At 36.3% G+C, this 113,793-nt stretch overlaps 5 protein-coding genes across 13 annotated transcripts in view; 2 read left to right on the forward strand and 3 right to left on the reverse strand.

Moving 5' to 3' along the window:
* The window catches only part of LOC139973585 (ectonucleotide pyrophosphatase/phosphodiesterase family member 7-like), a 44,448-nt gene extending 42,057 nt beyond the window's left edge, over positions 1-2,391 (forward strand). For all 7 annotated transcript variants that reach the window (XM_071980382.1, XM_071980375.1, XM_071980377.1 and 4 more), the window contains one exon: positions 1-2,391. This exon is cut by the window's left edge and continues 912 nt beyond it. The gene's annotated coding sequence lies outside the window, so the exon portion shown is untranslated.
* A 6,729-nt stretch (positions 2,392-9,120) lies between these two features.
* Positions 9,121-19,424, reverse strand: LOC139973985 (uncharacterized). Its single transcript, XM_071980894.1, has 4 exons — positions 18,740-19,424; positions 11,933-11,980; positions 10,882-11,046; positions 9,121-10,586 (listed from the first exon to the last, which is right to left on the reverse strand). The coding sequence occupies exons 1-4, from the start codon at positions 18,921-18,923 to the stop codon at positions 9,283-9,285; spliced, it is 1,701 nt and encodes a 566-aa protein (XP_071836995.1). The 5' UTR covers positions 18,924-19,424; the 3' UTR covers positions 9,121-9,282.
* Positions 19,425-22,255: 2,831 nt separating this feature from the next.
* LOC139974513 (transcription initiation factor TFIID subunit 2-like) lies at positions 22,256-70,960 on the reverse strand. Of its 2 annotated transcripts, XM_071981710.1 has the most exons (28): positions 70,800-70,960; positions 69,206-69,260; positions 68,932-69,004; positions 68,153-68,243; positions 66,331-66,449; positions 65,351-65,448; positions 63,951-64,189; positions 61,995-62,097; positions 60,456-60,574; positions 58,788-59,001; positions 58,197-58,427; positions 57,177-57,269; positions 56,413-56,589; positions 55,400-55,509; positions 53,936-54,001; positions 45,797-45,929; positions 44,303-44,422; positions 42,820-42,960; positions 42,463-42,573; positions 41,424-41,534; positions 40,841-41,057; positions 31,326-31,395; positions 30,476-30,583; positions 29,310-29,409; positions 28,139-28,234; positions 27,092-27,211; positions 24,611-24,755; positions 22,256-23,849 (listed from the first exon to the last, which is right to left on the reverse strand). In XM_071981710.1, exons 1-28 carry the CDS (start codon positions 70,856-70,858, stop codon positions 23,644-23,646), a joined length of 3,525 nt encoding a protein of 1,174 aa, XP_071837811.1. In that variant the 5' UTR covers positions 70,859-70,960; the 3' UTR covers positions 22,256-23,643. The 2 variants fall into 2 exon arrangements, with proteins under 2 accessions (XP_071837811.1, XP_071837812.1); XM_071981711.1 differs by lacking the exons at positions 63,951-64,189; positions 65,351-65,448; positions 66,331-66,449; ... (2 more) ...; positions 69,206-69,260; positions 70,800-70,960 and adding an exon at positions 62,676-62,696.
* On the forward strand, positions 65,567-78,221 carry LOC139974514 (small ribosomal subunit protein eS21-like). Of its 2 annotated transcripts, none has more exons than XM_071981713.1 (6): positions 65,567-65,579; positions 71,353-71,406; positions 72,189-72,252; positions 75,611-75,682; positions 77,016-77,077; positions 78,039-78,221. In XM_071981713.1, exons 2-6 carry the CDS (start codon positions 71,357-71,359, stop codon positions 78,058-78,060), a joined length of 270 nt encoding a protein of 89 aa, XP_071837814.1. In that variant the 5' UTR covers positions 65,567-65,579; positions 71,353-71,356; the 3' UTR covers positions 78,061-78,221. The 2 variants fall into 2 exon arrangements, with proteins under 2 accessions (XP_071837814.1, XP_071837813.1); XM_071981712.1 differs by lacking the exon at positions 65,567-65,579 and adding an exon at positions 71,152-71,238 and having other exon boundaries at positions 71,345-71,406.
* A 1,461-nt stretch (positions 78,222-79,682) lies between these two features.
* LOC139974511 (uncharacterized) lies at positions 79,683-111,484 on the reverse strand. Its single transcript, XM_071981709.1, has 3 exons — positions 111,225-111,484; positions 87,453-92,226; positions 79,683-85,840 (listed from the first exon to the last, which is right to left on the reverse strand). Exon 2 carries the CDS (start codon positions 91,241-91,243, stop codon positions 87,470-87,472), a length of 3,774 nt encoding a protein of 1,257 aa, XP_071837810.1. The 5' UTR covers positions 91,244-92,226; positions 111,225-111,484; the 3' UTR covers positions 79,683-85,840; positions 87,453-87,469.
* Positions 111,485-113,793: the final 2,309 nt, after the last annotated feature.

A 113,793-nucleotide genomic window follows, 5' to 3' on the forward strand; every position in this document is an offset into this window, starting at 1 on the left:
CAATCTGTCTTCTAATCCAGTGTTTTGTATTCATTTCAAACTTTATTTCGAGCATAATTTTCAAGCTATAAAAATATTCGAAAATCGAAGATATCTATCCAAAAGATTATCCAACTTATTACTGAAATATAGGCTACTCTTATAGGAAACACTTAGCTTAATATGAAGTACCCGAAAAATTATTCTACTTTGTTTTAAGAATTATCAAACATCTTAACCTATTTCTTTTGTTTTTGAAATGAAATAATTATATTTCATCAAAATAGAATTTTGATCACAAATTATAATTATTATAATGATGTTGGATGGCACCATCTTTGGCACCAATGTTGCACCATTTTAATCCAGATTGAAATCGGATACTTAAAAGTTTGGAAGAGATCTAGAAAAAGTATAAGAGTTTCGAATTGAAAGATATTCTGCATACACTTATCCGAGGGTTCTTCAAAATGGCTACAAACAAGAATTTACTTATTCATATTTTAATTTTCATTCATGTTTTCAAAATTGTAAATATTTGTAATATTTTTGAAATAGCGTAACTATTAAAAAAATTATTTTTTCATTCCATTTTTTCCCTGTCTTTATGCCGGCAGAGATTTCGTTATGTGAAATGTTCGTAACTTAGTTGCTACCTCTCCAAGATAACGAACTTATAAATATGCATAAGTAAATCCAAACTCGTCTTCCTGCGTTTCCTTAAAACAGCCGCTGGACGGCTCCATAGAAGGTGGAAGCAATTTCCACTTCTTCGTCTTCTTTCCACCATTAGTTGAAATATATCCAAATTAGATTGAACCCTTTGAGCTAATTTCAGTCAAATTGGTCAGGGTGGGTCTTCCCCTTCTAGCTGTAACATCAATCTTTTTTTCGATTGAAAGTGTGTTCTTTATTTCTGCGTGTACCATATTTCATTATACTTACATATTTTCAAGTGGCATGTCATATTCTCTAGTGATATATACAAAGGAGTTTGAGACGATACTGCATAAAACACGAACAATTCATGGCTGCAGGTGTCTTGACACCGATGAATGGTGGTGTTGATGGGAAGAGACATATTGTGTCTTTTGTGTTCCCTTATAGATTTAAATTCACCGCCATCGACTGAAATTCCTTAAATAATAATGAAATAATAAGAGATTGCTTAATGTGTTTTTACAAACTGAAATGAGGTTCGTGCGTTACATATAATTACATATAAAAGCATAAATGGATGCGCTTATCCGTGTATTATGATTTATTAGGGGAAGGGGTCATTGAATGGGTGGTTACACAATGGCTACACGTTACGTAGGTTTTTATCAAGGACGCATCCAAACCTATCACTGAGTTTATACAATACTTTATAATTTCTTGTGTATATTGTAATTAATACGAAACCAAAGTGAGAAGAATGTACTAAAAGATTAATATATGTATATAATGAAGAATGAATGTGTTCAATGGGTTTCCCTTTACTATGAAACGAAGAAGCCACCATGCATATGGCTTAGGTTTCATGTGGTAACGTGCATGCGGGAGTTACGAACGGTGGCAGCAGGTAAAAATACTTTTGTTCGATAAATACGTTACACCTGTTATTCAAGTTCTTTTCAATTTCTTAAAAAAAAAACATAGGATTGCATGGTTCCTCGCGGATCACATCTATAATGTAGCACAACTTGGTGAAGGAAATATGGTTCTTGATTTTATCCTTGGTTGTTCTACTGTGTATTTTTAAAGTTAAACTATAGCACTCTCTCTGTAGGTAATAGTATGTTTTAATAATTCGGAAAAGTAAAGTTACTTGGGGTGTTAGCTCAGTGGTTAACGCCGGTGCCTTCCAATCAAAAGCCCCCGGTTCGAGTCACTCCAAGATTAATGTATGTCGTCCAGTTACAGAGTTGTTGATAATTGACAGTTCATAATCATGGACGTTAAATATGAATCTACGAGATAAGCCAATGAGGCTTCTACGCGAGTTCCTGCTTGCAGGAGGATCTAAAATACATACATACATAATTGGATTCAAATCGCATTTGTTGAGCTTTGATATAATAATACTAAATTGTTCTGGCACAGGTGATATTAGCACACATGTATGGATACCATATAAAGTTTGTCTTGTTTTATTTATTGGCATATGTTATTCATATGATATATTGAAGTATTACTTTATATTATGAAACGAATTTTCCTCTCAAGTTTTTCACTTTCTTGCTGCATTGTTTTTCTTTGTAACTTTGAGGTATTTTTTCTTTTTATTTCGTTAGATGTCATTATTAATATAGAGTTTACCTATGCAAAACTTTAAGAGAAATGAACTTGTTTTTGCTTAGCAGCAAAGTAATGCGGCCGCATATTTACGGTGAGAAATATATCATTGTCCGTTAAAACAAAAGTACTGAATTTTATACCGTTACCTTATTTTTCGAAATAAAATGATCTTGGTCAAGGCGCTAATTAATACACTGAGAATAAAAATAGGTATCATCAAATCATTGCTGTTAAAAGGAAGGTCTCATCCCGCCTTCCTATCTTGGAAAGTCCCGTTGTAGACCAGTTAGGTTTTCAATGCTGTTTCCAGTTTCAATGTTTCATATATATATATATATATATATATATATATATATATATATATATATATATATATATATATATATATATATATATATATATGGGCAGCAGAACGAGCCATTCATTCTCAGTGTTCATCTCTAAGAAAAGTCGAAACAAACAACTATCACCCTACCGAACTTTAGTAATTTTGAGAAAATTGCGTTTAATATACTGGAGTATATTTCAAAAGATTTTACATAATTTGGAAGATTAAATTACTGCATCATGTATGAGAGTGTAATAAATACGTCTTGACATATATTGGAATCATGATTTCGTACGTAAATTCATCATTCGAAAGCTCCAATAAAAACATTCATTCTGGCATTAGTGTATCAGTAAAGCCCTGCTCGGTCCTCTCCGCCCTTCCCTGCCGTGGCGGGCCTCCCCCCCCCCCACACACACACCCCATCTAGATATGGACTGAGTTGTGAGACGCACAAGAAAACGGAATTAACCTGAAACTCGACACGGCAGGATGTACGTTAACTATATATGTAGCAGCAAGCCTTCTTTCTCGATTGTTCACCAATATTTGAGCTCAGAGTTAGACGGAAATGTATGCAATTAATAGTCCATTAAGGATAACAGAATGTCGGCGTGAGTATTTCCTGATATCAGGGAGCTTCGATTTACCTGCTCCATGCTGATACTGTTTATAGTGTAATGTTAATGAACTCCATCGCTAACATCCAGTGTCTTTTGTACAATAGCTTACACTACCGGACAATAGCAATACGAGAGATATGGACACTTTGTGGCATATCATTTACACATGTCTTCAAGTAAATTTATTCTCTATTTATTGAAGTGGCGTTCTCACTTAATGGGTTGGACTGATGCACCCGTCTTTTCTAATCAACCCGAAACAAAGAGGATTTTCTTAGATACACAACGTTGGGGGGAAAAATTTGATTTACTATTCGTTTCACTCTTTTACGATTTCCTCCCAGATTCCTAAATATTACATGCTACATCGGTTTCAAAGGTTGATTATGTTGTATATAATATTTGGAAATACTGAAAGTAACTGAAGCAAGTTGACAATTAGAATTTTCATATATGCGCTATGTAAATATTACTATCTATCTATATAGAGACAAAACAGTGACGTACAGTAACAAAGGAATACCTTCACCCCTAGCGGACCAGTCTGGAGATATAACATGCTCTATTCACGCCCGCTCCACACCCTCCCTCCCCCACTCACTTAATCACCGTTACCTTGGAAATGGTTAGTTTAAGCTCACAGTTCTAAAATGTTCCCTCCCCCCTCCCCCTGCCCCCTGCCTCCTGCCTCCTACCAATCTACTTCCCACAAACACCTCTGTTTTAATCCAATACGAATATTACTATAAAATGTTAAAATATGACGTCACCAGTGTATTGGCGTAGAAATAATCCCTGCGTTACAAAACGAATACCTTCTCTCACTATACAAACTTAGTTTCATCTTTGCATTAATAAACGTATATGTCGCCCTCTTTCTTCACAACCAACTCTTTTTGCCAATGCGATTAGCGTGTTGATAAGACAGAACGGATGTTTTTGAGCAGCATGGATATGACTTCAAATGAATAGTTTCCTTTTACTTATTTATGGGTCTGATAATTAGTTTTTCTTGCTTTGTTTCTCAGAGTGGCACTATATCAAGAGACACGTCCAAGTTTAGGTCATTTAGTATATTCCCTGTTAACACATTTTGGGGCTTTTGCAGGACTGTTTTTTAGGAAAATTTGAATTAGTTTTCATTTGTTTGTACAAGTTTGTTGCAATCTTTGTATCGTTGTGCGTTTGCAGAATAGAATAACGTCGCATACTCTGTGGATTAAGAGGACCGAGGTAATCCAGACATGACCATCAATTAATTGGGTAAGTTAAACACTGGATAGGCTCGTAGGCCTATATGGATACATATTAGTTAGGTTTCATACTGTATGTACAGATATAGGTGGCGCCACGTATACCGGAGTATGGGTGTACACATAAGAAAGCCCCCATGTATATAGTAGTATATCAATGTAAAAATAAGTGGGGGCTCATATCTTACGTACGGTATTTTACACATATAATGGGGGATTGCGAAGTACAATGTGTACACATACGTGGGAGCTCGCATATAAAGTGTATGGATGTTTACGTAATTCGGGGTACGTATGGATTTACAGGTAAGTGTGGGTGGATTTACAGGTAAGTGGGGGCCCGTATAATAAGTGCATGGAAAGGTAAGTGGGAGCACTTTTATAAAGTGTATGGATGCACACGTAATTGGAGGGTACGTATATTAAGTGCATCGTCTTACAAGTAAGTGGGGTACGTTAATAACGTGTATGGACTTACAAGTAAGTGGGGTACGTTAATAACGTATATGGACTTACAAGTAAGTGGGGTACGTTAATAACGTGTATGGATGTACAGGTAAGTGGGAGCACGTTCATAAATTGCATGGATGTTCACGTAATTAGGGGTCACGTATATAAAGTGTACGGATGTACACGTAAGTTGAGGCACAAAGAATAAGGATCAACACGTAGATGGGGGCACGTAAATAAAGTGTATTGATGGTCACGTAAATGGGTGGGGGGGGGGCACGTAACGTGTATGGATGTACAGGTAAGTGGGTCACATAAATGAACTGCATGGATGTACACGTAGGTTGGGGCACGTATTTACGAAACCATTAACGGAACGTTATTACAGGCGATCAACAGAAAAAACGACTGAAGGCAAAAAATTAAAAAAATGAATACATAAATTAAACGATTCTAGGGAATGTAGGTAAGGTTAATATTGAAGTTGAACGCTTTGGGGCTGCAGGATATCCGATATGTAAGGAATTGATGAATGAATGACATGATTAACATAGACGCTTAATAGGGTGCTGATTCATCATTGGTTAGCAATGACGTCACTGTAGTTAAATATAAAAATGAATTCTAAATATAACTGCAGGTTAAACCGGTTCTTCTGAAGGCTTAATGTCGTATTGCAAAATCGTCAAAGTACACATACACGCACACATATACACGCACAAAGGCGTAAAAATATAACATGGACGCCATTATCAAGATGACTACCATCACGAACAAACATCATATGTACCTTACTGGTAATGTCGTGCATGAACATGTCCGAATTGAAATAGTATAGATGTTTATAGTCTAATAAAAGTAACACAATAAGTGTATCAGAATTCTGTCAACTAACAGGAATTGTTGACGTAATGTATTAGGCCTACTTAAGAGGCATGTTCACTTGCGCTACTCACCCTTCTCCCTCCCTCACCCTTCACACGACCCCATTGAACCGTCCATTATATTGTTTCCAATCTGTACATCACTGCGATATTACTTCTTGCTTTGATGTTGTCTGCTATATGTTGCATCCCTTTGACCAGGTTCTACGACAACGGAAAACAAGTACAGAGCAGAGACCAAAATAGTCTGCACAGGTAGGCCCCGAGACCTCAACTCACCCGGTGCAGACAACCCCTTGGGAATGGGATAAAGACTAACTATGCAGTCTTCAGATGGACAGGTTATGACAAATATGATAGGAAGGGGGATATCAAATAAAATGAAACGGTGAATTAGGCAAACTTTACGCTAAAAATAAAGGACAATGAACCCGCAGGATTGTATTCGAGAACTTTCTTCTTCCTTGAAAATATTTTAAACGCTGAAGTCTGAACAGCTGCGGTATTTTTAAGTATTTTTTGAGCTAGAAATATCAAAAGATTGACAGAAAGATGGCGTGAATGTTTATGTTTATGTTTCCTTGTGGTTGGAACTAAGAAATGGATATTCTGTGAAAGAGACTACATCAAGATTACGAGGCTTTCTTTATTCAATTTATGGATAATCTGACGGACAACATGTTCACCTTGTCTGATATATCTTGGTACTGGTTCGTGCCGCTCTTTGCCATGGCAACAATGCTGCTAGTCGTTACCGTCGTGATATTTCTTTGTTGTAGGACGCCATCACCTAGGCGACGCATTCCGAAATATTCCGATCCGCAGGTTATCTTACGTGATGTAAATTCAGTGCAAGTGATAACAAATCCTAGCGCCGCGAATGGAGATAAAACCTCGCAAGAAATACACATTTATGATGACAAAGCTGAAAGTATTTACCAGGAAATCCCGAAAATCGAGAAAGAAAACAAGATGGCGACAGAAACAGAGATATCTAAAGAAGGACGCGAGTTAAAGCGGTCGAGGTTCACAACAGTGAAAAACAAATCTAAACGAAAACAGGAGGTACCACGTGGCTCGAAGAATAGTCGAGTAAAATGTCTGGCCTTGCCAAAAGCAAGATCTATGAAGGATACCAAAAATGTGGAATTTAACGAAATTCGCCCGACATGGACATGATCACGTGGTCTTCCCCTTAAGGATGATAGCCCGATGTTAGTTTAGCAAGAAATATTTACGTGGGGAGAAATAGAACCATTTTTGGTTTTTTCGCAGACTGATTATGTGAATTCAGGAGATAACAGAAGAGGTATTGAAGGAAAGAACTGCATTGTAATGGTGGTTCATGCAGTTTGTCAAAACATAATAAATTTTCTTTGAATATGTCGTAGACTAATTGCACTACTGACTGAAAGAAAGTTGAAGCGTAGTTTGTGAATGTATATAAACTTTTGAGATTTCAAAGTTTTCGCCTTTAAAGGAGCATGTTACCAAACTTAACAAGCATACTCAAAGTGAAATCGTTGCAATTGAGCAACTGACAAAGACACTCTCTTCTAACTTTCTTCTTCCAAAAAGAGTTATTTGATGATTACATTCGGTCCTCAAGATTTCGTCCCCCAGACACATTCTTAAAGAATGACATTTAGAACGAAACCTTTAGAAATAAACCAGAAAACGAAAATATCTTTTGGTTACGATGCCTAAACATATTCATAGTGTGGTAAGCTATAAATGTTAATATACATGAACTTGTGTACACCAAAATGAAGAGGATTATCTATTGACTAATGCGGCAACATATAAAGAAAGGTAATCTATCAGGAATCAGTTGCAATGTTAACAAAGCGTCAACCATTTAATTCCCTGGTAAGGATTTTACAGCATAGAATTGTTATTCCAATTCCTAATGGAAGTCCCTTTAAGATGTGTTACAGACAGAGCGCGGTACCTGAGATTGTTTAAATGAGATTGAGAAATATTTTGACAAGCTTCTAGTCATCTGGGATAAATCACAAAACAAATTGCCAATCTGAGAGCAATTGAAATAACCTTTTGACCCTGTTAACCAAATTTTCCACCACATATAACCTGTTGACCCCTTGAAGCTCTGAATGTGAAACTGTATAAGGGCCGCTTGAGTGTGCTTACAGCAATACTTTAACTTTCCTTGAACTTTCCTGGATGACTGTTAGTTTTGTTAAACATTTATAGAACCCCTTCACAAAAGTTAACTGACCTGAATTTGACCAAACTATGTTCACAAAAAGAAAACTTATATAATAGGAGAATTGACAGATTTATTGTAGCTTTAATTTAAGAGTTATCATGTTTAATAGGTTGCCAGCCTTCGACACCTGTCGACCTCATGTGACCTTTAACCTCTACAAATTTCAAAAGGGTTCTTGCATTCACCAAAATGGATCTACCTACCAAGTATGATATTGATTCAACCTGTGTTTGTTGAAATATCGTGTCTTCAAACTGTTTTTTCTTACTATTTCCCATTAAGGAACACCAACTCATGAATATTAATGAGGTCAATGTTGATGTTGCACAGAGCACATGGTAACATCACCTTACCAAGTATGAACTAAATCGGACATACAGTTGAAGATATATTGACATTTTAAGAATTTTATGTTAAGCTCGGCCCATGTGATTAATATTCATGAGGTGGGAACCACAAACAATAGGGAATATATACACATCATGGGTATCTACCAAGTATGACATTGATTTCAACTTTTTGGTCTTGAGATATCGTGTTTACAAGCTTTTCACTGTGATAAGACATATATTTCTGAATCAGAGTCCATCAGTGCTATGCATAGTTGCATTACTGAAATGGTTAGGAGTAAACTAAGATAAATGACTCAAAGACTGGGCTGTTAGTAATTGGATCTAAGAGAATGCTCTCCAGGATTTGCATTGATTCTATTGTAGTTGGTGATGCTTCTATTGAGCAGTCACAAGTTCACAATCTTGGAGTATAGTTTGACAAAAATTGGCAATTAGAGTTTAACATCAGTAAAATATGCAGTAAGTCTTTGGTCTCTTTAAAATTAACTCCTATAACATTTGAAGCAAGCAATTGATGTATTATCTGTTCTGCTTTCTTTTTGTATCATTTTTATCATTTTATTCACTTTGCTTCCCTTTATCCTTCTTTTATTGTACAGCGCAAAAGAATAATTTTTATAGTTATATGGCGCTTTATAAATTTTATTATTATTATTTAAATATAAAGAAAATATGCTTTACGTTAAATAATAACAACAGCAAGCACGACAAACGTCAGATAGTTCCTAGCATGCAGACTCGGTTTGGTCCCGCACTGATTCTCTCTAACGGTATTTCTTTATTGATGCATATCTTTATCTATTCGCATATGAATTGTAATTGACACTGATTACATAGTGAATGTGATAACTTGAAAATGAGAATTAGTGTAGACATGACTATTCATTAGCAAGATACTGACGTCACAATATGACTTCCAGGTCTTCAATGATGATTGGGTTAATAAGATTGAGAGGATGAACTACTACATAAAAGAGTGGTTGTTGATATCGAATTTGCAAATGTAACATGACGTTCTCATACGTCACAGTTGCTTCGTCCTCTTCGCATTTTACGACGGTGACTTCACAAAGTATCGGTGTATTTTCACCATGGTCTACTATGTTAAACTTATAACAGTCGTTTACAGGAAGCCGCGCCGTTGTCTTCATTTCAAAACCATGAATCCTTTTAAAATTTCTCTCAGAGAAAGTTATAACCCCATCCCTACCGATGAAAAGAACGACACCCCTAACTTTATCCGGGCTGGGAGGACTGACACCCGTGCTCCGAATGAATATCTCTACCCCGGTTTCTGACGTCAAATCATGATCAGGGCTGTCATCTAAAAATTGCACTTTCCCGGCGATATTAACACTACGAGAACTCTGTAGTTCTGATTGAAAGGGTATTTTAGAGACCAGCCAACTACCATGGCCTTCGAGAGCCGCCTGATCTTGTCCAAGGAACACCAATGACGAATCGTCCAGAATAACTGGAGACCAAACGTTACGGTTCCATTTTTGCATTTCCGAGCCCGCCGAAAGTTTCTCAGGTGGAACACGTTTAATTGCTTTCAGGAAATCGGACGGTAGGTTGTAAAAGACTCTCTTATGATCCATTGTTTGTCTAAATTTGACTAATTCTGTGGTCTGCATTATATCATACTTGGATATCCATACATAAAGGGAGAAACGGTTTGTTAGACTAAGTAAAAATTTCAGTTGTCGAATAGAATTGAAAGCAAAGACAGCACGAATTGCAAAAGACGTTGGTTGTTTTGTGGAAGCGGCTTGCTTCGCCATGTTGATCACGTGCTGCCATTTGTATCTCTGAAAAACATCTTCTGGGTCCCAATCGGAAGCCCATCCCAAACAGAGGGTGACGTCAGGGTAACGATCATTAACATAATTAAAGAGTCTCCTCCCATCCAAGGGGGTAGAATCATCATTTGGTCCGGGTAGAATATTTGCCTGAAGCCAAACGGGCGCGTGAACTATCGCTGCCAATCCATTCAATGTATTCAAAACGACTCGAGCTGAGTCTAAGTCTGGAAGGTTTAGTTTGATTCCCTTGTTTGAGAAGCCTGCTAGTTTGGTAAGATACTCAAGCAACGTCACTTCCGGGACAAGTGGCGTCCCTACTCGAACGATAGCGGTGCCGTCTGATTTCTTCGCATCTTCCCATCGTACTTGGACGTCTGCTTCTAACATCATTAGCATATAATCTATAAAGGTCAAATCAAATGCGTTCATTTAGCTAGGTTTACTCTCTTTCTTTGAGTTAAAGGGTATAAATGGCTCAAACCCCCGATTATCGGTAACATTCACGATAAAAAATATATGTATATTTAATTTCATCGACTCGGTATGAAACAAGCTCGTTGGGTTACGATGCTGTCGTTTTGATATCAACACGAAAGACGGCAGTTTTCAAATATGGCTTTTGTAAGAAGATAATTGATTTAGAGACTATAAATATACGTCACTAAAGTTAAAATGAAAATATGTAAATAATGATACCTTTGCATGCCTCCAGGAGATTTTCCATACTCGTGACATCTGATAACCACGTGATTTCGAGACCATCCGAGTACATGGTCAGGAAATATTGCAAAGGTGAGTCGACGGTATGACTGTGTTTTACTTCCTCCATGTTTTCAATTGAGGGCGGCATACGATCCTTCCCTGTTTTTGAAGAGAAAGGATTTACCTTCTTAATGTATACTTAATCTTCATCAGTTTAGAGTACAATAAAGATCTTGTCAAGAAGTATACAGAGATTAAAAACGAAAACATGAATCAGTGACGAGCACGGGCAAGTAGTCATATTATTTGATTGGTGCATCTACATTACCATGTTACATACAGAGTGTCATATTATAACATAAATGAACATTATTAAGTAATATTTCATTCATTAGAGTATCCGAGTACGTGTCAAGGCACCCGGACTAGAGGACGAGTAAAATATCCTATTTTTAACTAATTAAGTCTGACAATGTTCATGATTAAAATAATACCCATTCGTCATTAGTTATAACACAATCATCGTTGCTGAGCTACAAACGTTTGAAAATTTGTTGACTTTACTTGACATTTGGCTATTTCAATAACACCTCATCCGGAATTACAAATATGCAATTATGCCTTTCCTAAGCAATTCGGAATTACAAATGTGCAGTTCTGCCTTTCCTAAGCCATTAGGAATTACAATCTTGCAATTCTGCCTTTCCTAAGCCATTAGGAATTACAATCTTGCAATTCTGCCTTTCCAAGCCATTCGGAATTACAAATGTGCAGTTCTGCCTTCCTAAGCCATTAGGAATTACAATCTTGCGGTTATGCCTTTCCTAAGCCATTCGGAATTACAAATGCGGAGTTCTGCCTTTCCTAAGCAATCAGATATCTTTCAACATCTTAATTTTGTACAAGGGAACAAAAATATGAAGCTGCATAATTCTACCAGAACATAGACTAGTGTGTTTCTGCAAACGTTCGTTATTATATATACTTGTTGATACTTTGGTATATATTTAAGAAACTTTATAACAATTACCCATGAATATCTTACCTTTAAATTCCTTTTCAAAGACATCAACACTTTGCTTATCAGATTGATCTGAAATGAGAAGAAGTACAATTGTTATCACATAATCAGAGAATTAGGAAGTTGGAGAATCCATGTCGTTTCAAGAAACTAACCTAACTGTGTTATCTTCCCCCTATTTCATGGCGACAAACCCGATATTAGAAACTATGATCTTTTCTCCTCTCCGCTGCAGTTCCAATTTCTGTCTGATTCTGAAATAGTCTTGCCAATTGCACATGTAACCATGGGTGTAAAAAGCTTTGCAAAGAGGAGGTAGGGGTAGGGGCTGTTGTACCGTCCCTGGTTTCTCTTATTTCACTTAATCATAAGCTGGGCAAAATGCACGACCTAAAACAAGAAACAAGAATTTGAGGAAAGAAATACTTGCAGTCTATTGATGATATACCTGCAAACATTTGTAAACAAAAGCTTCACTGCAATAAATATATTCTGCGCTAAGGTTCGAAGACATGTTCTTTCTTTAACTCGATTCAAAACTGTACTTTTTCTACAATAATATGAAGAAAAAATATAACCTGATCATATATAAGTGTATAGAGCTGCCTCGGGTTATTTTTTTATAAGAATATAAAATATCTCAACAGCTGGTTTACGATTGTATACTCGGTTTTGTATTGAAATTTTCAACTGAGTGCTCAGTAAAGACCCTACGGTGTTCGTTTAGAACTTTTGTCTCTTTAAGAAAATATTATTTGTCTGTCTACTTGGTACTGGATTCTTTCAATTCTTGTAACTTACATGGCAGAATGGTCCATCAATTATTGTGATCGTGAAGTTTAAAGTTTTGTTCAAACTTGTCAAAGCGTTCGTATCAGATTATCGTTGGTATAATGATACAATAGAGATTGGGTGTGAATGAACTAATCAATAAGGATATTTAAAACCTTTTTTTTGGGGGGGGGGGGGTGGGAGGCATTTTGAAGGTCGTTGAGGTCATCAGAGGGCGTTCCTAAGTTCAATAAAAGATTTGTCGTCTCTCAATTGTGGTCATACTATCACCAATATACGGTAGTGGATACTGTTAAACGGAAGATTTTACTTATCCATGCGAGAGTTACGGGCAATGCGGACGGTTTTATCTGGTCCCATTTTGAAGTCTTCACTTCTGTTTGGTATAACATAAACATTTCCCCTCATATGACAGCATACCCCTCCCTCCCTCCCCAACCCCTTCTTCCCCTCTTGTGAGGCCTAGGAACCATCAAACGGCTGTAAACGTATATATCCATATTAATTGAGTGAGTTTAATCCAATCGTGAGTGGCGTTGAGGATGGACCCGGGGAGGTTAATTTATGTCACCATGCCTCTTTTTGCATTGATCATATATCCCATATTTTCCTTTTCCCAGACCCAAATTGATCCCATGCCCTGGGGCTATATAATTCACTGACACCTCTTCCCCATTCTCAGGCCTGGTTTGAATATTGCATGGTTTGGTCTGCATATAATTTTACAAGCAAACAGAAACTGCAACTTGTAAGGTAATCAGTCTTTAGTCCACACTATATAACCGTTCTCCGACTGTCTCTTGCATGCAACATGTAACGCATACTGTAGGCCCTGTGGGACGAATATATCAAATAATATACGTGTATTATTTCGAATATATTCGAGTATTAAATCAAATATACACATGTATATATTATTAGCCAATCAGAAGGCATATTTTGGCTACATGGTTGTATTAATTCGAATATACACAATGTCATTTACTATTTCGAATATGTGCACGTCTTAATTCGAATATATACACGTATACATTTTAATACTTAAGAGTATTAATTCAAATATCTACACCTATAAGCCTAATTCGAATATATTTGCGTATTTATACAAATATGAACGGGTATTAATTCGTATATATCCACGTATTATATCAAATGTATACGCGTATTAAATCGCATATATACGCGTATTAAATCAGCTAATCACAGCAGGAAATCGAATGTACTAAATCAATTAAATTACAGTTTACATACAACAACCCCAATAAGCTAAAGTAAACTTACCCATGTCATTTTGAAAAAAAAAAGTGGGAACTACACTATTTGGTCGGTTGAGTCTACATGTGATATTGTACTGCCGTTTGATGAAGGGTTTATTCGTTATTTTCAAGTCATGATTTCTCTGTAAGCATAATACAATTTACTATTGTAATTAAAACACTATATTCTATTTTTCTTGTGTTCAAAATCTGTGTTTTTTGTATATCTCAGTTACATTACAACTCCAAGTTAAGTTTCTCCTTCTCAAAGAGGTGCACCGTATGGAATGTTTTTTTTATAAATGATTTTTTCTTAGAAAAAGCACATTTTAATCAGCTCCGAAGGCAATATGAAAATTTTGGCTATTTTTTTTTTTTTTTTGCAGTTAGAATCTTAATTTGAGATCATGCTCCAATCAGTGGCTTGATATGAGTTTTCATTGTTTTATATTTCAGTCATTAGAATGCTATGTATTAATGGTACTAAAGTTAAACTTTAGACTAACAAGATCAGACAACAGCTAAAACGTCTTATATATTTGTCACCTTGTAGTTTCGTAGTTTTAACTTTAGAGTATTTTTACAGAGTAATTTTAAAAGAGTCATAAGCCATAGGAATAAACTAAGAACCACTTCTAGGAATTATGTAACCAATGATACCCCTCGGTGCAAAGAAATGCCTTATGTTATACTAATAAGCTAATCTTCTTTCTTAAACTGTATCAAACGAAATAAATATTTAAAAGATCAAACATTATTCTCAGTCTGAACTGTTCGATGCTGCAACGATTCGATTGTGGTTAACAAGGACGGTCGTTGAGGTATTATGTTACTTGAGACATCAAACAAGAGCACCATTACTGGTACAGAAGCTCGTACCAGAAGGTGAAAGACAACTGACCAAGTTTCATCCATTTGCATTCGTGGGACCATGAAATTACTTCCGTGCTGGGACAACCATTTGGCATAAATAATGGACTCATATTCTGACCTCTAAATGACTATAGACCAGGTCAATGAGAAGGTATTTATTCTCTTCTATATAGCAGCCATGCATGGGGCTCCATCTGCCAAATTAAGGCATAGTTCCTAACAGCTTTTCACACGTATCTTGGAGCGACTAGTATGGTAGGATGCTATGCCTATACTTACATGACGCTATACTTATTTAAAGGGTATTAGCATGCAGTCACCTCAACCTCATTTTGAAACATCAGCTTAATCTTTCAAATCTCTCTTTAGTTTCCTTACAAGTATATCATTCATAATATTTCGAAACATAAACAGGCATCTTGCAAGAATATTTTCTTGCATGTCACGTGACTAGAAGTAAGTCCTGAATATATGAATTATCATAGGGAGCAAGTGTAGTCCAATTGGGGTGACTGCATGAGCCCTTTAAAGTTCACACATCCAGTGATAAAGTAATTTGTCTCTCTTCTGTCAGAAGTTTGCCACCAGGAACCGCAGAATACACAGAAACCAGTAAGAGCAGGGAGTTGCTATAGTAAGATGAATTGTGAATAACAATTCTAGCATGCCAATGAATTTGAAACCAGAACTGTGACTTGTCAGCTGTCAGCCACAACGCTGTATGATTTACAAAATGGTTTACTTTAATCATGTACAGGTATGCCCAACATGAACATTTCAGATCACAGTATCTGGGCTACACCTTAACAATTATATATAATAACCAAGTTTTAAGAAGATACCTTGCTTGTTGTGAGAGAAGAAAAAAGGACGCTAAATGACCCCTAAATGACATTTTAACCTTTGATCAAACCAAACACAGCATAAGAGCCACTACCGGTACTTAACGATTACTGTGACCAAGACTAGTGTAAATAAGATCTATTGATATTTGTGGGAGATGATGCATTTATTAACCCCCACCCCGACCCCTAAATGACCTTTGATCATAAACATATATTTCGTATATATTAGAATTAACACGTGTATGCATTCCTGATAACGTAATTGGCGATTTAATACGCGTATATATTCGAAGTAATACGCATATATATTCGAATTAATATGTATATATATTCCTGATATGTAATTGGCTGATTTAATACGCGTTTATATTCGAATTACTACGCGTATATATTCGATTTAATGCAACCTCATAATTTAGCCGTCTGATTGGCTAACAATATATACGTGTATGGCAAGCCATGTGGCACAAACACCGCATAATATATCCACGTATTAATTCGAATATATACGCGTATTAATTCGAATATACATGTGTTGTACATGTGTAAAGTTTCGCTTTTTGAAGCGATCTCGCGAGCCCGCCAAAACATTTATCGTTGGTATATGTACACAGCAAGAGCGGAAATGTTTTTTCGTGTATATTCTAATTAATCCGTGCATACATTGGATTTAATCTTCATATGTATATTATTTAATACGTGTATATATTCGAATTAATACGTGTATATATTCGAATTAATACGTGGATATATTCGAATTAATACGCGGATATATTTAAGCCATATGATTGGCTCATAATATATACGCGTATATATTCCAATTAATACGCGTATAAATTCCAATTAATACGCGGATATATTATGCAGTGTTTGTCCCAAATGGCTTGCCATATACGTGTGCATGTTCCATTTAATACGCGTATATATTTGAAATAATACGCGTCTATAATATGGTATATTTGTCCCACAAAGTTTACCATAAATGTCGAGCTTGGTCCCCGACACTTGTTTATCATAACATGCATGAAAACTGAGGGAATCCGCAAAACGGTTTTCTCAAAGTTGAAACCATCAAATCAGACCGCGGCTGACTTGGAATGTTTTTCTTTGGAAAAAAACACATCAAGGTCACGGGTCATATCTCCTGAGGGTTGTCATTAACCTAGCCTAACAAACCGTATTATCCTCGCAAAGGTCACTGTTATAGCCTACAGTCAAACTTCGAAAATAAACTGTTTATTACGGTAGGTGAGTTTCAATAATACGGATACAGAGGATATTATGTGACATTTATCATACATAACTGAAATTAGTTTAGGCCAAGCACACTCCTTTACCTCAGAATGGGTTCGTTAGCCTACCAATATTCTAGTTTGAAAGGTGATTTGCTCATGCGTTTCTAGTGGTTTCATACAGTGAGCTGAAACAGTTGGTTGCTGTAGGCACAGACCTATCTGCGCAGATACGGGGACATGTGAGAGGGAAGGGATATAAAGGGCACACACATATAGAGTGGCAAGTAATATTTCAGAAATGAATGCTCAAATTAAATTCCATTACAGGTTACTCATCATGGACAATCCCCTGTTTCTGTGAGGACGACATGGTTAGGGAAGGGGTGGGTTGGAACTCATAGGCCTACGCCTTCCAATGCTCGTTAACTGCAGAACACTCTTAGAGTGGGATAATATTACGGAGCTCGTAGTTTAAAGGAAACGAGAATTATTTAATTAAATGACCAATCAAAATCATGCATTTGAAACGGAAACTGCCTAGGACGACAAAACCTTACAAAATCCCAATTATGGCGCTTAATTAAATGCTTTGCTAATAGGCATATTACTGCCAGTGTAACTGACATGCATATGTCATACACAAAATCAAATAAAGGAACCCGAGGGGAAGACAGAAGCTGGGTAATGAACAATATAGATCAAATAGATCAAGATAGATCAAATAGATCAAACAGATACATAGCATATATGCAGTTGATGTGGCCATGTAAACAAGGAGGAACTTCCCCAACCACCCAGAGACCCATCATGCTCTCAAATAAACCCGACAGATGATCATCACTGTACGACCACGTGGTATAGGTTCGTTCTACCATGTTTCTACACAACAGATGGGTAGGTAAGAAACACATACACCCCACCCACCCCCCAATTCCCCCCCCCCTACACCCTCCTTCATACATTATGCCATTTGTGACCCGAGTGTAATGACATGGATTATAGCTAGACCTAACACTCCCACGATAAGACTTCCAACACTCGAACCTCGTCAGTACCAAATGTATTAACGAAACACAGCATCAGTAATGCGTATAGGTCTATATCACAATTTACATGGGTCAAACTTACCTCATTAATTAATTTTTATTGAATTATTGTTCATTAATAAGATTTCCTCTCATTTCCTCACCACTCGCCTAACTGTCTCCAATACCGTATTAATATTCGGGGGTTCTTTGTATAAGATCGAGAAACATCTTTCACATTTGTTACCAACATGTACAAAAAGTATAGTAGCGGCCTATAAGCCCTATTTTCAATTCCATCCTAAAACAGTAAAATCTACACACACAAAAAGTTAATAATAGTACTATAATAAAATAACTATTATGAGTTGCTCCAGGAAATATTAACCACATTCTTCTCCTATCTCTGCGTCTGTTTGATATTTGCCTCACATCATTTCCGGCCTTACGTTAAAACTTTCCATATATAAACTTAGCATTACATTTGAATATTACAGCTATTAAAAAAAGTCACATCTTGTTATCTGTCTCCTTCTCTTTATACTAAATTAACTTTTCACTTTAATATATTTCTATAGCCTTGGTTATTACAGTACACATCAACACCGTACAATACCATGTACCTAATCCACAACGTTGGTCCTACCATGGGAGCTGAAAATCTTCACAACAGCTCCCTTATCCTTCAAAGTATTCGTAAACGGCGAACAATCAATATCATTCGAAGTTACTAAATGTATTGCCTGCTGTAAATGTCAGATCCTAGTGAAAGTGTCCACAGAAATTAAAATAAGAAAGATTTTACCTTGCAGCTTGAAGAAACCGCCACTAATCGAAATCACTCGATTATGTATGAAAAATGCCGCTGCAATAGTACCAAGGACACAAATTGTTATAAATTCGAGCTTTTTCGGCATTCTTCTTCCAAGTCTTCTGGAAATACGAAAAGTCATCCTTTCGAAGTGACGTCTAATAATGCCCTTGTGCATTGTGTCGATATATATATATATAGAGAGCGACCGGACTATACTATAGGACAGTACAACAGTCAGGTTAAACCGCCTCTTTCTCCTTAAAACGTATTCTAGCAGTTAATCCTATACAGCCTATAAGACTTTCTCAATATAACGTGTGTCTCCATCGATTTAAGTATATTGATTTAACATGGTAGGTCACGTATTGACATAAATCAAACCTTTAGATGCGGTTATTTTTTAGACTTACTTAAAGTCGCTCGATGTCTGACATTTTCACGACGTATCACAGTAGCAAACTTTACTGCCTGTTTGCTTTCTTTTGTCTTTTTGTTTCCAGCACATGTGTACTTGACAATTATTTATCCTTGGCTATGTTATTTATAGATGACGAAAAGCATGTGACCGTTATTTCTTTTAGAATCACAATATTGTCCTTGTGAACCACGGATGAATTCACGTCAACTTTTTCCTCGTGAAATCGGTGAAGTTTTAGTCCATTGTGTACCAGAAAGTCAACTTCGATTTCAATATATCAAAATCTGGATACCATATCATTTCATATCGGAAGTGAAAGTTTCAGGGTAGAGAATTTCCGTTGCAAGAGGATGCGTCAGAGACGTAGTAAGGTCATAGGTTCCTTGCAGCAATGTAAACAAGTTACGAATAGCGTAGAACCTGCCATGCTACCAGAATTTCGTACAAATAAAAATGATCGTACTACTACGACATTAATACCATTGTATGACCGTTAAAACTTCTACCCGTGTGGTTATACCGCGCGATCTATAACAAGGCTTTAAAGTAGACACTTAGAATATACCGATGTTCGTCCCGAAGGGTGTATGCAAATTGTCCTAAGACTGTATATATGTGGTGAACGGTATTGTGAGCCTATATAGGATAAAAATTAACAATATTGTGCGATAAGTATAATGTTCGTCTCTCCTCTAATTGTATCTTCCGAGTGGTATAGCCTATCCATTACTTGTTGATGTATTACCGAATGGTGGCGGAGGGGGGGGGGGGGGGTTGAAACGATATATACAAACAATGTTACGAATGGATAGAGAATATTCCAAGCGGGCAGAAACTATCCGAAGCAGAACAGAAGCTGATTATCCCTCTAACCAGCTGGTTAAGACCTTTCTGTGTTGAAGAACTAAGGCATGGACTTGTATGGCAGGTCAATGTGTAACATCTTTTCAATGTGTGTAGTGCGTATTGAATGTAACATAACGAGGCACAGTATTCATAATAAATAATATAGAGGTTACTCCCTCGAGCTTAAAGCGGCCCTCCGATCATTTTTTTGTTAAATTGAAATGAGTGAATATTTGTTTCATGTTTCACAATTAGATTTTGATGATGTGATGAGAAACTGATATAAAAAACAACCTTGGCGGCGAAATTTGAAAATTGAATTAAACTCATGAATATTCTGTATTTCCTCGTTCATCTCCACTCAGTTAACAGTTCCAAGATTGTGAGTGACATCGAGTTTGACCAATACGCGAAAGGCTGCTTTAACTTCATCTTCCTAAATTAACGTTAGGGGGATTTCTTTCCTCTAGAGGGGTTCTAATGACATGCTGGCTTGTTAAAGAGTGTTGACGTTTTGTTTCTAGAATGCTATAGACAGGTGTATATGTCGATGGGTGACTCAGTTGAGTATTGATAGCAGAGTTATCGGCTATTTCGCCCAACTCACGAAAATTTGACAGCGGAAGTTTGTTGCTCTTGGCCGCCATATTAAATTTGGTCGATTTTTGCTACAATTCGGCCTTATATTTAATGAATTCCTGGCGTATGTAGGCCCAATTAAACACGAAAGGCAAAACCTATTTTATCTTATTGATATAAGATAAGGCGTTTCTGAAATGTAAAAACCTCTACTGAACCTCAAAACGGTGTTTACAAAACTTTACAAAACACTGTAACACATTTTAGTCTACACTGTAACACGTGACATCTTTACTAATCACAATGTGAACATTTTAGCATTGTTAACATATTTACATACTTTTATTAATCGGCGGTGAAAACCATAATTTTGGCTTGTATGGAAAGCCTGGCCTTGCGAGTTGTTTCAAGTTCCAACACGGCAGCCCTGCTTTTTATGCTTACTCCAAGAAAATAGAACACGGCCGGATGTCAACATTTCTTAGAGGATCACATAAATTTAAATTGATTTTGGGCCTATAAGCGTTTACTTCCTATTAACACAGTTTGAAATCACATTGTTCTATTTCTTTATACTTCTGTGACCTTCCGTTGTGAGAGAACAATCGGAAATCAACCTAGTTTTATCATTTTAATAGCCCTACAAAAATAATATGGTAATATAACTGTGCGTCTGTCTGAAGAAAAAAAAACATTCTAAAACATTTCAGTTTGTCAAACCCTATAGTTAGCCGATGAAAAATGCAGGATGTACTTGACACATTTATTGTGCAGCATGCTTCTACACAATACTTTCGATCTTGTAAGATTTCCGGGTTCTGGTTATTTACTCACACTCTTCGGTGATATGAGTAATTCGTTGCCTTCCTTACTTTCTTAAAGTCTTCTCTAACGTTAAGCGGATTTTGGTAAATCTGCGACACAGGTCGATGCTAAAAGCCCGAGTTGGGCAGTAACTAGGATAGTTTCTTTAAGTTGGGTGTCATTAAATTGGGTAACATATAGAATGGTTTCTTTAAGTTGGACAGTATAAAGGACAATATTCTTAAATTGGCATATATATTAAATGGTGTTTTCAACTTGGGTAATAAAAAGAATGGTGTCTTTAAGTTGGACAGTTTATAGGAAGCTGTCTTTAAGTTGGACAATATAAAGAACAATGTCTTTCAATTGGGATAAATATAAAATGTCTGAACTTGGGTAATAAATAGGACAGTGCCTTTAAGTTGGACAATTTATAGGAAGGTGTCTTTAAATTGGGATATATATGTAGGGTGGTGTATTTAAAGTTGGATCAATAGCAGATCTTTTTGAATAATGGTTGTTAGGTTTGTTGAGATCTCGATAACTAGAAAATACTACCAAACTCAAAAGCAATTTACTACCATATGAGGGGAAAGGGGGAGGGTCAAAGTGGGACACTCGTAATTTATGAAAAGTGACACTCCATATTATTTGCATATCACATCAACAACATATGGCCTCTTTTCCTCGCAATTCTTCTACAACTTCTTCCAAGCAAGTTTGATATAAAATATGTTTCACAGAGAGTAAGGAAGAATGTAAATTCAAAGGAGGTAGAATGATAACCTGTTTGATCTTACAATGCGAAAGTTATTTAAGTCAGAGACAACAACTAAAAACAACACATAAACACTATAGAATCCTCTTAGTTTTTTTTTCTTGTTTTCAAGTATATAATTACATTTTTGTACAAATGGATTTTTACCATATTTTACATACCAAATATCTGTATTCCTTACTTTTAATTAAGTGCAATGTGTATGATGGACATCTTCTAGTCATGGTCAGGCACAGATCGGGGGGGGGGGGGAGGGGGGACACATCAAACCCTTTTTCAACAACACAAAAGAAACAGAAGCAATTAATAGGAAAACCTTACGCATAGATCTAACTATCAGCCTAACCTGTAGCCTATGTATGGCTCAGAGTGCATCAATTCCTGTTACAATCTCAATTTATTTTCTGGGGGTGGACCTGAGGTCCTTCTCCAATGGGAGTCGTCTTCAATGACCCCAAGGTCACCTAAAATCCTGGATCTGCTCCTGATGGTTGTTGATTAACAGTGGAATGGTGTGGAGAACTTTTAGAAAATTCAAAACAATTTTTCAGTGCAATTGAGAGGTAAAGCAATGAATCACTTAATAATCTTGTCTTTTTATGTCAACAGACAGAGATTACAACCTTTGCAGCAATGGATGCACAACCATTCAACAATGTGGGATTCTTTACTTCAGCTACAATGTAACTTCCTACAGCCATTCATTTTTTAATCGGCAGATGAACTCCTTCTCAATTCTCTCTACATCACCAGTCCGCAACCCACAGGTCACGACACAGTGTCTGGGTCGTAAAGGATTTCGATGGGTTGGTGGCCGGGTGTGCTAACCTAAGGATTGCATTATAACCTCTTCAAGCCGAAATTGACAAACTTGCAGGGGTGCAACCACATTTTTTGAACTGCGGAAAGGGAGGCTATGATGCTTAGTCCTCCAGGGAAACGGTTTTCCCCTTCCCCTATGAGAAATTTGGTAAAATGGATGGTGCTTTTCAAACAATGTTGGAGAATGGCCAACTGTTTTGGTTGTACAGCACATACATGTTAAATATTGGTGTACTGTTCAATAAGAAATGTTTGTAATATGTATAAGGGGAGAAGGGGGAGGGGGTGAGCCTCCTAGTTTTTTGTTGGTGGATAAAGCCCCCCAGAATTATGCGTAGTTGCACCCCCGCAAACTTTTGGCAAGGAAGCCGAACCAACCATCACATTAGCTACCATATTCCAGTGTCATTGCAATGATAAATACGGGGGCTAGGGGGGGGGAGGGTTGAGGAGGGGGATGATCAATGGATTGCAGCGAAATGCCAGAAATGATGACTTGGTCCTGACCTCGGACCTACTGAGGACTGCTGCTCTATATCGACACGCATCCACCAACGTCACCGCAGGAATACCATCATGGGTACCACAATTAAGTTCTGGTCTCTCAAAACTTCACCAGGTTACAATTCTTTCGCCCTCAGATTATTTTCAGGGAACATCTACAGGCTCTCTCTTCACTTTGTGTTTGTGCTTCTTGTTCTTCTTTTTCTTCTTATGGACGTCTGGGTCGGAGACTGAGGTCCGAGACTCTGAGAATTGAGGTTCTGACGGACCTCCCAGTCCCGACGCAGAACCAGCCGTGGATGACAGACTGGGGAAGCTATCCCTTGAGCTGTCCATGTCTTCTAATAAACCTGTCAAAATAAATGAGATTTCAACATCAGCACAATTAAAAACAAAAATAAATATGCTATGAAATTCTGTCTTGCCAATTATGTTTTATTTTGTACATTTATTTATTCAATGGAAAAGAACAAAGAAATTTATGGCTTGAATATGAGTCATACCAGTAACCAGTTAGTTAGTAACCAGCAACCAGAAACAAGCCCAATTCTCTAGCACCTGAGCTATACAGTCCTTAGTTGGTCGCAATCCCTACATAGACATTTCTTGTATCCCAGAGGTTACTGGTTCCAATCTCATTCTAGCCATAAATTTCTTTGGTCTTTGTTTATAATTTTGTAGTCAGTTTTCTGTTGTTCATTTACTCGTATTTTAATTGATAAGGGTTGAATATGGTGAAAAGGAAACTAAATTTGATGCACAGTATTATTCAGGGGCAGGAATATCTTCTTATACACCTTAAGACTGAGACCATACAACAGTTTTCATGTTGGAGTTACATTGCTGAACCAACAATAACATATTAGTTTAAATGTTAGCATTTCTAATGAATTCAGCATAGCAAATTTCTTCTTTCCCCAACTGGCCACCAACAAAATTTAAAATCTTATGAATGAGGTTTCATGAACACCTTTATGAAAATAAAAAAATCAGGAAATATTATTCTGTGAGTAAAATTCCTAATTTTGAAGCAACTTTCAGTTTTGACTCAAATAAAAGACAAAAAACAACTTTGGGCTATAAAATATGACTTATTTGGTGCAAATCTCACCCATGACTGGTGACGACGAGATGGATTCTTCCTTGACGCTGTCACCACCAGGGGTGGGGGGCGCTCCGTAATCGGACAAATTCTCCCCAGGGGTAGGAGGTCTTTCGTCCTCGCTCTTGACCATTACATCGACAAAGGTCTCCTCCTGAAAACAAGGAAGAAATTAAGAGGAATCTGAAGCAAATTGTAAGACCAATGAGAGATTTTAAAAAAACATTAAAAAGACGAACAAACTTTATATATGCATTAGGAAGAGACCTCACAAAAGACTACTATACATTACAAGCCAGTATTAAAGGGATATTTACAGTGGCTGTAGTTGATTGAGCTGAAATAATGGAAATTTCTACATGTTTAGGTCAGACCCCTCTCTCATCCTCATAGCATTTTTGTACGGGCAGGGATATGAATATTTGCAAATATAGTGGTATTTTGTGGATTATGCATCTGGCAATACAGAGTGAATAATGTCAGCATGGCAATTCAGCTGAAAATGTGCTCTTTATTTTTCTTTATAATATTTAACTCATTTATCACACATGAAAATTATTTTGCTGCAAAAATGTTACATTTTGATGAAATTCCATAATACAGAGAACATTGACATCTCAGCAATATTCCCAAATATTACTTGTGTCACGGCTCAATCAAAGTGAGGATTTTAAAAGAAAATTAAAGCTTTAGAAGACCGTTTATCGCTCTGACATCACAGACTACCTACTTTGATCAATTCCAGGGAAGAAATGAGGGTTCAATCCATCCAAAATACGATGCAATCATTCAGCCATATCTTGAGATGGGTTTTTAAAGTAAAGATGTCAAATATTTTTCTCTTACATATGAGTGTCACATTGACTGCCACAAAGATATCCCTTTACAAAGATGTCCCTTTACAAAGATGTCCCTTTACAAAGATGTCCCTTTACAAAGATGTCCCTTTACAAAGATGTCCCTTTACAAAGATGTCCCTTTACAAAGATGTCCCTTTACAAAGATGTCCCTTTACAAAGATGTCCCTTTACAAAGATGTCCCTTTACAAAGATGTCCCTTTACAAAGATGTCCCTTTACAAAGATGTCCCTTTACAAAGATGTCCCTTTACAAAGATGTCCCTTTACAAAGATGTCCCTTTACAAAGATGTCCCTTTACAGGAATTTATGTATATATATATATATATATAAGTGCAATTCAGAGAATAAACTGATGTAAAGCATTAATACAGAGAATAAAATACTACTGAGATAAAACAAAATACTACTGAATCGTACATGTAGTCATATCCAACTCTGGTCTGAGTTGATATTGTTTCTAACTGCTCCACTACAAAATATGAATACTAACACACCATTCAACAGAGTGATAGTTCAGACCTATTGAGTACCACTCAATCAAATTAAGCCAGCAAACACCAGGCAAAATATTACTAAATCTAACTATATTTGTTAAAAATAAGCAGAGTTAGTAGCAAACAACAACTGTGACTGCTCAAGGACAATCTCAACAAAAAATACTGTCAACAACTTTTGTTTGGAAGAGAAATTACTTTCAAAATGAATACTTTAACTCCTCCCACCCCCCCCCCCCTCCCTCCTGCACACTCAAAAACCTGTCTCACAAAATAAAAATAAAATCATTTTTGTTTGAGTACCTCATTGAACCATTCTATGGCCCACCCCCTCCCCAGCACCCCCCCCCCCACCCCCTCCAAACCCTCAACAGGTCCTCGTTGTGTGTAATGAGTTGTGATATTATATCAAACTGTTATCAATCACTTTATTATCTGTGTAGTCCAAGTCAGTTTAAATAATGCATTATAAACTTGCTTTGTGGAAGGGAGCCCTCACTTTCATAAAGTAAAGTGTACTTTACATATGTATGTATATATATGTTACACAGTGAACCATGCATTTCTGTACAGGCAAAGACTGACATATCATGTCTCTTCAAGATTTATGACAGATTTTATACTTTTTGTTCTCAAGCTAAGCTATTACTCACACTGATTGAGCAAAGTTTAAAGTCTACTTTCAACCTGTAAATAACACTCTGATTTAGGTCATCTCCAGTTTGGTTCTAATAAAAGACACCATTTTTATTTAACTATTTATAAAAGTGACAAAGTTGCCCACATAACACCTAGATCTCCAGTTCTTTTGTTTTCATTAAAATGGGTGCGGTGATAGTTAACTGTATCACTGGGAACTCATTTTCAAAAAAGGCCCAAAACCCACCTACTTCCAATTCTTACAAACTACTAGGCCAAGTTTAGAACATACCAAACCTAACATTAATCAGCAAACTATGTATGATTCTAAGTGAACAATTTGCAGTTTCACACAAAAAAAGGAGACATCAATTCCCATGAAATGTGGAACTTTTGCAGTTAGCATTGGGGGCCCTATCCAGATATGATTATTGATGTCTTAGCTGCATATAAGCAATGGGATCATCATCCCACTGTGCAGTAGTTTATTACAAACCTGATCGCTCATTCTGGCCATCTTTGCCTCTACCGGTGATACGAGAGGCGAGGAGGCCTTCCTCTTACGATCTTCATGAGAAGTTTCGGACACTGCATCGTCCTCTAAAGGCAGAGGTTCCTGAAGGAAGTAATTGAAACAGAGATTGATGACAAAGGAAACAGCCAGAGATGGAGGCAAGTCCCTCCTCCATGAACAAGAGGTTAATGGTGAACCACTTTGTATATGGAAAAGTTTACAAGACTATGAGTGATGAATATTGAATATTCAGTAGTACAAAGCATGCATATGCATTACCTATTACTAACAATAAGTGAAATGGAGATTGATTACAAGGGAAACAGCCAGAGATGAAGGCAAGTCCCTCCTCCAAGAAGAAAAGGTTAATGGTGAACCACTTTGTATATGGGAAAGTTTACAAGACTATGAGGGATGAATATTAAATATGCAGTATAATGCATGTATATGCATGACCTATACAAACAAGTAGCATTACATAATTTGCACGACAGATCTCACTGATATAAAGTGTAAAAAGGAACCAAAACTATGACATATTTGACACTAAATATATGAAAGGTGTAAAGTAGTTATTAACCAGGATTTATTCATACTTCATACGGCTATGAGAATTCAGAGTATTTGTTGGACACAATATGAAGGTTAAAGAGCAGGTAGCTATGATCATCAATGCTAGAAATCAACAGGATTATTTAACTTTCTTTTTAATGAAAAAGTCCTCTCTCTAGAGAATTTTGTCATTTTTTTGGTTGCTTTCTTTATAAGCGCCTTGGTTCTCCTGTCTGCAATGTAGTAACAATTAGGGACATGTAGAACGGTAAGGATCGAAGACAGAAACATTTTTACGAAAGGCGAAAATTAACAAATTTAAATTAGGGCGTATGCTGATCAACTGCAGGAATATTGGTGAAATATTCAGTTTTTTCTATGTTTTGACACAAACATTTAACTTTCGGTAGATAATTGTTTAGGGATCTTGCAAAACTGTTTTACTTTTGTTCAGGCTGTGATTTATTTGTACTGTACCTCTGGAATTGGTTCTACTTCAACAGGTTCGTCTGGAGGATCCTGTACTGTATTGAGAAGAGCCTTCTTCTGTTTTAGATTTACAACCATTCCAAGCTATTACAAAAGAGAAAATATGTCAGTAAACAATGGAAACTGAATTGGAATTCAAAGCACTAAACTTTTCAAGAGAAACAAAACACATTCTTTGATCTATCCTGTTTTGCATTGGTTCCAGACTACCAGATATATGTTCAGACAAACACACATGGTCTTTGAAGTTGACAAAAGAGATACACCTTCATCTTACCCAAAGGTATCATTCAAGAACATTACTATTACCATAGAAATAACTTTATAATTTGGATGATCCAGGGAAGAGAATCCATATTTCCTATATGGTATGTGATGCATTGTGGGCTTTGCATGGCTAGTCTTGTTCAGCTCCCCAGTTTAACATGTGATCCATGGCACGTCAATATTAACAGCCACATTGTATTGCCCATGGAGAGTTTACATTTTAACACCCATGTTGTGTTATCCATGGATAGTTTACATTTTAATATCCAGATTGTGTTATCCATGGATAGTTCCATTTTAACACCCATGTTGTGTTATCCATGGATAGTTTACATTTTAACACCCATGTTGTGTTATCCATTGACAGTTACACTTTAACACCCACGTTGTGTTATCCATTGAAAGTTTACATTTATAACACCCATGTTGTACTAGTTATCCATGGAAAGTTTACATTTTCACATCCATGTTGTGTCATCCTTGGAAAGTCTATTTTAACACTCAATTTGTGTTATCCATGGATAGTTTACATTTATAACACCCATGTTGTACGTGTTTTCCATTGGTAGTTAACATTTTAGCACCCACGTTGTGTTATCCATTGTCACTTACATTTATAACACCCATATTGTATGTGTTATCCATTGGTAGTTAACATTTTAACACCCATGTTGTGTTATTCATGAACTGTTTACATTTTCACATCCACAAGGAGAGTCTATACTAACATCTGTGTTGTATTAAACATGGCAAGTATTCATTAACATCCATGTCGTGTTATCCATGGAGACTCCTTCCCTCTCCCCCCCCCTTCCCCCCCCCCTGTCTCTTCACTCTTCTTCCTTCCAACCATCCATCCTTTGACAATATGAGTTAAAAGTGTTTTACTCACCTCAGGTTTAGGGAGGCAGGACGGACGGCTCATACCATAAAGCTTGAATAAGAGATCTACAACATCACAGCGCAGTCTGCAGTCGTGCGAGCTTCCAGAACTGAATCAAAATAAACACAAGGTGAAGTCATAAAAGTTAAACCTACCAACTAGATTACTACTGAAAAATCAATGCATGAATATCGTATAGGATAAAGCCAGTGAAAACTTCAGCAATGACAATTCCAGATAGAATCTCGGTTATCTATCTATTAACTCTTTGATGAGTGAACAATATAGCAATAAATATTGCAATTATATCGTTAACGACTGAAGAATATTTCTGCACCAGTTAGATATCATACACTAACAGGCATTCTTCACTGAAAGCAAATAACAATTATATACAGCAAATTTATATACAGCAATAAATATACAGCAATAATATACAGCAAAAATATACAGCAAAAAATATATACAGCAATATACAGTTATATACAGCAAATTTACAAAATTATGCAGGAAATGCATAAATAAGAAACAGTCCTTATGCACTCTTAATGTTTATCATCAATAATATTTGCCCATGTTTTGCATAAATTATTATTATTATTACTTATTATTATAGAGGTGATGCCTGGATATTCTGTTAACCAATGCTGACAGAGCAACAGTGTCAAACAAAGTTGTTACCAAAATATCACCAGAATTACATCACACAAGCAGCCAGTCAACTTTAAACTTTATTCAACTTTAATGGGTGTGAAGACTCGCGCAAAAAGAAACATCTAATGCCGGTCATCTGACCTAGTTTCGAATGAGGTGTAACAGAAGTGTTAGACACCACCATTGATCCCAGAAAATACACACACAGCTTGCTATCGTCTGTAATTAGTCACTAGTGTACAGTCAGTACATACAGCTGCGGTCAATACCCACAGCACAGTGTACAAACGATACAGCAATCATCTCGGGTCCAGCTAAAGATAACAAGGTATCACGTTTCATTACTGTCTGCATTTTGTAGCGACAAGAGAAAAATTTCACTTGCAAGTAACTGAAAGTTAACTTTTTAAAGATGGCAGCATGCTTTTTGGGGAGAGTCTTCAATGCCTTAAAAAAGGTTGGTCGGAATCTATGTAAACCACCCATGCATGACACAATCTCTTGTCTACTGTAATTCTTACTTCATGTACAACCACAGCCTCTCTACCAGAGTCTCGGTACTGAGGGGTGAGGAGGCTTCTCGTTGGCTAAATGGTGGATTCTCAATCAGGAGTGATAGGATCTTGTGTCTAAAGGGAACAAAGAAGGTGAATAATGTAAGGCACCTCAAATGGAAGTAAGCGATACAAATATGATAACGGCTGATTGTTATTAATACTACTACTACAGATTCGGTTATCTTTGAGTTTTCATATCTTTGATATTTTCGCAACTTAGCTCGGATTTTCTGGACACTCTCTTTAAATTCTTCGAGTTCTGTTAGATTCTATGTTCAGAAGAGACTATTTATGACATTTCGTGGACTATCCCCTGACTCTAGAACAAATATCCAATGACATTGGAGCACTATCCGTTAACTCATGCCACACACCCTCCATACCTGGTCTGCTATCCAATAAATCTGTCAGGTTTACACATGTATGCTGGGTTAAATAGGGAAAGCATCGTTTATGTAGAGCTGTGAACATATTAGCTTTCATTGTGCATGACAAAGTAGCTTACAATAATGAACATCTAAATTACATCTAAATTACACAGGAGCATCAAGTGGTTTTAACTAGTACACAACGTCAAATGAAAACAAATTAACAAAAGATATCCTAAAACATGCATTTAAAGTTCATAAAAAACCTTGAAATCTCTATGAAATACACCCAATTCCCCTAGTGCTACCATCCATAACAGCCACTTCAGACACCCCTGGTCACCTGCAGCCCCCAGCCTGCTCCTCCCCCCCCCCAACCGACCCCTTTCTCTATCCTTGCTTTCCAAGGTTTGGTCTAATTTCTGTTTTTTATCTCTGATACTTACTTCATGTAAGGCACAGGATCTTGTTCTGCTAGGTCCAGAAGCCAACTAAGAATATCTCCATTGTTTTCAACTGTTGCAAACAAAAGTAAACACATAATAAGAAGAATTAAATGAATGAATACAAAATAACGTGAAAAAAAATATAATCAGAGAAAAGAAAGTGACAGCAGAGACTTTAAGCTCTGTGAATAAATAGAAAATAAAAAATAAATTAATTGAGAGGGTTAGTACCAAAATACAAGATATCATCACAGTAAATTGATTATATAAAGAAAGATAGCATTTATGCTAATTCTGAAGTTCTGAAGTCAGGGTAAGGTTGAAAGAAACAGAAGATTATTTGTAAGGTTTTTATCCTTCACTTCACAAATTAAATGCCACTTTCTTGGTTACAAAGGGACCAGACCAGAAAAGTATCCACTTATTTCTGGTTCCTCTCCTTCCATCTCACATATATATTATTTCAATACTCTATATTTACTGTTTACTGTATTTGATACCATCTATATTTATCCTATACTGTTCAAAATGTAAAATAATGGAATGTAGCAAATAAGTTCAATTTCAATTCAATTCACATGCACAAAAAAAGGTCAATTTTCTTCATTTGAATAGATCATGAATATTTAAGAAATAGATGTGGTATCAAAGAACTCTCAGCTCTCTGAGACATTTTAATCAACTACAAAATTTATTGTAAAACTTGTGTTATCCACAGTTACAATATGCCACCATCCCACCCCCATCCCATCTGTTATAGATTTAAAGTATTTGAAATTTGTTGATCGATTCTGGTGATTCATGATTCATAAATGAAGGTAGGAACATTGTTGTTGGGTTTTTTTTGGGTGTTTGTTTTCTGGTGACAGACCACTACTAGAAAGCCACTATAAAGATTTCTGATTGAAGAACAAGTGGAAAGATTAAAACATTAGGGACTTCAAGTTTTTCTTCAATATAATTTTGCTTCAAAACTTGATGGTTTTACAGGGATTTCTGGCATGACAATTTCTGGAATGCATTGTTTGTTGGAAATAATCTTCCTTTGTTTTGTTCGATGACCCTTGACCTCCTGAAGGGAATTTGACAGAACTTCATTGTTTTATGATATTAGCATCACAACCATTTTCATGGAATCCAGCCAGATCGCAATCTACGTGGAGGCTATGTCAAAGTTCAATAGAAATATATCTACACGCATCTATAAAACGATCTTGGCAACAAGCCGTCCCGTCCAAAACAATGCTAAAAGGTTACATAAAATAAAATGAATAAATACAGTATATAAATGCTCTTAAATCTTCTGAAAATGTGACAAACTTCCATAAACTTTTGTATTAAAGAAATAAAATAGTAAATTAAAAAACTTCATCTGCTTGGAAAGTAATAACCTCTCAAGGAATTCATGGAGCTTTTTCTATCAACAATTACTGCATTTTAAATAGCCGCTTCACATCTTTAACAAATATCAAACTTGGAGACACATATAACACCCCTCTATACAAATGAAAAAATCCATTTCCTTTCTTGCAAACAACTTTTCAACTCCCTGTCTGCAAATGAATCAAGCCAATTCTGACGTTTAACAAAGCAGATTAACAGGATTTCCTTATTCAAACAGAGAAATAAAATTCTGTTCTTTTTTTTTCTTTAAATTTATACTGACAATTTTTTCAGGATAAAAGTTGGATGTTTCAGGAAAACCTTTCATTCTGATGAATGAACAATTTCAACACACACACATACAAATAAAGTAACAAATATATTCAAGAAGAGATAACAAAAATATCCAACAAGTTAACCAACAAAATAGTTTAAACAAAGGTTTTTTAAAAGAAATTTTTCACAAAATGATATGAAGAAATTTTGAAGAATGAGTTGGGGGAGGGGAGGGGTAGGTAAAGGAAGGAGAGGGGGAGGGGGAGGGGGGAAGGGGATGAAGGATAGAGGGTTTGGAAGGAAAAGGAAAGTAAATTATGGGGGGACGAACAGCATAAAGGGGATACAAGTTCAGCATAATAATTGGGACCATTTTCAGATAAATATGAACTTGCAGGAATAAGAAAGCTCTGCAGAAATTAAAAAGAATTGTATTTATTAGTTTACACAAGCTTGCTATCACAAGATGAATCAAAATAGATTTGCAACATAAAAATGATTAATCAGCATTTCTTCTTTTCAATGATAAACAAATAACAGCATGAAATAATTGATTGACGTTTTCATACAGTGTGGCATAAACACACTGAAATATGTCTTTTGGCTGCAATCCAAATTTGGATATTGTCATTTGATAACAGCGTGTTCAAGATTCTGTGCAGGAATCAAATCTATGTTACTTCCTTGTCTTGCTCTATTAGTTGCAAATATCTCAGATCAAAACTGAATAATTAATTGATTTCATAAAACATGTCTGGCTTATTGTTCATAAACTAGATTCTTCCATGAGTTTGTTTGTGTAATGAAAGTATTTATTAAAAATATCCTAAATAACAAACAAAACAACATATCAACGCCAGGTTCTCCTATGAAAAATCCTGCCTTTTTTTTTGAGGCAAGGGGGGGGGGGGAGGGGGAGGAATAATCAAATCTCTTTTAAACTTTATCACCACTCTAAAGTACTTAAAAATGTATCATCTGTTCTGTTTCTTTTCTCCATCTTTCAATAGCTTCACTACTAAAGTTGTAAATTAAAGGCAACTGTCAGAACCTAATTCATCTGACATTTCTAGTTCAGATCCTACAGGTCTAAGATCCCCTTGAGCATCTGAACATTGCAATAAAAAAAATGTGTGTCTTTCTGCCCAAGTTTGTCTTAGATATACATGTACAGTACTGTAGCAAAAACTCTATTGTCTAATTTGTCTTATAATATGTAAGACAATTTGGACAATAAAATAATTTTTGTATATTCACTCATGTCTCCAGGAAGATAGATCCTATCAAAGCTGTACCATCTTTAGAAGTATTCCTGGTACTGGTGGGCTTTTTCTTTCGGTTTTTTTGCACACTTTTCTAGTCTACAAAGTACTTGTACTTATTATTCACAAATAGTAAGTTCTCTATTTTGTTAGTACTCTATACAGGATTGGTTACTTTTGAAATACTTCTAAAAAAAATATATACACCTGGCACAGGATAATGAAAGCATAATGTGCATAATGACAACACCGGTCACATTAGAACTATAACAGATTTGATGGCTCTAATGCAGGGAACAATTTATTCGGTATCCCATCGCAAAACTATTATGCAAATTGGTCAAATTGCTTTGCAAATTATATACATATAGCAAGTTTCTTTACATAGAAATCATAATCTTTCATTAAGTCTGGCTAATACTCCAATAAATATGACAGACAATAGATGTCAACAAACCATATATGGTAAAAATCATCTTCATTGTATGCTATCTTATACATGGTTTGTTAACATCTATCAACTGTGATATATATATTGGAGTATGAACAGGCCTTTTAGAGACAAAAATCTAGACTATTTGGACACTAACTTATTTCCTGTTGTTTTCTTCACTTATTATTGTATACATTGATATATATATATATATATATATATATATATATATATATATATATATATATATATACTCTCTAGGAATAGATGTGTAAATGTAAAACAATAACCTTCACTGAAGAATGAAAAGGACAAATTTGTGGCAAAGTAACTTTTGACATGTAACAGAGGAATATCTAATCTATGTATCTACGTGAAGTTTTCTTTCGATTCCTACATTTTGTTTTCAAAGTTATGTTCATTTTTGGATTATACATTTGGTACGATAAGTTAATTTGAAGTAAACAAGTGTGATATCATAGATGTAAAAATGTAAAAGAAACTTAAACAGATATTCAAAATGTAGACTTAATTTTTTTATTTAGAAATGAATGATTGTCACAGTAGGAAAGGACTGGCTATCATTCAGGGCCAATTTTAATGGTTGTCCGGTCTTCCAAGATGACCATATTTCTGTTCAGACAACCAACATCAGCTTTGGAGGTCATCAGACACATGACTAATTGTTTCAATACTAAACTAATTACCTCCAAATGGGTAAAATGATTAATTTGTATCATCTCTAACATTGGTTCTATTCACAAAGCATACACATCTCTCCCACAGTGTATATTGGTCTTTGCTAGTTTTCTACATTTTTATGAAAGACCTGGTTGTCCTAGGGACATCCAGAGAAAATCCTTAAAAATGTTGCCCTGATTCATTGTAATTCTCAAACCTTCATGATCATCCAACTGAAAGTGGAAACTATACCTGAGACAATGTTAGAAGAGTGAAAAATATAGAGATAGAAATAACTTTCTTGTCATTGTGCTTCAAGTTGACTAAATGCCACAATTTCGACAAGCAATATTTGTTAAATAGTTCATGTGGGAATTGTTTGCAAGTTTTACCAAGCTACTTAAACTACTAAGTGCCTTTTATACAGGCCAAAAATAAATTAACCGTTGCATTTTTCTTTTCCAAAAGGGTACCTCTGTCTTTGGACAGATGTTGTCTAGCTGGTCATAGCAAGTATGTCATTTATAAAACAATAAAAACATGTTTCCCTACAGACACAAGCTAACAGATGCATGATCTGTATAAACATTGAGATGTGCCTTTTTATCACAAATCTGCAAAAGGTTCACATATTCTACACAAATTAAATACATTGTTTTTTAGAAGTTTAGTTGTACATAGAGCTGAGTATTTTCACAAAGAATAGTAAAATGGAATCTCTTCTGCAGATTTCCATTGTTTTAACCATTTCTTAATCAGTATTAATCGTTCACACTTCATAAGTATATTCTTTTGTGTTCATTTAATTTGTGTGTTATTTCCACTTAAACTCTAGTCATTTGTTGAAGAATTTTAAAAATCAGTAATCTTGTTTTGTCAACTTTGAGTCCTGTCTCACTTTTATTTTTCATATTTTTAATCGGAATACACACAGATCTTTTTTCATTATATAAAAATTCCAATGTATTTTCTAAAACAGTGCTCGTTTTTTGTCAATTAAGAGTCGTTTCTCTAATCTTTCTCTACGTTTGGAGTACATGTGTATTTTTTTATAATATATGTACACATATATAAATATATATATCAATATTTATGTATGATGATTTCACTTCTTCTGTTTTATCCTCTTCTATTTTACACTGGATTTTATAAAATAAGTGAATAATATAACATGTTTTCCCTTTATTTCATATTGCAGTTCAGATATTTAGATAAAATCGCATTCAAATTTAGTTGATATGATAGAACTTTATCAAACGTATCAAGAAAATCTGCCAAAAATTGATTAGATTACAACATATCTAACAGGGATTGCATCATGCCGAAAACGTGTCATGAGTTGGCACAATGCCATCTGCAGAAGTGACGCTTTCGTAATACGCATAACAAGGTTCAACATCCTGGTATGAAGGGAGGTTTGTTTACTGTCATAATAAGTAAAGATTACAATTTCAGGATGAATTTCTCTTGGTTTATTATTTCAACCTGGCTGACATAGCAAGATCGATTTATTCAAGGGAGGAAGTTTCAAAGTATTAAATATGGAAGTGTACGTGATACACAGAAAGATGTATTCTTTTCAGCAGGGGAAAGGGGAGCGGGGCAGGGAGGGGGGAAGGTAATTAAAAAGAAGATATGGCAGGTTCAAAGATTGGAAAATAAGAAGGAAAAATGAGACGCTGATACTATCTACTTTGTTGCAATGAAGGGGATTGGAAGAGACCATGAAAATGTTACATTTGGTTTGGTTTGCAAGCATTGAAGCGATTTCTAATAATGATCAGGTTTACGTCCAAGCTCATAAACACAAGCCAGAGAGAATAATCTGATTCATGAAAGTGTTAATAGGTATTGTTATCGAACTGGAAATATTTAACCTATTCAAAGTTTGAAAGAAAACTTTTCCTTCCATATTTAAGTTTGTATAAATGCAGATCAACTTCCACTTGGGAAAGCTAATAACACATTCATACAAATATAGACACAGAATGTATTTCATAAGCAAAACACATATAAACCTATCACTTACAGTATCCTTTAGAAAATATCCAAACCTATGTTCTCCCCAAGTCAGAAAGCAAGGTATTTTTAAGTAAAATCACCCAAGAAAGAACCTGGGCACGCAAAAACCCAACAACCGAACCACAGATCTGTTCTCAACCCCAGTTCCCTTGCATGAAGACTGTTTGATCATTGTCTGGTGTGTATCATGGTTCCCCTAGAAGGGGAACATAATGCTTAAAATGATCTTAGCCAAACTGAAGCGAAGCAAGGTAATGGAAGCCTGCAAAACCTTGTCAATATTGGATTAAAATCAACCAATTTAATAGATTTATTTAGCTTGCAGCGATAAACTTAGTAAACATCTTTTCTTTCTTCATCTTTTGGTTATGCAAAGAAACGTAGAGACTAGCTTCTTTATAAGGAGGTTAAAAATATTAAAATATTGATATTTATGTCATAATAATCTTCAAAGATATTGGACTTTTACTTTCACAATGTCACTATATTAAACAGATATGAGGAGTACTTTATGCATATTCAGTGACTGATATATTATGAATATCCAGTGACTTTTAGCATTAATTTTATAAAATATGAACATGTCAATAGGTACTATGATAGAATTAGTTATATTTAAAATATTCATCAAAAACAATTTATATCTCTTCATTCGCTGAAGATGAGAAAAAGGGAAACGTTTTACCGATATCTACAAATATCAACTAAGAATTCTACTTTTGGAAGTGGTACTGTTCTTCATCGATATCATCACCTCACTGTTACTTTCACTAAAGCCCTATTTATTATTCATTATGAGGGTTACTTAGTTTGAATAAGAAAATTAATGTTAAGCTTTAATCTAAGAATACTACTTCTAAGCCCAAACTCAAAGTTTTATTGTTATTTAAATTGGTTTTTGCATATTCATCAAGATAGAAAGTACCCAGGCACTGTACACTCTCCAATGTTTGTTCTCACTAGTGGAGGCTCACAATGATTTGAATAACTGAGGCTATGGGAAACGCAACTCCTTTATTCCCTTTCCAAAGGACTTGTGACATCTCCCTTTACATAACATCCACATGATCTTATTCTTATTCTTATTCTGTTTTATCGCTTTTCGCTGCACCAGTACTTTTATTAGTTTTTCGATCTCATAGTCCTGTATATTTCTGTAGTTGGTATTTTGTATTTACTGTTTTTCTTGTTACTGTTTTATGGCATTGTATTTTCTAGTTTGTTTGTAAAGCGCACAGATGCATCGCGCGTAGTGCGCTATATAAGATTTTATTTACATTACATTACATGATCACACCATTACAGTCTCGATGAGAGGATACTGGGGTTGAGAGTGGATAAAGTTGTCTGCTTTTTCTGCTCAGGCTCTATCTTGTGCAATTTTTTTTTAATGTTTTTTTAATTTTTAATGTATACATGTGTCACATTGATTCCTTTTTGAAAAGGACTTGTGTCATCATGATCATATACAATGACAGCCTCGATGTAAGGGGACTGCGGTTCAGAATGGATCACGTTGTTTGCTTTTCATGCCCAGATTCCATCTTGGATGACTTTTCATAAAAAGGAGACTAATGTCCATACATTGAATGCATTATAAAGATTTCATATGATTTCGTCAGTGAGTCCCTTCAGCTAACTGCATTTTTTTGTATAAACGTGTAATATTGATCCTTTTTGAAAAGGACTTGTGACACTTCACTTGACGTAATGTCATCATGATCATATAAAAAGTAGACCGATTTCATCTGATTTCGTCAGTGAGTCCCTTCAATGTTGACATTCGTTAATTATAATACAGCTAAACTGCATTTAATTTATAGTATTTCCCGTTGGGAGGTAGTTGATGAGTAGTTTAACCATTCTTATAAGCAACGATAAACTACCGCTTTTTCAGGGGAATTTCAAGATTTACAATTCAACATTACGACAATAGGAAGCAGTTTTTATGTTTGTCGCTGAACTCATTCGTGTTTGTAACACAACACTTAACACTGACTTTGACAGTCTCGTCTCAACAGCAAAAGTAACGTTTATCACACGGCTGACAATGAGAGATATGTGTCTTGTGTGTGAACTTAGTTCATGCTATGTTGAAATGTGCTATCTATGAGATTTGCATTATTTGAAAATTTGAGAATGTGAGATAACAATAATTTTCAAACAACTATTTTTGCTTTTTATTCCCAACTTTCACTATGTTACGATTGATCGAAACCAGTCGTCTTGATATTTATGCGGATAAAATTGTTGATTAAAGAGTATATTTATATAAGATATTTTATCATGTTTGACTTGAGAGGGAGGCAGGGGGTGGGGGGGGAGGGGATATCATAGCAAGCTATGGCATTGAGACAATTGTTCCAAACAATTGACTCTCTCCATATGAAACCAGGATGTAAGAGAAAAGGTCAAGTCTTGCGTACAAGATGTATGAGTCATCAATCTAGTATCGATTAGCTGTCTGACAGATTCTGATTGGCTGGAATTTTTGATTGGCAACAAATTCTACGGAGTATTGTTGCGACCATAACAACATGGATCACGGATGTACAGAATCACAATAGTATAATTGCTTTCAAAAATATATTAAGGAAGGCCAAACAGGAAGTTTGATTCTACGTCATTCTAAATTTTATCCTAGCATTGGATTTCAGGTTGACAAATTTGAACATTTAAACAGATGGATTTAGTCCATTTTGTAGATTCCCCAGATTTTCAGTTTTTTTTTTTTAATATTAACAATTCACAAATGTGATGAAAAATGTTTTAGGTAACTTTTTGAGTCAAAATTTTAATTCTTAACTAAAATACATTTTGTAGACACTCAAAAAAAAAAAATTCCCCTGGCTGTTTCATGCTTGCATATGTGTTTGAAGAAGAAGCCTGTTAATTAAATTTCTGTCTTGCTGCTTCCAGCTTCTTTCAACTTAAATTCGGTTGCACCCATGTCAGATTAACACTCTCTGAGTCCCTAAGGCACCTTATACTTGACCCCCCTGCCTTCCTCTAACCCCACCCTTAAGGTACAGACACTTGGTGTTATCTAGGATGTTTTCATAGAGGTTCCTTGACCATGGAGACCCCTAGGTAGTTGTCAGCTCTGGAAATCTTCACCTGCGATCACAATGTAAGATTATGTTGGGTTTGTATCTCTAGCAAAGAGAGTGTGTCCATAGAGGCATCTGCCTGAGTAGCCATAAGGACATCAAACTCAGGTTGTAGATCAGAAGACAAGATTTCCTCAGCTAATACTGGTTCCAAGTCCACAAGTGTCACTCATTTTCTTTCAAATGAATACAATTTTCACGCCATCTGCTGCTTAAACCTCTACTTACAAAACTGTGAATTGTATTTGTTTCAAATCTGGTCTTGTCTCTGTCTGTGTGATGTTTGAGGACTTACAAGAGAAAAGAAAAAAACATCAGACATTTAGAATTCAGGGGTAAATACTTCACCTTTGACGATGTCGACCAGGGATTCCATGGCGACTTCTCTGACGGTGATGAAATGGCCATATTGGGCGTAGCTTTGGAAGAGCGTTGAGTCGCTAGGCAGATGGCCGTTCTTCTGCAGAGTACGTATTGCTTTCAGACAACTGACCGTTACTGTGTATTGATAGGTTGGTAGGATCTTCTCCAGGTTTAGACAGCGAACAACTTCTTCCAAGATTAGCTGATAATAAAAGCCACAAAGGTTTTATCGCTGAGAGGGATGTCATGATTGGATATCATAAAAGGGTTGCCACGACAAATTAAACAAACAAAACAAGGGTAAAAATGGGTAATATTTAAAAGATAAGTTAGCAAATACTTGACAGAAGTTAAAAGCATCGATCCAATTGAAGGCTGACTTGTGCTGAAAAGCCAAAAACATATTAGTAAAGGACAACTCCATTTAAAGAAATCCCAAAGTGAATCCTGAAATGAGTTTTGAAGTTGAGTCCCAGAATGAATCTTGAAGTGAGTAGTGGAATGATGATTCTGAGTCCCAGAATGAGGCTGAGAGTAAGTCTTAGAGTTTTAGTACAACAGTGGTTACCTTTGTCTCTGGGATGAGATTATCCACGCTGGTATTCACCGTTGAGACTGCTGGTGTCACCGTATTAGTTAAAGCATCTAACAGTGATGCTCTGTAGTAGTTATCAGAATACTGAAAGAAGTAAAAAAAAATGAACTATATCAATAACTACATGGGGTTCAATCCTCATGTTATAGCGTCTATGCTCTGTAGTAGTTATCAGAATACTAAAAGAAGAGAAGAAGTTAAAACATGAACTATATCAATAACTACATGGGATTCATTCTTCATGTTAAAGATTCCATCAGCGCTGCTCTGTAGTAGTTATCAGAATACTGAAAGAAGTGAAGAAGTTAAAACATAAACAATGTCAATAACTACATAGGGTTCATTCTTCACATTAAAGATTCTATCAGCGATGCTCTGTAGTAGTTATCAGAATACTGGAAGAAGTGAAGAAATGAACGATATCAATAACTGCATGGGATTCATTCTTCACATAGCCCGCAATACGGAATCATTCTATTTCTTCACATCTTCATATCAAACAGGACACTTACAGGTGACATTTGAAGAAGAGAAGTCACCAATAAACACCTACATTGTGCATCGATTTCTAACTTTGTGTCATTCCGGCAATGTCTTTCTCCCACATAATTGGGAGAACCTTTCAATCTAGCCAACAGCTCTATTTGGCTGTACCTTGTTAGCGGGTTACAAACAATTTATCACACTGTAGAACATTCTGTGTCCCACAGAACTTACTGTATGTCCGTAATGTTTCATTTTAGTTTGGCACACCTTTGTAATTTTTGCCTAATTTTCATTCTCATTGCTGTCATCCTTGTGCAAATTCCAGTTGGGCTAAATGTAATACCTTAGCTTTCCTTTAAAGATCGAAAACATTACCATCATATTGTAGCAAACTCAATGCATAGTCCAGCATACTGTGCAGTAGGGGAGTATAGTGTTGGGAAATTTACTGTTCCACACACACACACTATCTCCCACTGGGGCAATCGACAAAGCAACAATATTTTCTTCAGTAAGATGCACTCACATGATTTTTCTTGTTATCGCAATACTTGATCAAGTCCAGGAGAAAGTTCAGACACTCCCTGGGGCAGATGGAATGAGCGTTACGAATCTTGCCGAGAGCTTTGGGGATTTCCTACAAAAAAAAAAAAATGAAGCAAAAAAGGTCAAAGGAATTCACTTGAAATGCAAAATAAGCATATTAAATGGGAATACATCTTTAAATGAAGTTGAATTCATACAGTTTGATTTTTCCCTTTGTGCTATAACTTATTAACAATTAAAATAATATCTCTTCAAACACTAGAGAAAGCTGCATTTACATAAGAAGCTACAAACGAAGGAAACCAAGTCATTCCAAACAATGCAGAACACTACTCACCTTAAGTAAGAAGTACGAAGGAAAGTTGCTAAAGTTATTCCTCTTTACAATATCAGGAGAGGAGTGGGAACCATACATCTTCTTGAAGATAGCAATCAGAGCTGAGTGACCACTGAAAGAAGTCATCAATTTGTTGGCGACCTGCGAGTAAACAGAAACCGGAAAACCTATTGATGCGCTAGATCCATCATCTCAACCACCACCCTCCTCTATCCACCCCATCCTCTCTCCCTACTTGTTAATATTCCTCAAATTTCATTTCATTTTCTCATTTCACATCACATTAATCCTTCCCTTTCTCCATTTTGCTTCCTTAAGAAGTCAGATTCAACTCTGTGAGAAGTTGATCTCCCATCCCTGCTTTGTTCCTAGTCCTAACAAATCTTTTTCCACCAATTGAGGTTACAGGATATTTTCTTATGCTCGACTATCGCTTGAAATCCTCTCCTAGGATCAAAGAAAACAGGACCCAACATAGCCATCTTTAATTTCTACGATGGGCATCTTCTAGAGAATTTGTGATGTCCCAATGCCACTAGCAGGTAAACCCTGTTACCTTTTTTCTTTGATTTTGTTGCTTTTTGAGGTGAATGTAATGAGTGTTGAAACCAATGCTATCATTAGGTCATGCTAAGAACATCGACATTATACATCCATTCTCTGTAACAGAAAACGTTCTAATAAATAAGGAAAAACCAATTGATTACCAATGGATTGCCAACGGATTACCAATGGATTACCACTGGAGTACTAATGGATTACCAATGGATTAACAATAGATTACCAATGGACTACCAATGGATTAACAATAGATTACCAATGGATTACCAACGGATTACCAACGGATTACCAATGGATTACCAATGGATTATCAATGGATTATCAATGGATTACTACTAGTACTCAGATGTTGTACTTCCCTCACTTCCTTCAAAAAACTTCTGAAAACTCATCTTATTCATTAAGCATTCATTAATGTTAACCAATATTTCCTTTGTACATTCATTTTTTTGCTTTCTTTTCTCTCTTCCTCTCCCGTGCCTTGAGCACCCTTCCGGGTGGATATTCACACGTTATAAATCACCATTATTATAAGCTGAAGCATATCTGGCTTGGTACCGGCCTTTACACACTAGCACAAGTCTTCATCATGTGTGAAGGAACATCATATCTATGACATCTCCCAAATGGAGTTACATTTTTCTTAGCTGTTTAGTGAAGCTGTTTCATCTTTGATATTTCATATTGACTAATGATTGAGATTTGGGTTTGCTTTTTCTTCTCTCACTCTCTTCATGATGTCACTACTTTTAACAGTCATATCTATTTATTTACCAGCTTATATAACAATTTCAAATTTGTACCCTTGTAACCCAGGTAACCCTTATACAATATTGACAGAAGAACTGTTACCATTACAAATTACTCACAATTATCAACATTTCTGATTACTTTCAATGCAAGCTTTATCATTTAACTGTACCTTGGCAAAGCAATTGACAGCTCTGGTTCGGACTCTGTAAAAGGTCTTTGAGTCCGAGATTATGTCAGAGATTGCTGATATCGTACCCATAGTTGGAAACTCTTCTAGAGCATCAATTGCCTGCAAAAATAGAATATTAACGACAACTGGAGTATGAAAGACCATCTATTCAATCTTTGCTTCCATGTAATAAGCGTTGATGTCAAAATAGAATATTATCGACATCTGGAGTATAAAAGACGATCTTTTCAATCTTTGCTTCCAAGTAGTAAGCATTGATGTTAAAATAGAATATTAACAACAACTGAAGTATGAAAGACAATCAATCTTTGTTTTCACATAGTACCTTTTGATGTCAAAACACATGAACGATGACTGCCTAGTAAGAAATTCATGTGTAACTTTAATGTCAATAGCTTTAAAATACTACGGACACCTAGCCAATTTGCCCAATATTCAGTACATTTGTTGTGTGTGACAATCTGATTCAAAATCTGTTGGAATTTTGCAAAGAATTCTCTTCGCTTTCCAATATGTACACATTTGAAGTTTTGATAAATCTGGGAAACTCATTATATATGTGTAAACTATGACATGGAGTGTTGGGCCCATCAAAATTTCTTATTTTAGGCCTTCGTAAGTTAACCCTTAATTACAAGCCACATACACCATTTGAATAAATTGAATTGTTCCTGTCTTCAAAGAAGACAATAAGATGTTTCCAAAAACTGCCTTAGCTACAAACCTGTGTTTAGTGTCCTTGAAACGAAGGTTGTAAAAACAAAGGGATAACATAACAGTAAATTAGGCAGTCACTCCCTTTACATTATCAATGTGCATAATTAGCTAATTGTTTATTCATAAATAAAACTAGAATCAAGAAAAGACTTGTGAAATGGTCAATCTATGATGGAGTTTGATGGGTTTTGCAGCTATTTTCTTCATTTCTATTGCCTATTAGTATGAATTGGACAATGTTGTTAATAGGAGTCCATAGAGCTTTAAGATTGAACTTGGAGGATATCGGTTAGAGGGCTTGACATTGCTATCCTAGTAGAATACTCTTCAAAGTCAGAAATAAAGAGGACTTTGTCGGTTCAGAAGACCATTCTAAGATCAAACGCCCAGGCCCTGTAACTTTTATAACCTTGATACATTTATCTACACAGGGTTTTGGCAGTGGATATGAAATTTGTGAAAAGTTTCACCAGAACATCGATGCTACCAAAGCTGATAAGACTCAGAAAAGTTTTGTGGATAAAAACTTTGAGAAATAAAGATACACTTTCCTTAGAGTAAGAAAAGTGTATTGTTTCTGTCGCTTTCTTTCTGTTCTGAATTATGAGTTATATATAGACAGACAGACAGACAGACAGACAGACAGACAGACAGACAGAAAGTGCTATCATATCTACTTATATATGAGTTACAGTCCACAGAATCCTACAGATACCTACCAACTATTATCTTATACCACAAAGCTAGATTGCTTACCTCAATTTGTGCGACGATATCTCTCTCGTATCTGAGCTGGTACTGCCACTGGAAGTCAGGTTGCTCAAAAAAGACCTGCCTAACCAGCGTCATAGCTGTATCAACCCTTATCCACAGGACAGGAGAGTCAGCACTAAACAAAGATAAAGAAAATAGCAAATAGAAGACTGTATTCAGAAGACAAAAACTCTCTTAGAATCATGTTAAAGAAAGTTAATGAAAATCATCGCAAAAAGAAGAGAAGATGCTCTAACTGATAATGAATGTGGAACAATAAAGTAATGTTAATAAATGAAATGACAATTCAAGATTAAAATATTTAACAAAGGCTCATTTCAAACCAGTTTCTGTTCCAGTGGATCCACACTAACAACAAAAACTCTCTTAGAATCATGTTAAAGAAAGTTTATGAAAACCATCGCAAAAAGAAGAGAAGATGTTCTAACTGATAATGAATGTGGAAGAAAAAAGTATTAAATATAAATAAATTATATGACAATTCAAGATTAAAATATTTAACAAAGGCCCATTTAAAACCAGTTTTTGTTATAGTGGATCCACACAATCAACAGATTAATGAGAGTATACATGAAGTGTGACATCACATGAGACATACAAGAATGAGAGTATACATGAAGTGTGACATCACATGAGACATACAAGAATGAGAGTATACATGAAGTGTGACATCACATGAGACATACAAGAATGAGAGTATACATGATATGTGACATCACATGAGACATACAAGAATGAGAGTATACATGAAGTGTAACATCACATGAGACATACAAGAATGAGAGTATACATGATATGTGACATCACATGAGACATACAAGAATGAGAGTATACATGAAGTGTGACATCACATGAGACATACAAGAATGAGAGTATACATGAAGTGTGACATCACATGAGACATACAAGAATGAGAGTATACATGAAGTGTGACATCACATGAGACATACAAGAATGAGAGTATACATGAAGTGTGACATCACATGAGACATACAAGAATGAGAGTATACATGAAGTGTGACATCACATGAGACATACAAGAATGAGAGTATACATGAAGTGTAACATCACATGAGACATACAAGAATGAGAGTATACATGAAGTGTAACATCACATGAGACATACAAGAATGAGAGTATACATGAAGTGTGACATCACATGAGACATACAAGAATGAGAGTATACATGAAGTGTGACATCACATGAGACATACAAGAATGAGAGTATACATGAAATGTGACATCACATGAGACATACAAGAATGAGAGTATACATGAAGTGTGACATCACATGAGACATACAAGAATGAGAGTATACATGAAATGTGACATCACATGAGACATACAAGAATGAGAGTATACATGAAGTGTGACATCACATGAGACATACAAGAATGAGAGTATACATGAAATGTGACATCACATGAGACATACAAGAATGAGAGTATACATGAAGTGTGACATCACATGAGACATACAAGAATGAGAGTATACATGAAGTGTGACATCACATGAGACATACAAGAATGAGAGTATACATGAAGTGTGACATCACATGAGACATACAAGAATGAGAGTATGCATGAAATGTGACATCACATGAGACATACAAGAATGAGAGTATACATAAAATGTGACATCACATGAGACATACAAGAATGAGAGTATACATGAAGTGTGACATCACATGAGACATACAAGAATGAGAGTATACATGAAATGTGACATCACATGAGACATACAAGAATGAGAGTATGCATGAAGTGTGACATCACATGAGACATACAAGAATGAGAGTATGCATGAAGTGTGACATCACATGAGACATACAAGAATGAGAGTATACATGAAATGTGACATCACATGAGACATACAAGAATGAGAGTATACATGAAATGTGACATCACATGAGACATACAAGAATGAGAGTATACATGAAATGTGACATCACATGAGACATACAAGAATGGGAGTATACATGAAATGTGACATCACATGAGACACACAAGAATGAGAGTATACATGAAATGTGACATCACATGAGACATACAAGAATGAGAGTATACATGAAGTGTGACATCACATGAGACATACAAGAATGAGAGTATACATGAAGTGTGACATCACATGAGACACACAAGAATGAGAGTATACATGAAGTGTGACATCACATCAGACACACAAGAATGAGAGTATACATGAAGTGTGACATCACATCAGACACACAAGATTGAGAGTATACATGAAGTGTGACATCACATGAGACATACAAGAATGAGAGTATACATGAAGTGTGACATCACATGAGACACACAAGAATGAGAGTATACATGAAGTGTGACATCACATGAGACACACAAGATTGAGAGTATACATGAAGTGTGACATCACATGAGACACACAAGATTGAGAGTATACATGAAGTGTGACATCACATGAGACATACAAGAATGAGAGTATACATGAAATATGACATCACATGAGACATACAAGAATGAGAGTATACATGAAATATGACATCACATGAGACATACAAGAATGAGAGTATACATGAAGTGTGCCATCACATGAGACATACAAGAATGAGAGTATACATGAAATATGACATCACATGAGACATACAAGAATGAGAGTATACATGAAGTGTGCCATCACATGAGACATACAAGAATGAGAGTATACATGAAATGTGCCATCACATGAGACATACAAGAATGAGAGTATACATGAAGTGTGCCATCACATGAGACATACAAGAATGAGAGTATACATGAAGTGTGCCATCACATGAGACATACAAGAATGAGAGTATACATGAAGTGTGACATCACATGAGACATACAAGAATGAGAGTATACATGAAATGTGACATCACATGAGACATACAAGAATGAGAGTATACATGAAGTGTGACATCACATGAGACATACAAGAATGAGAGTATACATGAAATGTGACATCACATGAGACATACAAGAATGAGAGTATACATGAAATGTGACATCACATGAGACATACAAGAATGAGAGTATACATGAAGTGTGACATCACATGAGACATACAAGAATGAGAGTATACATGAAGTGTGACATCACATGAGACATACAAGAATGAGAGTATACATGAAGTGTGACATCACATGAGACATACAAGAATGAGAGTAAACATGAAGTGTGACATCACATGAGATATACAAGAATGAGAGTATACATGAAGTGTGACATCACATGAGACGTACAAGAATGAGAGTAAACATGAGTGTGAAATCACATGAGACGTACAAGAATGAGAGTATACATGAAGAGTGACAACACATGATATATACAAGAATGAGAGTATACATGAAGTGTGAAATCACATGGGACGTACAAGAATGAGAGTATACATGAAGAGTGACAACACATGATATATACAAGAATGAGAGTATACATGAAGTGTGAAATCACATGGGACGTACAAGAATGAGAGTATACATGAAGTGTGACATCACATGAGACATACAAGAATGAGAGTATACATGAAGTGTGACATCACATGAGACATACAAGAATGAGAGTATACATGAAGTGTGACATCACATGAGACATACAAGAATGAGAGTATACATGAAGTGTGACAACACATGAGACATACAAGAATGAGAGTATACATGAAGTGTGACAACACATGATACATACAAGAATGAGAGTATACATGAAGTGTAACATCACATGAGACACACAAGAATGAGAGTATACATGAAATGTGACATCACATGCGACATACAAGAATGAGAGTATACATGAAGTGTAACATCACATGAGACATACAAGAATGAGAGTATACATGAAGTGTGACATCACATGAGACATACAAGAATGAGAGTATACATGAAGAGTGACAACACATGATATATACAAGAATGAGAGTATACATGAAATGTGACAACACATGAGACATACAAGAATGAGAGTATACATGAAGTGTGACATCACATGAGACATACAAGAATGAGAGTATACATGAAGTGTGACATCACATGAGATATACAAGAATGAGAGTATACATGAAGTGTGTCATCACATGAGACGTACAAGAATGAGAGTATACATGAGTGTGAAATCACATGAGTCATACAAGAATGAGAGTATACATGAAGAGTGACAACACATGATATATACAAGAATGAGAGTATACATGAAGTGTGAAATCACATGGGACATACAAGAATGAGAGTATACATGAAGTGTGACATCACATGAGACATACAAGAATGAGAGTATACATGAAGTGTGACATCACATGAGACATACAAGAATGAGAGTATACATGAAGAGTGACAACACATGAGACATACAAGAATGAGAGTATACATGAAGAGTGACAACACATGATATACACAAGAATGAGAGTATACATGAAGTGTGACATCACATGAGACATACAAGAATGAGAGTATACATGAAGTGTGACATCACATGAGACATACAAGAATGAGAGTATACATGAAGAGTGACAACACATGATATATACAAGAATGAGAGTATACATGAAATGTGACAACACATGAGACATACAAGAATGAGAGTATATATGAAGTGTGACATCACATGAGACATACAAGAATGAGAGTATACATGAAGTGTGACATCACATGAGATATACAAGAATGAGAGTATACATGAAGAGTGACAACACATGATATATACAAGAATGAGAGTATACATGAAGTGTGACATCACATGAGACATACAAGAATGAGAGTATACATGAAGTGTGACATCACATGAGATATACAAGAATGAGAGTATACATGAAGAGTGACAACACATGATATATACAAGAATGAGAGTATACATGAAGTGTGACATCACATGAGACATACAAGAATGAGAGTATACATGAAGTGTGACATCACATGAGACATACAAGAATGAGAGTATACATGAAGAGTGACAACACATGATATATACAAGAATGAGAGTATACATGAAGAGTGACAACACATGATATATACAAGAATGAGAGTATACATGAAGTGTGACATCACATGAGACATACAAGAATGAGAGTATACATGAAGAGTGAAATCACATGAGACATACAAGAATGAGAGTATACATGAAGTGTGACATCACATGAGACATACAAGAATGAGAGTATACATGAAGAGTGACAACACATGATATATACAAGAATGAGAGTATACATGAAGTGTGAAATCACATGAGACATACAAGAATGAGAGTATACATGAAGTGTGACATCACATGAGACATACAAGAATGAGAGTATACATGAAGTGTGACATCACATGAGATATACAAGAATGAGAGTATACATGAAGAGTGACAACACATGATATATACAAGAATGAGAGTATACATGAAGTGTGAAATCACATGATATATACAAGAATGAGAGTATACATGAAGTGTGACATCACATGAGACATACAAGAATGAGAGTATACATGAAGTGTGACATCACATGAGATATACAAGAATGAGAGTATACATGAAGTGTAACATCACATGAGACATACAAGAATGAGAGTATACATGAAGTGTGACATCACATGAGATACACAAGATTGAGAGTATACATAAAGTGTGACATTACATGAGACATACAAGAATGAGAGTATACATGAAGTGTGACATCACATGAAATACACAAGATTGAGAGTATACATAAAGTGTGACATTATATGAGACATACAAGAATGAGAGTATACATGAAGTGTAACATCACATGAGACATACAAGAATGAGAGTATACATGAAGTGTGACATCACATGAGACATACAAGAATGAGAGTATACATGAAATGTGACATCACATGAGACATACAAGAATGAGAGTATACATGAAATGTGACATCACATGAGACTTACAAGAATGAGACATACAAGAATGAGAGTATACATGAAGTGTAACATCACATGAGACATACAAGAATGAGAGTATACATGAAGTGTGACATCACATGAGACATACAAGAATGAGAGTATACATGAAGTGTGACATCACATGAGATACACAAGATTGAGAGTATACATAAAGTGTGACATCACATGAGACATACAGGTACAAGAATGAGAGTATACATGAAGTGTGACATCACATGAGATACACAAGATTGAGAGTATACATAAAGTGTGACATTACATGAGACATACAAGAATGACAGTATACATGAAATGTGACATCACATGAGACATACAAGAATGAGAGTATACATGAAGTGTGACATCACATGAGACATACAAGAATGAGAGTATACATGAAATATGACATCACATGAGACATACAAGAATGAGAGTATACATGAAATGTGACATCACATGAGACATACAAGAATGAGAGTATACATGAAATGTGACATCACATGAGACATACAAGTATGAGAGTATACATGAAGTGTAACATCACATGAGGCATACAAGAATGAGAGTATACATGAAGTGTGCCATCACATGAGACATACAAGAATGAGAGTATACATGAAGTGTGACATCACATGAGACATACAAGAATGAGAGTATACATGAAATGTGACATCACATGAGACATACAAGAATGAGAGTATACATGAAGTGTAACATCACATGAGACATACAAGAATGAGAGTATACATGAAGTGTGACATCACATGAGACATACAAGAATGAGAGTATACATGAAATGTGACATCACATGAGACATACAAGAATGAGAGTATACATGAAGTGTGACTCACATGATATATACAAGAATGAGAGTATACATGAAGTGTGACATCACATGAGATATACAAGAATGAGAGTATACATGAAGTGTGACATCACATGAGATGTACAAGAATGAGAGTATACATGAAGTGTGACATCACATGAGACATACAAGAATGAGAGTATACATGAAGAGTGACAACACATGATATATACAAGAATGAGAGTATACATGAAGTGTGAAATCACATGGGACATACAAGAATGAGAGTATACATGAAGTGTGACATCACATGAGACATACAAGAATGAGAGTATACATGAAGTGTGACATCACATGAGACATACAAGAATGAGAGTATACATGAAGAGTGACAACACATGAGACATACAAGAATGAGAGTATACATGAAGAGTGACAACACATGATATATACAAGAATGAGAGTATACATGAAGTGTGACATCACATGAGACATACAAGAATGAGAGTATACATGAAGTGTGACATCACATGAGATATACAAGAATGAGAGTATACATGAAATGTGACATCACATGAGATATACAAGAATGAGAGTATACATGAAGAGTGACAACACATGATATATACAAGATGTTAAATTAGGATGCAAAGTTATCTCAAAGGAATAAATTGCGAGAATGACATGATCTTACTCAATCACATACAAATCTACAGCTACATGCAACATGTGACATCACATATGGAAACTATAATAGTCATGATGCTGTCACATCTGTGACTGTTGTGACAAGAAATAATCTGCAAGCAAGGCATTAAACTTTCTCCTGTGTGTCACTGCAATGTGGATAGATAAATGTGTGACATCACATGTGACACTGAAATGTACTGTCTATTATGTGACGGATGCTACACTTGTGATAAGGATTAATTTACCAGGATGGCATAGGCTTACTCCATAGCATTCAAGTCCATGTGTATACATAATGTGTGACATCACATGTGACACTGAAATGTGTCGTGATGATATTGCAAATTCAATGGTCTAAATTACCAGGATGGTATCAACATACTCCATAGCATTCATCATGTGTATACATGATGTGCGACATCACATGTGACACTGAAATATGTATGTATGTATGTATGTATATGTATGTATATAAGATCCTCCTGCAAGCAGGAACTCGCGAAGAAGCCTCATTGGCTTACCAAAGCCGCAAGCTGACCGAAGTCAGTCTCTCACATTCATATTTAATGTCCATGATTATGAATTGTTAATTGTCAACAACTCTGTAACTGGACGACATACATTAATCTGGGAGTGACTCGAACCAGGGACCATATGATTGAAAGGCATGGGCGTTAACCACTGAGCTAACACAAATATGTCATGATGATTTTTGCAAATTCAATGGTCTAAATTACCAGGATGGTAACAACTTACTCCATAGCATTCAGGTCCATATCTACCTCTTCCCCATTCATCAATGGAATCTTTTTTTTCTTGTGCCTGGATTAAATATAAAACATATTCAAATCAGATAAGAGCAATTAAATGAGATGTTCTGGTCACATGTCACTCTAACGCAACTATTGTCATACAAATTAATACTGGAACTGACTCATCAATACCTCCCACATGTGACATATCAAGAGATTTAATAGATGTTACAGATCCATTACGGTGAGGAACACAACTGCTTAGATTTATAGGACAAATGCTTCCTTCACAGTCTACAGCCTTGTAATTCCCTAATTTTTTAAATTTAAAAAAAAAAAAAAAAAATTATACAAATTCACAAAGTGGCAGGAGCATCCAATTAATAATTATCACAGTACTTTATTTTCAACCTTCTTTTCAGACGTATTTCATTCCAGAGATGTTCACATCCAAAATTAATAAATTTGAAACAAATCAGATCCTCTTCCTTTCCATTACCTTGCAATACAAATGTTACATCCTCATTTAAATGGTAACCATAGCCTAACCTCTACCTTCACTTTACCTTACATGGTAACCATAGCCTAACCTCTACCTTTAATTTACCTTACATGGTAACCATAGCCTAACCTCTACCTTCACTTTACCTTACATGGTAACCATAGCATAACCTCTACCTTCACTTTACCTTACATGGTAACCATAGCATAACCTCTACCTTCACTTTACCTTACATGGTAACCATAGCATAACCTCTACCTTCACTTTACCTTACATGGTAACCATAGCATAACCTCTACCTTCACTTTACCTTACATGGTAACCATAGCATAACCTCTACCTTCACTTTACCTTACATGGTAACCATAGCATAACCTCTACCTTCACTTTACCAGTTCTATATCTGCTATGACACATACTATGAGAGTGGAAGTTTTGCCTACTGGTTATACTCCACATTACTTTTCAACATACTGTCAGGAAAATCCTGTGACTGACCAAAAGTATGGAATGACTACCACCTTCCCTCCCAGCATTCTTGAGGTTATCGGTCTGAGCCCAGGCCAACCAACAATAGCTATTAAGCTGAATTCCTCCCAGCATCTGGCAGGCAATAGGGCCATGCGCAGACTTGACAAAGTAACGATAGCTCAAATCATCCTAGCATCTGGGAGGCTGTAGGTTGGAACCCAAGTCAGCCAAAGTAAGGTACATTATAAACATTTCTCTCACCTTAGGGCATTTTTTTTTTCATCTAGGCCAACAGGTCAATTTGCTATTTGCAATGATCTCTCCATTTTTTTCACAGAGAAATACAGCTCAAATTATTTCTATCATCCTAAATGCAAATATAAGCTGCAAGTGTTGTATCTTTTCATACACATCATTTAACGTCCCAATCTGCCTACCAAGGTGATCATTATTGTACTATTTGAGATAAATATGATCTGCCCGTGAATGAATTACCTCCTGCTCTTAGAATGACAGGTGATTTCTCCTTTTGTGACATTCTCTTCCACCTGTAGGGTATGCTCAAAGGATCCATCTAATTCTTGTATGGTCACCTTCAACGGACCCTGGGGAGGAGAACGAATGCTGATTAGACGATAAAAACCTTATCATTGCAATCATTCAAGATAATATGTTAAAAATCTGGAAGATTTATCTAAAATACACAAATGCATGTTTTAAACAATATTGACATTTCTGCAAGTTTAGTTTAGTTTAGTTTAGTAGAAAAAAAGGATCAGGAGGGACACTCAAATCCCCATAAAGGACCCTATAGGAGAGGGGAAAAAAACTGAAGACACAAACACTCAGACCCGATTACAATGCTTAAAGTGCTTGTCCAAAGCATTCTTAAACCCATTGACACTACTTGCAAGTACAACTTTCTCAGGCAAACCATTCCACTCATTCACAACCCTATTAGAAAAAAGTTATGCCGAATATTAATCATACTTTGTGACATTTGGAGTTTAAGACAATGACCTCTGGTACAACTACTATTAGCAAACATGAAAAAGTCAGTAAAGGATAAATTGCAAATATAACATATATGTTTTTTTTCTTTTTCTTTTTCCCTGATCTCGTTATGACTACTGATGACAACAGTTGCTGTTGCTAAATATCAGAAACTTATTTCACACCTACATTTTTGTTTTGCACAGCAGAACAAGAAAAAACTGTGAGTGGTGAATGAGATAGGAACATTCTAACTTCTTTGAAATAAATAAGCAACCACAAAAGGTTGACTGGTATCGAAGTGTATATTTTCTCAATGGGGCTATCTTTACTGATGATACATGATATCTCTGACATACCCATAGTGACGATAATACCATCTGTTTACTTACTAAATAATCAATGAGGTTTGACTGGTATCAAAGTGGATGTTTTCTCATTGTGGCTATCTTTACTGATGATACATGATATCTCTGTCATAGCTATATTGACCATAACACCATCTTTTTACTTACTACATATTTATTGATGCCAGCCCGACTTGGATCCTGCCTCAGCGCCAGTTCCACCACATTTCGTTTCCTGTTAAAGTGAAAGTTTCCATGAAACTGGGCTATCCCGCCTTGAGTAACCCACTGCTCCACAAAGGTAGCTAAATCTTTACCAGACACAGACGAAAGTGATTTCAGAAACTGACGAGTAAACGGAAAAGGGAGGCTTCAGTTACACATTCCTTGTAAAGTTAAAAAACATTGCTAACAGGCTGTGTTTCCATTTTGTCAGTTGTATTCAATTTCTCTTTGCGTACCTAAACATTTTAATATTTAAAAAAAAGCAGTAGAAACGGGATTCTGGATGATTTGCTGTTACGGAGAATATCATTCCGTCAAAAATGAAAACGTTACTTTTAAGTCATCTTTATCTGGTCATCCAATATATTTGTAAAGCCACTGCCACTGTGCCAGAAAATAAATTTTCTTAATTAGCTTTGATACCTTTTTTTGCCAACAGCCATCGGTCACCTCCATTAAACCACAAACACTAATAGTTTTCTGGCAAAACGTTGAGCTGTAATGAAATCTTGATACAATAAGATGTTCGAACCTCAACCCTACCCCTACACCTTCCTCTCTCCATTCTGCTCCCATTCTCAAAAACAGCATCTTCTACTTCCTGCCTCTAATTTCTGATTACAATCTCACAAACAGAATGCACTTTGCAACAGCTCTCTGCATTTAATGACTAAAAAACAAAATATGATAAGGTTTGTGAAGCTTACACCACTTGTTGATATCAGCATGTTACCCCAGGAATGCAACATGAACTTCTGTTGACTACCAGATGTGGCCAATGACAAGAGTTTGTTGAAAACCTGATGAAATTATAAAGAGAGACAAAGAGAACTATGAATATGAATGAACAAGAAATAGTTACGTATTAACTGGAGTGACATAGTTGATAGATACCATACTAAACTTCATCTGATGACAGGTTTCTGGAAACCTATTTAGACCTTGTTCATTCAGTCCATATTAGTACTGATACGTTAATATTTTTGTATTTAATAATCATAATTGTAATAGATAAATATTATATTTAATTGTCAATTAAATAAAAAGAAATAAAATCATGTAAAAAATTAAAAATTAAAAATTAAAAATTAAATTAAAGAAATAAATAAATAAAATTAAATAATCATAAATAATAATAATAATTGATACCTTTAATTATCAATACAATAATGACCACTTCAGCTTTTTCCCACAGTATGTGCAATATTGAGGACACTAGGCTATGATAGGATTCAAAACAACCAAAATGGTTGTAACTTGTTACTCTTTCTCTTGACTGTTTGCTTTTCACTAACGGTTTTTGTCTGTGTTGCTTTTTTTTCTATCTTTCATTTTTTTTTCTTCAAAGGACATAAATCTACAAACAAGAAGGGCAAGTGTTTTCCTTTAATTCCTCTTGTAAGCCATCTCATCAATTTGTCTCAAAATGTAATAAATCTTACATCCATATCTTCATTTTATTTTCTATTTTCTGTTTTGTTTTTGAAAAACCATCTGTAATTTTTCATCTTTCCTGATGTATTTGTTTGAGAAATAATTAATTACTAACTCTACCCATCCTACCTCAACTGTTAATCCCTACCCTCCACACATATATTGACACACAAATCCCTCACTTCCAAGGTCACAACACCTGTTATCCTAACAGTACCGATTTCAACGATGTTTCAAGCAGATTTTCTTCTTCCAAATGTCTCCAAACATGTTACTTTCCAAACAATTCTTACCTTCAGGAGAAGTTCCTGTCCGATTCTAATTTCAATGAGTCTCATGACATAGTGTGCCTTGGTTGCAAAGAGCTTCCAATACAGATAGGAGATGGTGTGAGGATTGTCAGACGGAAAGTAAAGATGTGATGGTTTCTTCTCCGTCTGGAGTGACGAGTGGTCCAGGAATGGTTCTGGATTTAAGATGATGCCACCCATCGTCTGTTCATAATCACAAACAAGTTTCAGGTCCTGAATGATAAAATGTAAAAAATGAGAGTGAATTATCCTTTCTATTACAGAAAGATCTTTAATACATTTGACCATAATATTGTCATAAAACATGCCTATTATTCACTAATTGACAGAATAAATAGAAATGACATTGTTTTTGTAAATGAGTAAACTTGGGTTTAACTTGGTCCAAGCAATGGTTCAAAAGGTTGCACTGATGCAACTGTCATTAACCTTTCAGGCATATCTGGATTAGTACTGTCTACATTTAAAACTTCATCAACAAGGGATAAAAAACAGATTGCTTTGTAGTCACCCTAACCCCACCACACCCCATCCTACCCCACACCACCCCAAAAAAAGGAAGACAATACCTACCTTGTGGATATGATACCGGTACTCGTTAGTTCCAAATAATTTCTTGAGGAAGATGTTGCAGAGGTACTTGGAGATGCCTTTAGTCAGCCAGCTGTCGTACCATGAGTTAGGGCTGATGTAGCAACCAAAGTACTGCTCTGTGAGGGCATTGACCATATTACGACGGGATACAAACGTCTGATCAATGATGTACTTGGAGTGTAAGAGGTTGGTGCTGGAATGAACATGTTTACAAAGAAGAGTTTAATAGTTACATGGTACAGTAACATAAAGTCACCCCTCCCTTCAACCTTGGGGGGGGGGTCATGTTCTAGTGACAGCTTAAAGACATGTTTTACTCTACTCTTAGATCATAGGCATTGTTGAAAACATATTGACAATTATTCTTCAGAGTCTAAATGAATAACATCCAATATTAAATAAATTAAAATACATATTTCCATATGATCTGAATTTTTTAAGTGAACTGATATTTGTGTCCCACCATATCGATGAATATTCAAATCAATATTTGCATATGATCTGAATTTTCAAGTGAAGAGGTACTTGTTTCCCAACATCAATGAATATTCAATCAACATTTGCATATAATCTGAATTTTTCAAGTGAAGAGATACTTGCTTCCCAACTTCATTGCGTGCAAAACATTAACATCGCACCAATATCATATTTTGGGGTTGAAATGTTGCAACAATCTTGTACTTCATGCAAAGAGTAACTGAATGTGACTTTCAAGTGATGAACAGCCTCTTAAACTAATCACATAAATTACATGTAAGTGATTGACAACTAATATAAATATGTAAAGTTTAGAAGATTTAATTAGATAGGGTGGTATGCCTACTAATTGAGTTACAAACAAGTATTTGATTACTTCTGACACTCAGGGGAAGGTCTGAGAGAGAAGCCAACTCATGGTGCTTGATGTCTACCCTGTGAAATGGGTGTGTCGTACCAGAAAGCTGGTCCTCATGTGGGTATGTTTGGAGTGAATGATTGTCACAGTGGATAATGTAACATGAGGCTCATATACCTGCATGTTGGTTGTCACTCGACATGGCTAGCAATGTAAGACAGATTAGTATGATAGGCTATAATAGCCTAGAACTTGATTCAGACTACACTACCACCCTCATTTTGGGGAGCAAAAGTTTTGCCAATTTCTCATAAACTAGACTTTCTTTACCCGAACCTTGGGAAATGGTCAATCTGTTTCATACAGCATAGCTATTATTACTAGCCAAACAGGTTGCAGAGTGCTATTAGTTAATTTGACTCAGATCCATACCACATATATATGCTACACAGCAATTTAGGGCAATGCAAATGCAACCTGGGGTACCACCTCCTCTTTTACACTTCTCAAAGGTTAGGTGAACAACGTAACTACTTTACAAGGAGCTACTGTGTTAAATGGTTGGCAACAAGCCTTTACTGCCATAGAGGCATATTATTGTATGATTAATCCAATAGGTTACAATACTGTCATGGAGTAGAGAGGTTCATCAACAAGCTTACCTTAATACTGCCATGGTGGCATATCATTAAATTATTGAATTAACCTACCACCACGATAACATATGATTTGAATCATGAAATCCAGTTAAGTTACCTTATAGCTGCTAAGATCACACTACGCATTATAGAGAGGTTAATCAACAAGCTTACCTTAATACTGCCATGGTGGCATATGATTGATAATCTTCATAAGCCTCGTCCACAAATACCTGTTTGTAACAGCTGTATGGATAGGTCGCAGCCAGAGTATCTTCATAAAACTCAAAAGCCTGCAGGAGAAATATGACAGAGATGGTAGCTGGATTCTAAACACTAATCTGAAATTACTTATAAGGTACAACTCACCCTCCATTGCACTAAGCCAACTATGTGGCAAAGGTGGCAAATGCTTTTTAATATTGATAAATGCAAGGTAATGCACATTAGTAGTAGTAACCAAAAGTTTACATACAATCTTAATGGTGTGGAGTTACAGGAGGTCTCTGTTGAAAGAGACCTAGGTATCTACATTGACTCATCTCTGCAACCTTCTAACCATTGTCTTGAAGCTGCTAAAAGAGGTAATAGGGTTTTAGGTATGATCAAGAGGAACTTCAATTTTCTGAAAGAGGACATCGTAGTTAGGCTTTATAAGCAGTTGGTTAGACCTCATCTGGAGTATGCTGTGCAGGCTTGGAACCCATATTTTGCTAAGGATAAGGAAGTACTTGAAAAGGTCCAGAGGAGGGCTACTAGGATGATTAGTTCCTTAAAGAGTGTTCCTTATTATAGGCGGTTACAACTGTTGAATCTCACTACACTGGAGCTTAGGAGGTTACGTGGGGACTTGATCCAAGTTTTCAAGATTGTGTATGGTTTCGACAATTTATCCTTTACCGACTTTTTCATGTTTGCTAACAGTAGTTGTACCAAAGGTCATTGTCTTAAACTCCAAAAGTCACATAGAAGGATTAATATTCGGCATAACTTTTTTTTCTATTAGGGTAGTGAATGAGTGAAATGGTTTGCCTGAGAAAGTTGTACTTGCAAGTAGTGTCAATGGGTTTAAGAATGCTTTGGACAAGCACTTTAAGCATTGTAATCGGGTCTGAGTGTTTGTGTCTTCAGTTTTTTTTCTCTCTCTATAGGGTCCTTGATGGGGACTTAAGTGTCCCTCCTGATCCTTTTTTCTACTAAACTAAACTAAACTAGAAAATACTTCAAAACATATGTTAGGCATTTGAAGTAGCCTGACCATGTACAATAACACCACAGAAGAAGGAGCAAGATGATAGGTAACCAAATGATGCTAGACAAACTAAAAGATATATTTAAATGAAATTATAGATGGAAAAAAGAAGAATTATCCGTAACACAGTATTTATTGTTAAGTCTTGTGCTGCCACAATTTCCTGTGCTCATGAAAATCCTGGTAAAAGTCAAAATAGCTGAAAATAGTTGCTGGTCTGGGAAAGTCACAAGGATTCTAAGAGGACAACAGTCACGATCTGACAATTTCACCAAAAGAACGACAGTTTAGCGATAGGGAATGGTGACTGTCACAGCTGTGTGCTACAAATACTGACAAATAAATAACATACACATACCAGCACTTGAAGGAAACTGAACTGAATCAGGAACAATATGTGAGAAATTCTCAAAATGAGAAGACAATTTTAGCAAAATAGAAAAGTATAAAAAACAACTCACCTCATGCAGAAAAGCTGTAGAATGTTTGAGAATCGATTTCAGACCAGGCAAGCAGAAATGTGTGACCTCTGGCATGGTAGGGTCAACAAAGATCTCAAACGGACTGGATGAGAAGTAGATGAAAACAAAATACACTAGTACAGTTTGGTGATAATGATTAACTACATACATGCAGAACGAAGATGGAAAAAATTGTCTTGAATGATTAGGTGGCTTTATCAACAGTAGGCTATTGAGCTTAAAACATTTTGCAAATTTCTCATTGATTTTAATACAGTTCAGAAATTGACTTGGCAGGGACTCCGGTTGAACCCAGGTGATTCTTGTAAGAATCGAGCCCTCTTTTGAAAAGGGGAATAAGTATTGTTGATCTGTACAATGGCATGCATACGCAGACATCAGTATGCAACCATATTCCTAAAATAAAACGAAAATTTAAGTACATGATCATCATATCAAAGAGAACCAAAGGTTGGGAAAAGAAGCAATCATCGAGATGAGGAGAAGCTCCCATTTAGCGTCGATGACGTAGGCAAACCATTAAAGTAGAAGGTTTACAGTCTTGTTTGCGACCAAGGCCCCCTCACATGACTCACACAAGTACCAGTACAAGTACAGATGCACTCCAACTCTGTTACACTTATGTAACCGTACCATACTCACATACAGATTGTTACATACCCGACAGCCAATGCAATGTTTGGAGCCCCTCACATGACTCACACAAGTACCAGTACAAGTACAGAGTCACTCCAACTCTGTTACACATATGTAACCGTACCAAACTCACATACAGATTGTTACATACCCGACAGCCCATGCAATGTTTGGAGCCCCTCACATGACTCACACAAGTACCAGTACAAGTACAGAGTCACTCCAATTCTGTTACACATATGTAACCGTACCATACTCACATACAGATTGTTACATACCCGACAGCCCATGCAATGTTTGGAGCCCCTCACATGACTCACACAAGTACCAGTACAAGTACAGAGTCACTCCAACTCTGTTACACTTATGTAACCGTACCATACTCACATACAGATTGTTACATACCCGACAGCCAATGCAATGTTTGGAGCCCCTCACATGACTCAGACAAGTACCAGTACAAGTACAGAGTCACTCCAACTCTGTTACACTTATGTAACCGTACCATACTCACATACAGATTGTTACATACCCGACAGCCAATGCAATGTTTGGAGCCCCTCACATGACTCACACAAGTACCAGTACAAGTACAGAGTCACTCCAACTCTGTTGCACATATGTAACCGTACCATACTCACATACAGATTGTTACATACCCGACAGCCAATGCAATGTTTGGAGCCCCTCACATGACTCACACAAGTACCAGTACAAGTACAGAGTCACTCCAACTCTGTTGCACATATGTAACCGTACCATACTCACATACAGATTGTTACATACCCGACAGCCAATGCAATGTTTGGAGCCCCTCACATGACTCACACAAGTACCAGTACAAGTACAGAGTCACTCCAACTCTGTTGCACATATGTAACCGTACCATACTCACATACAGATTGTTACATACCCGACAGCCAATGCAATGTTTGGAGCCCCTCACATGACTCACACAAGTACCAGTACAAGTACAGAGTCACTCCAACTCTGTTGCACATATGTAACCGTACCATACTCACATACAGATTGTTACATACCCGACAGCCAATGCAATGTTTGGAGCCCCTCACATGACTCATACAAGTACCAGTACAAGTACAGAGTCACTCCAACTCTGTTGCACATATGTAACCGTACCATACTCACATACAGATTGTTACATACCCGACAGCCAATGCAATGTTTGGAGCCCCTCACATGACTCATACAAGTACTGTACCAGTACAAGTACAGAGTCACTCCAACTCTGTTACACTTATGTAACCGTACCATACTCACATACAGATTGTTACATACCCGACAGCCAATGCAATGTTTGGAGCCGCAGTGGGTACAGTCAGCATGTAATGGAATGTTTTCTTTTTCAGGTCAGGCGTGTAGACAGTATCGACCAGCTCTCCGCAAGAGATGGCCGTCATGGCTTTATCTACGGTGAACTCTAACTTCCAAGTACAAGGCTCTGAATAGGTGTCCACGCACGGAAACCAAAGGCGAGAGGCATTCTCTGTGCCACAGCAGAACATGTGGGCACCTCTCTTAAAAGATTACAAAGAGAAGCTAATGAATGAAGAAACCAAAGACAAGAGGCATTCTCTGTGCCACAGCAGAACATGTGGGCACCTCTCTGAATAGATTACAAAAAGAAACTAATAAATGAAGAAACCAAAGACAAGAGGCATTCTCTGTGCCACAGCAGAACATGTGGGGCACCTCTCTGAATAGATTACAAAGAGAAACTTATAATGAAGAAACCAAAGACAAGAGGCATTCTCTGTGCCACAGCAGAACATGTGGGCACCTCTCTGAATAGATTACAAAAAGAAACTTAACCAGAATGCAAAAATGCATTGTGGTTTCGATGATGGAACATCAGCAGTTTTCTTCATGAATCTGACGTTATGTATAGTGTACATGATTACAAGGGTTTCACGATTTGACCTCTGATGACCCCAAATGACCTTTGACCTCCACCAAAAACAATAGGCTTTTTTAACTCAATGTGGTACTTCTACACACTAAATTAAAAAAGAAACTAATAAATGAAGAAACTTACTCAGTTTCATGTTTCTGTCTAGAAAGCAAATCTTTAGATAATTCTCATGAATGGATTTGTTAGATTTTATCGAACACACTTTTCACTTTCAAATCTCAGTCAGAAATAACTAACATGTTAGCTGTTACCTGGTTTAGACATGGAATTTTCAATTTTTCTATAATGTGATATTACATTATAATAAAACATGACTACAAATGAGTAACCTGTAAAGATTCTGTTATTCAAACATTCTGAGCATGTCATTATCAATTAAGTAATGGTATTATGTCACCATAATCATGGATGATATATCAGAGATATTGCAAGAATCAGAATAATCCTTCAAAAACTAACATTTGTGGACAAATAAATACAAATAAGTAAGAACATGGTGTATTATTATTATTTACAAGTCAGATACACGCTGAAATAATGGCTGTGGCGAATATAGTAAGAGTAGAAATCAACCCCCAAGAGCAGCATCACCAGTATGTGCAGGTGGGTAGGAAGGGGAAGGATGAGGAGATACGGGTATGCTGACTATAACTGCGTTTAGTTTGGTTTTGTGAATATTCATTACAGTATTTGCATATATGCATATATTATGTTGAATATGTGCCCTTTAGCCTCATCCTGCCAAAAGAATTCAACATTGAAATACCTTTGCATACGTTCCATCTCCATCAGGAATAACAAAATGAAGTCCTCCTTGAGGGCGCTCAACAGAGAATTCAATGCTAACCCTGAGCATTCGCTGATCTGTAGTATAAAAAGAGAATGTGAAGAAAAAAAAGTGTAGTTCAGGAGACATATCTGTGTCAATTTGAAATAAAATACATTCAACTTTTCTAAAACATTTTCACCAAGCTAGTATCTACCCTTAAATAAATAATAATAATAATAAAGAGTTGTGAAATCACAATGCTATGATAAACCTTTTGATAACATAGGTAAGCTAACCAAATACAAAAAGCTACTTTTTATTCATGTACACAATGATTAAGATTGTATAACCAATGTCCACAAAAAAAGGTTCAGTTTTCAAAAATAAATTGAGTTGCTGAATCTTTGGTTGGAATGTGAGTCATTATTGTATCAACCAAACTAACTTCCTTTAATGTTGTTGGTGCATAAATACTGCAACAGTGTGGAGATTTAATTAACTGCAAACAGGTTGTACAAAAATGCAATTGGGGAGAACTTATGTTTTGAACCAAACATGCACATGTTTCAAGAAATTTGGCTCAATGTTTTGTTTAACATCTTTCAATTACTAGTCATATTGAAGATATTTTTACCACCATGGTCATTAAGTCAACATGTTCGTAAAGCAGTGAAAATCGTAAATAAAGTTCCATATATAGCTAAAGATCTGGTTAGAGTAAAAATTGCATCACCAGCAAAATTCATAAGCCTAGTACTGTGTTCAAGTACCAGCAAAACCAACTGTAGAATGTAAGGTGAATAATGAAATCTTTCAGGGGTGAGGTGAAACAGAGCATCCACCAATTCTTCATGGAACATTACATTCAGCTAGTTTCTTGGAGCCCTGGCAAATATCTGAAACCCTGCCCTAACCCCCCTTTCCCCCCCCCCTAATGATGCTCACCCCTTATCTGTGGTAATGATAATCTAATGTACCTTTCACAATAAAGAGGGCTGCATCAGGAATTCTAATGACCAGTTCTCCATTAGCCTGATCGGAATCAACCGAACCAACTGCAGTTTGGTGACAATCAGAAAAGAAGTGAAGATTTCTCCTGAAAGATGGAATAAACAGAGTCATTGACCAAAATTTCCATGATTTAATAATAACGCAAAAAAGTAAATGTTGAAACTTAGTTTTCTGTACGATAACATAAACCATAATGACAGGTACTATTCGCACGGGTGTATATATATACATATATATACTTATATATGTGTATATATGCGTGTGTGTATTTGTATTCAATTGTGTATGTATGCATATGTGTATATATATGTATTGTGGGTGGTGGGGTGGGTGGGTTGTACATGTTGGGTTGGTGTGTGGGTGGATATAAGTGTTACTGTTTTCTTGTATATATTCTCTCTATTTACTTATGGGAGCGCTCTACTAGACAAGCCCTCTGGATTTTTGTAGTGCTTCCTTTCACAATTTTCCCTGTTGTTGATATGTTTTGTCACTTAGTTAACTTCTCTGTATTTATATTGTGAAGAAACAAATACATGAAATGAAATATAATTCGTTGAAAGTGTTGGTCATTGAATACTGTACACATAACAAAACGATATTCCTGGAATTTTCTGGTGACAAACAAACTTATATTGAAGAGAAAAATAAGACAAGCTGCTGGTTGAGAACCCATCTGAATATCTTGCCACTAAACTCAAATATGGTTGATTGAATGTACTGTAACCTATTCTGACAGGCTAAACACCTCCAACTACTCCGGGAAGTTGGATGGTAGAAGGGAGTCTGTGATGTCATCTGGGCAAATGTGCTTCAATCACTTTACTTTAACTGTTGGCTATAATAATCTTCTTGTTGATTTATAATCGAAACCTAATACAACTAGGGATGTTTGCTTGGCTATTTGATGACATCATCTACTCTTCTGTTGTTAGATGCATAAAGCATCCCAAATATAAAAAATTTATATCTTCATGATGCAAAATGCTTTGAGGATGTGGTGTTTGTCTACAGATTAAGAAAAATTTCATCAATTTTGCCAAGCAATCAAATTCAGCCAAAAAGAAAATCCTTTTAATTTAGTGCTACACTTTACAGCGGCAGCATTGAAAGTTTGAAAAATGTATGGGGTTTGAAACAACTTGCAGTGTCCACATGTCAGAATGTCTAAACAACACCTGATGAATGTGGAAACATACAGCTGACTATACAAGTTTTAGTAAAATAATGGCAAATTATGGTAAATATTAGTTAATAGTTATATATAGCATTTCAGGCAAACGCAAGATATATACATGTTGAAATAGACCTGTTGAAAGGAGAAAAAGTTTACTCAATTTCTTCATCTCACCTTAACTAACCAACAAGATATAGGAGGACAACTTGCAACAAACTAGCAAATAAAGCAATATGTAAAAGTAAGTTGGTCTGACGTTTCGATCCTAGCAGGATCTTCTTCAGAGGCTAATTGAAGCCGTGGAAGAAGATCCTGCTAGGATCGAAACATCAGGCTAACTTACCTTTACACATTCTCTTACACTGGCTTGGATAAGCAGTTTGCTAACAGTTTCATTTTATTTTAAATAAAACAATACACGGACTTAACATTCAATTTGTGGAACAAAATCTTTCCTCAGTATTTTACCGAAATGGAATATCAGGGAATCAGTCTCAATAAAAAGTGCTGTATAATTCCAACACTACACAGCATAGAGCTTAAAAGAGATTTTTTATATATAATATTAATGACACACACAAAAAAAACACTATTGGGTGTCCTACACTTACTGTTTGTTTTCATTCTGGCAAATGGCAAGGGTAGGATCACTGTAAATAAATGATGCCTCCCAGACGTCGTTGATGGTGATACGATATACCCCTTTTGAATGGTAAAGGAAAAATCTAGGACATTGGCCAAGCTTTATTTGTTTGGTTCATTTATTTGCAAGATTTCACAAACTATGAATAACTGAAACTTAAGCAGATCAACTGTCACCAAAAAAAAATAAAACACCAAAAATCATTTTTATTTCCAAAGAGCATTTTAAAATGGTCAGACATTGAATCTAGACTCTTTTATTTACTTATGTTAACAAAATTATTGCCAGAGCACTTTTATTTAATGATTGTTAAGAAAAAGTTCTTAAAGGTCATAAATATTTGTTTTAAATATTTTCATACTATTTAAGAATTGCAATAAAAATTTTGAAATGTAGTGTATGTACATTCCTAGCCATTCTGTATCTCTCTTTTATTCCTAGACATTCAAGAATGTTAAATTAGACATTGCAGATTTGTCTCTCTATCAGAACAAAGAAAATTGGGTTCCAAGGGGCAAGAACTGTAGGGTAATCTTAGATATATTCAAAAACACTCTCGATAGAGAGTGGTAAAAATCACCATCATACAGAATGTCTTAATTCTGTAAAGAGTTTGATGCATCACTCAAACGTAGCCTCATAAGTCATGTAATAAAATCAAGTTTTAGTTTTATTTGTAGATTTTAAAAGTGAAATATAGTGAGTACTTTACAGACAGAAATACATTTATATAATTGTAAAGGATACTGCATTGCTTGCTGTTCAATCTTATTCTCTTCAGGTCTGGCTTAAGTGGAAGAAGATGAAGCTCCACAAACCCCTTGAACAGAAAAGAAACAAACAATATTTAGTCATATAACTCTTGAAAACAAAGATTATTCATTTATCTTTATATGGCATTAAAAACATTAATATGCAATCAATTGCAGACTCCCTTATATAAAGAAGCTTTAAAAAGCAAACTTTTATTTAATTCTGTGTGATTTCTTCCAATTTTTAATTAGTTAAGTCTTATACTTACAACAATTGACTTTTTTGCAAAGTTCAGTCCAGTGATGCACAAAATCTGGTGACTCTTAAAAGAGAAAAAAAAAGAGATAGATTTATTTAATAACATGTTTCTCACAAATTGTATTATATAGACCTAGCGGTATCCAGTCAAAACGTCCCTTTACCAAAACGTCCTCGCTTTTTTAAGACCAAAACGTCCCCGCTTTTTACCAAAATGTCCCCGCAGTCAAAACGTCCCTGTGAGTCAAAATGTCCTCGCTTTTATAATCAGTTGGAATGTAAGTGTGAATTTTTTTAGTTCAAATCAAAGAGTAAGGAGTATTGTTTAGGTTGAAAACACAGTTTTTAGGAGCTAGCTATTCTTGTAAACATTATACCTATCTGGGCCTTAACCATCGTGCCTTAACTATATTCTATACTTCAAAATGTCAAATATCAACAGGGGCACGTACCCGTGACAAAATTTTACAACGTAAAATTAAACGATAAGTGATTTCACTCAATTTAAAATATTATATAGATATATATATTGTATAGTATACGCATCCAAATTCTTTTTAATTCCTCTTGTATAATATTTTTTGTTTTCCATAATTCGTTAATTCCCTGAAAAACATATAGCGTGTACCTTTTTCATATCAAATATCATGAAACGATATAGTCCTTCAAGATTTATTTAGCGCCTGTAATCCAACCTACATGCTGATAACTTAGCCAAATTATAACTTAAACTTAATATATATTATATATTCACAACTGTGAATGAATGTGATAGACAGGGACGTTTTTGACTTACGGGGACGTTTTGACCAACGAGGACGTTTTGACCAAAAGCGGGGACGTTTTGGTAAAGGGACGTTTTGACTGGTAACCGACCTACTGTAGCCTACTGTATGTCTGTCAACATATCATCCTGGAAAACTGGATGAAACTATTTAACATCAACAATACAGTGATTTCAACAGTCTTCCATAATTGATGTTAGGTGTTATGTAGTTTGAGCAATCTTTTAAAGTGCGATTACACTAGAGGAAGAAAATCTTCCAGCTGTTTTGAAGCAGGCTGAGACTTTACACTTTTGAAAAGCTAACTTTGAGGGACACACATTTAACTTGCAGAATGTGCTATTGCTATAAGCTAAAGCCAGTTCTGTCAGTATAAGAAAACATGTCTTTGATTAAAGGCTAGCCTTGCAACTATACTAGACCAATAAAACATTCACACAAAGCGTCTGTGGCTGTTGGCAGGAAAGCAAATGATATTTATTACAGTATCAGATATTTATCCACATTAGGCCTAGCTTAAGTTATTGTCTGGGGCTTAGGCCTTGGGTCATATGAGTAGTCGTCCAGTCACAGACGCTCCCAAAGCTTAATAGATTTATTTTACCTTGGAGTATTTATAACTTAAGCATGGTATATTTATCTATTTTAAGTCCTGTTGTGTCTAACCTACAAACAATTGTGTATATCGTGCAACTACTATAACGTTGAAGCCATAGCATCTCTATTACAGTATCAGAACGGTACTTTGTCAATGACTGGGGTCACTGTGTCTTCAGATATAATTATTGCAGCGAACGCTTTTAAAATTTAAATACTTATAATTTAAAAGGTCGCGGAGAAAAGGAAGTTTTGTCTGCTTTCTTTGAACTTCGATTCATAACGTCAGATTTCTAATCACGGTCCACGGAAAACTTCATTTCACCTTTTCAATGCAATGCGAAACACAAATCAAACATAGGCGGTATGGCAAATATATTTCTTGCTACATGCCCAATGCATGCTTAGGAACGAGTTACTTTTCATAGGGGTAATTTTTATATAATTTTATTAATTTGCATCTAATATGAATTTTTATCATATATTATTTAATATTCTCTCAAATTAGTAATGATAATACAAAATATGTTACAATTTAAGAAACTTAAAATATTCATTAACTTTACTTACGTGTTACAATTTGAATATTTATTCAAGCGTCCTCCAAAATGAAATGCAAACGTCCTTTTTCGACCACCATCAATCTTGCGTTGACACACTTGTAGGTATCCCGCGCTGTTTTGGTCCATTTTAACTCCGGTCTATTCATTCTCAGAAATATTTAGTAACTCATGGTTCACTAGTAACTTTTCTTTCCTTTTTCGCAGAAATAATCCAAAATGCAAAACGAAGCTGGAGAAGTAGTGGACTTGTACACACCACGAAAATGGTCAGTATATCCTTCCATATCCTTGTACGTAAAAAATTAACACTAGGATATGTCATGGTTGCCCATGTCATATTAATTATTGTTAACAGGCTAGTATCGAACGTGAAAAGGTAAGGCAATATGACATATGTTAGCTTGTGATTGGACCGGGTAGCCATAAAGATCATATCATCCCCAATAACACTGTTTAAATTAAGGAAATTGCAGAAGCGAACCTATCCACATGTAACAGGGCCGTGTCATTCCGCTATTTGGAACATTCCACCTTAGAAAATGTGGCATTAAAGCACTTTTGTTTAGGCCTGCAAAATCCACAAAATCGGTCATTAATTCGAAAATCAGAAGCGGTCTCTTTAATAAACAATCAACCTAAATTTATTTGATTTATTCAACCAACTTTTATATATTTGAAGACAGCGTATCGACTCAAGAATACAAACTTACGATTAAATTATTCAATCAACATGTTAATTAAATACTGTGTATCTATTCCTCAATCTTGTCTTAACTACAATTCATTTTATCCAGCGAACCATTACATTTGTAGACTGAATAATTTGTGCACTGAAGGCAAGACAGAATGCTGAAAATAGGCAAACCATTTTTTATTTTCACCCATCCAAGGAAGTATTGCCAAAGGATAGAAGTCTCTACAGTTACATTGGCAATGTCTGTTTTATTTGCAAGTTTTACAGCTACTGCAGTTGTCATGGCCAAGGCTAAGTATAAAACATTCAACCTTTTTTTTAACAATTGGTTTGTAACTGTCTGATTTTTCACAGCTCTGCTAGCAACAGAATCATTGCAGCTCATGACCATGCTGCAATTCAGTTGAATGTCGCAGAGGTAAGTTAAAATGTTTCTGCTCTTAGAGATAGTGATGGACAGCTACCAGTTTTGTACAGAATTGAAGATTGTGTCATTTCAAGATATCAGTGTTCTGGGTTGTTATTTTGGTCACATAAATGGTTTAATCATAAATCAGACTGGTTACCCTTTTCATTTAAGACAGTGTTTTTATATTTTGCCAGTTTTTTTTCCAGGTACGTAAAGGTGCAAGGAGCTTAGCCATTGAATTGATGATGTTTAATTTAAAGATCGTATCTTAAATGGCTTATTTTTAATTGCAAAACTGTCAGTGCGATTGGAAAAACCTTAATATTCCATTTCATAAAGATAAGTAAGTAAGTAAGTAAAATTTATTGATATCAATCATAAAATGAAGATATAATAAAATGGATTCCGCAGCTTAAAAATATGCAAAATATATATACAAAAATATGATAAAAATATCATGTAGTTATATGACAGTTCAAAAGCTTCAAAAGATCTACTTGTTCTTGCTCAGAATGAGTCAGTCAGTCATTCTGTTACAATACCTGCAAGGAATAGACTGATATTAGATTATATACTTTAATTTTTTTATTTTGTTCATACTGAATTCCTAGTCATCATTTATTATCTTTCATCCACAATATCTTGTTGCATGTAAAAACAGCAATGATTAATTGATCGACTTCTTGTTCTTTGTTATCTCAATACATTACATGTATAGAGATATTGTAACAGTAAGTGGGACTCTCTCTTCTCTTAAAAATTTTTCAGCGTCTCCATATAAAGTTCTTTTTCTCTGGAATTTTCAGAGCAAGCATATATCATATAGGCCAACAAAAGTTACTATTTTTTATTCGAGAATTTTATCTCATTCTATGACTTTTTCACCGATTTATGTCCAAATCGGGCCAATTTGGACTGAAATACAGTTTAAACAACCCATTTTTGCACACGCTCCAAAACTTACGTTTTATGAAAAAGAATAGAATAGAATTGTCTTTCAACAGTGGTATCGTCTAAGATAGGGTCCTATTTATTATATATTTTATTAACATTTTAAACTTTCATTTGTTGTTTACAGGTAGGTATTAATAAGAATTTTACTAGCTGTAAATGACATTTTATGGCTTTTATTTGCTTTATTTGATGTTTAAATGATTTTTCTTTCTTAAAACAACACTGAGCTGCCGCCCCTACTTTTAGTAAAAAGGTCCGTTTTTAATGATTAAGCCCCGCCCCAAGTCTGTTTTGTAGCAGATTGGCTATGACTCATGGCAGCTACATGTTAGATATACGAAAATGGCTACCCTCGCGACCAATTTTCTCTACTGTAGTTAGGTACGCCAGGTGTAGTGTGCATGCTAATTACATATACACATTCTGTACTGCTGAATTCTACGTAGTGCATTTAATTTATATTAGACCTTCGTTTTTGTAACATCCATTTAAGGATAGTACTGGTGTTCAGGTAGCTTTTCAGAGCAAGGGCCATGATAAGTTTGTTTGATTGCCCTTCATGTATTTTGTATAATTACGTATACACATTCTTGTATTTCTGAAGGCTACTTACTGTAGGCCTAGTGCATTTAAAAAAATATATATAGGCCTAGGCCCCCTAGGCCTATTAGGCTTTCAGTGATAGCCACATTAGCATTGTACTGGTGTTCAGATAGCTTTTCCTAGGAAGGACCAGGGTAAGTTTGTTTGATGGGTACGTATAAAAGAGTAGCCGGCCATAGCATCACAACTTTTATAAGACTTTAAAAATTGTATAAGGTTATGTTTTATTTATAAGGATATAAGATGTAAGGCCACGAGAATGAAAGTTATAGATTTGTGTCCGGACTTTTTTGAAAACACATGAGGCTTTTTTTCATTATTCATTATTTACAACTGCGCATGCGTAGCTATCTACATAAACCATTCACGCAAGTGGTATATAAACGACTTCAAAATGCCATGTTTGCTATCACAGTAGGGGAGAATAAAACCCTTGCTTTGAAACACAACTGCTACTAGTACTAGGCTAGCTGGATGAGGATGCATAGAATTTTAAAAAATGTTAAAATACCGGGCTCCTGTCTGCAACATGATGTACACAGTGACAATGATAGCCTACATGACTTGGTCACTACAGTGCATTGACCTGGAACAGTACGTACGTACGTAGGCTAGGCCTAGATCGACTGCTTGTTATCCTATGCTTTAGCATTACACTGGAGACGATCATAAACATCGACCAGTGAATCGTAAAATTTCACATTCTGATCATGCCATCCATCAATATTTGTATATCGTATGCAATGTCAATAAACTTTGTTATAGTTTAGCCCTTTTATTTCAACAATTCGAGTCTTGAAACTATAGGTAAGTATAAAAGATTGAACGGATTTCTTACGTTTCGTTCCATGAGAACAACGCATGGTATCAACGCACGCGTGCGCGTGGAGACATTGCGAGAATCCGATGTGCGGTTGGAGCGATTTGACCTGTGACCCCGATGACGCCGCGACACTGGCAAAGCGATGATACTGTTTTCATAGCTGCATTTACGTGATAAATAGATCGTCTTTCCACTGTGCGCGATTTGGAAGTTTTTTTTTTTGTGCGGTAGCTTTTCAGGCATGCGGGCGGTGGACGCAAATCTATAACTTTCATTCTCGTGGCCTAAGTATGTTTAGCTTTCTTTTGAACCTGTAATGTTGTACATCAAATGTACAAAGAATTAAAATAAAATAACAAAATGGAGAGGAACTGAGGTGGCTATTACTTGCATCACTTGCATATAAAAACTTGTAATCTTCTTTTACATTATTTTTTTCCAAGTCATAAATCCATGAAATCTTCATGTCAGAAAAATTGAGATGGAAAAACGTGGGTTGTTTTGATATCTAGAAGTGGACACAGTTTTGATGGTAGTCACCACTACAGTCTACAGTAACATACAGTAGGTCAATAGGCCTAGCTCTCAAGGCAGGCATCAAGAATATGGTCGAGTTGTTCGCCTCTTCTAATTTGGCCGTTGTCATTGACGTCAAACTATATGACCAAAAAGTCCAACAGAGACTGACCCAAGATGGAGGATACCACATAAAAAACAAGTTCTTAAATATCCTATGACATTACTAAACCTTGCAACGTCGTTCTTTCGACTAACAGGCAATGAGCGCTAAAGGCAAGACTAGCAGGATAAAGTGTAACCTGCAGAGACTATTCGTGGCAAAGTAGCAAAAATGCAAGTTGTATATTTGTTGTACCATGAATGATATTGATAATTGTAGAGACAGAGCAAAGATTTGAAATTAGGAATCAAAATTAAAACTTCCAGTATTGAGATACTGCGTCATTGATGCTCTTGTTTATTTTGCAGGTGGATCCTACTACAGGAATCTACAATGGCAACTACAAAATCTTTGCCATCTGTGGAGAAATCAGGAGAATGGTGAGCTAATTTTAATAGCTTGGGGCTGGGCTGTCCCTGAGAGTGGAAGACAAGCGCTGCAGTTAATAGTCCAAGCTGTCACTGTTGATGTTCTGTCATTATTTGGTGTTTGACAGTACTTACGAACTGATGTTTTCGATTCCAGCTGCATTCGTTTGGCATTGAATTTGTGACAATATGATGGTACGGTTGGTACCACTCTATAGCTCAGGGAAAAATACTGAACTTATACTCTGTGAGTTAGTACAACAAAATTGTATAAGTTGTTAGTTTAGTCTACCAAACTTTCTAAAACAATGCAAGATGACATTTGGCATAAACTACAATGGTTTGCAAATGAAACAAAAGAACATATTGACTTTGAAGGATGCACAAGTTCATGTCCTGAATTGTAGTTGTTGATGAAAAAAGTAGAAACTTAAAAGTTGACTGAACATTGACCGTCTTGTACACAGCCTAGGCCCTCTCACACAACTTAACAACACTTAACCCCACACAAAACATGTGCACAATTCAAACAGTCCCTTCCATGGCACTACAGTGTGCCACATCTATGTGCAGTAATGTTATTAGAGATAAAAAGTTTGCATCCCAGAGGCTCAAGCCCCCCCCCCCCCCCCAAAGTTTGCAACCCGTAAAAAAAGCTTGCGTCACGATCGAACACCAATTGCGCTTATTGTATGACCTACTGTTACGTGTGTAGTGCCACTGCCTATACTTTGTTAATGTTATACACAATATATAGGGCAGATGGCTCAGTGCCTTAGCTTCGCTGTTTTACAGGGGCAGCCCGGCCTACCCCTCCATTCGCCCACCCTGCCGTTTCAACCAATGTCCAGCCCCGAGGGCTCCCACTTATCAGCCCTTGTAATTCCCTTCTCGCCAACTCCGTAGTAACTCCATGCTTTGACCTTGCAGCGCTTCCAACAACCAACTCTTCAAAAATCCCTGTACCTGCAGGCTGCATATCAGTATCCTGCATTCGTAACAATGCTGTTGTGTTCCCTGGGGGACTTACAATAAGGGTGCAGCACTGAAGCCACAGACCTGCAAGATAAAGTGTTTGCCAAAGGACACAATTTTAATGATCTGGCCAGGCCCTGAACCAGCAATCCTTACAAACCAAGTCGAATCATTTTTGTAATGCTCTCAGCATTTATTATGATGCTTTAAGTGGTGCTTGAAGTTTGTGGAATCCATATTTACAGACCTCTTAGCGAAATTAAGACTATTTAGCAGATGATTCAGAGATGTTGGTATCATTCATTTCCTCACCAACCAGTCGAGACTTCACACACAAATCCATCCAAATCTCATATTTGTTTTATTACAGGGAGAGTCGGACGATTGTTTGATTCGTCTTAATGCTAAGAAAGACAAGGGTTGTATACCTCAGTAAGTATATGTTCAATTTGTCATATGATTATCTTTTAATCTGTTCCACATTTTTTTCCAGGAAAATGTGATAAGTAGCTCATTTTATTTACTTATTGTTTTTATTACTTTTATGATTATTTGATGGATAAAGATGGCAGATAGGTTGCTAGTTACACACAGTGTAATGCCAAGATAGAAGGTGAAAGTAATGTCACATTTCAGGACAGAGATGAAAACGTATTCCTTAAACGTTTTGGTCATTGGGTATTTTCTTTGAAGGGGGGGGGGGGGGGGGGAGGGGCAGCAAAGTTGGTGTTGGCATAACCAGAAAGTATTCTTACAAATTTGCCCTAGGTGTGACACCTTGATAGACAGTTGACGAATGTTAAAGTAATGTTAATATATCAAGTATGAAGCACTGATCTGGGAAACAGTTATGTAACAATAACTTCAATCTATCAAGTTTACATCATGGCAAACATAGATGGTTCATTTTCTGAGTAGAGGGAAGCTGAAAATGTCCTCCCTATTTTATTTAACCTGTGCACATAAATTCTTCGTAGTTTGCCTAGTTTTCTGAATTTTGTGACATTGGCATAGCATAGGGGTCTCTGTGCCAAGGTGTTCTGGTGTCAAGTGTATGTGCAAGCAATCAACTTTTTGGGCATGACTACAGGCAGTTATCAATAGTAGTTGTAGAATCCATGAAACAGCATTTTGTTGCTACCAACTTGTGAGGGCATTAAGTTACTCCTTGCGATTTAAGTTGTTTCTTTCAGTTTTGTGAATGTCTCTGAATATTAATTGAACTTGTAGTTGTTTACAACTTGCATTTCTTTACAAAGGAAAGAAAGGAAATGTAAACATGACATGCTAACTTTCAACAACAAGACTTAGTAAAAAGTTTGCAGTGTAGACATTTTCTGTTGTTGTCACACTTAACAAATTTAAAACATTTCTTTTGATCTTTCATTTGCAGAAACTTCTTTGAAAGAATGTAAGAAAATGGGAACAAGATGTCAAAGGTTAAAGGAATACCTTACACCAAAAAGACAGAAGAAGTTGTAAAGCCTTACATGGTCTGCTTTGTATTGTATATCATCTCAATGGATTGTAACTAATCACTGAACTGATGGAGAAATAAAGTATTCCTTTGACCTTACCTTTTCTACTTTCAGTCATGTTTTGTTTTCTGTTTTAAATACTCAACGTTTCTTTGTCCAGAATTAAAAGATCAATCAATATTGAATTTCACACCTATTACATAATCAGTGGTGGCTTACTGTCTATTGTGGTGAGGCCTTAGGAGCCAATTCTCAAAGCAAGTGTCAAACAGGAAGCGGTTAACTTAAAAATTGAATATTAGAGAGTTTTGAGGTTACATAACTGATCAAAATTGCTTAAATGTGTATGGCAGATAACATGCAACTGATAAGGATAGTAACTACTCAATCCTAGTACAAGCTAGTCTCATCTTATTAATACCAGGGCTCAAAAGATGGATTGGGGTAAGTTTTCAGAAATGATTAAATACTCAACATTTCTTTGTCCAGAATTAAAGAAAGTTAGATTTAATGTCTATATCACTGCTGGCAGATAACATGCAACTGATAAGGATAGTAACTACTCAATCCTAGTACAAGCTAGTCCAATCTTATTAATACCAGGGCTCAAAAGATGGATTGGGGAAAGTTTTCAGAAATGATTAAATACTCAACATGTCTGTTCAGAATTAAAGGAAGTTAGATTTAATGTGTATCACTGCTGGCAGATAACATGCAACTGATAAGATAGTAACTACTCAATCCTAGTACAAGCTAGTCCCATCTTGTTAATACCTGGACTCAAAAGAGGGATTGGGGAAAGTTTTATGACATTATTAAATACTCAACATGTCTGTTCAGAATTAAAGGAAGTTAGACTTAATGTGTATATCACTGCTGGCAGATAACATGCAACTGATAAGGGTGTAACTACTCCATCCTAGTGCTGATTCTTGGACAATCTAGAAAAACATTTACCTGTCTTCCTGAAGAATTATGCCAAGAGAATGGCCGTAAAATGAGACCAATGGAGAATTGCCATAAAATTAGACCAATGGAGAATGGCCATAAAATTAGACCAATGGAGAATGGCCATAAACTTAGACCAATGGAGTATGGTCATAAAATGAGATTTGCATACGTGGGACCACTATTTGGCTTTCTAGCATATTTGGGTCAATACTTCATCTTGAAGGTGTACTTCTTGAAAGGAAAACAAAATGGATAATGCAGCATAAGTCAAAAGATTTAGGTGAAGGAAAGGGCTGGAACAGGGTAAGGGCAGGAACTGGCAGAGAGGTAGGAATAGGGGAAGGGCAGGAACTGGCAGAGAGGTAGGAACAGGGTAAGGGCAGGAACTGGCAGAGGGGTAGGAATAGGGGAAAGACAGGAAAATAGGGAGGGGTGATGTTGCAAGGGATAAATTTATGGAACCATTGTTAAGGGTAAGGTGACCTATGTTCACCACATTCCTGGCTACATCAATGATTACACCAACCATGGAAACTAAATAAAACACTTCAGAGTTTTGTTTCCGATAACAATGAACTCCAACAAGTAAGAAACAGAACAAACAACAATTAATTGTCAATGCAGTTTTATTTTGACTAGGCACACCAAAATCTGTGATGGTTTAAGCTGAATGCACACTTTATTAATCTACAGAATAGTTCCGTATAAATGTATATATACAAAATTGTAACATTAATTAAAATCGTATTTCAGGAACAAGATATTTGGTACAAATGAAATCAAATGTAGCAAATAATAGAAAAGAGGAAGAAACAGTTGATCAAAATATTGTTAGTATCAAATTGGTTGAAAACACAGATCAAGTTGAAAGAAAATCAGTGTAAGAAAATAAACCATAAATATATTAATTTTTCATATTTTATCGTCCTACATCATATACAAAATAGTCCCATTACTAATGTTTTTTCATGATCATAAGATCTTCGTACGGCATTTTTACATGTCATAAAAGTCGAGATGATTTATTCAAAACGTTCTTCATTACAGCTGGCAGTGTTTGCAGCAAATTTTAAATATTTTAGTCCTTCAAAAGTAGTTATTTGTTTGGTCATAAACTTAAGGGTAATTTTACAACAACAAAAAACTGAGTAATTTAACTAAAAAATAATAATAATCACACAACAACAAGAGATCATCCAGTTGGTCAAATTATGAGATCAAATTTTTTAGTTTCCTTCATGATTTAGTTCAATTCGACAACTGTCGCTGAAATTTCCCAATTTCCAGATCGCTTGACAAAGTAAAAATCTTTCACTTGACAAAGCAAAATTTTCCAATTGCTGAATTTGTTTGGTGTTTAGTTTTCTAAGACATTGCATCCTATTGATCAATCGTATCAATTTTCCAATCTCGAACTACCTAGAATTAACAAGTTCTTAAAAGCAGCTTTTATATGTTTCAAAAATTGTACCAAAATCTATAGATTCCGATTCAAAAATATGAGTAACCTTTATATACCATCATATCATATGTGCATCTAGGGTTACCTTAACTCTGGTTAAAAGTGGGATATTGCAACCCTTCCTCCCCTTTGAAGAAAAACTTTCAGTTTTGAAGAGTGCAACTTAGCTTTTCTCAATAAGCTTGTGGAGCTCATAAGCAGTCGTGAATAATCTTTGCATGTTCAGAGAATGACTGTATCATGTTTCCGAATAGATTATTATATAATGGTGCCGAGTACAAGTTGTACAACATGTGCACATTTTTAGTTTGCGTATTTCAAAAATACAGTGATATTTGTGAGTGTCACAATTATATTTAAATATTGGAAACAATTGCAGTCTGCCTGTTCGACAATATAATTTTGTTCCAAATTTAATACATACCTGATAAATGGGAGGGACATATGGTAACCCTACATGCAGCTAACCACACTGTAAAGACAATCTGCAAAATATATTTTAACCCAGTGAATCATTGATAAGCCAGTAATAAATAATTCCATTTAACCTTAAAATTGTCATCCAGAAAGTGTTTTCATGTTCATAGTTTAATCATATGCAAGAAGCATGTAGCCCACTGGCAATATTCGCAAACTTCAACATTTTTTTTCGAATATAGAATAACTTCCAATGTTGGGTTACTGAGCAAAGTTCTCACAGGATTGTCTTCTGTGTTATGAAAATATTAACATTTTGTAAAAGTTAATGCAAAAAGCTCCTATAAATATCATCTCTGAGGCATCACAATTGTACATATTATCTCCTCGACTGCTTAACGATCAATTCTAATATTTGTTAAACATGGTTGTTATTTGACTGTTCAAGAACAGTTCTCATAAACCTGTCCAAATTGTGTTAAAGAGATGACAGATAATGTAAAGTACATCTGATAACCTTACAAATCAAACATTTCTTCTGAATATAATGGAAAAGAAAGCTAAATGGTTGTGAATACATCATACTGAATTTCAGTTTCGTTTTTATATTTGTCACAGACAATGCATAATTGATGAATACAGAACTTTGAATTTAATTTGAAAATATTACCACCTCCATTGATGAATGTCCAGTGAAAACTAATTTGTTGGAGAATAAGAAATACAATTCCCAAGGCATCTGCAGATTGCTTGGAAAGTTGTGGAATACTATGACATCTGCAGAGAGAATTCTGCGAAAAGTCAGCATTGTTTGGACGGTATTATAAATATTAAAAGTTTACAGGAAATTTTAACATTCATTAGTGTATTTCACACAATGTTCGAACTCGAAGTGATCTAATATCATCTTAGATTAAAGATGCCATTGCTGGTGATGGACATCTCCCCTCTATGTCACATGTCTCTCTGTGACATGTCAGAGGACTGTTTTTTTTTGTCCGACCTTCGATGGAACCTTTCTTGGTTGTTCGTAATATTTCCAAGGTGAAAGTTAGCAGTATTGTCACTAAACAATGGCATAATTTAGGTTAAAACTAAAAATGTTCAATTTTTTTAGCACCACCCTTCACATATCAAAATTCCTGATGAATAACGCAAAACGTTGCCACTTTGAGCAGATGTGACTCAATGATGGCAATATTAGACTTGGTCTGCCTTGTGCATGGAGGGACGTCAAATCCGGTGGATCTCTCAGACATCCTTAAAATCCTCCAAACATCCAAGGTTTTCCTTTATACCTGTTGGAGCTGCGGTGTTCATAATATTGAACATTCCTTAGTTCACAAATCACTGGTCTTTAATTTACTATTAAATAAGAAATCAGTTACTATTATCCAGTAGAAATTGGTCTTTAATTTACTAAATATGAAATCATTTACTATCATCTTGTACAAATTTCTAACTAGTTTGCCCGTCTTTGTTTGGTGCTTCCACTTGCTGTCCTTTCTTTTTCAAAAGGTATTTTTCAAATAATGTAACAGATTTCTGAATTTCTAGCTCTGGCAATGCTATGTGAAAGTTGTTCTTCACAAAGATCTTTGTTATAAAGATGATGGTTGTGTGCCTTTCCCCTTAAAGGTTAAAAGCCTCACACAATAAAAGGGCAGCAATTTGTGTAAGTATGTCCTAATCTGCTGGATAGTAAAACTGGTAAACTGGAAATAACACAAATTAAAAATCACTACATCTGGTAGATGGTATCATGGGTTTCCACTGGAAACAAGAAAACTTGAGATGTAAAATACTTTTACATTTTACAGCTCGCAAGTTTTTTTTTTCTTTCATCGTAAATTTACGGAATTCTTTTCACTGCAAAATAAATTTGAGTGTGTCTCCTTCCTTTAAAGGATTTTATTCTGGGCTTGCTAAAATTATATAAAGGATATGAAATTAAATCATAATCCAAAACTAGTCATACCAAGGCCGTAGTAATTGATGTAACATACTGGTATCTTCAGTACTTAACATTTAAACCATGGCCTCCTCCTCCTCCCCCCCCCCCCTACCCCACCCTTCCACCACAAGGACCTGTCATAAGTCTTAACATTTATCATAATAGAAGGATAAATTTAAGAAGTTTAAGAAGAAATTTAAGGATAGCACTTTTGGTGGTAACATTGTTTGTATAAAGTAGTTGATGTAATGTGACTAACAGCATTTGCTATCTTTCATTATTTCATCATAAAGGTCTCACTTTATGGCAATAAATGGATGAAAATTATTCCAATTTTTGCTTCCATTTACAGGCAATGACTTTCCACTCTTTAACTAGCAGATGGTAAACTATACAGTATCTTTTCTTTAAGGTTGAATACAATGCTAAATTAATAGATATTAAAAACAAAATTAAGTTTAAGAGGCAGCTTTAATAATAAGACCTGAAAACAAGTGACCTTAACTATTAAGTGTTATGATATTCTTTCCATGTCTATCATCACAACGTCTGTCAGCAAACTAAGATTTGCAAATATAAAATCATCTCGTCAACAAATAAATTCTCGGAAAAACCGAGCTACCGTAGCCTCATAACCCTGATCAGGTGTTGTTTTTTTTTACTTTTTTTATTCTTCTATTCAGTTTATGTTTCACAAACAGATTTTGGCAGCTGTAAGTTTGAAGAAATAATCACCCTGAGAGTCAAACTGACATGTATGTTCCATGATATTAATCCCCACTAGCAGTTTGTTCCATGATATTAATCCCCACTAGAGGAAATGTTGACATTGTGACTTCCCTAAAGAGACTTCCATTTACTTGGAACTCTGCCACAGGTGCTTGACACTTTCATTTACCAATCAAACTTATAAATCAAGGTCTTTATTAAAGGAGTCTACCAAAATTCCTACGAAAAATGAGAATAACGATCAACAGTTGTGTGACATTATGGACAACTTTTTTAACTGACAAATTATATATTTGCAATTCTGTGAACACAATCACTGTACATGTATCTATGGTTGATGTGTTTGTTAATTGCAGGGGTAGTGTTCCCTCACTGAAACCGTAGTTAAGCTCAGGGGGTATTGTCTTGTTGGTAGTGCTAGTGGGTGGTGTTGGGTATTGTCTTGTTGGTAGTGCTAGTGGGTGGTGTTGGGTATTGTCTTGTTGGTAGTGCTAGTGGGTGGTGTTGGGTATTGTCTTGTTGGTAGTGCTAGTGGGTGGTGTTGGGTATTGTCTTGTTGGTAGTGCTAGTGGGTGGTGTTGGGTATTGTCTTGTTGGTAGTGCTAGTGGGTGGTGTTGGGTATTGTCTTGTTGGTAGTGCTAGTGGGTGGTGTTGGGTATTGTCTTGTTGGTAGTGCTAGTGGGTGGTGTTGCTAGAGCATTGGCTACTGCATCACCATCTTGATTCTGTGTCTCCACGGCATTGAAAGTACGGCCATGCCAGACCAAGTCCCTGCATTCTCATGCCTGCAGACTTAGTGGTACGATAGAATATTGTATTTGGTTATGATCGTTTGGGACATTGGTAAATAGTCCAAATGTGTCCCTTGAATTATGGTAGTCAATGTAATTAGTATGGTAGTCCATATAATAAGTATGGTAGTCGATGTAGTGAGTATGGTAGTCCATGTAATTAGTATGGTAGTCCATGCAATTAGTATGGTAGTCCATGTAATAAGTATGGTAGTCCATGTAATAAGTATGGTAGTCGATGTAGTTAGTATGGTAGTCCATGCAATTAGTATGGTAGTCCATGTAATTAGTATGAACTCTGCTGTTGAGGGCAAATGGCAGAGTAGAGAAGAGGGTAACATATTGCCCATGAAGAAGCACCAGAATTTGAAATAACATGGACCACCAAACTGCAGGATATTAATGTAGAAGAGGCGGAGATTGCAATGTATGAAGTGTCCTGTGAGTTGCCAGAAGTGGTGTCGTCTACCCCTACAGTCATTGTAGATGTGGTGAAGATGGGCTGTGTACAGGACACTGGGGTAGAGGCCTCATTAATTCTGTCGTTTACCCATACACTCATTATATATGTAGCAGGGGTGAAGATGGGCTGTGTTCAGGACACTGGGGCAGAGGCCTCATTAATTCTGTCTAATATCTACCATGCCAGACTGGAATCAATACTGGGGCTCGCTGGGTTAATAGGTAATTTCCTACAGATCAAAGGCGTTGGTGGGTCCATCTTCCAATGGAGGGATTCATTTCAATTACTTTGCACAACACCACTGGTCATCATCAAGAAGTAGTACCAAGCGATGCATATTTATGAGTTCACCCCAATAGAGAGTCACATTATTCACCACTGAGTGCAAAGATGATGCTGTAAATGTGAATTTCAGGCTCAGAAACAATTCAATGAGCTGGGTTGCCTTTATCTGTGAGCCACTACTGAAATTCTGGGACGTCTAGTCACAGAGGGAAGCTGTTTCATTCTACGATAGGTCAACCGATCTTGGCATACTGATTATACTGAATAAACTCTAATTAAATTTGTTTTGTTTCACGCAATAATCGCAAATGCAGCTAACTCCTTTAAATGTGGTTGTGTCACAACTGTAAGCAATAAGCTTGAACTTTATCCACAGTTCGATGAAAATCATTTGACCCTGTGTCTCTACAATGATCAATGTAATTATCTCCAAAATACCTCTTGCACCTGTACCTTTCCTAAAACCAAAAATTCAATCATCCCTTTGCCCCTCAACTTCTATCTTTTCCAACATGTGCAAGGTCTTCTTGAATCACAGCTCTGGGTCAGTCAGTTGAGAGGTCATTGTCTAATCCCTTACCATCTCCTCTTATCCTCCCTGGAAGGTCTTCCCCCCTTCCTCTTGATGTCAATGAGGTTCAGATGAAAAGTCTGACAGCAATACCTGGAGGAACCAAGAGAAATGATGACAAAACATGACCCAACGTTGATAAGTGTTTACAACAGAGTAAATTAAAAACTTCAGATCAGGAATGCCTGTGGGAATATTGTCATCTACAGATGGATTAAAATTTATAAAGTTCAAGAGGTTGGTGACAAGGCTGAAAATTGTTGCTTTTGAGGTCTGACATTTACTCATAATTTCAATAATGGAGGGGAAAAATGTATATTTGTTGTATGCACTTCACATGTATAGCTTTCAAATTAAACAAGGGTGGGGGGTCTCGGGTTACGTATGTTTGAAAGCCAAATTAATCTTGACCTTTGAAATCAAGGTCAAAATTGTTGAAAGACTTGAAACCACACAATGCTACTGTTGTAGACAGACAAATATAGAAGAAAAAAATTCCAATGTTGAAATATTCCATTTTTTTCATAAACTGCATGTCTTTTCGAGAATGTCCCGTCACCAAAACCGTTTAATGTTATTGACCTATGACCACAGCTTCCAAAACTGTCACTATGGTTATTTTGGATGCTTTTACCCATCTATAAGAAATAATTGTATAACTTAGCTCCAACAAAATTCAATTGACTACTTGACAATTCATACATGGTGAAGAGCCACACCTGCACCTATTCTGTGATGTTAAATCTTAGACAAACCTTCCCTTCTATTGATAATAAAATCCCATCACAAAGGAATTCATTATTACTAGACAATAGTCACCTAACATTTCAAATAATGCAGTGACTTAGCAAACCTAGAAGCAAACTTCATAGTTGCAATTTTTTTTTTTAATTCTGCTGTTCACAAATTGTATGGAAGAGTCTTAGTAACATTACCTCTAGGCTAACGGTGTCAAGCAATAACAATGTTTTGTAAACACATGATTGCGACATAGGCCCATATAGTTACTCTGTTCACAGTGAGCATACAGGATGTGCTCTATAACAGTGTAACATTAACACTACAGTACATGTACACTACTCAGCTGTGATATTTGTTGATGGTACACAGAGATGGCCAAGCTAAGATTCCTACAACCACGCCGGGGTTAAAGGTAACTAACGTTAAGATCACATGCCAGTTTCAAACTTGATCGTTAAGTCAATTAAAGTATTTAGAGCAGCATTGTGGTAATAAAAAGGCACTCAGGACAAATATTGATAGCAACTGGTATAAAAACCAAGCTGTGACTCACCGATGCAAAATGATCCCATATTCACCAAAGAAGTCTTTCCCCAAACATACGAATTGACAAAATACAGATAGGCAACACCTCAACACTTGTTGTTTTTTCCCTTTTTAATTGGCAAAGCACCTTCTCTTTAACTACTATAAACTGTTTTCATTACCTGGACAAGTTTTTGGGTGTCAGAGAAAATGTGTGCAACTTATGAATAATAATTACTGATATATTGAGGGTAATACTGATCAACTTTATGCAGCATCCCAGAGTAAACAGTACAATTGCACTCCCATGTGATATATATATTCATTTGACCCTTTAAATGTTAAGGAAATTTTAAGGAAAGTCTATGTACTGTAAAAAGACAGCTCATCTATACAATAAATGGTATCACCTTGCAGTACCTGTAAAGAGACAGCTTACCTGTATGATAAATGGTATCACCGAGCAGCACCTAGTGACTTCTTGCAATGCACCAGCCACTTGATGACACGAGCATTCTTTGTGATGATGGACTGTGATTGGTCTGGTAACTTGGTCAGCTTTTTCATATTCATGACTCCATCAGCACTGACCTTACTACCCTCAGACAGACTCCCCGAATGGCTGGAATTGTTGCTGGAGCCGACCCTCCAGGTATGCATGTCTTGGAATACTGTGTCGTCGTCGTAAGTGAAAGGCTGCAGGACGCTAGAGAGGACCTCCAACTCCAGCCCCATCATGTCAAAGAATCGATTTAGCTGAGACTGGCTGGACGTCGATGACGAGCTGACTTCCGAGTTGGACCTGGAGTACTTCGCTTTTGACCGGGGTTTTAGGGTAATTGAACCCTCCATGCTGCTATGAGGGTCCGTCACCGTTATATCGTTCGGTGGGGGGTTAGATCTCTTTCCACTAAGAGTGGGAGAGAAAACGCTACTCTTTCGACTTTGTGACTTTCTCTGACCCCCCGCATCGTTAGTAGAAGACCCTTGAGATGACTGGTGGTAGGAAACAGACCCCGTGCTGGCAACGCTAGATTTAGAGGGCATCCTGTAATGTCCCATCTTCAAACGATGTCGTCTGACCTCAGGAGAGGCAGATAATTTGGGCTTTACCACTTCAAGAGAGGTTGGTTGCACATCCACCTGGCTCTTGGCTTTTAACTTTGAACGATTAGAACGTGTATTTGAATGTGGCGTATGTTCCTTTGGATATTCTTTTACCTCGTCGAACCCTCTCCGAGCAATTGTTTCGGCATCCGGAAGATCGGGAAGAGGTTTATAAGAATTAGGTCTACTTGAATAAGGTTTCTCTTGCTCCTGATAATCTTTTCTCTCATCTAGTCTTCTCGGAGCAGGCATTTCCATTTCAGGATGAACAGTAACTTGGGCTTTGTTAGAGTTAGGTGTACTGGGACGAGGTGTCTGTTGGGCATTGCTAGAGTTAGGTGTACTGGGGTGAGGTGTCTGTTCAGTTTGATAACATTTCTTCTCCTCTAACCCTTTCTGAGCAGACATTTCAACATCAGGTATGTCAAGAATCAGTTTCTGAAATTCAGGTTTACCAGAATAAGACTTCTGCTCCTTTTGATAACCTTTCCTTTCATCTAAATCTCTATGAGCAACTATTCCATCACCAGGGGGATCAGATGTAGGGGCTTTATAAGAACTAGGTATGCTAGAATACAATTTCTGCTCATCATGATAACCTTTCCTCTCATCGAAATCTCTATGAGCAACTATTCCATCACCAGGGGGATCAGATTTAGGGGCCTTATAAGAATTAGGTATGCTAGAATATGATTTCTGTTCTTTTTGATCAAGAAGGGGTTTGTAAGACGGATTTATTTTAACGTAGTCGGCCTCTTCCGAATCAATGTCAACCTCGACAGAAACGTTCAGGGAAGAAGTGACATCTTCTGCCATCCCGCCCGATCCATCGGACTTCAAGCTGACAGTAGTCAGAGCAGAGTAAGTTTCTTTTCTACGACGTGATTTCATCCCTGCGGCATCTCTACCTCTGATTGTATTTTCGTTTCTGTCTTTGCGAGTGTCATTCCATATCTGAGGTCTGGGTACACTCGCATCGTCAGGCTGGATGTCCACATTCTCCTCCTTCTCGCAGTTCACGGACTGGGCGGCAGGCTGACTGTCCGTTTCATCTCTGATTTGCACCCTCCGTGCAAACACTACCCCATCGCGAGGTGAATCTGCAGCGTCAAACGATTGGTCAGACGATCTTACCGTATTATTAGGTTCGGTTATATCCCGAATGGCTAAAGCAAAGTCGAGTGGATGCATAGATTTATTAAAGACATCAATGTTGTTCTCTTTTGAAGCACTTTTAGAAGCTGGTTTCGGTAATTTAGGTGGATAATGCATTACTAGTGCTCTCCCATCAGTGGTATCACCATCTCTGTAGGTGGCAACCCTCTGCGGTGGTTCAGTTTCTGTATCTACTTCATAACTTCTTGCAACAATCTCTTCCCACTCTGGATCGGTACCCTCTGTTGTTTTCAGTCTATTGTTAACGTCTCTCTCCATTGTTTTCAATCCATTGTTATCATCTTTCTCCACTGTTCTCAATCTATTGTTATCGTCTTTCTCCTTTGTTTTCAATCTATTGTTATCATCACTCTTGCATCGACTAGATGAAGAATCGCTTTTGTAATGCAAATTGTAAACCCGCTGTTGGCCCTGGCTGAAAGATGTTACATCAGTAGGCTTGGAATTTAAGGTTTCCTTTTGTTCTGATTTCAAATATGAGCTTTCGACCTTCCCAGAATCCTTACGATTGTTCTGCGAGAAAAGTACTGTTGAATCGACTTGAGTCTCATTTTTATTGCTTTGACTCAACCCATCATCATTGTCAGGTGTTAAAGAAGTCTTTTGGGGCTCAAATAATAACTGTTGAGTGTCTTTGCTAAGTTCAATTCCCAGAAATGAAGTTGACATCAAGTCCTTGTCTAGCTTTAGAGGCTTGGAATCAGAAGAGACAAGTCGACTGATATGAAGTTGACTCTCTGTTTTCAAGCTCTCTAGATCAATGCTTGATACAATGGAAGAACTTAGCTGATGGTCTGGAGTCTGCCTCGCTTGACTGCTGGAATAACGGGACAGACTTTCTGAATCTGTTACCTCCTTCCTGTCACGTTTTGGAATCTGCGGTCTGGTGATGCTAACGTCCGTTAAACCGCCTTTGTGTATAAAGCTCACCATCCTTTTGACTGAAACACCCGATGATTGTTGGTTGTTACCGACGGCAACCCTCCCTGCAGAACCGTCAGAGGTGTTAACTACCGTACGGTTTTCGGTTTCATGTAAAGAATTCACTACGTTCTGTAGGTGAGATCCAGAAGGGCTTTTCCGTTTTACATTTATACTTTTGGAAATTGATTTAACCGTTCTGGCATCCCTCATTCTTGACCGTGGGTTGAAATGTGGTTCCCTTGCAGGTGTGTTCATAGAGGCACTCAAAACAGTCTTCTTATTCTTCTCAGTGTCCACACTCCTCCTCTCTTCTTCTGGATCTAAACTAGACGGCTTACCAACCTCAGTAAAAGCAGAGTTTGTTGAAAGAGTCAACTTTGGAGGTTGTTTCAGGTCCAGATGTCGCTGTCCTCTTGAAGATACAAACTCAACATGATGACTTTGATCCAAGGCTTTGTCTCTAGATCTCTCAATCGACCTCGATCTCCTTGAAGGGCTGACATTCTCAGGGACGGAATTCTGATCATGAAAGACTCGGTTTCGGTTGCTGGCCGGTGGGGCGCTTTGATCTCGATTTTTCATCCATCCCCTTGTGACCACAGAGCGCCCTCTGCTCTTACTTTCCCGTTCGCTGCCACTCTGGCCGTTCAATAATTGCACACGGTCTCTGACCGATAGTTTGACTCCCTCTGAGTCTGTCCCTGATCTACTACCCTCTGCCTCCTCTTTCCTTTTATTGATCCTCTGATGTCCGTCTCCAGTTTTATTCATCTCTCTAGGGAGTTCAGATTCAGTGGTGTCTTTCTCTTTATGTCTACCCCTGTTCCTCATTTTCCTGGGATCATCTTTTGATCCTAGGATATCACCATAGCGGCTCTCCATGACAGGCTTACGACGTACCCTCTCTATATTGCTATGAAGGATATTCCTAGCATGCACAAAATCTGGACCCATGTTCACATCCTTCAGTGGGGTTGGGTGATACTCAATTGAGCCATTCCATGTCTTCATAGCCACTGGCATAATGTGCTACCATCCAGGCTCAGAAACTGTACTTCCTTACGAAATTCCCTCCGCAAGTATTTCAAAACATTCTCTTCACTATAATCCTTCCATTTTTGTATCCTTTGTGTGGGATCAAGGGGGTCAGGGGAGGGAGTGAGAAACCTTTCCTTTGATATTATTCAAAAGCTGAAAGATACCCTACTCTGTCTGTCAACACAAGAAAAAAAGACGAGCACTGTTGGCATTAATCGACTGGCTTTAAGAGATTCTAAGCACTCCACGAATCTCTGGAATTCTTAATTCAAACAAGAGCAGCCCAATTAGCAGAATTAATCACAGCAGTAAATACAATCCTGTGCATTAAACTATATCACCCAAGCTGTTTGTCGCATGACATGTGTCAAAGGTGAGATATTTCCAAACCATCTTCTTCAGGCTTTTATCCACAATGTATAAGTTCAAGTACATGAGAGTTCATCCAATATTCCTCCAAATTTTCTAATCCTTCTGACACTCACTAAAGTAAACTATTTCAGGAATGTTAAGAGTCTGGTTTTTAATTCCGAACAAGGGGCTTCCCATACCACGTCCATTCAAAACTAACAATAACAGCTGATGCAAGACTCTCTATGCTACTGTACACAGGTCCAATTCAAGAAATCAACAACTGCTGATGCAAGACTCTCTATGCTACACAGGTCCAATTCAAAGATGAATGCATTATCTCTCTATGTCTGTTCAACTCCTTCTTGAAAAAAAGCTGCTTGGTCCTCAATCACTCTGAAAAAAGCAATCAATTCCAGAGAGAGAAATGCCAATGATCTGTCATCCACAGTTTCACATTTCTTTCATTTTCAAAGTAACACCTGAGGGCACATAACTGCTACCCCAGCAAGAAACCATCCAAAGCAACAAATATCACAGACTACAGATTCTGTTGTGCTATGTCATTCAAAGATATATGTCTAGAGGCTGGATATCTTTAGAACGATAACAGGATTCTGAAAAGAGAAAGAAAGAGAAAAAAAACCTTATCATATAACCATGAAATCTCAAATATTGGTAATCTTAAAGGGGACACAAACAAAACCATCCATTTTGGTTAATAATATGACAGATCTTTGTGAAAAGGTACTCCCACAAACAGATCTATACAAAAAATGTTATTCCATTTAGGAAATATCCTAGTTTAAAAATACCCATCGGGACACTAGTATACACGTGGTACATTTCATTGTAATGTCTCTCTGTTTTGTCTTGTTTGAACATATTTTCAAGGTATAATTACAGTTTTAATGCAAGTCATGTTAAGAGGTTCAGTATTTTAGACTCAGCATTGTTTGGGGACGTTGTGCATGACAGTAATATCTCTATCACACAGAACACTAATGACGTATGGGTTTATGTCTCATGAAAGCAATGGCTCCCAGACAGGGAGTAGCATGACATAAAGGGATACAAACCAAAGTCACTTTTGGTTTTAAGAAACAAAATTTAAACTAATAGGAACATCTTGCATTATACTACATAATAAGCATTTGAGTTCTAAGAGCAGCTTGTACTTATACTACATTATTATAAGTATGTACCTGTACATGTGGTATATTGTGGTTTATTTACAGAAATGTTCAAATCACCAGGTTGGAAAGAAACAAACAGAAAGGTCAAAGTCCAAAATCCGAATCAATTCAAAACAACGGAAACATGAACTTCAATTTATTGTACCTCTTGAAGAAATCATTTATTTTTCTTGTAACCGGTGATAAAAGAAAATTGTAAAAGCTCTCACCGATATGTATTTACTTTTGTAGCATATAGGCAAATCAAAATGGAAGACTTTGGTATCCTGTCTGAATGTACTTATACAGCCCTAGTACCGCGAACCTAAAGTAAATATGAGTGTATTCCACAGCAAAGTTCCCACTGGCTGTAATTCCCATTCCTCTGTTGCTCTCCACCACAGAGACTATGGGCACAAACTTAGCTATGTACAGTAATCTACACAGAGACTATGGACACAATCTTAGCTACAGTAATCTACGCAGAGACTATGGACACAAACTTAGCTACAGTAATCTACGCAGAGACTATGGGCACAAACTTAGCTATGTACAGTAATCTACACAGAGACTATGGACACAATCTTAGATACAGTAATCTACGCAGAGACTATGGACACAAACTTAGCTACAGTAATCTACACAGAGACTATGGACACAAAATTAGCTACAGTAACCTACGCAGAGACTATGGACACAAACTTAGTAATCTACGCAGAGACTAAGGACACAAACTTAGCTACAGTAATCTACGCAGAGACTATGGACACAAAATTAGCTTAAGTAATCTACACAGAGACTATGGGCACAAACTTAGCTATGTACAGTAATCTACACAGAGACTATGGACACAATCTTAGATACAGTAATCTACGCAGAGACTATGGACACAAACTTAGCTACAGTAATCTACACAGAGACTATGGACACAAAATTAGCTACAGTAACCTACGCAGAGACTATGGACACAAACTTAGTAATCTACGCAGAGACTAAGGACACAAACTTAGCTACAGTAATCTACGCAGAGACTATGGACACAAAATTAGCTTAAGTAATCTACACAGAGACTATGGACACAAAATTAGCTACAGTAACCTACGCAGAGACTATGGGCACAAACTAGCGCTAGTAATCTAGGCACAGCCAAATATATTCAATAGATCCACAGTGCTGGCCAGGAAGTCTTATAATGCAACACATGTTCCATTACCAATGACAGCTGTTGTAACACCTGACAGCTTTACTTTGGCGAAATGTTTGTGATAAACTGTCGCAATGGAAATCTACACACAGACCGCACACGGTATCATCCTGTTTGCCAAATCAGCTCCTAAAAAACAATTTGACTGTGGAATTTGGACAAACCTGTCAATTTTACTGTCAACTTTAGACTACCGTATGAAAACATAATCTGCTGTGAAAAATATACGCAATCTTATCCACAGTATCTCAATCGTGGGTTTTTTCTTCTCAATCAGACAACATTCCATTCCAAACAAAGCATGTGTGCATGCTGCATTCAAGTTTCAACGTAACATTCAACAACAAACATTTTGACCTTTGAAAATTTTACCTATTTCAAAGTATATATACTGTACTTCATTTACTTATCAGATACACAAATTGCTGATTTTTTTATATATTTTTTAACTGGAAAATCATGTTCTATGCTAATTAACTTTTTTTATATCATTTTTTGTTTTTGGTTTTGTTTTTGCAATTTATACTGTAACATTTGATATTGTACTATGCTCCAAACTGCCACTACAAGAGTTCAAAAGCCTACTTCAGTTACAATAAGCTGGATACTGTATTATGTAAGCTCAATGACCACATGTCATCATGTACATCAACAGCCTATCTGCATACTATTGCTAATGATAAGATCAGCTTACAGGAACTATTGATTTTGATCTAGGGATGACAGTCTTGGTTTTTTAATAGCTAGTGTGTACTGTGTTGGTCTTGACACTCTTTGCAGTAAACACATCATTGAATTGGTAGCACTAGTAAGTCTGTGGTTCAATTCAACAAGAACTTTACTAGTAAATGTGTACAGCCTGCAGAGTCAGAGAAATACTGTATACTGTATATACAACACTGTTCTATAGACATTGGAGTGACAGATCCCTGGTAAATCTTATGTACACTTTTGGGTGGTTCTGAGTCTAAAAAGAGTAACCAAATGGAAATGTTTTTAACTTTGCAATGCTTCACCTAATAGACTTCACTTGAGAGTCAATATAAAGCTAACAACCAGAGCTTTGCAGTTGTAGCCTACTTCTTTGTGTATGTGTGTGTGTTGGAGGGGGGGGAGGGGGTTGTATTGAAGTTTATTGCTGATTCGGGCTGAAAGTTTGTTATGGTTCAAAAATTACATGAACATAATTATAAAATTAATTATACATAATTAATTTATCAATTATATTCCAAAATTATTTTACGGGCTTACTAATAGGACACCAAACTCCAACTTGTTTTGGAACAAGCTTGATACTTCAGATATATATCTTGAGAAGCTTAGGTCTTAGGGCATGACAAGAATTAGTCCATCAACCATACAGTAGGTTGCATTTTTCAGCTCTCTTGAGCAGCTCAACTTACTGAAACTTTATCTCTCCTGCAAACAGTCTGGTTAGTTTGGACATGGAGCTGTTTATAGCTCCATGGTTTGGAAGAGTTGATTTGTTCACACCTTGCCATGTCTGCCTTGATCTGATAGTGATTTGGCTACTAGCTGTGTGATGAGTTGCATAATAGACGAATAGGCAGCTCAACTAAGGTGCGAAAAGATGGGACTGATCACTCAGCTAACCAACTGGAAAAAACCTGCCATTCAGTACAAACAGCGGGTTTTGATGCAACCTATAGCCAATGGACACTTGGCGGCATGGGTGAATGGCCATGCATGTGAATTATTACATGAAATTGCCTGAAAGGTAAAATTTTGGTGCAATTTGCCCCAAAATCTTCCGATGTTCAAAATTCCGTCGATCTGCCCATACTACCACCTGTTGTTTTCTTTTAACAGAATTATTGTTATTTGAATATACTGGCCTAGGCCAGTACAAGTAGTAGTCTAACACTAACGTTAGGCTACTACTGTACTAGTACTGGTATAGCCTATAGCCTAGGCCTGTACTAGCCTAATGCTAACATTAGGCCTCTAGAGACCTAGGTTAGCCTTGTACTCATAACTACCTCCAAGTACCCTATCCACTTTATTTGCAGATTGTACAACTATGTTACTTTAAGGTTGTTTCCAGAAAGATAAACTTGCAAATTAGGATTTGTCTACTTTACAATAAATTTGAAACTGCTGCAAAAGGCTCCCCTCCACTGACCCTGCACCGTAGCATGAATAATTAGCAGCGAAGTGGGCAGATCCACAACTTGGCTCTTTTAGAATTTAGCATGAATATCTCAGTAATTTTGCAATAAATTTCCACAATTTTGGTATCAAAAGACAGGAAAATTTGTTGACAAAAACAATACAGCAACATTTAATACAAATCCAAGTCTTTACTTCTGATTCCATTATAACAGACAAAGGAAATGCTATTTGCATAACTCATTTGCATATTTGAATACTAAATGTGCAATTCATGCAATGAAATACAAAAGACTGAATTTCATTAAGGATTAGGCCAAAGTTTAAATAATAGTGTTTTTAAATAAGCTCCTTTTAATTTCATCAATTATATCATTCTCTAATGTACATTATAATATTAATTTCCAAACAATATAACATGTCAAGGGTTTATCATGTACAGAAATTGATAGTGCTTAAAGAAATGATTCCCTACAGTAAGTCTACAACAGACTGTATGAAGATCGCTGTACTACATTTGTGTGTACATATACAATGACAGAAGCTATTTAGACCTATTGAGTTACTTGAAAAGACAGGAAATTGTTCATTTGTTCAAAATTAGTGAACACACAGAAAGTACATAGTGACAATTAACACAGCAGAGTATACAGGTAACGAACGGCTGAGTGAACTTCAACAAATACAACAAAAGTGTTTGGGAGTGTTCTGTGCAAGGATGTACAAGAAAATATCTTATACTGCACATGATACTGTAGGAGTAGTACAGTAGCAATGTACAGTAGCTGATCGTTTCTGTGTATTAATTGAGCTGGTAAATAATAAAGAGCCAACTGAATCATTTGATCACTTTAACCAACCCTGGTGACAAAAAGGATCAAGTCAATTTCCAGTTTGTTCCTCTTTGTGCTATCATTGCATGGCAATCTATCAACATAACCCCCCTTCTCCCCTGCACCCCCATTAAATCCATTTTTTGGGTGATTTAGAATAATAAGTTCCCAGTGAATATTTTAGAAAGCATGTCCCAAATGTTATACCACAGACTGTTTTGAGCATGACCTCTCAGATCTCTGACTGAAATTTTTCAAAACATCTACCAACTATGCCTCTAGAGCTCAGTATTGCTTGATTTTTACTTTTAAAAACCAACTGCCTTTAAATAGAATGATTGTCCTCCAAGCATAGGCGTAAATATGATTTGGGGGAGCAGTAACAATTTGCCTGAAAAATATAACCAAAATTTTTTGAGCGCTCTGCGCGCATTCCATCCGTTAATGTGCATATCATATAGGCATGCATCAGTTATTACATCACCTGCCAATAACATACAATCATTTTCTGTGTTATAACCCTTCCATATTGGTTATAATTATTGGGAAAGTTGTTACAATAATAATGATAAGAAAAATATAAGTTTAACCATTGAAAAACATATTGCAAATTATTTTTCTTTCAGTAGGTGCCCGACAAATTCTCAGCATATTGCCCGAATTTTCACAAACATTTTTGGTTGGGGGGCTGCAGCCCCCCAGCCCCCCCCCCTCCTCCTACACCTATGCCTCCTAATCCAGTAGTATCTACTTCATCAGTGATGTTTTACATGGCTCCATAAGAATGATTTCCTACATAGATACTGTACGTCCAACACAAATTAGTAAACCTTAGTACTGTACCAGTATGTATAGCTCTTTAAGGTTCCCACCTCCCATTGTACTTCAAAGTTATTAATTCCTATTCACTGAGTTGTAGCAACAAACTGGGTCAGACAAGAGACACAACCTTAACTACTTACAAAGACACCCATGGGACCACCTAGTACCCAACCAGCCCAGCAACACAGCATTTATATCTTCTGAACCACACAATGAAAAGATTAGACAACAACAATGTGAACCTTCTTTTTATCCTTCTAATAATCCCAATATTGACCCCAGGATCTCCTCTATTTTACTTGGCAAAATAGAGAGTTTAAAAGTTTTATGTAGATTGGCAAATATTTATACTGTACATCATTTTTTTTAACAATTCTGGTATATATCACACTCCACCCCCCCCCCCAACTCTCTGTGATATCATAATGACTGTCATGTAAGATTGAATATGTTTGACAGGGAGGCCAGTTGAGTTGAAATCCATAAAATATAATTGTTCCTCCCAAATTCCAAGGCAATGAGAAACAGGTGGTACATATTGGACATACAAAGCATTTCTTTTTGTTTTACATCTTTCCTTCATTGTTTTATTTTTCTCTCTTTTTTTTTTTTGGCTGCAAAGTTTGTCGATGACAACAGGATGAGTTTTGAAATGGTGAATTCTGCGGTACTGTGCTTCCTGATATAACTACAGTACTAAAGCTGAACTCAAAGGGCATTGAAGATGGTGTAAACATATGTGATGATGGAATCCTTCCCACAGTAAACTATTTACCGATATTATCAGCCGGAAAAAACACCTGCTGGAGACATTCTTTCATTATATGTGATCCTACCTCACCTGGGAAAAAATATGAACGAATGTGATGATAAATGCCTGACTGCTCAACTATACAAATTTTTTACAGATATTGTACACGTATGAAGGGGAAAAACACAGCACATGGGGGTCAAAAGTTAAACATGAAAACCACATTAATAAACAGAGTGGCTTTTGATCCCTATGAAAAGAATTTAAAAACAAATTTTCATCTTTGAAATAGAAATAACATATCTTGATGAGTTGATAGATCTACAAAGTAGGAGGTAAAATACTCTCTCTTAAATTGTGTTTCTTTCAGCTGCCTACAGACCCTGCTGAATGTGCAGCAAAAATACTGTTGATTGTACTTTAGGCAACCTTGCTCCAGTTTCTTTGGAAGGCATACCTTATTGAACTTGGGCACTTGGCAAACCTCAGTTTTTTTCCAGTGAGCACTCCAAGCCTGTACACAAAGGAACTCAGGTCTATCAGTCTTAAAACTGTTTAACTAAATTAAATGGATTTCTCTAGGTTGTCTGCATATCATACATTTACAGTATGTTATATATTCAGATCTGGAGGGCTGGGGGTGGGGGAATGCCCCCCACACCCCCACCCAATGGTTTTCATAGCAATGAATTCTCCAGAGACTTGATGCCACTGTACACCCTCTCCATCTCAAACCTGTGTCAGTTTTTCGATCTATTACATATTCACAAATCCGTCCTGTAGAAATCTTTTGCAAGAGATTAATATGTAGGAAAGAGTGGAACCAGTGACTTTAAATGATAATTCCTATTGTCTTTACTCTACCTACAAACCTGTGATGTCAAGCCTATCGAAGTGATATGGTACCTGCAAGGGTAGAGCAATTAACCACTTAATTTCAAGGGGTATGCTACCGTAATTACACTATAAAGCAGTAGGCCTATCAATGACAAATTCATTTTTGTTCACATATTAGTCGAATGACACTACAGCGGATGGCCCTGGTTAACCTGCTCGTTAACCTGTAGACATGTGTGTCTGGCAATAGATACTTCTTCCTGTTAAACAGATCAAGCACCAGTAACTGTCTTGAGAATTGTGCTTCATCATGAAACAAGGATTTGTCATTCAACAAGTATGAACCAACATATGGAATTGGACTGGTCATGTAAAGCTTGTATGCAAAGAATAACCTACATGTATGTAAACGGAGAATAGCCTGCCCTACATGTATGTAGGCCTACTTTACAGTATATATATGTAAACAGAGAATAGCCTGCATGTATACTGTACAGTATGTAAACAGAGAATAGCCTACATGTATGTAAACAGAGAATAGCCTATATGTAGGTAAACAGAGAATAGCCTATATGTATGTAAACAGAGAATAGCCTACATGTATGTAAACAGAGAATAGGCTACATGTTTGTAAACAGAGAATAGCCTACATGTACATGTAAACAGAGAATAGCCTAAATGTATGTAAACAGAGAATAGCCTGCATGTATGTAAACGAGAATAGCCTACATGTTTGTAAACAGAGAATAGCCTACATGTACATGTAAACAGAGAATAGGCTACATGTATGTAAACAGAGAATAGCCTACATGTATGTAAACAGAGAATAGGCTTCATGTATGTACTGTACAATATGTATGTAAACAGAATGTAGTCAGTACACTATCAATGTAACTTATTAAGTTGCATCTGAGCTTGTTTCCAAGTTTGCCATGCAGCTGAAAGAAATTCCCAAAGTACAAAAGAAATCATGAGCTAGATAAACTTTCTGACTATTGATGCGTAAGGTACAGTGTTCGGATGCCCTTTTAGAACCAAATGGTCGATAGGTAATTATCCCTCTCAAACATGAACAGATATTAACCAACCATGCTATGCCGTACAGCTGCTATGGATAAATTACTAGTTATTTTCATGCAATCAAACCTGGTTAAATTTCGTTATTGTTTACTTTCTCTATCATTCCTGACTTCTAACCCTCCATTGTTAATTAAGATGATAATTGTGATGCAGATGTACTGTACAGTAGTAGTAGTTATTAATTTCAAAGCTCTACAGTAGGCCTATCTATGTATGACACTGAATATATCTAACTGTGTATGCACTCTGTGGGCACCAGCATCCAACATGACAAAAGAAATTAAAGAACAACACATCTCGTTTCCCATGTGAAACAATAAACAATCTACTGGTACAAAAATAGCATTTCATATTCTGATGAGAGGCATTTTAAGTCCGCTTTGGTAATTCCATTTAACTAATGCACTACACAATGTACATTACATAGATCTATATAGTAGCTCAATTTCTTCAGAATTATTATTTTATTTTTTTCTCTGTTTAGCATCAAAGGGTAGGGAACCATTAGGACTCACAAGAACTATAAACTTGAATGGAATACAATTTGATCATCTTCTGAACCTTACGTTACTCATTTAACTCGGAAATTTAAGGAAAATTAGATCTGGAAATTTTATAGAATGGCAAATTGGAATCAAATTTCTAAGAAGGATGCAAATTGAAGCTTTTGGATTTACTTTCAATGCTATAAAAGACATTAATTTTAGCAAGTGCTAGCTCTCAGTCAGTAAACATAAGGCAATGATAAACAGAATGGGCAGACTGGGCTTTATGTATAAAACCAAACTGATCACTCTAACTCATTACAGCCGAGAAAATTAAGATACAAACAAGCACATGTATACTAAAAATCTCCAAATCAAATTTTAGTGATTTGACACAATCGTTCTAATTTGATTGGTCCATGTTGTTTACCTGAGGCTGATACATCATACTTGTGACCTACAGTATCATTATGGTAGTACTGTAGGGACCAGACAGATAACTGTGTGATACTTGTAACCTACACTAACAGTATCATTACGGTAGTACCGTAGGGACCAGACAGATCAGGTGATACTTGTAACCTACACTAACAGTATCATTATGGTAGTACTGTAGGGACCAGACAGATAACTGTGTGATACTTGTAACCTACACTAACAGTATCATTACGGTAGTACCGTAGGGACCAGACAGATAACTGTGTGATACTTGTAACCTACACTAACAGTATCATTACGGTAGTACTGTAGGGACCAGACAGATAACTGTGTGATACTTGTAACCTACACCATAACGGTAGTACTTTAGGGACCAGACAGATCAGGTGATACTTGTAACCTACACTAACAGTATCATTACAGTAGTATATACTGTAGGGACCAGACAGATCACATGATAATTGTAACCTACACTAACAGTATCATTAAGGTACTGTAGTACTGTAGGGACTAGGGACCAGACAGATCACATACTTGTAACCTACCATAACAGTATTATTAGTACTGTAGCGACCAGACAGATCACATACTTGTAACCTATCATAACAGTATTATTAGTACTGTAGGGACCAGACAGATCACATACTTGTAACCTACCATAACAGTATTATTAGTACTGTAGGGACCAGACAGATCACATACTTGTAACCTATCATAACAGTATTATTAGTACTGTAGGGACCAGACAGATCACATACTTGTAACCTACCATGTAACAGTATTATTAGTACTGTAGGGACTAGACAGATCATATACTTGTAACCTACCATAACAGTATTATTAGTACTGTAGGGACCAGACAGATCACATGTACAAGTTTGTAACCTACCATAACAGTATTATTACTACTGTAGGGACCAGACAGATCACATACTTGTAACCTACACTAACAGTATTATTAGTACTGTAGGGACCAGACAGATCACATACTTGTAACCTACACTAACAGTATTATTAGTACTGTAGGGACCAGACAGATCACATACTTGTAACCTACCATAACAGTATTATTAGTACTGTAGGGACCAGACAGATCACATACTTGTAACCTACCATAACAGTATTATTAGTACTGTAGGGACCAGACAGATCACATACTTGTAACCTACCATAACAGTATTATTAGTACTGTAGGGACCAGACAGATCACATACTTGTAACCTACCATAACAGTATTATTAGTACTGTATGGACCAGACAGATCACATACTTGTAACCTACCATAACAGTATTATTAGTACTGTAGGGACCAGACAGATCACATGTACTTGTAACCTACCATAACAGTATTATTAGTACTGTAGGGACCAGACAGATCACATACTTGTAACCTACCATAAGAGTATTATTAGTACTGTATGGACCAGACAGATCACATACTTGTAACCTACCATAACAGTATTATTAGTACTGTAGGGACCAGACAGATCACATACTTGTAACCTACCATTATTAGTACTGTAGGGACCAGACAGATCACATACTTGTAACCTACCATAACAGTATTATTAGTACTGTAGGGACCAGACAGATCACATACTTGTAACCTACCATAACAGTATTATTAGTACTGTAGGGACCAGACAGATCACATACTTGTAACCTACCATAACAGTATTATTAGTACTGTAGGGACCAGACAGATCACATACTTGTAACCTACCATAACAGTATTATTAGTACTGTAGGGACCAGACAGATCACATACTTGTAACTATCATAACAGTATTATTAGTACTGTAGGGACCAGACAGATCACATACTTGTAACCTACCATAACAGTATTATTAGTACTGTAGGGACCAGACAGATCACATACTTGTAACCTACCATAACAGTATTATTAGTACTGTAGGGACCAGACAGATCACATACTTGTAACCTACCATAACAGTATTATTAGTACTGTAGGGACCAGACAGATCACATACTTGTAACCTACCATAACAGTATTATTAGTACTGTAGGGACCAGACAGATCACATACTTGTAACCTACCATAACAGTATTATTAGTACTGTAGGGACCAGACAGATCACATACTTGTAACCTACACTAACAGTATTATTAGTACTGTAGGGACCAGACAGATCACATACTTGTAACCTACCATAACAGTATTATTAGTACTGTAGGGACCAGACAGATCACATACTTGTAACCTACCATAACAGTATTATTAGTACTGTAGGGACCAGACAGATCACATACTTGTAACCTACACTAACAGTATTATTAGTACTGTAGGGACCAGACAGATCACATACTTGTAACCTACCATAACAGTATTATTAGTACTGTAGGGACCAGACAGATCACATACTTGTAACCTACCATAACAGTATTATTAGTACTGTAGGGACCAGACAGATCACATACTTGTAACCTACACTAACAGTATTATTAGTACTGTAGGGACCAGACAGATCACATACTTGTAACCTACCATAACAGTATTATTAGTACTGTAGGGACCAGACAGATCACATACTTGTAACCTACCATAACAGTATTATTAGTACTGTAGGGACCAGACAGATCACATGAAGTTCTGTCATTTTTGCATCCCTGTGTGTATGGCAGGGACGGATTGGGTGCACATCAGAGGCTGTGATGGAGCCACAAGGTGCTAACTGTTTGTCCGAGACACCATATTTAATGCACAGTCAGTAATGTTTCCATCCCACAGTGCCTGACCTGCTTCACCATACAGTACATGCATACACATAGAACAGTGTCTTGTCAGTGGCCAGCAGTGATGGCGTCTAAAGCTATATACACTGGTCAGTTCTGTATTAACTATAACCATACAGTACACATACAATGCAGTTGATTTAATATTAATTAATATTGAAATGAAAGTTTCTTGCTACTGCATGTACAGTATGTGGCAGGACTCGTAGTATTTACACAGTTCTAATACAAATAATGCAGGTAAAACTCTAGAATTGCTTTGTATGATGAATTTAGTGTGCTATGTCAGTATTTTAATCATGAAGTGTTACTGTATATGCATGTGCAAATAATACATGCAGCTTAGTATATTATTTTGTAATGAAACAAGCTATAGACCACCATCTCACATACATCTACTGTAAAGTACAATACTGTACCTTATAACATGCTTATAACTAGCATACAGATGACCTTGCAGTACAGTCAAATGAGAGATTTATTAATTGTCAACTGGACACTACATTTCAGAGGATACTGGATAGAGGTCTGCTGTTGCCAGGCAATAAGGTTTAGCATCACTTTCAAGGAAACTTAAAACATCCTCATATATACAGTAGTTTGATCTCTAGAGTAAGGCAAATATGTCACCAAAACAGAACTAATATTGTTTGATACAGGTGACGAACGCCTACAGTAGAATTAGACCTTCCTTCCCGATTTCGCACCTCTGCTTAGGGTGTCCGCATATAAAGCGGGAGGCCCGGGTTCAGATCCATGTGGAAGCTGAAATGTTTTTGTTCATGATTTTCCAACTCACTACATATACACACATACAGTACACCATACTGAATGTCACTGCACATGCTAACATGTAGCCTTGATTTTAAACCGAATGTTACAGAGAAATGTTCTATGTTGATGAGTCATTCATTGGGAGACCCCCATTGTGTCATAAGATTCTCTAGAAATTAACCATATTATTCGTCAGAACTGAAAACCGACCAATACATAACCACTAAACATTATGTTATTTTCGTCTAATATTCTTGGTTAGAGGTACAGCTGTATGTGAGATAAATAGTATATATACCATATTATTGTAGGTCCAGTGCATTCCAAAGTCTTGACTCATGGACGCTTTCATCAGAATACAATGAATCAGAAGGAAGAAAACACCTCTATGCTTGGTTAGGCATAGGAGGGGGTACAGTAATTATCCAATGTTATACATCCAGCTTATATGCTAAAACAGTATGTGTCTGATAAGGTTATTGTATGACTTATGCTGTTAACAGGAAAACAATTACATCTCAGTAGTGAGTAAAGACCATGGCAAAGAATGTTTTCATGGGCTCAGCAGAATCCGAGCTACTTTCAAATATTTAATGTTCTATTCATGACAGCAGGCAATTCAATTTAAGCAAATAATGTAGATTATGGAAGAAGGGAAAAGTAAAGGTCATGAATGCACTGGCTGGGATATAATCATACAGTAACATTAATACATGTATGAAAGACCATGGAAATATATAGATATCAACCTAATAATTCACATTTGGTGAAAGATAATTTGTACACTCCATCAAAATTCGGCAGAATTTTTTTATACTGTACGTAATTTATTCCAGGCTTCAGCTCTAGCAATTTGCTAAAGATAGATCTTTGCAACCTACTGTAGAGCTGTAATTATTGTAACTAGTGTGTGTGCCATATCAGAAGTACTTTCTTACTAAACAATACATACATGACTAGACAATAGTAGACATTAAAACTTTTAGTTTCATATAGTCTCTGTACATTTGCAGTTTCAGAGACTAGCTGTGTAGGCAACTTATTCTGAGCCTGTCACGGCGCTTAAAAGCGCCCTCACTTTGTAGGTACCTACATGACTATCTTCCCACATGGTGTGTTGTCCGCCCAAAAAAATAACACCATGAACACAGAAAAGTTCTTCCTAATACTGCAAGCAATCAACGCGCACTACAATACTGCGAATTTGCAGGCAAATGCAGTTCTAGTTAACGGTACTGTATCATGCCAACAGATCTTGAAATGCCAGGTAAGATAGTAAGATTAACGGAAATAAATAATTGTGCAGTACAGACTCGTTTCAAATATTCTGGATTTAATTTCACCGAAGTGGCAAACCAGAATATTATTAGACTGAACAGTGCAAATTTGTGAGGAAATTTGTCTGCTTGTCCCTCTGACAACCAGGTCTTATCATTAAAATGGTTGTCGGAACAGACAAAATTGTTGCAAACTAAAAAGGATGACCAATATGTAGGAAAAATGTGTAGGTTTTGTGAATAGAACACCAGCTCTGGGCCAGTAAAACTCTCATTCCAATGGACCATACATGTACAGAAGGCCAATGACTATTTCAGTTTCATTTCAGTATCTACAAAATGAGAGAGGATGCTACCAGTTTATCATTTCACCTATCTGGTGGTACTTACAGTACAGTACTATGTAATTACATCGCAATCTGAATCTGATGTAAACGACTAGTTATGCAGATGCCAGACAACGCTAGTTTTGATTGTTCGAATGTCAGTGACTTTTGTAGTCTTAGATGACCGTACTGTACAGTACTGTACAACCAGTGTTTAACATTTCCATGGATATTAATAGTAAAGGCTTTATGAGGAGCATTCCATTGACTAATAATACAGATCCAACAAAAAGAATGTTTGCAACATTTGAGAGGCAACTTATTGTAAAAAATCTGTAAAATATCTGTAGCATCACAGTATGTGCAGTTTACATAATTACTACAGAAAAACTCTATACATCATTCACTCATAATCCAGTATGATGCAGGACCACCCATTAATGTCATAATATAATTTGAACAGGAAAGAGTGATTTTTCTAACCTGTAAGGTTAACTTGGACACCAGGGATCCAGAGGGTTTGAAACAAAAGTTATCAGCCATAATTTCCTATCATGACAAATCATTCCTGTTTTCCTCAGGAACAGTCAATGTCAACATTAATACTTTTGAGATTTGGAAAAGATTTTGCTATAATTCTGTCAATTAAGTTGTAAATTATTTTTCCTAGATATTTATTTCCAGTGACTGTTATTTAATTTGTTACTATGGCAACCTCAACATGTTACAAAACAATCAAACCATGCATGTTGTATTTGTGGTGGATAACCTTGCTAACAGTGTTTTATGTTGCATGGATCAATGGAGTTCCCTAGATATATCCAAGCTTTCTAAATTACAGTCCTGGACCATCAATGGGTCACCAAGCTATTAAAGTGTGTTGGAACCCAGGTAAATATTGTTTCTAACAGGAGGAATCTGAAGATAAAACTTCTTTCTTGGCACAGAGTGATTTGTTGTTCCAGTTTTGAAATGTGTCCCTGCTCATCTTTACTTCAACTTTAGTCAGTCTGTAATAATGTTTTCCATCCAAACCAGTTAATGTGGGGTATTGAAATAACAATTAATCACAGTGGGTGATCACATGTTTATGGGTTGAGGTTAGTCTAGGGAAATCATTCCTCCTCAAGGGAAAAGTCTGGGAAAAAGGAATCTAGATATCATGAGTAGAATATATATACTGGTGACTTGTTCAGTACAGTATTGAACTTCATAAGACACTGACCTATTGTACTGTATCTGTCTGCTAGTGACTGTAGTTGGCCACACAAGTTCAAATTACACAAATGCATCCTCCATGAGGACATAAATGCTACACAGTCCAATGTACGATCGAGGTAGACATGGACAGTAGATTCTATCCAGGAATGAATGATACATCTTCCAAGAGGACATAAATGCTACACATCCCAATGTACGATCAAGGTGGACATGGACAGTAGATAATTAATGAAAGATGACGGGTGGACAATAAAGAGGATGTATGCTACACAAAGCTGAAAATTTTACAAAGGCTGGGATCATCTATAGACATAATTCATGCTACATATATGTACATAGGCTTAAGAACATTTCATGTTCTTACCAATCACTTCGTACAACCGAAGATAAATTTCAACAATAAAGAACTTTAAGTCTGAACAGAGCGAAATTTCTGATGTACAGGCACTGTATTGTCGAAAAGACCATTTTGCAGGGTGAATCAAAATCCTCAAATTATTTTACCATCTGTTAAACACAAACATTAACTTATATGACAACTCTAGACAAGTCTAGACAAACATCTATCCCATCTGTTCAAATAATACTTTGATATAGGATGTCACATTATAACTTCTTTTGTTAAGAGAGCACTGTATGATCAATGTATTAAATGGGACGTAAACCCCACCCATCATCATATATGACAGAAATCTTTGTGAAGCACAACCCCTACCATCCCTCCCACCCTCAACCCCCCCCCCTCCAACCCCACCCCCACCCCAAGCCAGCTAAGAAAAGTCTTGTTCTATTTGAGAGATATATCCTAGTTAAAATCTTGTGTCTGTGAGCTGTCATGTTGTACTTTTATGTGATGTCATACTATAGTGCCGCTAGGACCAGAACAGTCTTCTACTTTAGCTTGGTTTTTCATATTTTCAAGGTGGAATATTAACAGTTTTGAACCTGAAATCATTAAATCAGTACAGGATTTCTTCTGCATCGATATGGGATTAGAATTTCAAATAGTCATAGATGTAACAGACTGATCATGACAAGATGAACGTTTTTGATGAAGACACATCAATATTATGTTTTGTCTATCAACATTTTTTTTTAAATGGTAATATAAATGGTAAATTTAATTACTGATAGGTTTGGTTAAAACTGTTGAAAATTGGTGAAGTCCTGTGAATTGTAATCAAGTTAGAGGGTCTCACATTTCAAATCTGCAATCCTACTGTAGCAGAAACTTCTTTAGAGACAGACTAAAAATGAAAAATAATCTGACAGAACATAGATAAATAGACGGATGGACAGACAGTAGACAATTCAGACAATTTAACTAAAATAGTCAACAACAATAGCACAGAATTAGAAGTTTAAAACAATGGACAGAGAGTAAAAAGTACTGTAAATAGGTGAAAAGGAGTTGCTGGAGAAGTGTTTCTGACAGACTTAAAACTGGCAAAACTTACAGTAGTAGTCCTATATTCCACCTGCAATCAATAGTTTTGAAGTCACGGCCTGGACATTTCTGCATTTTTAGACAAATCTGCATTTTTAATGATCCAATTTATGGGACAATTCCAAGTGAACTTATTAGTTTCAAGCCTTTCAATCTGTCATACTTTAAGCATCAAACTGGTTAGATACAGTATGCAATACCACAAGGGGACTGAAACTTGTCCTCAATGTCAATACACACATCCTCACAGGATGTCAAGTGAACTTATTAGTTTCAAGCCTTTCAATCTGTCATACTTTAAGCATCAAACTGGTTTGATATACTGTATGCAATGCCACAAGAGGACTGAAACTTGTCCTCATTGTCATTACACACGTCCTCGCAGGATGTCAACTGATTTGATACTTCAAATAACTCCAAAAAGTACTCCACCATGAACAGTAAATGACTGAGTAACAATTTCAAGTTGTGACATGTTTCATGTCAATGCATACAGTAGAAAATTTGTATACATGTATTATGGGACAGTGCTGCAGTTTGCTGATATTGTTTATTTTTTTATTCTGATAGCAAAAAGAATGAATTGGGATAGTTGAAAAATATATGGGCATGTTCTTTATGATCTTCAGATTGGGCAGAGAGTCACACACCACACAAGACAACTGATGAACAGGAAATTATTTGGGAATTCAATACCTTGGAATGATTATTTTCTCACAAAACTGGCAAGAATCCTAACTTTGGTTCAATGCATGATTGCTAACATAATGTTTCCCATGACATTTAAATAATGAACAGCTGGTAATAAAATGTTATGAAAGACCAATATTTTTGCAAAATGTGCCAAACGAAGAATTCGGGGTACCTCAATATTCCTTCCTTAGAAGTTGAGGTGTTTTCTGGCGCCAATGTTCTAGAGTCAACAACTATACATTTAGCAGAGTGGAACATTCACTGTACATGTAAAAGTACTGACTGTTTCTGACTTTAATGTAATGTCTACATGAAGCCTAACATTTTATCACAGGTTTCCCAATGATAGATTAGTTCAACTCAATTCAAATTAGTTCTCATATTATGGTACGCAAAGCAAGCATAACACACATTACGACACAAAAATAACATGTAATATGAAGGACACTAAACAACAGATATACAGTAGTACTGTAGTTATTAACAAGGATAGTGACCACAATGAGGGAAAAAAATACAAAATGCTTCAATTTCAATGAAAGACAACATAACAGACAAGAAGAAACATTACCAAAGATAACTGAGAAACTATGAAAAGAACAGCAAAGGAGAAATAATAAAGAACACGAGGAAGAATTAAAGGAAACATGAAAGAACAATTAAAATATGATGGTTAATTTACTAAATAAACATGCAAATGAAAGGCCTGAAGTAACTATTAAATTTCCTCCACAGTCAGAAAATACCTTTGTGAAAACAAGTACTGTTTGCTGAGTGAACCAACTTGTCCATGCTGTTTTTTTGAGACCTAACCTTTAGGCCGACGTTTTCAGAAAAATTACCAAGTCCAAGGAGCTTCTGTTCTGGAGTGGAGGTGCAATCACACCTATGTTGAACCTTAGGCTATGTTGATTATTTAATGCTAAGGCTCTAACATATTTACAATCTTATTAAACTGTATCATGAAAATTCATTTTGCCATTCCCATCCAATTTATAGTCTAACATTACAAACTAACTCCTTCAGACTTACTGTACCTGAGGTTCTCTAGATAAGTATGTTGCTTCTGTTAATTTGTGACAGGTCGAAACAGATTTATTGTAATTTGTAAATGTCAGGATACTATCATTTCAAATCAGGATGATTGGACAAGTTCACTAAATGGTATCACTTAAGTAAGACTTACACGAAGTCTAGCTTTACTTAAGTGCTTTAACTTTAAGTTGTCTCATTGGCTGTCTAGGCCAGAGTAAAGCCTTCGGCTGGGCATAATATTAGGCCTTAGACTAACTGTTTGTTCCTAGGCCTAGCCTAGGTCTTTCGGGATTTGCCTAATCAAATTAATGAAGTCCTATAAATATCTCTCACCTGTATGACTGCATCTAGGCGAATTTTCGTGCTGGTGTTATTCCCTCCAAAGTTGAAGATCCGTTGAATTATTTTTTTCGAAAAAGGTAAAACTTTGATCGTCTTTGTCGTGTTCAACTTTGTGTGATTAAGGCCTAGTAAGTGTTGGCTAGGTCTGGTTAATAATACTCCATTTATGCGAAAACATGACTCATGCTCTCAGCTCTAGTCTTAGTGATGACAATTGTACATGTACACACAGTAAATATATCTAAAATAACCAGAAACCGTTCCTATCACTGTGTACGTTGAATGCTTCATCATCAGCTGTTATTGACATGTGGCGCTGTAACGGAAATATTTCATGGTGCAATTTGCAAAGCAGGTTGAAGCTCTAGCCGTATGTAAAATATAGAGGGGGCATGATGTTTCTAGTCGTGTCCATAGAAATTGAACTACTTCGATTTGTATGGTCGTGCCTATCATTAGCCGAGAAAAATCGCGCGTCACTACTAGGTTGGAAGGAGGGGTCGTATGGCAATCCGTTTTAGTTTTTATTCTGTATTTGATGTTATCATCAAATATTTGATGTTATCAACAATTCAATTGCTGATATCACCAATTATTTGCCCTTATCAGCAAATAATTGGTGATATCAACAAATATTTGGTGATATCACTAATTATATGATGATATATTTGATGATATCACCAATTATTTGATGATATCATCAAATCAATTGATGATATCAGCAATTGAATTGGTGATATCAGCAAATGAATTGCTGATATCAGCAATTCTACATATCGTTAATTAATTGGTGATATCAGTTATTGATTTGGTGATCTCAGCAAATGATTTGATGATATCAATAAATGATTTGATGATATCAGCAAATGATTTGATGATATCACCAACTGATATAGAGATATGTCTCATTTGATAATATTAGCAATTCATTTGCTGATATCACCAATTCAATTGCTGATATCAGTAATTCACCCGTGAAAACGTTGCTTTTAAGATGAGCTTTAGTTTGTTGGCGGCAAAAAGGAAACTTTCAGGACAAATTAAATTTCGTTGAACTGCTCTTCTTCAATTGAATGGGAGATCCTTTGTAAATTGGATCTGGCGTTAATAAGACTCTGTTTAGCTTCAGTTAAGTTCTGGTTTTCCCTACACAACCTCGATCTCCACTTGACTCAAAACTCGAGAAATGCGAGTGAGTACAGCATGAAGTTTTACACCTTCAGCCCTTATAATCCAAGGCAGTGTATACATACACTGAACAAACTACAAACACTGTACGCGTACCGATACGGTCAGATTGGTCGTGGCTACAACTAGGCTCAGAGGAACTGAATTGCTGATATGAATGATTGATAAATCTTAGAACTATTCATATTATTTCGCCAACCGGATCATCATTTTTTAAGGTCGTTCCCAAGGGAAGAATTTACTCTAACTTTCTTGCCTTCCTAATCAGTGTATTTAGAAAATGCGTCCTTTCTTTGCAAGTTGACGTTTAACGTCGAAATTTCGACGTCTTATGTCGAAATGTGACTAATAATCTCGGCAGTTTGACGTTTTATCTCGAAACAATAATGTTTTCACCCCAAGACTTTATTTCAAAATATCATATATTTATGTTGATTATTTGACTTAATGTCGAAATATCAAATCGAAGTTAAACTGCATCACGGATTTTTTTTATTCTTAATAGTGTGGTGTTAGCGTCCATGTCGTTTTAGGAGTTGACGTTTTGGGAGTCATAGACTTTTGTTTTTGTAAACTTGCCATCTCAGAGTATTTCAGACTTTCTTCCAAAACTGGCTCGCAAAAAACTGGCTGGCATCACAAAAAACTATCGCAAAATCGTCATACAATGCCAGAAATACGGTGAATATCACGGAAACGATTGCACTATTTTGAATCGCTTTGCCCCATCCACAAACCCCTTTTTATATCAAAGGGGATATAGGGTCACCCTCCAGTAGGACGGACTAAACCAACTTACTTGCACCCGACTCTGCGGGTCTGCGGGCAGCGATCAACCCCGAGAGCAACATATATTGGATTAAAGTGCCTAAGCGCTATTCAGCCCATTAAATTATATATACCTTCTTATTTAATCATGGTGTTATTGGATATATAATAACTTGCCCTAATTTATGTAAAAGGAAATGAAAGAGACGTTCAGACATAATGAAACGGATTTCACGTCAATATATTCGGGTGGCAAAGCATGCCACGTTGAGGAACATGCATGAAGGTGAATAGCGCCGCAGCTGCTCATTTCGCTTTGTCCTAATCAATTTGTATGGTATGAATCGTGTTCCCGGAAACAGAAAAATAATTCTGGAAAGACGAGATGATTGAGGGTTTTTTAAATAGTAGCTGTAAAAATTGTTTATCCTTAATGGATTGCAAGTGGGGGAAGTGGTGCTTTAAACCTGTTAACACGGATGAAAAAGCCCGGATTGAACCCTTTTTACACAAAGTCATATGCTTAGCAAGAATATTCTTCCACCGAGATCCTACGTATCTTTCAGTTAGCATCTATGGTTGTGTTTGGCCGTCGATTAGAGTT

The sequence above is a fragment of the Apostichopus japonicus genome, chromosome 9, assembly GCF_037975245.1.
Source record: "Apostichopus japonicus isolate 1M-3 chromosome 9, ASM3797524v1, whole genome shotgun sequence".
Taxonomy (NCBI): domain Eukaryota; kingdom Metazoa; phylum Echinodermata; class Holothuroidea; order Aspidochirotida; family Stichopodidae; genus Apostichopus; species Apostichopus japonicus.

Excerpts from the sequence above, each read along its gene's own strand:
- LOC139973985 (XM_071980894.1), bottom strand. The coding sequence starts at position 18,923 with ATGCACAAGGGCATTATTAGACGTCACTTCGAAAGGATGACTTTTCGT. Across the intron at positions 11,047-11,932 it reads CTTTGAAAAGGAATTTAAAG|GGAAGGATCGTATGCCGCCC; the intron begins GTAAGATATTCA and ends CTTCAAAAACAG. Across the intron at positions 10,587-10,881 it reads TCTCCTGGAGGCATGCAAAG|ATTATATGCTAATGATGTTA; the intron begins GTATCATTATTT and ends TGACCTTTATAG.
- LOC139974513 (XM_071981710.1), bottom strand. The coding sequence starts at position 70,858 with ATGAATCGAAGTTCAAAGAAAGCAGACAAAACTTCCTTTTCTCCGCGA. Across the intron at positions 68,244-68,931 it reads ATTGAACAGCAAGCAATGCA|GGGTATATCGTATCACCATC; the intron begins GTATCCTTTACA and ends ACCATTCAAAAG. Across the intron at positions 55,510-56,412 it reads CTGGCATCAATAAATATGTA|GGTCCGTTGAAGGTGACCAT; the intron begins GTAAGTAAAAAG and ends TCTCCTCCCCAG.
- LOC139974514 (XM_071981713.1), top strand. The coding sequence starts at position 71,357 with ATGCAAAACGAAGCTGGAGAAGTAGTGGACTTGTACACACCACGAAAA. Across the intron at positions 72,253-75,610 it reads TTCAGTTGAATGTCGCAGAG|GTGGATCCTACTACAGGAAT; the intron begins GTAAGTTAAAAT and ends TTTATTTTGCAG. Across the intron at positions 77,078-78,038 it reads GACAAGGGTTGTATACCTCA|AAACTTCTTTGAAAGAATGT; the intron begins GTAAGTATATGT and ends TTTCATTTGCAG.
- LOC139974511 (XM_071981709.1), bottom strand. The coding sequence starts at position 91,243 with ATGCCAGTGGCTATGAAGACATGGAATGGCTCAATTGAGTATCACCCA.